Here is a 144,179-nt window from a genome sequence, read left to right as displayed (position 1 = left end):
ATCTGTCAAGTAGAGGGTAATAAAAGCTAATTTAGAGATTGCTGGTTTCCTTTTCAGTAATCATTCTCGTCTTCTTTGCTAATGCAACATTTATTTGAGATGGAAATATGAACAATTTTAAAAATACATTTTGACCCTCCCTTGCAGCTCTGGATAGCAGACTATAGGAGTCACAAAAATTTCTCTTAAAAGAATTATTTATCTGACAGATATTCCCTTTTGCTCTTTTCCCAACTCTTCTTTCTTCCTGTCTAGAACTCAGATATGGTAACCGGAATTCCAGCAGCCACCTTGGATCATGAGGCTGAAAGTTCTAATACAAGAGAAAGGTAGAAGGGGAGTGGATTTAAGATGACACAAAGTAGCATGGGATCACTCCCTGGACTTCTGGGCTTCACAGAAAAGAGAAGCAGATCTTTATATTAATATCAATATTCTTATTTGGATTTACCTGTAAATTTGACAGGATTTACCTGTCAAACCTAATGCTGATTGGAAGACCCAAATTAAAGACCTATATAAGAAGAAGTAAGATAATACATATAAAATAATACAAAACATGGGGTATAGTAGCTGGCATGTATTAAGTACCCAATAAATGTTAGTTGCTACTATGACTACTGCTACTACTAATATTCTGCTGACTACTATGATTACCACTATACCACAATTATTGTGTCTCTTCCTCATCCTCCTTCAGATGAAAGTATTTTGAGACAAACCTCTATCTTACTTTGTATCCCCTGTGTGTTGCACAGTTTTAAAGTAAAAACATCATCTGCAGTTAATTTTTTTAATTTAAATCTGCTGAGTGTGGTCAAGCATATCTATCCTTGATAATAAAGCCTAGAGAAAAGACTCCAATTTTTACATCAGGCTCTGTATTCCCTAATTCTTGTTTTATAATTTGTATTGTATTTGTATTGTTATCTGACAGATATTCCCTTTTGCTCTTTATATGTGAATCAGCAAATAATTTTGTTAAGATGTATTCTTAACAAATTATTTTTTTTTTCCAGAAAAAATTAATGCACAAAAAACCATGAAAAAGTCTGACCAGTCCGGTGGAATGGCACATACCTGTAATCCCAGCAGCTCAGGCAGCTAAGGCAGGAGGATTACAAATTCGAGGCCAGCCTCAGCAATTTAGCAAGACCCTAAGCAACTTAGTGGGACACTGTCTCAAAATAATTGTTTTTTTAAAGGACCAGGGATGTGGCTCAGTGGTTAAGTGTCTCTGAGTTCAATCAATTCCCAGTATCAAAAAAAAAAAAAAAAAGAATCTGGCCACCTGAACTCAAAAACCATCTGCCACACCCCACCCCACAGCATCAGCAGCCTTTGTTATTATGGTAGCTGTCCTTCATTGAACACTAACTGTAAGTTCAGGGCTAAACTAAGCATTTTATGTGTTTTGTCTGAATTAATCCCCACGATCAGTCCCATGGGGGAGGTATAGTTACCTCCATCTCTGATGGTGGGTGGGGTTAGAGTACATGAGGAAATGGCTCAATGAAAGCTGACTTTTCAAACTCAAGCCAGACTTCAGAAAATATTCCATAAGGAATATGAACCCATAGAAGAACTCATAAAAGTCTCACTGAATTTTGCATATTTCCTTTCTCAGAGCCTCATTCAGGGGGGAACAAAGTCTTCGAAAGGGAGAAGAAAGTTTAACACTTTTTAAACCATTTTTTTTGATATATAACAAATGTCCAAAACTCTGTACATGTTTAATGTATATAATTTGATGATTTGGGAAGGAGAGCTTAATTCTTCTCTTCCCTTTTCCTTGAAAACCAATCCCCATTTCTAAAATACTAATAACAATAATAACAATGATAATAATGTTCTTAATCACCTACTAGAAATAAACCAAAGCCTCAAGGTCCATGAAAGTTTACATTCTGAGAAAAGAATCTTTCCCACCAAAAGGAAATTTCATTGGTACCTGGGGAAAACAGGAACTGAGGACATCATAGGAAAACTTCCTTGCCTTTCCTTGCAAGATCACCTTACTTCCAAGGCCTGCAGGGAGCCCTGGCCTTCCCTGTGTATCTGGAGAACAGAATCCTCTCACCAGCCTCACATCTCACACCTTTTCATTCCATACCTGATTAGTAGTTCTTCTTCTTCTCCTTCTCCTTCTTCTTCTTCTTCTTCTTATTATTATTATTTTGGTACTGGGGATTGAACCCAGGGGTGCTCTACCACTGAGCTAACATTCTAGCCCTTTTTATTTTTTACTTTGAGATGGAGTCTCACTAAATTTCCTGAGGTTGACCTCACCCTTGTGATCCTCCTGCCTCAGCCTCCTGAGTAGCGGGGATTACAGGTGTGTACCACCACGCCCGGTTTATTTCTACATTTTAAATTCACAAACATGCTTTGTCTCTCATCCCAATTCTGTATGTTTATTTCTGCACAGTGTTTGAAGTAATAATCAATTTATATGCCATGTGTTCAAATAACTGGGGGTACCCTGATTATCACACTGATATGGGCATAAGTTGGCTTAGGACATAGAGAACCGAGGAACCCACAAAACCTATCCTGCAGTCCTGTTTTACAGTCATTTGGTTCTAGTGGATATTGTTTTTAAAGCCATGCTGTAATCAAAGTGTTTTCCCAGGCTCTTGGAGTGCCCGGGTCAAGAATGCTGACAATCTGCTGTCAGAGAGGGAGGCTGTCAGCATCACCCCCGCCAAGCCCTCCCAGTCAGTGCTTGCATAGAACCAGCAGGCAACCGCTGCCTTGTGACATGTGCTGTGACTCTGGGAGGGAGCCAAGGGCCATGAATGAAACCTCAGAAAAGGTCATTTTATGAAAGAGGCTATGTTGGCATCACCCAGGACAGAGATAATTTTGAATTAAACAGCAGATTACTGAATTCCCAAGTACGTGTACTTGCTGGGATCCATCTCATTTCTTCCCTTTGTGAGTTCTGAAATCCTCTGCAAGTTGAATCCTAAGTCAAAGGAGCACTGGTTTGGGGTTTTTAATGTCTTAGGTTAAAAAAAAAAAAAACTGTTATTGATTATTTAATTTGGGGCTATGTGAATGGTATTCGCCCAGCTCCCTAAAAGGGCAGCTGCATGTCTTATCACCTGCCTATTAGGATCTCACAATGCCTCACCAATCTGTTCATCTCAACTAACCTTTTCCAGGGAATCTTCCTTTTCCAGGGAATCTTTCTGCTGACACCTACACGAAGAAGCTAGGAAATACAGTCAGCTGCCCCCTCAAGTAACTGTAAAAACATTCAAATCACTTCAACATTTTTCAGCCCCACAGATAATTTCAAGACCTCCAGGATGCCTAACAAGACACACTAGAAACATTCCATGAATATTTTAACAGTCAAAAGATAAAATAAATTCCAAACAGCTTCTTAACCCAGTTTCTAAATAAATGTTTTAAGTAGATTTTAAAAAAATATATACTCTTAACAATAATATTTTGAAATATGTTCATTTCAAAAATATATTTCTGAATTCTTTTGTGAATCTGCTCCTTGCTTGAGGTTTTTGTTAACCACATGGATTATACTTGAAATAACTAAATTATGTCTCTCTTTTTTAAAAACTATGGAAATAAGCAACTTGTTTTTACTATTATTATTATTTATTACTGTTGTTTTTATTATTATTAAACCTTTAAGAAGATTTTATATAATAAAAATAAAAACATATACCTTTTGGGGAAAAGATATGATAAATATTTTTACCTGGATGATGGAAAGTTAATGAATGATATCTGAAGGTTTCAAGTGATGATTTGCAAGAATAATCACCTTGAATTTACATACAAGCCTTACAAAGTAGTAGTGTTGTGGAAAGAGCATTGATTGAGAATAAAGGGAGCTGAGTTCGGGTTCTAGTTCTGTCTTTGACTTTGCCTGTGGGTAGGTAACTGACTCCTCCCATCTTCATCTTCTTTCTCTATAAAATGGGGAGGTATGGATGAAGCTTTGTTTAAACTCCTAAAATGCCATTATCAGCTCTGATTTCAAACTCACCTCATACAGGTAGAGGAAAGCTATCATTACCTAACATTTTATAGAAAGCAAATATAAACCAGGGGTCACCAACTACTGAGACAGTCACAAAACTCAGTGGCAATCTGGTACTTTTTACAGACAAGAATTTCATTTAAACCTCTGGCAGTAATTATTCCATAATGAGCCAGTGAGTTGTGGCAAGTATCAAGTTCATTCCATGCACTAATATGCATCTTATAAGTCTCCTTTACTATCAGAAATGGAGAGTAAGACCCTGAATTGTTTTCTCACCAGCAATGAAACTTCACAACAGGAAAGGGACTTGGTACCACCAGAGGCCACTGCTCTGTCATAGGTGTTCAGTCTGGTTGGGACTGTCCCTCAAACCAGGAAAACCCTGAGGAAGCCTGTTCTACTCTGTGCTGTTTTAAACCCTTAGGTTCCACACCACACCTCAGGTTCCACACCAAAAACTGACCAACCCACCTTCATGGGCCATGAAAGTTTCTATCAAGAAAAATGGAAATGATAATAATAATAATACGTATGTGACAAAAAGTACGCATTTGGTGTTACTTGGAAGGATTATTAAAGGCAAGTCTGTACCAACAGTAGTCAAGCTTTGTAGAAACAAATGTTTCTTTAGTGCTAAAAATCAATTAAAAAAAAAAAAAAGAATATACCCCAAACTGTTACAAATTTGGTTTCTTTGGCTGTGATGAGTCACAAAGTTGGTCTACTCTTATGAGGAGATGAGTCAGCCCTAGCTGGGTAAGCTACACTACTGGTTAGAATACTATGGCAAAGTTCAAAATACTTCAAACAACTGAACTATCAACCTTAGTAGGAAATGAACTGTATGAACTATCAGATTCAGGAGAAAACCGGAAGTGGACAGTGACATAATTAAGACTTTGAAACACCACAAGGGTCATTTCCTGTTTCAGGATGACCCTGTAGTCATCCTCCTGTCTCAGTTTGGAAGCACAGGCCTTAAGGCCCAGCAGTGGGTGTTGGCTCACTCTGTTAGAAAGGACTTTGATAGAACTTGAGAATATGCAGCATAACCACACTGACTATTTTTTTCAAGCTTCCACTTCCGGAGTGAACAGGTTGGCAGGGAGCAAGCCATTCTCACGTCTACTCCATTTCAGAAGCGGTTAAAGGTGATACCTCTAAGGAGCTAACAGAGTGGACTTTTCTGTCCTCAGGTCCTAATAATCCCTTCAAGATAAAATCAGAGCCCTTCCTACAATAGTCCATCCCAAATATCCACATAGCAAAGTCCTCTGGTCCTCACCAGCACCACGTTTGATAAGCAGGCTCATTTTAAGGTAAGGCTAGCACTCCAGGACACTCCCTGCATGACACTGACTATGGCCTTTTTGTGTGGTGGGTGAGATTCCAGTTGGGTTTTGGGAAAGAAACAAAGCAAGTAAGGATGATGATGTGCTGGTACAACCAATGAGTTCATTATTCAGGTTTGTCTGGTCAGTAATTCTGGACATTTACAATGTTGTGTTTATATGATTCCTTCCACTTTAACATAAATATGTATTTGGCTTGGATTCTACAAAAAACTAAAAATTAATTTTTGCTTTTTTAAAAAAAATACAACATCCTATTTCTTAAAACCAAATTATTTGGAATAGAATACCCATATGTATATGAATATATAATATCCAATTCCTCTTAAAATGGTATTAATATAATAATAGTGTTTTTGTTTACATAATGCTTTATTGTCAGTGAAGTGGTCAAAGGTGGCTCTGGGACTTGAACTCATGTAGATTTCATTGCTAATTCATAGTATGTTCAGAATCGCTTCTCATGAAAAGGTCTATCTTTCCCACTTACACATGAGCAAATGAAGAAGGCTCAAAGAGACTGACAGCCTAATGTCACAAGACCAAGCAGAGTCAGAACTAGAATCCATGCTTTGCTCTTTACAACAAGATGTATGATGGACATGTTTATTGCAGCAGTATTGAAAACTGAAACTCGCTAGATGGCAATAGGTGAATGAATGAAATATTACATCAACTCAGTAGGATATTATGCTGTCATTAAAATGATGGCTTTAAAACATAACAATGAGGATGGTAGCTACCGTTTTTTGGAATGCTTACTTTGCAACAGGCACAACACCACCTCTTTGTGTGAACTAAATTTGGTTTCACAATCCTGTGACACAGGTACTATCATTGCCTGTATTTTTATACATGAAAACTGAGGGTAAATCCCAAAGAATCAAAGGCCAAATGTTTTCTCTGATATGCGGATGCTGATTCACAATAAGGATGGAGTGGGGATAAAGGTAATTTGGACTAGGCAGAGGGGAGTGAAAGGAGGGGAAGCGGGTATGGGGGTCGGAAGGATAGTTGAATGAATCAGACATTATTACCCTATGTGCATATATGATTACATGACCTGTGTGACTCTCCATCATGTACAACCAGATAAATGAGAAGTTATACTCCGTTTATGTATGATGTGTCAAAATGTATTCTACCATCATGTAAAACTAATCAGAACAAATACTTAAAAAAAAAAAAAACCCAACAACCCTGAGGCTGAAATAAAGTAAATCACTTGCCCAAGGGAATTCAGCAAATTAGAACACAACTAGCTGACTCTAAAGCAGGGTTTCTCAAGCATGGCATGATTAACATTTGGGGAAGGATACTTCTTTGTCATGGGGTATCAGCTTATACATTGTGGGATATTTAGCAGCATCCTTGGTGTCTACCTACCAGTTGTGAAAAAAAAAAATGTCTCCAAACATTGTCAGATGTCTCCAGAGGACAAAATTGCTACAGGTTGAGACCAGGAATCAGTGGCTAAAGCCTTAAGATAATGGTTACATTATGCCATATACTCCAGCCAACATCACCAGTCTTCAGAGAAATGGTGATGAAAGAGACAGACATGGTCATAGACAGGATTCCCTGAGAAACAGGCTGTGAAACTCTGAGATTCAATTCAAGGGGTAGGCAGCAGGGGTATAATATTCTTGAGAATTTCCCCTGTGAGGAAGCAAGAGAATCAGCGCTAGGCAGGGGGAGAGTTGAATCCCCATGCCAACTTGTTGAGACGGGTTCCAGCCAATTTCACAGAGAGCCTGAAGCCAGGATGGCTGACTTCAGACAACAGGGTCTGTCCTTTAATCACTCCCTGCAGCCCACCCCCTGGATGTGAGCTACCCACTAGCACCTGGGTGTGATCTAGAGCAAGATTAGCTCCTGGGGAAAGCACTCAGTGAGGACATGACAGCCTCCTAGGCTCCCACATCTGCCCTGTCCAGTGGCAATCCAGGAAGGGCACCACAGCTATAGATGAGTATTTTGATTGCATAATTGTAAATGACTTAAAATGTATGAGTGGACCAAGACTGAAAAGTAACAAGTAAATTGTCATTAAAATGGTAGTACTACAAATAATTCATTTTCTCCTTTATCAAAGTTGAATATATACTTCTAGAAACAAGTGCTGAGATCTCAGAAACACAACTCAAAGCTTCAAAATGCCATATAGATTAGTATGACTATGATTCCAAACCTGCTCATCTGTCCTAAGATGCAGGAAGCTTCCCTCAAGAGCAATGCCAGGTATTGTTCTAAAGTACTTTTATGTGTACTAACCTAAAAAATCTCCTCAATAACTCTGAGGTACGTAACTCCATTTATAACTCCATTTTATAAAGAAGGAAACTGAATTCCCAAGAAGTTAAGAAAATCAAGATCTACACAGCAATAAGTGATAGAACTGAGACTTGAATCTACATACTATGACTTTCAAATTCTGGCTCTTACTAACCCTGCTTGACCACCTCTTATCCTATATGCATGTATTTTACACAGTGTCCCTGAAGTCCCCTCAACAACAGCATTTTAACTTCTGGTTTTAGTTCTTGAAAAGAGAGAGAGAGAGAGACACAGAGAGAGAGAGAGAATAATAAAGCTGTCAATCTAAGAGTACACTGAAGGATAAAACAATTGCTTTTAAAATTTCTAGTATTTTAAGATATAAAGGCATTTAATGAATGCCAATAGAGATTGTGAGAATAAAGTGATGCTGTTTTTCTTTAGGGAATGAAGTCCCTCTTCTACTTTCAACACAAAACAGGAAGCTTTATAGATGCCAGTTTGAAGGATGATTCTCCTATTGTCAAAGACTTAACTCCCCAAAGATGTAAGGTTCAAGAGAAAATTGTGTTCAAGTTGATTCATTACGGATCTTGTCTCATCCTCTGGGAAGTATGGGAAATTCAACTCAAATTCATTAACAGTCAAAAATTAATTTCAACAAAAGATAGGTGAACTTTTATATTCAAAAAAATCCCAATTAGTTAAAAAAATAATTTCTAACTTCAAAAGATCTTTTTCTTCCCAGAATGACCATGACCTTTATGACAGTCAAGCCCTCTAGAACCTTTGTCCAATAGGAACAAGTTTAGTTCCCAGGGAACCAGGCCTTTAAAAGGTCCACAGGCCAGCTGACTGAATAGATGCTTTATTTGAAATGGAATGCATTTTGATAATATGAAAAATAAATCACATCTCTTCAAAATCACTTGAGACACATTTACACAAATTCCAACCACACTATTAAGTTTGCAGTGTGACAGTTTGTAAAACATTTGGTACATGGTAGTACTTGCTTTCCAGAAGCTATTGTTCATGTGTTCTGAAACTTGGAGTAGAAAACTGACAGCTGATGGTGGAATGTAACAAAGACTTTTATCTTTCTTGGAAAACATGCTTCTCCATTGTCCAATCACCAGCAAGCCAGCTTCAGAGCACTGGGGAGTTGTATGCAAATACTTCTAATGACTAGGAGTCCTTCTGTTTCCTTCATTGTACAAGAATGCACCACCCTACCTGGTTTTTTCTTTTTTTATTGTCTTTGTGGTGCTTGGGATGGAACCCACTGCCTTGCTAGACAAGTGTTTTACTGCTGAGCAACAGCCCCAGCCTCAAGTATGCCCTAAGAAAACTCCGATGGATCCTACTCCATTTGGCAAATATCCTAACAACAAAGTCACAGATCACTTTGTCACCCAATCCCCCATAACTGGATTGGATATTTAACATTGCAGATCCAAAACATCACCCTTCAGAACTGTGTCAAGAATTTTTAGAAAAGAGTTCCTAAAACCTATTCAACATATTTTCACAATTAAAACATTTTAGGTTGCTTTAGGTTAACAGGTGTATTTCTCTAGAAGGAATCACACTGATAGCTGCAATATCATGATACATAATTTCCAAGTTTTAAATTTAGTCTGCTGATGGTATGTATTGATAAAGCAAAAATGAATTAGGTTTTCTCTCTCTCTCACACACACACACACATTCTCACACACACACATACACGCACAAAGCAACTGCTTGCAGACCTCTCCTCATCCCACAAAGTTCTATGTTCGTGGAATTGCTGCGTGCTTGCTCAAGTCTTAGACCCTTCTAAGCCTGCTACTATCATACGGTTAACACCTGCAGCTAAATGATACCACATCACTTTCTGGGGAGGAGGCAGAAAACAAATGATGTATTTGAACAGGCAGAAAAGTTGTTTAGTGTTAGGGCATTTTTAGAGAAACACAGAGCACTTCATGTATGAGAGCAAAAAATAAAATGGATTTTTCAACTTAAGCCAGACTTCATAAGAGTATTTACACATAAGGAGAGCTCCTTTAAGCAATACATAGAGTTTCGGTTTTTCTTTTTCTTTTTTTTTTTTTCTTGCCATCATTAGAAGTGAAATGATACAAGTTGGCTTGACTCATACATGATTAGAGAATCTCAGCTTGCTCAATGAGGAAAAATGTTCATTTTGAAAAGGCTCTTTTATAGATGTTTATTCACTGACCTCAACACTCCCTGTAGGGCATAGGCAGATCTAAGAGGATTTCTGCTAAGAAAGAATGAAGGAGCTTCATGATGCTTAGCCTGTCCCTGAATTTGTTGTTCTCAGGGAACTTGAGAGCTAGTGAAGGAAGCACTCAGCGAGGCAAGAGAAACCACCTCCTGGGTGCTGAGGAGTTACATATTTTTCTTCTTTTTTCAATCATTTGTCCCTACAAATGGTAACTAGCTGCATTGTAGGCTGGGTGCCAATAAGAGTTCAAGGACAAAAGTTCAATTTCCAGATGGGACACTACTTTTTTAACTTTTCACATTTGATGTTTGTGTTTGAGAGGGTGGTTCTATTGGACCTGCCCTTTTGTTCTTTTTCTTGGGTTAGTTGAAAGTATTTTTTTGAATCTTTTCCCATGAAGCTGACTTGTCAGGCTTCACAGTACCATAGGTGGTTTGTATCATTTCCTTCCAGGTAGGACAGAGCCACTGAGATATCAAATGATGTATATTTATATTTTTGTTTAGTTTTGTTGAACATGCATGTTATTTTGCTCTGGAAAAATTATTAAGCCAGAAGAGTTTCAAAGTGTTAAAACAATAAAAACCATCCTACTTCTGCTAGTTTCTGAAATTTCACAGTTAAATGCTAAGAGGGATTGATTCTAACTAGACTGCCATAGTGATGGTCAAGTCAATATAAATCTCACAGTAGACCAAGGGACAAGGGCTATGGAAGAACAAGAAACCATGATTCTGGCAGTACCACTAAGAGCCATGGCCATTGTAGGGGGAAAACTGGAGCAGCCAAGAGAAAACTGGAGCATATTTTTTTCAACAATGAGATTATCTAGCTCTGTACATAAGCTAACAACATACAAATGCCTTTTAAAAAAACCTACATCAATCTTAATTTTCAAAGTATTTGGTACAAATGTTTATAACACAATTATTTAGAAGAAAAATCCTCCATTTGAAACAGAGCTGTGGATTAATTGGGGTTATTATGATCTACATGTATTAAAACTACAGTATTATTAGGCATTTCCTAAGTCAGATCAAACTGAATTTAAGAAATCTTTTGACCTTGTCTCTCTGAGCTGTCCCATATACCTATAATGTCTTTAAATCTTGACAGTACATTTTTACAACTTCAACCTAAACAGCCCCTAGAAGTGGGAGTTCACTTATGTTTTGTTTTGTGCTATTTGTATAAGTTTTAATTTTCCCCTGTAACTTCTTGGGTAAGAGTTATTATCTCAAAGTTGCATCATTTAAAATTCATTGAAATTCCTTTCTAAATAGAAGGAGAATAAAGACATCTTCAGCATACAATTCTATTTTCATTTCTTGACTGTATAGTTTAGCAGTGGTCTACAATGACCATTCCAATTTAAATGCTGGAAAAATACTGACCAAGACACTGTGAAAAAGACACTGGAAAACAGAGACCCATTTTGAAAGCCATGCAGATAGGAAGTGATTTTTAGCCCCAAGAGGATTTGGTACCATCTACGGCTCTTTCTAAGTAGCATCTGCCCTGGTGGATTCTGACCATCCTTTTGATTTAACACAGAAGGAGGTTTGTTCTACCTTTAAAAGCACATCCTCTCTCCCCCACCCCTCCTCAGACTCCTAAACAAATGGCTGCTAAAACAAGACTGGGGTTGTTTTCTTACTGAAATCCATTGTTTATCCAGTCCTTCCTTTTTCAATTCTGAGTTTAGCTAACCTAAGAAAACATATAACTTCTCTAATTTCTCACAGAACAATAAAAACAGTTGGTTCTTCTAATCAACATTATTTTCTGTATGAAAATAAAAAAAATATGACTTCTAGTCCTTTGATATATTTACAAACTATATTTTAAACTATGAGATTCTTAGTGTGCTTGTAGAACAAACTGAAAGGATAAGAAAATGTGGTTCAATTCAAGTGTGCAAAGCTCTTGGTGAAGGGTACTTCAGTATGGACAGGAGCACAAATACTTTTAAACAAGTTGAATGATCCCCCCCACACACACCCGCCCAACCACACTACATTTTCTAACTGAAACATCTAATGCATTCATATTCAGAAAGCACAATTAAAAGGACTGTTTTTGTTTTGCTTTTTTGGTGCTGGAGATTGAACTCAGAGCCTGGCACTCTACCACTGAGTACACCCTCCAACCCTCAAAAAGAACCCTTATTAAACCTTCACACACAGATTATATAAGCTCCTACAGCGGACCCAGCCCTACCACATATTTAAGACATGACCATTCTGCCATCAATTAGGTTATGTTCTAGATATTTTGAAATCAGATGTCATTACTACTGATTTCCGAAAGCATTATCTTGATCATTAGATTTTCATAATTACACAATTCTGAGCTCTTAGCTTTTTAAAAAATTCTGTTCTACATATACTATATGTCTAAGGAAGAAACCTCAAAAAAAAAAAGTAATATCAGAGTTTAATTTCAACAATGAAAGTGTCAGACCTCCTGAAAATGCCCTGGGAATATTGACTGTATTCTTAATGTTTTCCTCTCCACCATCCTTTTTATCTTTTCTAAGATTAGAACTTACTAGGGAATAGGTTTTTGGGAAAATGACCTACATTCAGAAATGTCTTAGAGCAAGTATTTAAAAAAACTAATAAATAACCATAAACCAAAATACATTAAAATAAAATTACAGTACATCATAGCTTCTAGACGGTCCACTAAATTAGAAAATCCTTTCAAAGGTTCATAAATAAAAATCGATCCCTGCGTTGTGATGAAGAATATGCAGAAAACTAAGAGGAACTGCAAGTTATCAGGTGATGTCCAAACTACTTGGTCTGGTGCAGGGCGGGGAGACTGTTTTGTTTTTGATCCAAGTGAAGACAATAGAAATCTGCTTGTCCCACTTCCTCAAGTCCTCAAAACCTGGAAAGAAATGACACCGAATGAAGTATGTTGCTCAGAATTCTTCAAGACCCAGTTTTCTTCAGGTAAGTCCAGGGGACAAAGCATACTCAGAAAGATAATCAGATCGCTCCCAGAGTGCCAGACACACAGTTGACACTGGAGCGCACACCACCCAAGGAGGAGTCAGGTTGGGCATGGAGGCGGTCTGCCTGCCTCCCTGCCTGGCCTGAACAACCCCCACCCCCCAATCCTCCCCTCTCTGCCGGGCCATTCCTGGATCCAGCTTAATGTCTTCTTTCCATCTCCCCCAAAACTTGGAATTATTTCTCATTTTCCCACCTAACAGCCAAACCTGTGAACAAGTTCCTCTCAACACCCCCGAGATCCCACTCTTCTGTGGCCCAAGTTGCGAAGACCTTACCTTGTCTGGCCCAAGTACTGCCCCCTTCAGGCAGAGTTGGAGGTGCTGCGGAGAAGCCGGTGGCCGAGTGGCTGCGAGTGCTGTTGCGAGTGCTGTTGCGGGTGCGTTTGTTGGTGCGGATGTTGTAGTTGGTGAGGATGAGGGTGCGGGTGTGGGTGCTGATGAGGATGCGAGTATGGATGAAGCTGCTGAGGCTTGGGTTGGGGCTGAGACTGGAGTTGGAGTTGGGGTTGGGGTTGGGGTAGGGGTAGGGGTTGAGGTTGGGGTTGGGGATGGGGCTGGGGCTGGAGCTGGGGCTGGGATTGAGGCTGGGGCTGAATCTGCGGCTGCGGAGGTTGCTGCTGGACCAGGTGCTGCTGCTTCTGCCGCGTGGACTTGACCGCCAGGATGGCCTGACGATTCTTGTACTGCACCATCTGCAGAGTGATCTCGGCGTTCCAACCTTGGTCCTGCGGGCACCGAAAGTCAATCTCCTTGCCCTCTGCCATCACCACAGTGAAATACATATACTTGCCCTTGCGCTCCACGCAGTCTACGGTCTTCATGTTGGAAAAGTGCAATTCCTTGAGCTTGACCGGGGGCTCAAGGCTGGCGACAGCGGGGCCACTGGGTTGCGACGGCTCAGCCGTCCCCTGCCCGGGCTGTTGCTGCTGCTGTTGCTGTTGGTGTTGCAGCTGCTTGGGCGGGATAAGTAGCAGCCCCTCCTCAGTGAGGATGCAGCACTTTTTCTTCCAGAGCTGCAGCAACCCGTCGCTGCGCTTCTCCAGTACGCCCTCCTTTAGTGCCTTGCAACCGCTGCTCTCCAGCATCCTCCCGGCATAAGGGGGGCCACCGCTTGGCTCGGCCTCTCCTCTTCCTGCCGCCCGGGCTGGGGGCAGCAGTAGCAGCCGCGCGCCGTCCTCGCCCCAACGGCTCCCACGGCCGCCTGCCCGGAGCGCGCAGAGGAGGCTAACACGTAGGAGGCAGAGCGGTGGTGGCGGTTCTGAGTCCCGGCAAAACGGCAACCGCGTCCTGATACGCCACAAGGTCCTGGAGCTGCGAGCTGCCTGGCTTTTGCCGTCCTCTTGCGAGCGCTCACTGAAGGGCACTGGCCGGGCCCCCTCGCGGCGCTTTTGAATGGGCCATCCTCCCCACCCCCGAGTGACACCCAGCGGAAAAGGCGGCTCCTGGCACCCGCACCGCGGGGGAAAGCCCAGCTCCGAGAGGCGCTCGGCTGCCGGCGCACGCCTCATTAACTTGGGGCCTTCCCAAAGCCGGCCGCGAACACGCCCCCTGCTTCCCTTGCTCCGCCTCTCGACACCCACTTGCTTCAGTGCTTCCTCGCCTGGAAGGCAGCACGAGCCCGAGCCCCGGAAACTCCTCTACTCCGCCCTAGGCGCCCCAGCTGCCTAGCGACTGATGCCAACGCCCAAATTGCGCTGAAAGGCCATCCCCTCTGTCCCGCCTTTCCCTGGCCCACGGGTCCCTCTGCTAACAGCCTCAGAAAGTGAGGATGTGGCGGCGAAGGCGGGTAACAGCTACCAAGCAGTGCCGGGAATACAAAGCCCTCTACCCTGGGGAACCAGCCCTAGGGTTTAGCGCCTCTGAGATCCCGCAGAACCAGTTTCTTGGTGAGGAGCAGGGAGACTGAAAACAAAACTGACCCTAACACACCGCGAAGTATTTCCGAAGCGTCTGCCCCAGACCCGTATGTAGTGTACAAAGGCCCAATAGGACATCGTACTTTTTTGTTCAGTCATTAAATAGCTCTTGGAATAAATGTGTTAAAGCAATAGGGCTACCGCCTTTTTATTTTAGTAAGGGCAGGAAAAGGTGGATGCATTTGCAAAGGCAGCATTTTCCCCTCCTCTCTCGACCCCAGACGACAGGTAGTAGCTAATTTCCCCTATTCAGAACACAAGCTTTCTCCGTTCCTTGACCATTCAGCCTGCAACATCTCAGAATAGTTACTCAACCAACTACAAACAGGAGAAAATGTTCCGAGATCCCACACTTCTGAGGTACAGCTTGATCTTCCAAACGCAGACTGGCCCTTCCGGTCCCTTTGTACAAAGGCCTAATGGGTCAGATCTATCGGGAATCTCTGTGAACAGAGAAGGTAATGTCCTACCAGACCCCAGCTCCCTCAGCGTCTACTGCTTCTTGAGAAGTGTATAAACCGAGATCTAGCTTCTGTTAGGGAAACTCATCAAATAAACAGGGCGCGCCAAGTATGCACCGACCCTGAGGAAGATAATTTCGCAAAAAAGAAAAATGAAGGCGGGAGCGGGGGCTAACAGGTCCAAGTTAGCTAGGGTAAGAGAAATGGCTACTTCTGTGGCCAAAGTAGAAGGGGTAGTTTAGCTCCGCTTCTAGTCACATGGCTATAACAAAGAATTCAAGGATAAAGAAGCTTGCAAAGCTGAGCAAATCATAATTCTTTATGTGTTAAGAAATTCGAACAAATTGAGAGACAATCAAAACAAAGGATGTTTTAAGTGAAGGAAAGTCCTGAATCTTAATCTTAAAATAACACTTGTATTGGAACATGGTTCTGCACCCATTAAATTGCACTTGACCAGATCTCAGGGCTTTCACATAATTGATTTAGAAGCCTTTAAAGGAGAAGGGCAATTACTGAAATTTTGTAAAGATTTCTAATATCATGTTAAAAAGATTTACAATTCTATGTATCAATGACAAACACTATATCTAATATCTCAATTTGTTTCATTCTTTGTGGGACAACTGAGCATTCCAGAGAATTTCTACATGACCAGCTGTTTATCCTTTTAACAGAATGACATTCTTTAGCTCATTTAGAAAAGATATGTCCTTTAAATCTACAATCTCTGAGGGCAGGTGTCATTGACAAAGACATTTCATAAGGAAAAACATAAAGTTGACTGAGTAAAAAATGAGATGTAATCTGAAACCCAGGCCTTTTTTTTTTTTTTTTTAGGAGAAAACTCCAGTGTTTGGTGTTAACCTTCTGCAACAAATACATTCTATTCTCCTATATTAGGGCTTGACTAATATTTGAATTAAAAAGCCCTACTTATAACAAGAAACTTTTAAAACTCAGAATTTTCCATTGGCTATTTCACAATTACAAGTACCCAGTTAATATTATAGACCTAATTTTATTAGGTCAAATGAGTCTATAACGTGCTCTAACCACATGCATAATTGGAAAACTTTGTATAAGAACCTTGTATATTTGGACAACTTTGCTCTTATTTCATCACCACCAACTCACTTCTTTCCTTCTTTGTTTAGTACTGGGGATTGAGCCTAGGAGTGCTTTACTACTGAGCTAAATTCCCAGCAAGGCCAAGGCCCACCCTTTGAGACAGGGTCTTGCTGGTTTACATCAGTTGCCCATCAGCAGCATAGGACAGTGTTCATTTTTACCCCATGGATAAAGTTCTCTACTTCAATGGGATCATTCTCAACGTTGTTCCTCCTGTCTGGTAACTATCTCCTAAGTTGTTCCTCTTCTCCCAAGTCTTTTTTTTTTTTTTTTAATTGTTGGCTGTTCAAAACATTACATAGTTCTTGATATATCATATTTCACACTTTGATTCAAGTGGGTTATGAGCTCCCATTTTTACCCCATATACAGATTGCAGAATCACATCAGTTACACATCCATTGATTTACATATTGCCATACTAGTGTCTGTTGTGTTCTGCTGCCTTTCCTATCCTCTACTATCACCCCTCCCCTCCCCTCCCCTCCCCTCTTCTCTCTCTGCCCCCTCTACTGACATTCATTTGTCCCCCTTGTATTATTTTTCCCTTTCCCCTCACTTCCTCTTGTATGTACTTTTGTATAACTCTGAGGGTCTCCTTCCATTTCCATGCAATTTCCCTTCTGTCTCCCTTTCCCTCCCACCTCTCATCCCTGTTTAATGTTAATCTTCTTCTCATGCTCTTCGACCCTACTCTGTTCTTAGTTACTCTCCTTATATCAAAGAAGACATTTGGCATTTGTTTTTTAGGGATTGGCTAGCTTCACTTAGCATAATCTGCTCTAATGCCATCCATTTCCCTGTAAATTCTATGATTTTGTCATTTTTTAATGCAGAGTAATACTTCTCCCAAGTCTTCGAATATTGAAATACCCCAGATCCTAGTCCTGGTTCTCTTATTTATACTCATTCCCTTTATCTAAATCAGACTCATCACATGCCCCAAAGTCCCAAATTTACATCCCAAATTGTATAAGCAACATCCAGTTGCTATTGTCAAAGAATAAAACAGACTACTAAAGTTTAACAAAAAAAATTAATATGCCAGGTAAGGGAACACTTAGGAAGAACATTCACTGAGCCATTCACTAAAGTATGAGGGAAGCTTAATTTATAAAGCTTTTTACCAAAAAGAAAAACATAAAACTCAGAACATTCTACCTAGAAGGAAGAGGAATCAACAGATTTACACACAATTGAAACAGATTCCTGGCTGGGTATAAAGGCTGAGGCAGGAGGATCTCAAGTTCAAGGCCAGCCTCAGCAACATAGCAAGACTGTCTCACAAAATGTAAAAGTCCTAGGGCTTGGAATGAAGCTCAGTAAAGCACCCCTGGGTTCCATCTCCAGGACCTCACCCCCTGAAAAGATTCCTAGATGAAACTGGTTCAAAAAGGTCTGGAGAACCAGGATCACTAAGTTTACGGTATTAAAACAGCTTTAGCTGATTAGAATGGCTATATGTGAAAAACTGCCTTCAGTTTGGATAGATTTCAGGCTAGCACTACTCCAAGTTTGAGTTGTTTTTCTTGTATTTCTCTTTAATATTAACTGGGTACTTACTGTAGAGCTCAACATATGGTCTTCCAACATGTTTTATCTACAGCCCCCTTCTCAGGTGATGGTGATCAACCTGTACAGCTGATCAAGTCAAAAACCTTGGACCAGGTTTGGCCTTACCCCAGGCCAAGAGGAGCCCTAGGCTTTTTAAGTATTATGTACTTCAGAGTAGTCAAAATGGCATGTCCATCTGGAATACATATTCTACACTCCAGGCACTTGAGACTCCAAATGACCTCCAAACTGTTCCAGGAAATGCAGTTACCACTGTGTACATGGACAGTTCTATTACACAGGCAACAGTGTCCCCCCAAACATGCAGGAGGCTTTTTGAAACCATTCACAGCTTGGGGGGGGAACAAATGAAAAATGGGACATGGGCTGAGAATCAGATCTGCTTATAAGTTACATTCTGGTGAAAATTCAAACCTGGCTTTCCAGGTTTTTACAAAGGTATGTTTGTCAAAATTGGACATATTTTTATTTAACAAAATGCTTAAATATTAAATACATGATACCTGCTTTATACTCTTACCTCAGGACTGCAAATGTGTTAGAAGCATGTCCACCTTCCAGTAATCATTTCTCTCAATCTACATTTACACAGCAAATTCCATTGGCTGTACTTCAAAACTATATCTGGATCTGATTTCATCTTCTCCATAGATTACTATAATGGCCTACTAATTTTTTTCCTTGAGTTTATCATTGTCTTACAATGTACTTTAAACACAGGAGTCATCCCAAGCACAAGACTTTACTCAAATGTCAGCTCCTCAATGTGGCCTATCTTAATCACTTAAAATTCCAACCACCTGATTCCCATATAGTATTACCTTCTAACATATTACTGAATGATGATCATTGCATATTTGTTTCCTTTTTTTGAATATACACTCTTCAAGGTAAGGATCAGTTTCTGATGTGTTCCAATCACTTGGAACAATTTTTGGCACACGGGTGCTCATCACAAGGAAAAATTGTTTAGAAGCCTAGCATAAGATCACTTTATGCTTTTGATAAGTCTTACAAGGCATCCTACTTTAAATGTTACCCCAAACCAAAAAACAACAACAACAAAAAAAAACTTCCGAACTTGCCATACCAATATATATTTGGTATATTTTTAAATGGCCAACTACAACACATACTAAGCCCATTATCTTAAATGCTACTATATTCCCTAGATGCTATCTAAATATACCCCACAAAACTGTGAAAAATACTGAGAAGTATCTACTGTTGTCCAGTAAGAGTAATTGAAAGGAAGAGAAACTAAATTAGTACAACTAACCAAATATTTGCTTAGAAGTCCATTACCAACATGGTTAGATGTAGAACTTGCAAAGTTAGATTTGGATAGAACAAAGATTGAAATAGTTAAAAGCAGCCAGGCATGGTGGAACAAGCCTGTAATCCCAGGAGTTCCACAGGCTGAAGCAGGAGGAGTCCAAATTCAAAGCCAGCCTCAGCAACTTTTCAAGACCCTAAGCAACTTAGAGGACCCTGTCTCATAAAAAGCCTAAAAGCCAATATTCTATAAAATCAGGTCATCCTCACTGATGTACCAAAGCATAACCAGTCTCACATTCTGAATACAACTTAGACTTATTTATAATGAACTAGCCATTTACTTCATCTTCCAAAATACCATTCCAAAATATAGATTAATTCCCAAAATGCCTTGGGTGGAAGGTAACCTTTAACATTATCTAGACTTCTTAGATATATTTGGTTGACTGCTTTTCTAGCTCACTAGTTGATGAACCAACGCCTCCTAGTGACCAATTTGTGCAATACAGCTGAACATAAGGAAGACTGGTGCTCATTTTTAAGATGCTATCATAATCTACTTATTATGTCAATTAGCTTTCTCTACATTTCTGTGTTGCCAATAGCCCAATTCTGATTTACAGTCTCAAAGGGCCCCAAAACTTGGTTCATAGGATTATATACATTGCCCCCCCTCCCACTTAGATACTGTTAAGTTACAATTACTTCCCATTGTGGAACATCCTAATTCCTTACCCTTGCATGGAAAGCCCTCACAGAATGAATCCCACTTGCCCCTTAGTTTTTAATCCTTCCACTCAATTTTAAGTGAGCACCAGTCATACATCTACTTGTTTACTGCTTTACTTTCCCAAATCCTTCAGACTTCTTGAGATTCTTCCAAAATTGTACTTCATTTCAAATTCCAATTGGTAATCAGATTTTAATATGTATCTTAATTGATCTCAGCTGAGTGTTTTCACCACTGTACATTGACAGCACTTAAAATGAGGTGTCTAGATGTTTTCTGAATGAAAATATATTACTCAAAACAGGGCAGATAGGCTTAAGACATTTTATTCAGGACAGTTAACAGCTGAGGAGTCTGGAGATGTAGAAGACACTTACGGCAGTGTTTATTTTGAAGTAACATGAAAATACGGGAGCAAATGGAGCAGGGTTTTGGCTCTTTATGCATTAAATTCAAAACATGGTATGTTAGAGAGGCAGTAACTCAGTGAGACACAAAAATGAAAAATACTATGATCTCACAAAACTCCAACCACTTGAGTTCAAAACTGTCACATCTAGGTCTTTCAGGCTTGGCAAGCAGAGAGGCATCAGACATTCTACAATAACACTGGAAGCATTAGTAAACATTTTAGTTTAAACATTGCCTTGGCCAAATAATATCCATCACTCTGCCCTTCATCTAAGAGATTATGAACACCTAATTTCCTTTCCTAGGTCTGCTTCTACTTTGCAATTTTAGTATCTGATAGATGGTCACTTAGGCAAATCTTCCCATTGAAGGGACTTGATTCCAAGGATGACTCCCTCTTTTGTCATCTTCTTTTCATTAGAACACAGAACGTAGCTTGAAGAAACAACAAAGTAAATGGGCAAATGTCTTTTGGGGCAATAAAGGACATAAAGCCGTGCTTACAGACAATTCCTCCCAAAAGCCTAAGGATGATGGAAAAGAGATAGCTTATCAGCTTACTTGGGTGATATAAATGATCAAGTTACTTTTTAGTAACAATTTGCTGACCAAGAATCAGAAGGTGGAGGTGCACAACAGATGACAGGATAACAAAGATCCAAAAGAAGGGATTTAAAAGTATATATATATATCTGTGGGGTAGCAGGTCCAGAAAGGTAAAAAAGATTATTTTTAACCAAAAATACAAATAAAGAAATCTTTCTGCAGCAAGTTTCTACACTGCCACTGAACATTCCAGGAGGGGGAAAAAATAAAAAGTTTAAAAAAGTCACAATCCCTAATTAAGTAAATTTTACTCAACCTTTGTGGCAAATGTCTGTCATTGTAACTTCCATTTTCCTATAAGATTCTGCTCTAGGTAGCAAGCATGCCCATGTCTACTGTAATCACCAGCCCTCCTGTAGCACTATAAGCATAAATCACAGGCTTTCCTTTAAAGGAAGAATACCAATAGCCTTTTGCCCCTGCTGCTTTGCACAGCACCTGGATATAACATTTAGAGCCCCAGCAGACATTATGGATGATAAAGCAACTTGCCAAGGACAGAAGCTTCTCTCAAAACTATTAAGCTCTCACATCAGTTCTGGAAGAATACTCTAAACCACTGTTATTTTTCTTATTATAAAACACTCACACACAAAGGGAGAGTAACTGATGTGTAGATTAACTCTGATCTTTAAAATACTTCACATTTTAAAAGCTCTAGTCAAAAGAAATCATCTTTTATTTACCATTTAAGGTTCCTTGACTAATCAAGCTCATCATGAACTCATTAGATACACAACAATGAATCTCAATTGTTCAGATAAAATGACAAAATATGGGGAAAAAATTTTCTTTAAGCAGACATACAATATGTAATTTAACCTTCCTTGTTTCTGGTCATTTGGAAAAGAATTACAGCTTTTGCTCTGTCAACACTACTGTAGAATATTTTATTTCCCAAAAATCATAAAGTATGTGGCCACTGCAAGATCCTTAATTTTTCAGTATCTTATCCTTCCTCCAGCAGGCAGTAGTCTCTTCCCATTAAATCTGGGTGGGCTTCTGACTCATCCAAAAGAATAGAGAATTTATAAGACCACCCCAAGAGGGTGACAAAGGGTTAAATGTCTGGCCTGCTAGGTCTTGGAACAGACACCAAGCTGAGACCATACACAGGTCAAGTTCTTACCACATGGCTGCTTAGGTGTCAGCTAGCTTTAATGACCTGTGCATAAAGTATATTCAGATGATTCCAATTTCTAATCTTCAAAAGCTATCCCAGTTGAAGCTCAATAGAGCAATAATGAACTACATAAAACTGGTCAGCCAAAACAATTGTCCTAAACCATGAGGTCTGGGGAGTAATTTTGTTATAATATGTCCTCTACATTCTCACAGCTGTTTATAAAATATTCACAATTTAGCTTTGTTGGTTTTACTGGTTTTCTCAAAAATATATAACATGTAGAAATGATAACTACAGAAGACTTCAGAATATCTTGGTTAACCAAGGAGACTCAACTATTAACAAATTACTTAACTTGCTACATGGATCCAATATAGGAATATGGCTAGTACACTGCCAAGAGTCCAGATAAATAAACCTTCCATGTTCAAGCTCAGTGATGTAAAATTGGGAGATCCATTAGTAAGTAAGCATCTCTGGAATATGTCATGAACTGGTAGAGTCAGTTCAGAACTGAAGAACCAAAAAAGGTAGGTACTGAATCAAAGAAAAAAATTATATGTCAAAATAATAAAACATATGGGCAAAAGTCCGGTGGTAGAAAGTGAAAGGAAATGTAGACAAACTGCTCAAACTGTGCAAATGCAGGTTGGATGGGCTGAGTGGTTGCCTTCCAATTCACTCTAAAGGTTCTAGGTTCAACAAGCCAGCTAATAGCAGAAAAAGACTCGACCTCCACTTTTAAATCTTTAAGATTGGCATAATCAAAGTCTAAAATTCCATCTGATGTCAAGATAGATACACATCTCAGAAAAAATCCTCAATGTCCAAGAACACTGGCAAATATTAGGGTGAAGATAGGCTAATAATAAAAGCATGAAACATGAGAAATCGAGTCAGATTTCATTTAGTTTTTAACCTAGATTGTTTCTGGATACCACCCAATGGTCAAAGAAAATACTCCAATATAAAAAAAACAGGTATTTTTAAAAAGGAATGAAATGAGATTTTCCAAACTTAAAAGCTGAGTTAAATGCTACAAATGCTTTTTTTTTTTTTTTTTTTTTTACTTTCTTATTTTTCCATAACAAACATGAAAAAACCTTTTCAAAACAGGGGCATAAGTTTAGATGTAGCATCAGCATATCAAGACACCTGGTTACCTAAGCAAGACCTTTAAAAACAGTAATAAAAAAAAAAAAAAAAAACTAGTTCTGAAATTCTCTCCAGAGTCAATTTACAAAGTGATTTCAACAAAATTCTAAGCATTATCATGTTTAGAAATCACATTTACTAAATTCTCACATAGATGGATAGGGATAGATCAGGTTCCAAAAGTAATTTGTTCAGGGACTTAAGGTTTTAAATCTAAAATTCCATCTTTCCCATTTTTATTCATCATGTTTTATTCCTATAGAATAACTTCATCTATAATATCTTATTGGATCAGTCAATTTCACTTATTTGAAGGTAGTTACAAATATAGACTTGATAAGACTAGGACAAATATTAAGTATTGGATTGAATTTCTACAATTTCTAAGTTTTTCATCTGAAAGGGGCTAGAAACACCCCAGAAACAAGCACATCCAGGACTTGCATTCTAAATAACATTGTCCACTGTAAGGAACAGATTCTTAAAGAAATGGCACATTCCAGGACTGGGAAAGAAAAAGCCAATGATGCTCCTAAAATCTTTCTTAGCCATAAAGTATGCACAAAAAACCCATGTATCAAAAGCACACAGGCTACCAATCATTGAATCTGGGACAATAAAAACATCAAAATTAATTGTGATAGTATAAAACTTGCCAATTTTGATTAACTGCTAATTAAAATAAGCCTCCATACCAAGGAAAATAACAGTGTTGAGGAGGTTTATTATGTCTGCAGCTTTCTGTCAAACACGTCAGGAAATAAATAGTATATATCCATGCATATGAGAATACTCAACAAAAGTTAAGAATATACAAGAATTCTTTCAACTATTATAATTTCAAAGTTAGAGGAAAAGTAATTCACATCATTAATCAAAGAGAACCTAAAATATCAATCTGGAACTTGACTAAGGAGATTCACTGCAGATAGGGAGAAAAATTACTTGATGGATTCCAGTTTAACAGCTCTGGAATCCCACCTTTTTCACAACTTCCTTATATCCGTTTACCTACTTTTCAATTTCTTATATATGACTCTGGGGTCATATACACCTTGGGGTAGACTTTGAATGTGCTTGCCTTCCAATGGAAGGATTACACAATCATCACATTTTTTATTCCTCCACCTGAACTGCACTTTACAAAATTCTACTCATTCTTGAAATCTCTGCTAAAAGTACTTACACAATTTTTGAGTATTCTAGCAAAAACCAGAATAACCTCATTAAATTTTTTAAAGCAACAACTGGCTAACTTTATCATGGAAATGTCATTAAATCTGTTAACTCTGGCATTTGCATTTTGAAGTGCTTATTGCCAATTCCTCCTCCTCCTCCTTTTAGGTGTAAAACATGAGAAATTAAAAAGCATTGGTTTTATTTTAAGCAATACTACAGAGTTCTGAAATAATAAAAATCAAAACAGGTAATTAAAAGATCAACAAAAGCTATGAATGCTATTTCTAATATGAAAAATTTTTAAATGACTTATTTCCTGCCAGCAATTTATTTCTAAATTGTTATGCCCTTGTCTTTTTAAAAAATACCTTTTTATTTATTTTTATGTGGTGCTGAGGATCGAATGAAGTGCCTCACAAGTGCTATGTGAGCAGTCTACCACTAAGCCACAACCCCAGCCCCTGCCCTTGTTTTATACCAAAGAATTTTAGTCATTAAACTTATTTAACTGATAAATTTGAAAGTACAGCAGAATGTCAAATGGAAGAAACACAAGATACATAATATACTGTTCTAAGTACATAAATTAAAAATTTCCTATGGATGAACACTCCTCCTTAAAGAAAGTAATTTCATACACTAAGAATGTTCCCATTTCTCCAAAATTACATGGTGGTCAGGTGAACCTTAATCAGGCCAAGAACCTTTTTTTTTTAAAATCCAGTTTATATTTTAATATCTGGATTTTTAATTCAGTATACAAAAACTACCAGTATACATCTATTAAGTTAATTTCAGTATTATTTCACCATTATCACTTACATTTACTTAGTGCTTTTAAGTGGCAAATTACCTAATTATGAACACTAATTTTTCAAAACAAAATTGTGCTCAAGTATATTACAATGCAGATTTTTTAAAAAACTGAATTACACATATATTTCTCTTTTCTAAAGTTCCTACAAAGAACTTATACTTAACTATTTGTTCCATAATTTTAAAATAACATTTGGCTTGGCTTAGTCAAAAATAAAAGGCTAAAAACCTTTCTAAGACTAAATCCATAAATGGACTCAAATTTTAAACCAAGCCTTGAAATCACAGCAAAGGATATTTTCATTAGTTTAACATTTCTGCATGGCATAAGGTTTTCACAAACAATCTAGTTTTTATCTTCATTTTTAATAATGGAAATAGTCAGCAACTCAGATAAATCCACAAATTCATATTGTCTTACAAGCAGCAGTAATAAACACTGTTAATCCAGTTATCTCAGGGGCCTTATCATACATCAGTTATATGTTAACCTAAATTCACGGAAAAATAAAAATATTTCTACCAAAGATAATGTCTCCCTTTCATGTTTGTTGTTAAACGAGCTCAAAAGGAAATAGAGGTAGAATCCCATTTTTCTTATGTACCAACTCACCAATTCCAACAATTAAGATATTTTCACATCTAGATAAGAGTATTACAAATACTGCTTCACTAAACCTATATAAAATAAGAAATTACACAGATGTGACTTTCAGACATCCAGGTTAAACTCACGACTAATCAACTCTTTCTCTGCTTGAATGACCATAAAATGACAGGTCTTAAGCTTTTTAATAGGTGACTATATGAGATTTTACCATTTCTAATAGAAAAAAAAAAAAAAAGAGAGAGAACTAACTTGATAGTGAATTGGTTAGTGGAAACCAAAAATTAAGCACATAAAAAGAAACTCTCAAGTGTCTCAAAAGTATCTGTAGCTACATTTTCAATAAAATCTGTCAGAATTATGGAATTCCTTTCTAGTTTTCAAATTAACTCTATCTAACAGGACTAGGGAGGTGGCTCTGTTACAGATTTACAGGTCACAGCAGACTAAGCACAGAACAGCCTGATCTAGACATCTGTTTTCCAATGTTTAAAAAAGTATATTCATGTGTTTTTAAAAAATCCAAATATCACCAGTATATTTTATAAAATTAATTCCAAGTTTTATTAAGGATTTCAAATTACATATTTCAAATTTCTAGAATGGAATAGAACCACTTTGGAACTGAAGAAATGGCATAAATGAACACTGACATTCCCTGAAACTCCAATTTTATAAAGAAAACAATTCCTGTGCAGACCACACCGATTATTTAACAAGATGAAGTATTACTATCTTTTCACTTTGGCATAGCTGTTTCCTAAAGGAATAAAACAAAAATAGTGATTTTGTTGCTTCTTTCAATTCATTAAAAATGGGATTCTATCTTTAGATCAAAATTTTTAAATTCAGAAAAAGCTTGTGTTTAGATTATGGTTAAAAAAATTACAGACTATCGAAGTCAAAGCAATCAAAATCATTTTGAAAATGAAGGAAAAAAAACTATTATAATTGGTTAAGGATTTCCAGTAGTTAGTTAAAAATCTCAGGAAAAGGCATGGATAATTCTATACAAATAATAAAATGTCTTCACATTCTAAAACCTTAATACTAAATTTTCAAAAGAAAACTATTACTTCTAAAAGTGAACTTAATGTAATTTTATTAACAGCAGAAACTCAAACCCTCCTGTTGTTACAATTCATTTAGTTCACCCTCACTGTCAGACCAAAAGTTCACCCCCCAAAATTAACAGTAATAAGCCTGAGGTATTTTAAATGTGGCTCTATAGTCTCAAATTTAATTGCATTCCCCTTCCCCAAATGGTCTTATTACCACTTTAGTCCCATGATCTCTATAGTATTTTGTTACAGTATGGTCATCTGATACCCTGGAAAAAAATCCTTGGACCTACTGAATAGTTCACTCATCCCATCCAATTTTCATTAAAATAGGGGCCATGCACAGATCTGAAAGAGTGTTGTCTGGCCAGATCCAGAAGAGAAGTGTTTTCACTTCATTTTCCAGTTAATTATGGAAGCCTGGTATGAAAAAAAAAAATGCCGAATATCACACTTGTGGTACAAAACAGGCCCAAATTTTTAAGCTTTTAACAAGGCTGAGAAACAGTTCATGAAATTTAACTTAATATGCCTTAACACATCTGTGAGGTAGTTAAGTAAACAGTACTACCCATTTTAATACACAGTAAACAGAAGCATGGGTAAATGACATACTAAAGCAATAAGAATTAGAATAAACCATACAGGCTTAGGGCTTTGGTTCTAGCCCAAAGGAAATAAAATTCAACTGTTTTGCTTTTTAAAACTATATCACATCATTAAGAGTCTTTTTTTTTTCCCCCCTTCCACTTGCTTATGAAGCTGGCATGCGAAATTTCCTTCAATAATATGGTAAACTGGGCACAACCCTTAATCCAAGCCTCTGGGTCTAACCTGAATTAGTACAAAATTAAGACATTATCTTGTGAGAACTAAAATTATATTTGACATTTTTATTTTAGGCTGCAAAAACAAAAACAAGCAAACAAACAACAAAAACTTGAAATAGGCTCGTCAAATGATGTAAATTCATCCTTTCCAGGAAAGCAGAAGGTAGATCCTACCACAAAGAAAAGATGCTTAGTTAATGGAAGTTAAAATTACAAGTACACTTTATCAGGTTAATAACCTTCTGAAAATTATTTTATTCACCTCCCTGTGATAACCAATAACCAAATTATGAGTTAGGTTTCCTTAAAATTAACTACACTTCATTAATAATCCTAACAGTTATCGAGTTTGGTCTTACTGGAAATTCTTAACCATGTTTGTTATGGGTTTTTTTCTTCTCTCAAATGAGTTGTATTAGTAAAAATTCACTACATTTCTGTAACAAATAAATGAAAAGCACAACTTTGCAAGCAGACTTAAAGTCACTCTTACTACCAGCTGAAAACTACTTTGGTTCTTCAGGAAAAAAAATTAGCAAACAAAAAACATTTAGCTTAATTTAACAGTTGTTAATTTTTATAGTTGTACTCCAATAGCTACATGATACAAATATTCCAGAAGAACCAAACTGCAGCAATGAATGAACATGCGTGAGATTTTGTGCATTCAACAGATATGACAGAAAAGCTATAGTTAAAATGCTAGGTAGAACAAATTTGTCTTTAAAATATCAATTCCTTTCCTTTAAAAAAAAATTATTGAGTCTACCAAGAAAATACAAAAACATAAGGCTGTAAGTAAATAATAGTTGTGTATAGGCTATTACAGTGCAGGTTATCCTCAAGGCCACATACATCCTGCTTCACTGTTGCTTGCACTCTGCTGGGTTTTGATCCTTCTGTTAAAGGAAAAAAACAAGTCAATCTAATTTCTACCTGCTTTAATGCATTTTAAATAGTAATTAACTACCTTATCACAGCATCTCACCTTTGTAAAAAATTTGCCAAATTAAAATAAGGCATAGGACAACTATGGCAAGTTATATTTTCAAATATTAGCAAATTGTTGAAATGCTAAAATAAACTCCAAATTTCACATTGCAGAATTAACTCAATGAGACACACTAAATAATAATCTTAAAAATATAACCAATTTGCCAATCATATTATCATTTATTTTTTGCCTTTTTTTGTATTCAAAGATACTAATTCCATTCATATTTACATATAAAGATCCATTTATACCTATCAAGATGTATTTAACTTGATTTTAAATTAGCCTCTTGCTTGCTTATGTTGAAGTGCTCTACGAATACTTTTTAACATCAAGCAAATGAATGAACAGATCCTACATTTTAAATAATCTCTGGTAATTTACTATCTATTATTTGGGATATGACAAATTCAATTCCTAGGAATGAAGGACTCAAACTTTCAGAAACTAAGAATAATGGTGGTTGCAAGAATCTAACAAATAGTACTGGTCGCCATTTTCCAAGCACTCTTGCACTCAGATCTCTTAAAATTGACCTTTGTTTATAAGATTTTCTTTGGAAGGAAAACATATAAAAACACATTAAATTTTAACACTTAAAAACTGAAAAATAAGTAAAAGCCCCAAATAATGTGCCATTAAAATAAAATTTTAGAGTTTACTTGGCAGAAAAGTATAAAAAAAATACAAAGAACCAAAAACAATGCTTCTCAGGGAAAGGTGCTCTGAAGTTTTATGTGAACCATATGAAATGACAACGGGAATTAGAAAAAGGGAAAAATAAAAGTTACACAGACAATGGGGTTTTATATTATTGACTGTAATGAAGAAAATTAAACTTCATAATCTAACTTTAGCCTGCCACAAATTAAACAGAAAACACCACTAATTCTGCTCACCTTCGAGTCATAGTCTGGATCATTTTCCTCATCTCCTTCTTCTTCCCCTTCCTATATTAAAGTTCAAAATGCATCCATGAAGTAGGTATACAATAGGAAAAATTGGCTCATAACGTAGGGAAAATTTAATACAAGTTACTCTATGGGTCAACAGATTTTCATGATTACAGAGTTTGGTGATAATGCAATTTAATCTGAAAGCTTCTATTATGAAAAATTTCCCAACACAACTTGAGACATCCAGACAGCTTTTATTGAAAAGATTTACTGCAGCCAACGTTGAAAAAGTTTACTGCAGCTTTTGACTTCTTCAAAGAGCTGATAACCCTGCAGCAGAACAAAATTATTTGAAATAAAAAAAAATGTTGCTGAGTTTTACAATTTATTTATTGAAACCTTATACATACATTGTTTGGCTGTAGAATTCTAAAATCATACTTTCCAAAATTTATCCCAAATCACATAATGATTATATAGCAAAGAAATACATAAATCACTCAATTTGCTTCTCAATGTCTTAAACACAGAGAATTGTTTGCTCATTTGGTAAACATTACCTCATCCGCTTCTTCACCTTCTTCATCATACTGAAAAGAGAAAACGGGATTAAGTGTGGATGAATAAAACACTTGAGAATACCATCAGTAACAGCCATCATTTTCAACACCTTTTATATCTAAAAGGGGGGAGAGCTTTCTCTTACAGTGAATGATTAAGCTAATCATATATTAGCTTTGGGAAATCAGGTCGGTGCTATCAGACAATTATTACTGTAATTACTAGCCTATATTGAGGTGTGAAATACATTGCAAAAAAAAAAAAAAAAAAAAAAAAGCCTAAAACCTATTAGCAAAAAAAAAAAAAAAAAAAAATCCAAAGCATTAAAGGGCAGCCTAATTTTATCTGTTAGCATCATGTAATATTTTCTTAGAGAAAAATTCTATGTTATCTTAAAACACCAAAGAAGTCCTAGCTGTTCTACATGGAAAAGGCAAGAACAATATTTTTAAAACTCAGGAGAGGCTGAGGCAGGAGGATCTCAAGTTCAAAGCCAGCCTTGAAAACCCTCAGCAACTCAGCAAGACCCTGACTCAAAACATAATAAAAAGGGATATAATTCTGAAATAGAGTGCCCTGGGGTTAAATCCCCAGTACCAACAAAACAAAACTAGGAAAAGATCTATAGGATAATCAGTTATTAGCCTCATTTTGAATTATTCTATATCCCTTTAAAAAAATTAAACCTAATTTCCTGCTAATTCTGACTCTCATACCCACACCAAACTATTTCATTGCAGGACTCAAATTTACTCACATCATCATCATCATCTTCAATAGCTTCTCCAGTGAAGTATAACACTGATCTCGGGATTATACGCTCACGTAAAAAGTGACCAATTTCAAAGTCTGCAGCAAGAATAGCTTCAGCATCATCATCCTATTTTTTTTTTTTTTTTTTAAGAAAAGCACAAAATTTAAGAATAAGCTGTAACTTAGTTCGGCATATTTAAGATTCAAGAATTTAAATAATAACAAAATCAATGGTAGAGCAATTGTCCAGCATGTGTAAAGTCCTGGGTTTAATCCTGAGCACCACAATTTTTTTTTTAAAGGCCAACTTTATTTTCTACTTTTTAAAAAATACTTTAAAATTAAATAATTTAAATTAGCTCATAAGTAGTCATCTACATGTGCTAGGTTTATAGAATTTTAATAAAAACTAAAATAAGTTAGCAGACTAGTGTTCATGCTAAGAATAGTTATGGCAAATAGAATTTAAAACTGGTTATCACTTAGTTCTTTTCTGGTTCAAACATAAAATGTAAAAGCAACTCTGAGTTTTTCCTTTGAAAATATTACTGAAAAACTAAGAAAAAAAAATCTCATGCTTTCATAAGTAACAACATTAAGTATATGATAAATAAAAGGACATAAGAGACCACAGAATATCACTTAACACTTCCTAAGGGACAGTACCCAAGCAGCTGTAAGGTTTTAAGTCATTATTACAAATGAGGAGTTACAGAGTCCTACTTAATAAAGACAATAAACCAAGTCAAGTCAATCTAGGATTTCTATTTAATAGCAAAACACAGTACAGAAATGACTGACATGATTGAGAAAATTTCTTAGATTTCATTTACGTTTAGATACTTACCAATGAATTTAAAAAAAAAAAAAAAGTTTATTAAGCCATCAAGATAACACACCCTGATAAACAAAAATGTACTGGGAAGGGGCAGACATGGAGGACTATGAAGAAATCCTAAATGGAGATTTCTTATAAGACTGGTTTTGCCATCAATATTTAGTAATATACTAAAACTGCACTTGAAGACAAACTTCAAGCCATCAACTGATATAAAAATAGTGTGAAGCTCTTTTAATGCTCCTAAGTAGTTCTTACTAAAATTCACACACTGATTTACATTCCCATCGTTTGTCCTATAAAGGATGTTTTTAGTAGGCCAGTTAATATTCTTTTCAGACAGAAATACTTTTTGCCACTTGCAATATGGCTTATGCCTCAGTCAAGAGTGTTCCAGTTCTAAAGTATTCAAATTAACATAATATTTACTTTCCTACACACATAAAACTATTTAAAACTATCTCAATTAATTTAAATTCAAACACATGGTCAACAGAAAAGCAAATTCAAAACATTAACTGGCCTACCCTGCCTGTAAGGACTTATTCACGGTTTTCATTAGATCATTTTGTATACATTTTTGGTTTTTAGCCACAGGCCACATATAGTCACCATATGAAATCATATATCCATTGGCATAACAAACAAAAAAATTTTCATAGTAGAATGCATTCTGCTTTCATTAAGAAAGAGTTTTAAAAATTAAATCCCTGATAGAAAGAAAAAAACTGTCTAAAACAAATGCTAGCAGTGACCACCCCACTGTCCACTTTTGAAGACCAATGCTTTACTTTTATATGTATATGTAATAAACAGCTCAATAAAAATTCAACTTACCAGATCTCCACTGTCAGGAACTGAAAATTTGAGAAAAAGAAATGCAAATGAGTAAGAAACTAAACAAATTTCATAATAAAATAGTCGCCAATATCGAAAGTGAACCTCTACTTACCTTCAGGAGGGGCAAAAAAATTAAAGAAAGAATCATTGGAAACTGTTTTAGTCACGGTACGAACTGTCCCTCGTCCCTTGTGTTTCTGCTTCTTCTTAATAGTTTTCAAAGTGACATTCTTTCCTTTTTTCCAATCTATCTGGCACCTAACAAAACAAAGGAGGAAACAGCACACTTTGAATTTTTTAGAACTGTTCTATTTTAATATCAAATTTGAGAGAAGATAATTGGCTTATTAAATGCTTTCTATAGCAGCATAATGAGAGACATTTTATTTCTAAACATTTTTAAAATATAGTTACAATTAGCAAAAACACAGTATAATAAAGATAATAATGCACTCCTTTGCAGAGAAATGTGTTGTTGTCATGGCAAAAAAAATCGTAGGAAAATTGGACAAAACATTGTACTGAAATGTTTGGCAATAAATAACACACATATGTATGTATCAAGTACACACAATAGAAATACCAAGTATCACAAATAATAAATACAACAAAGAGATATAACATTATTATGGTCTGGATGTGGGATGTCCCCCAAAAGCTCATATAAGACAATGCAAGAAAGCTTAGAGGAGAATGGTTATGAGAGCCCTAACCCAATCAGTGAATTAATCCCCTGATGCAATTAACTGGGTGGAAGGTGAAAACCAATACAGTATGGCGGGCGGAGGTAGGTCCCTAGGGATGTGCCTTTGGGGCATGGCAAGTGGAGTCTCTCTGCTTTCTGATTGTTATGTGAGCTGCTCCCCTCCTCAGTGATGTCTTCAAGCCTCAAGGAATGGTGTTAGCTGTCTATAGACTGAGACCTGGTAAACAGAGTCCTAAAAACTTTTCCTCCTCTAAAGCTGTTCTTGTCAGGTTTTGAATCACAGCATTGAAAATCGCTAACTAAAACAAACACTGTGAAAGTAGTAAAATTAACTTACCCTGTACAACCCATAATTTCGGGTCCATCAAAAGAAAAGGGATCAGAATCGTCTGGTTCTGACCTCATCCTGTATGTCTTTGTCAACACTTCATTTGTGAAATATTCATTGGGTTCAAAGTGAAATTCTAAGATAAAACTCTTAAAAAAAAAAAAAAAAAGCATAAAAATTAATTTAACTCTTACACTGTGAATTTCAGTGCATAAGTAAATAGCTTAATCTATGGTTTTGGGGGGATGGGGGTACTCGAGATAGAACTCAGAGGCACTCAACGTCTGAGCCACATCCCCCACCCTATTTTGTATTTTCATTTAGAGACAGGGTCTCTCTGAGTTACTTAGCACCTTGCTTTTGCTGAGGCTGGCTTTGAACTCGCAATACTCCTGCCTACGCCTGAACCACTGGGATTACAGGCATGCGCCACAGCACCCAGCTTAATCTATGGTTTTTAATAAGCATATACAAAATTTTAAAGGTTTTCCTAATTTTGAAACATAATGTTAAAAGCGAAACAAGGCACAAATAAAATGAATAGTTTCAATTTACAACTATCACACTTAAGTAAACGGTCTGACCAAGTCCCCCTTTTTCTAAACCTCTCCCAAAATAGGCTTTTAAATGAGACTAGAATTTGACACTAGCAAAAGGTCAACCTTAACAATCTATAACCTATAGTAATAATATTGCCAATTTTTAGGAGAGATTGTTAGCTAATCTTTTCTGAGGAGGAGTAGGGACCCTCTAATATCATACATTTTATGAAATTCCTATGCACATGATTTTTAATGACTAAGTATTTACTTATTAATATTACCTTGCCATTATTTTTTTAATCCACTTTAATCCAGGATCATTAACTGTATTTTAAAAACAAGTGGAAATTCATAGGATGGGAAAGGAAAACAGCATAAACAATGGCAATATCCAAATATTTACTACAATTAAGAGTAACAAGTTATCAGTTCTGTCTCACTTCCATCTCTAACTCTTGAATGGCACCTAATTTTAAAAACTTTCTTTCATCTACCTGTTAGCATATGTTACAAAATTGAAAATATTTCAAAGTTCTTTTACCATAGGCTGGCCAGCATCTGAGAACTTCACTTTAATATCTTTCAAGTGCTTCAGAATAGGTTCGTCATGTTCCTTCAAATTAAAATAATAATAAAAATTTTTGAGTATCTAACATGGCATTTCTGGATCCGAGTTCTGTTACTACATGAACCCTAGCTAGGATGTAATATCTTTCACAGCAAAGTTTTATATGACAATTATAAACCTTAGGACTCTCCAGATTATGGCCTATACTGAAGCCACTTTATACTATAGTTCTATTTCCACTGGTATAGAAAAAGTGACTAAACAGAGACAAATGATCATACAAGCTGAATAGTCTAAAAAATACAATACCAAATCTAAATAAGGCATCTCTGCTTTAAAAATGTTTCTCGATTATAACTGCTGCCTTTACTAGCTGCTTTTTCCTTTTCTTTTTGTTAAAGTATAAATGCAGTAAGCAGTCATTATATTGAGACCATTTTTTTCTTCACATGACTTCCAACAACCAAAAGACATGGCAACAAGTACTATAATACAGATGGCAGGGGTTCAAAGAAATGCTTGAGAAGCAATATTTCCCAAAAAAAGTAATATCTGTATTGGTTTTCCAGAGAATAAGACAATTATGAATGAGTTAAACACACCCTTACAATATTCCTTTAAAATGCAAATTTCACTTGAAATTGTTCTCATTTCAGACTGAAAGGTCTTGACACCAATACAATTGCAATTAAGATTCCCTCCCATTTGCTATCTTAAAATTAAGCAAAATAAAGAAGGTATGAGAAAGTGCCCGGTCAAAACTGATCAATTAATAATGAGATCTCTTTCATTATCTAATATTTGAAAGATTACACTCATCAAAACTGTAATTTTCCTTCTATGGATGACTGCTACTTCAAAAAAACAAGCCTTTAAAGAGAACAATCACCAGAATCATATAAAATTCAAAGGTAAACTGGTATTTTTATGACTAAAATTACCTGAACCATGTCACTGAGCAAGTCAACATTCTTAAAAACAGTCAACCAAAATTCAGGAATTCCTTTAGGGTCTTCTTTTTCTTCATCTTTTTTTTCATCTTCTATCTTGGCCTTTTCTTTCAGCTCCTCCTTGATAAGTGATAGTATATATATATATATTATTGAATACCTAAAGTGGTATGTATACACAGTGGAATATTATTCAGCATTAAAAGAATAAAATCATGGCATTTGCAGGTAAATGGATCAAGCTGGAGAATATAATGCTAAGTGAAATTAGCCAATCCCAAAAAACCAAATGCCAAATGATTTCTCTGATTTAAGGATGGTAATCCATAATATGCTGCAGGGAGTGGGGTGGGCGTGGGGGGATATGAAGATTAAATAAACTCTAGATAGGGCAAAGGGGAAAAAGGGAGGGAGGGGTAGGAAAGATGGTGGAATATGATGGTCATCATTACCCTAAGTACATATATGAAGAAACAAAGGATGTGATGCTACTTTGTGTACAAGCAGAGATATGAAAAATTGTGGTCTATACAAGTAATATGAATTGTAATGCATTCTACTGTCATATATAACATTCTCTTTAACTTACGGTGAACTAGATACTGAAATAATAAACCTATTATCACCAATAGTTAACTTTTAGTCAATGAACTTCTAGTTTAATTGTGTAAAGACTGCTATTTATCCATTCTAAATCTTAGTTTCAACAAAATAACAGCTACCACACCTCTCCAAAAAAAAACCATTAGAATCAGGAAAACCATTTTAAGACGATAAATGAAAAACAAAGACTTTAAAAATACAATAAAAAGGAAAAGCTAACAAAATATTAACTTGTCTAATGCCTTACCTTGACATGTTCTTAAAGTATTATATTCTCTTTATCAATCAACATTTAAAATAGCAATGCTAGAGAAAAGCAGGGTCAAAAAAACACAACACTGGATTGGTGTCAGTTCTGTCATTATCTGTTGCAAGTTACTTAAAAGTTTCCAATAGAAAAATGGAAACAGTCTTTTGTCTGTAATCACAAAGTTCAAAAGAACACACTATAAATCTATAAGCTTGAAATACTACAAAAACACAAGGAAAAAAATGATATTGGGTACAGCTGGTGCCAGGTTGAAGTGGTTCATCTACAATATGCATTTTATAAAAGAAAACATTTCCTAACAATTCTAATATTTCTGACAACTGTAAAAATATACTAAAAGAAAGTTGGTACTAACCGAAATTTCCTCTTCTTCATCTGGTTTCCATTCACATTCTTCTTCTGTAGGTTCATAAATTGCATTAATGATCTCAAATCGCTAATTAAAAAAAAAAAAAAAAAAGCTTTCATAAACACACTTGTAACAAGCTTAAAACTAATGGTTTCTCACTAAGGACTCTTATAGATTTAATTAACAAACATACCACAACCTTAACTGTTACTATTGATGGCTTCCCCAAGTACCTCTAACACCCACTTTAGTAAGCTGTACAAAGACTAACCCACCTCCAAGAGTGTTTATATTTCCAGAGCTTGTACTAATTTTAAATAAAGTAGTAAAGAGAGAATTATTACCTTATCAAATAGAGGCTGATAGAGAACAGCATACTTCCTTTCAAGATCATGAACTTCCTCATAGAATTTGGCTTCTATCTGTGCACATTTAACTTGAAGGTTTTTGAGAGCATTCACTCGTCTTTTAACTACCCTAGGCAAGCTGAAAGGTCACATACAAGTTACATAGCATCATAGTAACACACAAATCACACTTCTTTAATCATCTTGAAATTGAAGCAAAGGAGTGAGTGAATGAATAAGTTCCTATTTGAAGTAAAAGTATATTAAAAGAAATTAAATCTAAAAGATAAGTATATTTACCCTAGACGATATAAAACCAGGTAAAGTAAGTTTGTATTATAAATCATATTGTCAACCCTAATGTCTTTAAATTATAATCAAGTTCAGAGCTGGACTTGTCATTGAAGGCATTTGAAATGAATAACAATGACTACTTGAATTTTTTTTTTCCTCATATCTGTCTCACTTGTACCAATTTGGGGAAAGCACAGAATATTTACTTTAAAGAAAATAATATGGTATTACTTTCTATTTAATTTGGAATTATGTTAAATAAGAATATATTATCAACAGAGGGCATAAACTTTTAACAGATCTAATGAGAAACAATTCATATACGATATACTATGGGCCACTGATTTTTAAAGTTATACTTGGGTTATAAATCAAATTTATGAACCCCTCTACTACCCAAAGAAATGTCATTCAAAATTTACCTAATTTCAGGGAGTCTATGCAACAGATGCAGAATCCAGGTTAAAATTTACTACCACAAACAAATTTTTGTGGATCAAACAATTCTCATACTTAACCACTACTTTAGTTAAGATTATTAGAAACAAAAAAATACTGAAAGATAAACTTTCTATTTTATAATTAAAAAAGTTAAAAACAATATTCTGTCAATATGGTGAACTACCATGGGCTTCTGGCTTTCTCTCCTACCCCAAAATTGCCTCTAGAAATTTTGCCACCAAAGAGAAAACTACTATTGCAGGTGCCCATGCACACAGACACATATACATACACACATACTCTATAAGTCACTTCTGAGTAATATCAAAGGCTATTTAACTGGTATAGGGTGATAAGGCGGTTTGCAATCTGGGGAGGGGATGGCTAGAGTATGTAGCATCGAAGATAGGCAGAAAAAATCATTTTTGCAAAGAAAATTTTAAAATCTCTGCTCTTGCCTTGCAACACTGTCTTGTATCATTCAAAAGAGCCCAATGCCAGAGTTCCTAGGGTAACAGTCAAAGCCAGACTACTTCACTCCTCTACTCATCTATCTAGGTATAATAGATCAGACACCAAAGGAGACTGCTTCTCCCCCAAGCAAACCAGAATAATTGCCTGGAATTGTCAGCCAATTCTGAGTCTTAGGCTCCAAGTGCATTCAAGTTATCCCCTCTCTCCAAGAAAATACCATAGACTATTTCTGACCTTCATTCTTCCCACCAATGTTTATTTTGAGTAAATGACACTATCCAAGATGCGTGAGCCCAAAAGCAAAAAAAAAGTTCATGAGGTTGAAAAGTTCTCCCAGAAGACAGCATTAAGTAAAACTGAAAAGATATGAGTTATGGATGACAAAAGAAGTAGCAACAGCTAAACAGTAGGGGGTGACTATTACAAGAAATGATTACAATTTTCCTTTTCTTGAGAAAATCCTTACTCATTAGTGGTATTTATTAATATCAAAAATAAAAAAAATTATAAAGGTGTTCAATAGAAAAAAGCAAATAATCATCAAAAGGAGTCAGACTGATAATGCTAGGTTTCATAAGAAACATTATGAGAAAAAACTTAATTGTAATTAAAAAAAAATTTTAGTTGTAGATGGACAATACCTTTGTTTAATTTATTTATTTATATGTGGTGCTGAGGATCAAACCCAGTGCCTCACACATGCTAGGCAAGTGGTCTACCACTGAGCCACAACCCCAGCCCTAATTTTTAAAAGTTTTAAGAACTATCAATCTAAAACTTTATGGCCAAATTATTCACATATGGAAGCAATATAAAAATTGTATCAAGAACATCAGGCTTGAAGGCCATACATACATATATTAAAGAAAATTCTTGAGAAGGTAAAACAAGAACACAGGTAATTCCATAAGATATAGGTGATCAACCAGCTTAAATTTTACAGTTGGCTTGAAAATATATTAACAGTAAATTTAATAAACAAACAGGGGTATATAAACCTAGGTATTAAGTTATGATACATTACTATAACTTAAAACAGAATGTATTAACTTCAAAACCATCAGAAGACAGCCTGATGGAAAGTATAGGAGGATGATAAAAAGAAATAAGTACAAAAAATTTAAAAATAGAGAAAAATGTCACTGGTAAATTCAAAGAGAATGTAATTTTCAAGAAGCATGAAGTTGAACTTACTCACAAAGAAGCAAATATCCATACAAGAAGACAAAAAAGAAATGTCAGTCTTAAAAAAATAAATAAATAAAAGAAAGCTGAGATAGCTATCATAATATTAAAGGGGGGGGGGACAGAATTTATGGCAAGGGGAAAAAAAAACTAAGTACAAGTGAATACCTCAGTACAAAAGAACAAGTTATATACATTACAAACAGCAAATATCTAATAATACAGCTTCAAAATGTACCAACCCAAAAATGATAGGATTATAGGAAAAAAAAAACAGATAAACTAGAGATCTTTAACATATTGTTCCAAGAAACTTAGAATAAACTGGTACTCAATAAGCAGAATCGATGAGAACCTGAACAATAAAATAAGCCTGAGCCATTAATTTCAGCATGTCTTCACACCCGACAAATATAAAAGTGTTAAGGCAATAAAAGACAGATTTTTACAAATCAAATAAACCAAACTGTAAAAAGGAATAGAGCAAACTAAACAAATACACATTAACATTAAAGCCAGAAATCAATAAGAGTAATATAATTTTGATTAAACAAAAATATGTAAAAGGAAATGAAAAGCAAAACTAAGGTTTTAAGAAACATTACCAAGACCAACACAACTAGTGAAACAAATTGAAAAGCAAAATGAAGATTATGAAAAGGAAAATAATACTTTTCAAAATTTATCATAAACTATACTAGTCAATTTAAAACCCAGATAAAATACAAACCAGTTTAGAAGATAAAACTCTTAATAGACACAAAAAAGAATGTGAATAAACTGTGCTAAAAGAAAAAAAATGGTGGCCCAAGGGCTAGGGTTGTAGCTCAGTGATAGAGCGCTTGCCTAGCCCGTAAGGCACTGGGTTCAATCCTCAGCACCATATAAAAATAAATAAATAAAATAAAGGTATAATAATACCTATCTATATGTCTATCTATAACTAAAAATGGTGGCCTCAAATTCCCCAAGAGCTCTAATCCCTAAACTCCAAAAGCCCCAAGTATAATTTAGAAGAGTTGTACCAAATGTTCAAGGAAGAATGAATTCCTATTTTACTAAGGTGTTTCAAAACACAAAATTAAAAAAGTAATTGCAGCTGCATTCATTCATTAGGCAGTTTTGGAGTCTTGACTCCAAAGCCTGTTAAATATTACCACTCTGTGAAAGTTTCTTTGTGGAAGCACAAATATACATCCATGCACACATATGCACACAAGCTATTTCACTAATGAATAAAAGCAGAATTATAACTATACAGCAATGTAACACATGATAATTAAGTTTATTCCAGGAATATGGCTAGTTTGATATCTAAAATATGTATTACCAAAACATACATTATTATATACTGAACAGATTCAAGGAAAAAGCATTTGAATGAACACAAGAAAAGATGGATTAAATAAATAGAAACTGAAGACTGAAGATGTAGCTCAGAGGTAGAGCACCTATATGGTATGTACAAGTGCCCTGGCTTCAATTACCTGTGACAAACTTAAAGGGGGGGGAGGACTGAATATAATGGAGTTTTTATATTGATTCCCAATATGACTAGAAATAAGATAAAGATGCTCATCTGTAATGCTAATGTTTAACACAGTATTTAAAGACAGAAGAATACAGTATGATCTAAGGTAGAAGATTTGAGCTAAAACTGCCATTATTTGCAGATAAGCTCTTTTGTCAGGTCTGGTGGGAGAACATAATTACAAAAACAAATTCAGTAATGTTACTGGATAGAAGATCAACATTAAAACAACAACAAAAAAAAAATCGATAGCATGCCTCTGTATATCAGAACATTCAGCCAAAACTACAACAAAATAAAATTTAAGGAAGCAACACATTTAAAATACACAGAAATGTCTGGGAAAAAAAAAAAAACCTCTCTGATAAAGTGAAATTATAAGACCCAGAACACAATATAAATATGCAATATTAAAGATACACTTCTCTTATTAATCTACAAATTGTAATTCCTATCAAAATTTTAGTGTTTTTAAATTTTTAAAATTTTGGGAATTCTGATTAACTTAATTGTCAAATATGTGGTAATGTTATGTCAATTTTATGATTGTGTTTGGGGATGGGGAAAGATGGAAAGAAGCAACTTGCCTTGTCAGATAAGAAGACATATAAAGTCAGAGTAATGAAGTTATGAAAATGACGAAATAATACACAAAAAGGCTCATGAAACAAGAGAGTGTAGAATATTGTGTCTGGGGGTGGGAGGGTATGGAAGGAAGCAACTTGTCCTACTAGATATTAAGACATGACTACACTGTGAAAAAACAACAAAAAGACAGAAAGACCAATGAAAGGAAGTGCTGCTCAAAGACAAATGCAAGCGTTTAAGAACGTGATATGCAATAAATGTGGAGGGGTACACAAGTGAAATGGGGGAAAGAAGTTATAGTTTAGTGTTCTAAAACCTAGCCCCCTGGGGTAGGGCACGGATGTTTACTCACACCAAATACAAAGGTGGCTTCTAGAGAGATCAAAGACCTAAATGTCAAAGGTAAAACTATTAGTGAATAGGAAATATGGAAGGAACTATGAAAGACTTCTATACATTTCAAAAATCGAAGCCACAGGCAAAAATTAAAAAAAAAAAAAAATAAGGATTTGTTTAATGGAAGACTCCAAAGATAAAACTTAATAGAAATTATACAAAATATTGTTTATAATACCTAAAGCCAATATCAGAATAACAGCATCTAGAATACAAAAGGAATTCTGCAAAACAAGACAGTAGGAAAATGTCCAATAGGAAAATGGACAAAGGGTGCAAATAGGAAATCTAAAAGTCTCACTACCTTTATAAAAAGCAGCTCAAAATTCATTAACAATCAGAAAATACAACAAAGTGAGCCCATAACTCTTAATTTGGTTTAAAAATAAAAATTTAAAAAACCCTATAAATCTGAATGATGCCAACTGTTGGCAGAGACACAAAGATAAAGCAATCCTCATGCACGGGACACAGTATTTCTGAAAATTATGCTAGAAATACCAAAAGCTTGCATCTCCTACAGTACTAATGATCCCACTATACATAATGTGGGATAAAATATGCACGATTTCTTTAAAGGAGATGCACAGGATGCCTATCACAATAGAATCTGTGTTGATGAAGAGAAGTCCATCAAAAGGTTCAAAAAACAAACAAACAAAAAACAGTGGACACATACCACAGAGAACCAAATATTTAGAAGCTAGTAGGTAGTGATATACTAGATACCACCTACTTATGTACTAGATACATAAGACCCATATCCAATATAACTGGATCTTAAAATCATAAAGCTGAGTTGTAAGTTTAATAAGATATTCAGGATATTGTTAATTATTATGTCACTAATGAAATATAAGAAATCGTTCTTCTAAATCTATGCATTTCTAACAAACCACTAAACAAATCTCAGAAATGGTTAAGATCAGTGTATCTCCTGTGGACTTAAACTAAAACAAACTTTAAAAGATCAACTCTAAATGGGTGGTTCTAAAGCAAAATTCTAAACTTCCAATAATCCTATACTAGGTACTAGTAGACATTAGATTTCCACTATTGCATACATAAATCTTAGATGGTTTAAAAAAACAGATATACCTGCAATGCTGATTATAGAAAAGATAAATAAGGAGGATGAAAAAGAACTTGTACCTTTCAATGTATCCTGTTGGTGTTTCTACCAGACCATCAAGTCTTTCTTGAAGAGCTGCAAGAATCTGAGGATTTTGCATCATCTGAACAGTCAGCTGACGCGCTTTAAAAAAAAGGGGGGGGGCATTGAAAGAAGGCTTTTATAAAAATGTATTAAGCTTTTTTAACAGGATAGTCCAATCATGAAGTTTTCCTAATTGGCCTATATATAAAATGCTTGTGTAATAAGAAATGGGCAGGGTAAGCTAAAGAAAACACACTGCAGGAAAACCCAATGTTCAGGAAAGCTCAGAACAATATTCTCTCTCATTTCCTATTCTTCCTAGTACCTCGTTTCACCCACCTTGTACTTTGGAAAGCTCAAAGCTTCATCCAGATGCCTATCTAATACTGTTGACAGTCCTTTGAAGGCATACAACACGTCAAAAACAAATATAATGACAGTCTGGGATAAAGACGGAGGAATGGATGTTCATGTTTGTGTAATATACTTGTGTGTATACAAAGGAAGTTAATAGTTGAAACAGTCAAAGGTATAACTGAAGCCAAACAAGATTTGATTATTATTGTTTTTTAAAAATTATTCAGTCCAAATCTAAGCCAAATTTATGCAAAACAAATAATATTGCTCTTTGTGTATTTACCTATATAGATATTACACAAAATTGCCATTAATTTTTCCCAATTATGTTCCAGAAGGTCAAATTACTTCTGATATTAATTGAATCACTGGATAACATACAGCTGTAGTAACTAAAAGGCATTTTAGAAACATCAATAATGTCCACTGAGGACACAGTCTCATATCTGTTTAAAAAAACATTGAAAGATGAAAGCTATAAGTTCTAGAATCCTGTCACAATTTACTTTCATCTCTGGTTTAAAAATGAAAACATGAGTCATCTGGTGCTTCAATATTTTTGGCCCAGATGACAGGGTATACCTAGAGCAGCACAATTCCCTACTACTGCCACTCGTTTTAAAATTATGTGCTAAAGTAAATTTTGAATGATTTTTATCTACATTTAATGAACTACTTTCTTCTTGTTTGGAAGAGTTGAGTTTTAGAAAGGCATACATACTGCATGTTTTCTATATTAAACACTAAACATATTAAAGCACTAGCAAAGCCCCCCAAACCCCACCACCTGAAACATTTCTAAATTCAGATAAAATCCACACAGCTCTTTAGTACAGCCATACTATGTGCTGCCCCAGCAGTAAAGGATTTGATGAGTGATTTTAGATGAGTCATTACATTCATTCCTGACTACCTCCTTTGTTTCTCCCCTCATCCTTCCTCCCTCCCTCTTACTTACACACACACACACACACACACACACACACACACTCCCTCCCTCTCAAACACAGTTACTGAACTGGAAGTATGGATTAGTGGGCAAAGGACAATGTAGAAGGGCCCCATTTTTTTTTTTTTTTAAATGAAATGGTACTTTTTACTCTCCTCTAGAAGTCCACTGCCAGCCACCACTGGCTCCTAAAGTAATTTAAAATAATACCTTTGATTTTTGTTTCTTCACCAGTTTCTTCTTCTTCTACTTCTTCAACATCATCCAAATCTTGATCAAGTTCAGACTGTTCTTTGCTACAATATCATAGTATCACACCATGGTTCAAATGTACCAATTACAAAAAAAATTATAAAAAAACTTAAATTCATTTTCTAAATCAATATGCTTTCTTTCAAAGATGATAGGAAACTCAAAAGGTAATTCAGTTTCTTAATTTCATAGGTAAGAACTAACTGGAAGTACATAAACTTTCATTTAAAAGCATCTAACCAATTATAAAGTTTAGGGAAATGTGTTGGTGATATAGTAGTGAGCACAACTGCCTTCCAATTATAAAGTACATACTTCCATCTTTAAAAATGTAGTGTGGTCAATCTGAGGGGAATGTCCTTTCAGGTGGCATATGCTTTTGACCTAACATCATCTATTGAGTTCATTCTTCCTAGTATGAGCATCCTCAGTTTATATAGGAAGCAAAACACAAAATCTACCATTTTCTAGCCTACCTTATAGCTAAATGTGGCAATATGACTGTTTTGGCAGTAAGATAAAAAAAGCAGAAGTAGAATAGAACTTAGGAAGAATCCTTAGAGAATAGTATAGCTAGGAAGTCCTTTTTTTAATCTCACTTCTTTCCTTCCCCCCTAGAATATGGATTTGATTGCTACAGTTCCAGCAGCCACACAGAATGATGAACACCCAGAAAATGTAAGCCACCAAGATAAGTATAAAGGAGTTGGGAAAAATAGAAGGACCTTGAGTCCTTGATGGCTGGTGGAGCAACCATACCAACCTATAGTCACTATCTTTGGACTTTTCTCCTTTTTCTTTACATCACAGTAGAGATGGAGAAGAACTGTTAAGATATCTAAGCCTACTTCTCGCTTAGAGTAAAATCAGGAGGATCTCATTGAAAGAAGGTAAAAAGATAGCATCCTTCTCATTTAGTCTTAAAGAATCACCAAAAATCTAGTTTTTGAACATGAGATTATATCTAGCATTAAAAAGGGGGATAAAGATACCTAAAATCAATAACAGGGTCATGATACAAGTCTTTGAATTTGAATTTTAACATTTGGATTAGAGATTTAGTTGCTTCATGTCTAAACAGCATTTGAAAAATTATTTTTCATACAGGAACAAATACTAACTCTCATACAGGCACTAGTATAGAAAAGGTGGTAAGCTAACAAAATCTAGGGCCCTGTCAACTAAAGAAAGAAATTCAGCCCTTAGAAATGATGATTCATGCAATTTGTTTTACTTTGTACAAAGTACTCGGTTTATACTTAGTAAAACATTGCAGAAATAGTCAAGCACGGTATAAACCTAAGTGTATACCTGCCTAAGAGTTTAGAGTCACAGGCTAAGCTAAAGACAACATGGAGCAGCCATATATCTTCAATCATCTACTGAACATCCACATCTTAAGGTTTTAAACACAGGTGCCCATAAACTATGTCAGATGCCCAATTCAGCCCACTTTCATTTGGGTGGGTGGGTGCTGGGGATTAAACCCAAGGGGCACTTTAACACTATATCCCCAGTCCTTTGTGATTGAGACAGCGTCTTACTAAGTTGCTAAGACTAGCCTACAACCTGTGATCCTCCTGCCTCAGCCTGGCTCTCCCACTTCTATTTTTACAAATGGAATTTTTATTGAAACACAGACAAACTAATTCATTTATGTATCACCATAGTCGCTTTCATACTACATGACATGAGTTGGGTATTTACGAGAAATCACATGGCCTAAAAATGTCTAAAACATTTTCTTTTGGTCCCTTTACAGAGAAAAGCTCACTGACTCCTACTTTAAAGAACAAAATGCCCTTTCTCTCAGTCACTGAGGGCTAAGAGGTATCTAAAATTAAATAATAGGGGAGAAAGAAATCAAGACACCATAACCAATTTATTATTTTTCTAAAAATTTACAAACTGAGGGCTCCCAGGTTAATAAAGTAGTACTGCACAAACTCATATGATAATTCTGAATTCTCCAAAATGTCCACTAGCATTATGAAAAACGGTTTCAACAGACAGAAAGACAAGGCGACAATAGCAGCAAAACTCTGGAAGCCAGAAAACAGACAACAGATAATCAACTTCACTTGAGAACTAAAATGTAAACAGTGGGAAAAGCTAAGAACAACCCAAATACAGAGTTTTCAAAAAAACAAGAACTGGTAGCATCAACTACACTCCTATAACTAGGGCTTAAGGCTGAAGATGACTAAAACAAGAGAGGACTGGGTAAAAATTAATAAGCAGTTAAATCCCTAGATTTTCTACTCCACCCTTGTAGAAATATGGAAGTTTCATCTCTGAAAGATGGAACTTCTGAACTGGTACTGGGAGACAGACACAATTTAGAGTACCTAAGATACATGACTGCTTGATAACAGAATGGAAGCCAAGCCTATACCCAGACACTACAGATGGAGAAATCACTACTGATAGGGCGGGGGGAGATTCTGGAAATTGGGGGCTTCTCAAAAGAAATACCCATTCTAATGATGCTACACTAAAATTCCAAATCAATAAGCCCTCCTACCCAACCTTCAGATTTTCTAATCATCTTTTCTTTTTAATGTCTTTCCCACTGCCCCTACCCCTAATCCCTCAACTTAATGCCAATCTTAATGAGCAGATAACCAAATACTAGCACATATTTGAGGAACTCTCTTACGTTATTGAGACTAAAACAAATGGGTGAAAGAAAATTAAAGAGCAAATAGATTATACAGAGGGAAGAAACATCCTGAGAAAAGATACTACCATCAATGAAATGGAACAGGATGGTTAAAAAAAAAACAAAAAAAACAGGAAAAAAAAGCAAATGAACTTTTAGAAACTAAATACAATAGAGATTTAAAATCTAAGACTGGAAAAACAAGGTTTCTTTAGTTCTGTCCAGAAAGAACAAAGAAACTAAGATGAAAAATAAAATGAGGTGATTAGAAGACCAATCAAACATATGACATCTACCAGGATGTGCAGAAGGAGAAAACAGAAACAAGCCCCCCAAAAGGTCAAGAATATTCCTTAGAACTAAAAGCTACTGAACTGCTGGATTGAAAGGGTCCACCACTGACTGCCTAACACAAAGAGATAGAATAAGCAAAACAATGGGAAAATTTTCAAAACTCCAAAGCCATAATAGCTTCCAGAAATAGTATTTCAAAAATATCACATGCAAATAATCAAGAAAACTTTTAACTTCAACACAACAACGCTGCAAACAAGGTAACAATGGAAGTAGCACCTTCAAAATTCTGATGAAAAATAATTCCTACCTTAAATTTCTAACTATCAAGCATAAAGTAGAAGTCATTTTCAATCATATCGTGTATCAAAATAATCTACTTCCCTTGCACTCTTCCAAGAAAGTACTAAAGAACCATAAGAAAAGAAAAAGTGTAGAATATAGCAAACTCAAAGAGAAAGAAATGGAAACACCAGGAAGATAGTATGAAAACCTTATAACCAGGGTTAAGAAATCCAGATGAGAGCAGTGTCTTTGAGACACAATCACTTTGAGAGACAATATCATTAAAAAGCCTGCTGCCTCTATTTTTTTTTATGCTAAAGACAGTACGTACACATGGGAATACTGGCTCAAATTCTCCAGTGTACTTGCATGTTGTTGGCCCTGAAGTAAAATTATCTGCCCTTCTACCACTATGCACTAATGCCTAAACAGCAACAAATAACCCCATCATTTTCCTCACCCCCCAGTGTTCTTTTTAAACTATCACGAACTGGCAAGCTACTATAAAATCAAAGGCAACAGATGTTGGGCAGCTCATCCTTTTCCATTCTCCCTGATTATATTTCTGCAAGACATCCATCCACTCACACTAGAAAACTACCACACAACTTAAAACTGTTTCCCAAGATACGTATTTCAAAGTGCATAGCACCTTGCCCTATAGCTTTTCCCGAAATGGAAACCAGAAAAGCTTCAGAAAAGCTTAAACCAGACTATGACCCAAATAGTCTCTTGTTTTTACTGTCCTATCTTGGAGGCTTTAACTAACAGTAGTTAATACTGTTTTACTTAACTAAGTTTGGCTTGCTATTCAGCTCTTCAAAATTAAATATTGATTAATAATTTATCGGTAGTAAAACTCTAAAACGAAAAGCAAAGAAATAAATTAGACAAAAGCCAGATAGTGTTTACACACCTAAAGAGGACAGGTGGGAAATGCAAGTTAGAAAGGGCAAAAGGGGCTTCTAATAGTAATGTTCTAAAATTAACTTGTGCTTATGTCTTTTTGTTTAAGTTCTATATATACATTTTATATACATCTTGTACCTATAGTGTATCTTCCTTTTATATACATCTTATAAACACTGTAATATGCCCATTATAATAAAAGTAGGAAAATCTCTGGGAAATACACATATGGTAAAAATGGATTCTGCAAGTACTTATGCCCTATTATAGTTCTCAGCACTTTCCTAAGAATACACACTGACAAATGATTTACCATGAAAGTGATTATATATACTGTGTTTTTTCATTGATGTGCTGTACCCAACTTTCATAATAGCAAGTATCAAGCATTAGTCATTACTATACATTTTCATAATATATAATGTATACAGAAGTTAACTACGATACAATACAAAGTGATGCCAAATCTCTCAAAAAGTATCAACTATTTGCCACTTACTTGTCAATGTCTGCCATGTTGTAGGAACTTCAAATACCTATGGAGAGAAACATCAGTGTTAAAATATTTTTTCAGGAGAATATTGCTTAAAACAAACATGTTAGAGTAGGCTTTTAGAATCTGATATAAAAATTATTATATTAACATCATCAGTAAAGAATTCCTATTTGCTGTAAAAGGAATAGTGTTACCAAAGTCTTTTGTTCAAATTCTTTTAATCATATGTTAAATTTTTGCTGAACTTTTAGGCTATTCAGCATCTTTGAACAAATCCACTTCACTTTTAACAGTATTATTTTTTTATCAAATTCAAGTTAAAAAAATATTTGCTACCTATTGTACTTACGCTCCTGGAGGTATTAAAAAAATAAAGGTTTAGTAATCTCTGCATCACACATCAGCCCTTTAAAACGATTACACATTAATTGTAAAAATCTAGGTCCCAACCTATTATGTCAGACAAACCTTCTGTATCTCATCTCACATGACTGATGTACAACCATTCCCACCATCCCCTGCAACAACCTCCCCTGGTAATGCTGATACACTGTTAATTAACACTCTGATTACCAAATCTAAGTAAGTTTACTGGAAAGATTGATTAAATGACTTAAATTCCTAAGGCTTAGAGAATACTTCTGAGAAAGGGAAGAAAACCTTAAGGTAAATGTGTTAAATACTTAAGTGAAAAATGGCTGAATGTTAAGTCATCCAGATCACTAAAAAAAAACCTAAACCAAGTTTAGACAGAATTCCGCATTAGAAATCAAGTTTTCATCTTTCAGCCTTAGGATTAATTCCACAAAATCTTATAAGATGAACTACTCTCATAACAGCATGCTTAAATATTACTTAAGAGTATTTAAGGTTCTGATTTTAAGTCAAGTGGTAATATTTGAGGAGTATTACTGATCTAGTATCTATCCTTTAATTATAAAGAAAATATTTCTTTCTAATATATCTTTAATATATCTTCCTTTTGTTTAAAAATGTTTCCTTAAATATTTCCTAGTAGTACTGACAAATTTCTCCAGTGATACTGGGCAATTAGCATATATCTACAAAATGTTTAGCAAACTACTGATGAAATCGAATTCAAAAATTAAGAAAAATACTGAATCTTCAAAGAAATGTATTTGGGATTCTAAGTGTCTATCAAATCATTGAGAATTTTCTTTCAACACAGGGAAAAATTTAATAAATATTCTTTCTTAAATCTGAGTTATGTTCTCATAAACTAGTACTTTTCTGGACAGTTATTCCTGGTTAAAGGAATTTCAAAGGCAAAGTTTAAATATATCCATCTCCAGCCTTATTTACTTATAAGAATGTTCCATAAAGAACTACTGAGCGGGCTGGGGATGTGGCTCAAGTGGTAGCGCGCTCGCCTGGCATGCGTGCGGCCCGGGTTCGATCCTCAGCACCACATACAAACAAAGATGCTGTGTCCACCGAAAACTAAAAAAAATATTAAAATTCTCTCTCTCTTTAAAAAAAAGGTACTACTGAGCATGTAAGGCCTTGTTTTTCATATTCACCTTCAAGATCCCGCCAAAGCCCCAGTGAACAAATCCTATACATCTTGAACAACTGGTTAAATAATTCTTTGTTGTACAAACTCCTATATAGTTCTATTTCTTTCCATCCCAAGATGTCTCAAGTATATAATTACACATTAGTGTAAGCTAAGGTCTCTCCCAACTTTTCAGATGAGACTCATTACAGAAATTTATATGCTTTTACCAATCACTATTCTTCAGAGTAATATACACAACTTATATGTTATAAATTTATTAGCATGGAATGCACATATAAGGAAATGCTTTATAGTGAAAATGGAAGCAATTCTCAAGAACTGATATGGAAATGTAAGGTATAAAATATATGGCAAAATCCCATTAGGACATGAATAAAATATAAGTATGTTCATACACGTACATACTTTTATAATATAAACAAAACCTTTACATACATTTTATTGGTGCTGAGGAACTGATCACATGCTAAACACATAACTATGATTGAACCACACCACCACCCCCTTAAATAAAACCTTTTTCTATATCAGAAACCTGAAAGTAGTTACTATAAAACATGAGAAATGAGAATTTTTAAAAATTTTTCTTTTTAGTTATATATGACAATAAAGTATAATTTGACTATAAAAACATAGAATACATTTTGTTCTAATTAGGATCCCAGTCTTGTATATGATATAGAGATTTACCATGGTGAGAACTTATTTTTCCATTTTGCATTACTTGGTTTTCCAGTATAAAGAAGTTTACCTAAATCAGTAATATTTTTCAATTTCCTGGGTTGTAAACATTAACATATTGTCTAATAAACCTAGCAATTGGAATATGGAAAAATATATGGGGAAAAAACTCAGAATTTCCGATTTAAATTTTTAGGCCATTTTAACATGTTCACAGAACTACCATCAATGTCCAGTTTTCAGCACTATCTCTAGATTCTGAACTTTTGAAATAAAACTTTTTAATGAAGATCCAAACTGCCCATTCAGGAAAATTAGATTTTTTGCTTGTGTACATTCATAAAACTGGGCCTAATTTCAGTTAAATTATTAAGGTTTACACTACCTTTGAAGCAATCAACAGGGAAACAACTTCTGGCTTCATTTCATCATACATAAAAAGTTAAAAAAAAATTCCCTCATTGGATTGAATTTATTTCAAGGAGTATACTCCACTCATATGTACAGCTTTATATTTTTATCAGCATTTAAAAAATGTTTTCATCCTATTAAAAAAAAAAAAAATTCAAGGAACAAATCCATGTTAAAACTTTAACCAGAGTTTGATACCTGGTAAGTACTCTAAAGAACATATGCTATTTTCATCCAATCCATTTTTAATTATACCACTGAACAGTTCTCCAAAATAATAAGCTGGGATGATAGTTAAAAAATAGATTATTTTAGTCTTGACAAATATACCATGGTAACTTTAAGATACTAATATTAGGAAAAAATGGGAAAGGGGCATACAGAAACTCTCTGACCTATGTTTACAAATTTCTTGTAAACCTAAAATTAAAAGTTAAAAGAAGAAAAAAACCATTAGGTCCAATGGAATGCCCTCCCCCCCCCCCGCCAAAATCTTCATTTTTAACCCCTACCCCTTGCAGCTTCTGAGGCAGGTGGCTCTCAGATAATCAGATTACACTGAAAAATACAGGTTTATATTAATACCTACATTGCTTTTTTTAATCTGGTTGACATTATATCAAACAATGTTGGACATAAAACTGCACTCCAAAATCTGTGAAAAACTTTTCATTCCTGATAATGACAAGCTATTTTATGCAGATTAATACTGCCAATAAAAAATAATTAAAAGCAAAGAACAAATTTATTAAAATCTAAATAGCACTGAAACATTAATAATATAATACAGAATTACTACTGGTCAAAAAATGAAGGCAAAATAGGAAAATACTTTTGCCCTGAGGTCAACTGCCATTATCAGCAAATGTGAACTCTGATTTTAATTTGAAATCAAAATTTTGAGCCTATCCTATGAGGAATCTTTATAATAACTTTCTGAAAATAAGCAGGAACCCCAAAGTGCTATGTCTTCAGAGATTATAAGCCAGCTCTCTTAAACAAATGGCCCAAATTCATTTCATCTGTGTTGCTGCTCCAAACTCCAAGATAGCGTCAAGTATCCTGGCAGTATACTCACAGGCACTTGCTTATCAAATGTAAGTGAAAAGCACCTGCATTCTAGATCTCTAATAATTCATACAAGTAATTTCCAAAGGCAACCAGAATAACCTAAAGGAATACAACAGAAACCAGCCCTACAAAGACTTAAGTATTATTGTCCATTAGACTATAAACAAACTGTAGACAAAGGCCAAAAAACAACCAGTCTTACTAAGTCTAAAAATATAGTATCAGGAACTGTAGGTATAGTTCCGGAATCAAGTGCTTGCCTGGCATGTGCAAGACTATGGGTTCATTGGAAAGGAAGAAAGAGGAAAGGAAGAAAAAACAGTATCTGCAAGAAATAGACATGTATTAAGTTAACAGCAGATTTGGAAAAGAACTTAATATATCAAATTAAAAGGGTCGCCTTTAGTAGATTAAACAAAATTGAGAATTAAGCGAGCTAAAGAAAGCAAAGAAGAACTATTCTAAAACAGAGCAAGAGATTAAAGAATGGAAGTACTGAAATGAGAAGACATTTTAGGATACAACAAAATCTAAAAAAGATTTCATGCCTGTAATAACAGAGGCTTGAAAGGCTGAGGCAGGAAGATCACCAAGTTTATCAGCAACTTAGCAAGGCCCTAAGCAACTTGGTGAGATCCTGTCCCAAATAATAAAAAGGGCTGAGGATGTGGCTCGGTGGTTAATTAAGTACCTTGAGTTCAATCTCTCATAGGGAAGAAAAAAAAAAAACTTCAAGTTCTAGGAGGAAAAGATAGGATAGGAAACAATACATGAACAAATTAATAGCTAAGCACTTTCCAGAACTGATGAAAGAGACACCAACTCACAGATTCAGGGAGTTTTATCAATTCTACTCAAGACAAATAAAAAAGAAAACCATACTTAGATAAATAAGTAAAAAAGCAAGATCCCAAAGACAAAGAAGTCACCTAAGAAAGTACACAAAAGATTAATTTCAAAGGCATAGCTGACAGCTGGCTTCTCTTCAATATCAGATACCAAAAGATAATAGAATTCATAACTTTCTGAAAATAACTGATGATCTTAGAATACTATATGCAAACAAAGTAATCTATAAGAATGAAAACAAAGCAAATACTTCACTTAACAATACCTCCCTCCAAGCACTATCACTGAAATATTCTGTAGTATAATCTTCATATAGAAGGCAAGTGATTCCAGATGGAAACTTGAAAATACATTAAGGAAAAAAGATTATCTGTGTATATCTACATGAAGATTGTGTCTATTTTAGAGATGAGGACCCATTAGGTTCCCAGGCTCAAAACTCTTGGGCTCAAGCAATCCTCCTGCCTCAGCCTCCCTAGCACTATGACTATAGGCACACACCACCACGTCCAGCTAAATAAGGATTTTGAAAGAAATAAAATTACCATTGTGAGTGTTAAAACATTAAAAATATCACACTATTTGAAGTCAGTGATGTGAATAAGCACTCCAATGTTTGGTAAGTATGCAAATAGTAATTTCCAGAATGACTACCAAAAGATTAGAAAACAGCATATATAACTTCCAAAATAAAGTAATGAAAACACACACTTTTAAAATAAACCTGAAAAGTTGGGCACAGTACTGCACATCAGTAATCCCAGCAACTCCACAGGCTGAGGCAGGAGGATTCCAAATTCTAGGCCAGCCTCATCAAGGTAGGAAGACCCTGTCTCAAAATAAAAAAATAAAAAGAGCTGGGGTAGAGGTTAGTGGTAAAATGTCCCTGGGTTCAATTTTCAGTACCAAAAAATAAATAAAAGTAAAATACTCCTGTAAACTTCAGAGTAATTACATTAAATGTAAAAGTAAATGTTCCTATCAAAGATTCTAAGTCAGGCCATGCATGGGGTCACACCTTGATCCCAGTGACTTAGGACACTGAGGTAGGAGAATCACCCAGATCGACTCCATTCTTGGTGACTTAGCAAGACCCTCTCACAATTTTTTTAAAAAGGAGGCTGGGGATGTAGCTTGGTAGCACCACTGGGTTCAATCCCCACTACACAAAAGAAAAAAAATTTCCCAAGACTGCCTTCAAGAAAATTCAGTGTCATTCTATGGATAAGAAATTCATCATCTAGTTTCAAAACCCAGTATGAACCTAATATATTAACATCAGAAAAAAACAAACTTTTTATATTTAGTATTACTAAATATAAAAAGGCCACTTTTTCCAAAATGGTTCAATTTATAATCCAATATATAATGTACAGAAGATCTTAATGGAAAGGCATGGTGATTCCAAACAGTATTCCTGAAAGTAAATCTTAATCTTGAAAATTCTAATATGAAGAAAATCTTTCATTAGAAGACAGGCCATTGACTAAATCAGGCCACAAAACCTGATCATTTTGTGGTCTTTTAATAACCAGATGTCCAGACACCTACTATCAACTTCTTATCATTCTGGTAATCCTTATTCTGAGTAAATTGCCCACACTATCAATGAATACGAAGAAAGCCAACATTTATCAAAACATTTGGCCACTCTGTAAGGAATTATAGGCTTTCCTCCTACTTTGGAAATAAAATATTAAGCGCCTTGCTTAGCAACACAATCCTGAAGTAGTTAGGTTTTAAAACCTGACTTTGAAAACAAAAGCCCATTCCACTATTCTAAAAACCAGGGTACTTTCCAATCAGCCTGTTACATAGATTATTCACTAAACTAAAGCATTATTCGTTTACAAAAAATGACTACTTCATGATGAAACAGCCAATCACTAAAAAACAAAAATGGTTTAAAGCCAAAGAAGGAAACAATAATAACCCCAGGATATAGTTTTCCCTTTACCTCAGACCTCATTCCAAATGAACTTTAAGCAAAAATTTTTAGATAGCACTGCATTTGGCTACAACACAACCCCTCAGCTTAAACAGCTTATTTTTTTTACACTCAGTTTTTTCATTTCAGTGCTATCAATAGTCAACTGAGAACTTTGTATTAGACTCCCAAGCAAAATGAATTCCTATTTGAGAACACTGTTATCTTCTGTCCAAAAATATCTATAGAGTATCATCTAATCCAATAACAGGGAAACTTATCCTAGGACCCAGGACACTTGGTCAAAACTCATCCTACTTACAAAATTTATCCTCATGGTACTTCCAAAGTTACATGTACGTGCAGCATACATAACTGGCGTACTTATGGCCCAACTACATGGAAGAACACCTCATAACTATACAATGCTGTAGCTTTTCCCTAGAGCACTGTAGAATCCAAAATATAGCAAAACAGTTTAAGGGACATCCTTCAAAAACCACTACAAAAATCACCTCATTTTAAGTCCTCATTGCTCAGTTATGTAACCCTGGATAGTTTCTTTAACCATGACATACTGTTTCCTTGTTAAAAGAATTTTAAAACAATAATCACCCTGTAACTGCTCTTTTATTATTTTTCCATTGTACTTTTGTATTCTTACTTTATTTTAGAAAATGATTATCACAGGCCACATTGGGGGAGAGGGTGGCTATCAACAGGCACAAACTTCGCAGCAAGCGAAGTATTCAAATAGGCAGCAATAAATGGCAGAATTGGTAACTCAAGGAAGGTACAGAAGCCACTTTCCATGACACCAGTAATGTGCTCTAATGCTGTTGATGCAATGAAAAACTTAACAAAGAGAGGTGTAAAGCAACTATTCCCACCTTCTAACCACCACTCTACCCAACAAAAACTCCTTATTCAGATGAAATGAGTTTAAATGGGACTTAAATATTTACTCAAAGTATTAGCCAAGACTACAAATGATTTCAGGTTTGATTAAACCTTAAGACTCCAAATAGATTGATCATTATTATTTCTATACTGGAGAAAATGAGGGGCTCATTCTTTAATCTTTTAATTATATTGAGAATTTACAACCAAGCAAAATACTAAATAAAGTAACAAAATTTTGTTTTGACATCCTCAGACCTTTATAAATCAAGCATTCTGCTTCTTTTAGCCCCTTCTATAGAAAGACCACTTGTTTTGAAATATTTTAAGAATTTATAATCAAATTAATCACCTGGGGCCAATATGGGCAAATTGAATAATAAAATAAGCTATGGCATTTAGATCACATTACTTCTGCTAGGAGTGTACCAAAAAAAAAAAAAAAAACCTTGTGTAAGGACAGTCATGTGCCTCATTTAGTATTAACTTAGTAATTCGTTCAATTAATGGGTGTAATATAAAAAGCAGATATTTCACAATAGATAAAATTTACAAAGATTTGCACCCAAGTATGGTGAAGTTTCTCATTTCATTACTTTAACCAACAACTGGCTTGAAAAGAACATTTTAAAATCACAAAAGATTAAGTCTTCTAAGTACACCTGCTTATGTTAGCTCCAGTCTTAAAAGTACAACTGCACGGTTTAGATTTAGAACATGTATTTCCACTTTAGCAACTTCAAACAAGCTTGAGACACTAAAATCCCTAAAGACCACTGAAAACCTCATTTTCCTCCAGTTTTAAATAAATTACATATATGTGTATGATTTTTCTCTTATCTAAAGGTAGAACTATTACTTCTAAGATAAGGAGCATTAATCTAAGCTGACAAGAAAACAGGACATGGGCTGGGGGTGTAGCTCAGGGGTGGAACTCTTGCCTAGCATGCACAAAACCCTGGGTTCAATCCCCAGCATGCAAAAAAAAAAAAAAAAAAAAAGAGAGGACACAGACACTACTTTCAAAAGATGTTTTGATGGTATTTTCAAAAATGGCAAATTTTCTTTTACACCTCTCCTGAAAATTTGCAACCGGTTTAAATTCTGAGATTTTCAAAGTATAGTGTTCCTGGAACTCATCAGACCAGTAATAGTTTAAACCAGGGACTCCTTGAGGACAGCCTGTGCCTGCTTGAGTGATCCTTTGTACTAGCCCTCCCCCACAGGACCTCAGTGGCCGCCTCCTTTAATTGCCAAGAGATTTTTACTGAAATGGGGCACATTGACAAGGTAGCAGGTACTCACTTGGGTTGGTCAGTTTATATTAACCCGCCACCCCATTCACCTTAAAAATAGCTAGTGAAGTATCCTATTGTGGGAACCTCATTAAAGGAAATAATGTCGGAAAGCCTGTGAGAATCTAAACTATAACAAGCCAAACCCTTTACCTTCTTAGAAACGTTTGAAGGTTTAGATAGATGAGGATCAATCCTTCCCCTTCCCCACTCCTCAAAAACAAAGGTGGGTGTAGACACCCACCTCCCCATCTTAAGTTCTAACTGTATCTGGGACACACAATACTATCTTTTGTTAATAACAGCTAAAATAAGCGCTTTACACGCATTAATTCTTTAAAATCCTGGCAGTGTATCAGCTAACATTCGAAATTTCCTCTGGTACCAATAAAGATTTAAGACCAAAGAGAAGCAGTTAAGAGTTGGAAACCTAGGGGACGGGGACTTATGAGCTCATCATTCCTTTTCATATCCTACCAACTCTACAACTTTCACTGAAAGTAAGAATAGCACCCCCCCCACACACACTCCCACCCGCTGCAAGGGTCTCCAATCTTGGCCAGGAGGCGGCCACGCAGCCCCCTCGCCACGCAGCCCCCTCACCACGTGTCGAAGGAAGCCGCGGGGGGGGGGGGGAGGGGGGTCCCCGCCCCGCCCCGCACGGCCACCGCCCCCAGTGGGCGGAGAGCCCCGCAGCCTCCCCGCCCCCCTGCCTCGGGCCTGGTCCCTCAGCGGCCCCTCCCTCCCTCCCGTCGGAATTCGCAGCCTTCCCGGTTCTTTCCATCCCCCAGCGGCCTCCCTCGGGTTATTACTTTGGGGGGGAAAAGACAGAGGCGTCGAGGTGGCGGGCTCCACACTGGCCCGGCCCGCATTCCCAGCGCCTCCCGCTCCTTGCCGCGCGGCAGCCGACTCCTCTAAAATACCCGGGCGTCGCCGCGGCCTCGCTCCCGTCCGCGCGCAGAAGCCGGCAGGGCCCCGAGAAACCTTAAGCACGGTAGGGCGCGCCGACCCCCCGCGTCTCCTCAGCGGCCCCTGAAAAAAGCACCGGTCGGCCCTGGGCCCCTCTCAGGCTGCCGTGTCCAGACTCCGCAGACCACTCCGGCCTCACCGGACGACCCGGAGGCCCAGGGCAGCCAGCAGCCACTGCTCTCGCTCCACCGTCCCTCCCCTCCGTGAAGGCCGCCCGACCAACTCCACGTTCCACGTTCCCTTTCAGGCCCCCATCCGTTACCGGCAGCTAGTTCGGGGAGCCAGGCGGTCGGAGCTGCGCAGGCAGTGACTCAGGGAGGCAGCGGAGACGGGAGGAGCAGGAGGCGGCGCCGAGAGCAGATGGCGCTAAAAAAGACCCGAGAGCCCGCCGCTCGCGCTCATATACAATTAGCGTCAGCACGTAGGGCCCGCTCAGCCGCCCTCCCCCAGGCCTCGTCGTCTCCTGGCAACAGGGGCGGGAGGCGGGCCCGGGCCTGGTTGCCTAGTAACAGAACCGTCCTTCTTCTGCGGAGGTCTCCAACCAGCGGGGTGGGCTCTTCCTCAGCGTCCAGCTTGGGCTCCTCGGGTTCCCGCCACGGTCTATCCTCCTCCCTCTATTGAGCACCCAGCCATCTCTTTTCTCTCCTGGCTTCACTGAAAAACAAACCGTAACCCCATTCGTAGTCGGGCACGGCCCTGACCCTCCCGTCTCACCCCTGGCCCACCTTGGGGGGCGAAGGTGGGTAGGCAATGAGGATGGTGGGCAGCAGCCCAGCGCTGCGCTCGCGCTGCCCTTGACGTTGATCTCTTCTTGGTTCCCATGCCTGTCCTGGCCTAATTCCTTCAACTCCCTGGCCTCTGGAAACCATTTTCCTTCCTCACCTAAGAACTACCGTTCTTTCCTCCTGACTACTTTGGCGGCATCTTCTGCCGGTTTTACTTGTCCTTAGAGTGTGTCCACGCCTTCTAGGGGTGCCCTTCATCTAACTCTCTTACCTAATGAGCAGTCCCTTATTTCTGCTTTTCATTTGATGGATGAAATTAGCATGTTTTCTGTGTTCTCAGCTTACTTTATAATGAGACCATTCAGTATGTCCGCTGTGTCATCTTTCTAAAAAAAGTAAACCCTATGTAAATCCTAACTTACGAAACCTCTTGGCTAATTTTCAGTTGACATTGGATTGTCTAATAGTAACTTTCAGTGGTTCTCAAAGTGTAGCCTGAGTGTCCCCAGGTCCTTCAAAGAGGACCGTCAGAACTATTTCTATAATAATACTAGGACATTGGTAAACAGTATTCATAGGACATTGTTTACGGTTTACACTCACACTCTCTCAAGCCTATGGCAGGGTTTTCCAGAGGCTCCCGACATGTGACAAGGAAACATTGAAATAGAAGCAGACAGGAGAATCCAGTCATCTGTTGTAAAACCATATATGAAAGAGCTTTACAGAAATGTGAAACAACAATGCCACTCATTTTGTTGTTGTATTTCATACAGAAGATTTTTCCTTGTTGCCATTGATTGCTTTATTATTGTTTTTAATTGAAAAACTTCAAATTTTCTATATGTTAATTTCTAATATAATAAATATAATTATAATGCACATAAAAGTTCTTTGGAATTCTCAGTTTTTAAGAGTGTAAAGGGAAAAGTTTGAGAACCTCTTCTCTAAATATTGCTTCAAACTGCCTAGAATCTTCTATATGAATCCTCACATTTAGTAATTATGTGTTCCATTAAAGTACCTAGCTTTTTCTGGGTACCCCCCAATCTTAATGAAATTGGTTCTTTTCCCCGCTCTACAAATGCCTTGGTTTACTTGTTTCTTTGGGTTTTTCATACATGATTTTCTTGTTTTTCTAGCCTTCTTCCCTAATCAATATTGATATAAAGCCAACAAAGATTGTGATGGCATGGATAATGGCACTTCAGGAAGAACCAACTATACATGAACAAGATAGACCCATGCTCAATAGTATATGGCACTGACTCATTTCAATAGGAGCCTCAAGAGTGTTACATTCTGTTGGGAGTGGTGGCACTTGCCTGTAATCCCAGTGGCTCAGGAGGCTGAGGCAGGAGGATCGAGAGTTCAAAGCCAGCCTCAGAAACAAGGAATCACTAAGCAACCTAGTGAGATCCAGTCTCTAAATAAAATATAGAACAGGGCTGGGGATGTAGCTCAGTGGCCTAGTGCCCCTGTGTTCAATCCTGGTACTCCCCCCCACCCCTCAAAAAAAGTGTTATATTCTAATTAAAGCTATGCCCAATGCAAGATAATTAGCATATTAAAATGAACTAAACTTTCCATAACCTTTATAGTGATAGAATTTCTGAGATAAAATTGAGATGTTAGCCTGGAATGTCATCTCATTCCAGGAAGCCTCACCAATTTCATGGCTAATTAGCAACTTGTTAATAAAAAAGAAGGTTAGGGGCTTGGAGTGTAGCTCAGTATTAGAATGTGCACTTAGCATGTGTAAAGTCCTGGGTTCAATCACCAGTACCAAAAGGTAAAAAATGAACATCTTTGAGATCATAATGAATTACAAAAACAAGTTATATGGTGTAATTTGAAGATGATTAGAGTGCACATTATTGGGAGAATTGATAGTAAAATGTGGTGGATGTACATCATATAGTATTAAGTATCAGAACACTGAATGTAAAATGGTTAATACTACACAGATGAATCTTTAAAATGAATTGCTCAAATTTGGGGGAAAAAAGCTTACTGGTACAAAATGCTGGAAAAGATGTGATACAATGGGAACTCTAATTCATTACGGGGAATGCAAAATAATCCAGTCACTTTAGAAGACAGTTTGGCAGTTTCTTATGAAGTTGAATATACATTCACCATGTGAACCAATAATTTTACTCCTAGCCAAGTGAGTTGAAAAGATGTATACACACACACACACACACACACACACACACACAATACGAAACAATAATAACAGGACATGAATGTTGACAGCAGTTTTATTCCTAACTGCCAAAATCAAAAATGAAAATGTCTTTCTACAGGTAAATTGATAAGCAGTGGTATATCCATACCATGGGATACTAATCAACAATTAAAAGGAATGAGATACTAATTCACTCAACAACATGGATGAATCTCAGTTAAGTTTTGCTAAGTGAAAGAAGCCAGCCTATATATTATGATTTTATTTATATAATACATGGAAAAGGCAAACCTCTAGGGATAGAAAACTTTCTATTGGCAGAGGTTGGGGGAGAGGTGAAGAACTGACTCCAGAAGGGTTGCAGAAGGGACTTTTTAAAGTAATGAAATTGTTTCGTATTCTATAGGTAGTAGAGAACATAACTTTATATGTTTGTCAAAATCTATTTGCTGTTTTGGAATTTTAAAAAATCAACCAGATATTGGAGAATTATAGGATGGAAATAGACTGACAAATTAAGTATATTACAAATGTATATTTTATTGAAGGGGTAAGTGAAAAGGAAGTCGACTTTGGAAAATAAAGTTTGGATGTTCATTGGATAGAGGCAAAAAGAGCTATATGTAAACATCCTATTATAGTTGGTAAATATCTCATTAGGTAAGCATTAGAAAATATGAATTAACTTTATAGGTATACTAGGACATCTGTATTGGTTTGCTAGGGCTACTATAACAAAATACTAAACTGGGGACTTAAGCAACTGTGATTCATTTTTTTCATAGATCTAGAGGCGAGAAATCTGAAATCGAGTTGTGAACAACTACTTGGTCCCTTCAGGGGGCTATGAGGGAAGGATCTGTATCAGGCCTCCCTCTTTGGCTGGTAGATGGTCATCTTTTCCCTTTGTATGTGTGTCTGTGTCAAAATTCCTCTTTTTGATAAGGATATCAGTAGGATTAGGGCCCACTATAATTATCTCATTTTAACTAGGTTATCTCCAAAATAAAGACTCTATCTCCAAATGAAGTCAAATTATGAGGTACTGGGGATTAGGATTTCAATACATGAGTTTTAGGGTGACATAATTCAACCCATAATATTAGGGTCAAGCAAATAAGTAAACAATTGTAGATATCGGGAGCCAGGCCCTTCACTATCCTAGAAAATGTCACAAATATACAGGAGTACCCTGTGGTACTAGATTGAGTCAGAGAAATTAGTACAAATTTATGTTTATAGACAAATAGATGATTGTTGGAGTGATCGAGATATGTATCTATATATAACTTAATAAACCTATACCCATTCCCTAGTTCTGTCCACTAAGCCTAGAAGCAGTGGTATACTCATAACAAGAAGCATACACAGCACATAAATCTTGTCTTCTAAATACCATTTGCCAGTTAAAGGAGGGAAAATACCAGATGAGTCTGGAACATTTTATAGTGTTAGAAATAAAAAATTTAGGGCGAGAGGAGAGAGAGATGGAAGCTTGTCAAAAGGACACAGGAGCCATCTGAAAGAGCTGGAGCAATTTCATCAACAAAATAATAATAATGTTGGATTATAACCCAAAGAAGTAAACAAATATTCATGAGTTCAAAATGATATAAAAATCATTGCATAAATATTCTCTTACTATCTCTTTATCATAGATGAGGAAATTGAAGTTCACAGGGCCTGTTAGTGGCAGAGCCAGACTGAATTACAAGGATCTTAGCATCAGAACCTCTGCATGCAACTACATCCTTTCCATTTAAATGGATAAGATGTAGTCCTAGGATTCAAGGAATTCATTTCAAGAGAAATGAGCATGTAAACAAGCATTATAACTCAGTGTAATTGCTTAAAATAAGGGTCAGGCCATCAGAGAAGACTGTGCAGAAGTGACACTGAAAACAAATGTTGAAAGAGAAATAAGAACATATTTTGTGACAATAGATCAGGCATTCCTGGTCAGCACCCCCCACACACAAACACACACACAACAACAGCAACAACAACAACTCCAGCCATAGGGAAGAAGATTGGATCTAGCTGTTCAAGGTCATGTGGAAAACAGAACTGCACAAATAATGATGCCTGCCTTTACCTGGGCACGAATTTCACACAGACAAACTTTGGCCAAGTCATCATGAAAGGAGTTGGTATCAAGTGTCTATCAATCCATTTTGGGTTTATTCATCCTCATACTTTCAGGTGTCAAGACCTCACCTTTGTTAGAAGTATCACTATTTATTTAGCAGTTCTAAGGATTGAAACTAAGAGTAACCAATGAACTATCCCCAAGCCTTTTTATCTTTTATTCTGAGAGTCTAAGTTGCCTAGGTTGGCCTTGAACTTATGATCCTCTTGCCTTAGCCTCCCAAGTAGCTGGGATTACAGGTATGAGCCACCATGCCAGTCTTCATTTTTCTTTCAATAACTAGGTTTTTCACTTCTTAGTAATGAAAATTTCACACAATTAAAGATGTATTCTTAAAAACTTAAGAGTTAACCTGGATGAGCCAGGTTAACTCTTAAGTTTTTAAATCTTATGAAATCATCTCTTTTAGAAATATTTGGGGGAGGTATGTTTTTAAAAAATCCATAAGACAGTAACTAAAACAGTAGAAGTTGAAGCCACAAACACCATAGTTTACTACGTGCTGGGCACTGTTCTCTCACCTATACATTTTAGCTCTCACAATAACTCTGTGAAGTAGTTACTAGTAATATCTTTATTTATAGATAATTAGCTGAGGGTACAGAAAGGCTTAGTAACTTACACAAAGTTGTAATCAGTTTTAGTAACTTGTGGATTCAGTAAAATCCAGTAATTTCAGTCTTAACAGAAAGGAATGATACTACTTATTTTTGTTTTGATTCATTTATTAATTCAACAAATGGTCTAGTATGGCCTAGATAGGTGATCACAAACCCTAACATCTACAGGGCCAGACTGGAAACATACTGAGAATTCAACCAGTTGTGTACAATAGTGGGAAGTGGTAAACATTGTGAACAACAGGATGTGAGGGATTGCACCTAAGGCCTTACACATGTTAGGCAAGTGCTCTACTACATGGCACATTCCCAATCCCATAGACCTCTTTTTAAGGGGGTAGCTACTCCTCAGATCCAACCTCAATTGTAGTCACAGAGTCAATATTATCAGATTTTCCAATTTTTAAAGAAAAGTTGGAAAAACAGATTTTGATATGAATCTTCCAATTTGGAAGATAGAGTGCATAAAATGAGTTCAATTCTGGACATGTTGCATTTGCAGTTAGAAGCCAAGTCTCTAGCAGTTAGAAACCAAATATGTGATTCAGGTAAATAATTTGGGAGTAAAGGAGAGATCTAGAAATCTTCAGCACATAGTTGATGAAGCTGCCCATGGAAAAGGTTTCAATTAAGAGACAAATATGAGGACCAGGAGCCCAGCATTTATATCATTAACAACACAGGAAAAGCCAGGAGGGAAGACCTGGAAAGAGGATAGTAAAGGACAGCAGTGTTTGAGATGCAAATGAGGAAGGGGAATGGGTCTTCATTAGTTGAGAAGAAATAGTAGGAGTTCAAAGAACAAATTTTTATGACTTTCTTGTATCTAAAATTCAACTAACACATTTTACTGCTAATCACTTTGATGACTCGAAATTTAAAAGTATTTTACTTCCATTTTTCCAACTTTAGTGACATCTTATTAGCATAACAATTATCATTCCATTTCTCTTAGGGCATTTTGAAATGTCCAAAATACCAAATTTTGTCAGAACCACCTATAACAAAAACTGATTTTTGTGAGAAAGTAATACCTATTTAGGTGTATAATTGCATAGAAAAGTTTTTCACATCCACAGGTTAACACTCGACTCACACATCAAAATTTACTTGTAACTTAGACTCAACTTTATAGTTAATTTAAGACACTTCTATCAGCAAGGAAGGTTAAAAAATAAAAACAAACAACATGTGAACAAAAAACTATCTTCTTGAGTTCCAAGGTAACCAGTACATAAAGTCCATTTTCCCTGAGTTTGTAACCCGTTGAGAGAGCAATCAGGAGGCAGACAAATAGAGATCCAATTATCATCTTTCTTACAGATAAGGCAGGTTGGAGAACATGGCTTTATAGGTGCAGAGGGCTGGACTTGCTAAGACTTCTCTTACTAATACAAGCCCATCACTATCCTGGTAAAGCAAAATGTAGAATGGTTCTGAAGAAAAAGGAACCCAAAAAGAGACTGGGCTTTGCCTGCCCAGTTCTTTTCCCCAAACTCCCCAATCACTTACTCCGTCTGACCTAGAGTTAAACAATTGAGAGGGGAAAATTAAAGCAGGTTTTACTGGTTGAGGAAGTCCTTAACACCAGGGACATGGAGGAGGTTTGGTAGCGCTCCCTATGCCTCATCTCCTTTAAAGTACAGTTTCTTTTATCCCCAGGGTCACATTCCCATGGCTAGTACAGAACTAAACCTGTGCTCCAGACAAATCCTTGTGATTTTAGAACAGTGATTTTCATACTAATCTGGGAAGCTATGCCTCAGAGGTTTATGGTTAAATGAGATAAAATAATTAAAATTAATTCTTTAAGTAGAGGCAACAATGAAATAGCCCCCCCTCAAAAAAAAGATTCAGGAGAAGGTAGAACATGGCTGCAACAATGTTACCAACCCACTCTTCCTATCCTAGTAGTCTCACTGCTAAACTAGTTTAGCAAGTCTTGCCTGTATACCACCTAGAGGATCAAATGAGATATTTCACAAATGAATTTTGATACAGTTATTATTTGGGATGAAACTACTATTTCAGTACTTTTAAATAGGAAAATCAGATTATTTTTCTGAATATTTACATTTTATAAGAAGATGCTTTGGAAGCCAGCTGGTAGAGATTGAAATCCCATAGTCCTCCACTTCCTACCTGACTAAACCTGAATGAATAATCTAATCTTTCTGAATCTCATTCTGAATAAGTAAAAATTATATGCTATTTACCTAATAACATTTTGGAAGGACACAAAATGCGTACCACATACGAATTCAGTGTTGGCTACTTTCTCTTTTTTTCTGGATCTAAGGACTGACCCTACCTGGTTTTACTGAACCATTAAGAAGTTAGATTTTTAGCCGGCTATGGTGGCGCATGCCTGTAATCCCAGCGGTTCAGGAGGCTGAGGCAGGAGGATCAAAAGTTCAAAGCCAGCTTCAGCAATTGTGAGGCATTAAGCAAGTCAGTGAGACCCTATCTCTAAATAAAATACAAAATAGGGTGGGGGATGTGGCTCAGTGGTCGAATACCCCTGAGTTCAATCCCCAGTACCCCTCCCCCCCAAAAAAAAAAAGAAATTAGATTTTTTTATTGGTTTGGTGTTTTTGTTAATGCTAAACTGATGACCTAACTAAACAAAAATCCCATGACTCAGCATTATTTAAGAAATTAGTAGCCATCTTTGATACCCCTTATGATATTGTGATTTATGCTAAGAAATATATAATTTTTGTTTTTCTTCCCCAGTTCCTAGCACACAGCTGCTAAGACCCCCTATAATTTTCTTAGCAATTGGGGTGCTGGAAGAATCTTTTGTTCTGATATTTGGTCTTTGATCCTAGTACCTGACAGTTCCTAATCCCTTAGAATTTCCTGGGTGACAAGACTGTCTCTTGCTCTAATGATGTCACTCTATGAGTTTCTCAATAGAAATTGGTCACTAAGAAAGTCCCAGCCATGATTAGAAACTTGGAACTTTAGGTCTACTGCCCCATACTCCAGGAAGGAAGAGGGGCTACAGTTGAGTTGGTGCCAATATGGGGAAGCCTCCAAAGATACCCCTGAACTATAGGATTGGAGAGATTCCAAACTGACAACACACTGGAGTGGCCCCCAAGATGGCTGACTGGAAAAGGATGTTCTGCTCCCCTTCTGCCAGACCTTACTTCACATATGTCTTTGGCTATTCATCTGTTTTCTCTTATTATATCCTTTAATAATCTAATAAACTTGTGAATGTAAGCAAATGCTTCCCTGAGTTCTGTGAGTCATCCTATAAAATTAGGACCCCAGGAGAAGGTCATGTGTATCCTGATTTGGAGTTTGATATTCAGTATCTAATGTCTGTGCATAAATACACGTTCGTCATTCATGCATTCATTCACTAGACAAAATTTTGCTAAGCAATTGCTATGTTTAGATGCTGAATTTTGTAATGCTGGGGATACAATTGTATAATCTAGTTGAGGATATATTGTTATATATGCCTTATATATAGTATAGTAAAAGGAAGAATGTACTATTAAAAAAAGTACTATTCTATGAAAGTAAAATAACCTAGGATATCAATTTCCTTGTCTATGAAGTGGAAATAATAATATTTATTCTATAGGACTGTTAAAATTACTAAATAAGATGATGTAATTGAAATTGGAAGAATGATCCCCATACAACCACAGCCCAGTCAGCCTGGGAAAAATACCCTTTGACAGAGTTTATTATTTACCCACCAAAATTCACTCTTCTCTTCCTCCTTCCTGGGTACATGATTGTCTTCTTAGACAACATTCCTTAGCCTTTCACATATTGAGATGTATGTGTTGCTAAGCTATTACAATTTGGATCTAAAATGTCCCTCAAAAGTTCATGTGTTGAAGGATTGATTTCAATGCAGCAGCACTCAGAGGTGTGTCCTTGGGGAAGTAACTGGATCACAAGGGCTCTAATCTCACCAGTGGATTCATCCATTGATGAATTAATAGCTTAAGGGATTATTAGTAGGTTTAGAAATTTCAGGAGGTGGGGTTCTAGTCAAAGCAAGGGGTTCTACTCAAAGTACCTTTGAATGGCATAACTCAGGCTACCTGTCATGATGCTGTGCCTCACAACAACCCACAGCAATGGGACCAAGCAACTATGGACTGAAATCTCTGAAACCATGAGTAGAAATAAATTGTTCCTCCTTTAAGTTGTTTTTTTCTCAAGTATTTTGTCACAGTAACTAAAAGCTGACACATAAATCTTGCCAATAGAGTATGAGCAGAAATTATGTGTGCTGCTTCTAGGGTTCAATTTTAAAGCATTTCAAATGCCTGCTCCCATGTTCCCACTGTTTTTCCAGCTATATCATACAGAATGGTTTGGTGGCTAGCAGTCTTCAACAATGCGGAGGAAGACAAGCCCCATGGGGTGATAAACAACATAACGAAAAGGTTCCTAAATAGTCTCACAGAGCAAAGCTGCCTTTTAGACCTAGGCTACCTTCTTTATGATGGTTATATGATGAGACACAAACTCTCTACTGTTTAGGACGCTGTAGTTGGGGTCTCTGTTGCAGCTGTCTGGCCCCATCCAAGTTGATACAGCCATGACCTAAGAATTCAGCTGGACCTTCACAAGTTTCCAGATGTGTCTTCATGCAACTAGGGGTATGGCCATAAGAAGTATGTGGCTCAGTGATGAGTCTGCTTCTCAGCAAACCCAGGCAGGTGAAACTGGAGAATGGGAGGTAAAAAGATGAAGGAAAGGAATTTATACTGCTCTATAATTCATCATAAAGCTTTGATTCTAAAGTGAGTGAGGCAGCATTACAAATTCAGGGGCAGTTGGGGGGGAATGTTACTCTTCCTCTTTATAAATTTATTGGATGGTTTAGTCTTCAAGAACTAGTATTCTTTTGGTCAGGCAGTATAACAATAATACAGATGGTCCCTGACTTATGATGGTTTGTAATTTTTCAACTTTATGATGGTGTAAAAGCCTGAGTATTCCATGGAAACCATACTAGGAATTTTGAATTTTGATCTTTTCCTGGGCTAGCAGTATGAAGTACTACACTCTGGATGCTGGGCAGCAGTAGGGAGTCTCAGTTCCCAGCTTACCCATGTGATCACTAGGTGAAACAACCGATATTCTACAGCATACTTTGTTGCTAAGCTATGGTGTTCAGTAGGTTAGATGTATTACATGCATTTTTGAGGTATGATGTTTTTTGTCAATATATAACCCCATTTACATGGAAGACATATTTTGCCTGTGTGTGTGTGTGTGTGTGTGTGTGTGTGTGTGTTTGTTCTGAGAGACACAAAGAAGCAAAGACAGAGACAGAGAAGAGGAACTCCAGAACTAATTGACATGCTCTAAATAATGAAGGAAAAATAAAGAGGAGGTTCTAAAACTCCTTCTGGTAGGAAATCTCAAAAGTTACTGGATTTATCAGTATGCACACATATCTGCCTGCCTTTCAGAAAGTGGATTGCTAGCTCTTTCTCCTGGGACACCCTACAACCTCATCCCATAGACTTCCACACTGTTCTATGGATTTTGCAGTGATGAAGGCCATGATAAGCAGCTCCAGAGCAATCCCCTTGAATATCCTAAATGCAGGAAAGGAATAATGATACTGGAATAGGCCTTGTGAGTGGAAGGAAATGGGTAGACCTAGAAGAAGGGAAGAAGGTGAGGAAGTAGAAATAGGGCAGTCTAGAGCTGTCCTATCCAATATAGTAGCCACTAACCACATGGACTATTGAACTTTTGAAATGTGCTAGTCTGTATTAAGATGTGCTAGAAGTGTAAAATCCACTTAGATTTCAGAGAACACAAAGAATTAAAGATATTTAATTAGAAATTTTTGATATAAATCATACATTGAAATGTTAATATTTTGGATATATGGGACTAAAAACATATTGTTAAAGTTAATTTCATTGGTTCCTTTTTCCTTTTTTTAAAAAAAAAATAGCTGCTAAAATTTTTTAAATTACATTTGTGACTTACTTTACATTTCTACTGGACAGTCTTCAGTCCTGGGATAGACCAGGGTTCATCACAATGTAGACCACAGGCCAAATTCAGCCCAATGCCTATTTTATTTTATTTTATTGTTACTGTGGATTGAGCCCACGGGTGCTCTACTACTGAATTACACCCAAAACCTTTTTATTTTTCCTTTTTTTAAAATTTATTTTTGAGACAGGGTCTCACTAAGTTGCTAAGGATGGCCTTGAATTTGGAATTCTCCTGTCTCAGCCTCCTGCATTACTGGGATTATGGGCATGTGCCACTGTGCCCAGTTTTAATGCCTTCTTTTGTATATAAAGTATTTTTGCAAAATAGCCACACACATTTGTTTGTATATCATTTGAGGTTATTTTCCCCACTATTCAACAATGGCAGAGTTAAATTGCTGGAAAAAAGACCATATGGCTACAAAGCCTATTTAGCATATGGCACTTTATGGAAAAAGTATGCAATTTCTGGTTTAGACTATGAGAATAGTTTTATAAAACATAGAGTTTAAAAATACTTTCCCTCGTATGGCCACAATGTTATGCACCTGTAATCCCAGCTACCCAGTAAGCTAAGGCAAAAGGATCACAAGTTCAAGGCCAACTTGCCAACTTAGAGAGATCCTACCTCAAGATAAATGAATATATGTATAAATGGGGCTAGGGATGGAGCTCTGTGGTAGTGTGCCTCTGGGTTCAATCCCCAGTACTGCTAAGAAAAAAAAATATTTTCCCTAACTCCTATGATTCCTTTTAGTAACGGTGATTTTAGGTAAAGCCTGAGACAACTAAGCTGGCTTTAATGTGATGTAGGGAAGAATAAATCTGAGACAATAAAAAATGTGAGAAATACCTCCTTCATTTTTTTGAAGGCATTGGTCCGGAGGCAGCTGCTCTCAAAGAATTTTGGGTGGAGAGCAACATCAAAGTGTGTGTGTGTGTGTGTGTGTGTGTGTGTGAGATATATATATATATATATATATATATATATATATATATATATAGAGAGAGAGAGAGAGAGAGAGAGAGAGAGAAGCAGAAGGAGGAGGATAAGGAGGAGGAGGAGGAGGAGGAGGAGGAGGAGGAGGAGGAGGAGGGAAAAGAGAAGTGGTGAGAGTCTTGTTTGAATTTAAAATGATGGGAAATTCCCATGCTGACACAAAGTTCAAAGGCAAAACCTCTGAAAGCAAACTTTCTATTCTTTGTAGTATAGGACCTCAGTGTGGATGGCAACTGGGGTGAGTGTGGAGGTTACACTTTTGCCTAATGAGTTACATACCACAGGCAGAAGGGTTTCCTGGATAAAAGGTGGAGAGCTATGGATTTGTAATCCCATCTCTGCCTTTTCCTAACTGTGTTAGTCAACTCTGCATCGCTGTAACCAAAATACCTGACAAGGAACAACTTAATGGAGGAAAGGTTTAGTCAATGGACAGCCAACTACATTGCTCTGGGCCCAAGGTAAGGCAGAACATCATGACTATAGGGTGCAGTGGAGGGAAACTGCTCACCTCATGGAAGCCAGGAGGCAGAGAGAGAAAGGGGAAGGGACTGCAGGGAAGATGAACTTTTCTAGGGTCCCCAGTGACCCCCTAGCTTACAGTTGCTACCCAGTTAGTTCATTAAAACTAGGATGGAATGATTACAGCTCCATAACATAACCATTGCACCTCTGAATACTCCTGCATTAACACAGGAGCTCTTGGAGGATACCTCATATCCAAACCATAAGAGTAACAGTACTGCTCAAGGGATGGAAAGATGAAATGATATCCTAAGTTTCTCACACAGTGCCCAGGACATGTCAAGAATTCAGTAAAGAAAAAAAAAAGAATTCAGAAATACATTATTGCTTTATTTAATGAACAAAATGCAGATCAATTTATAGAGAAAGAAGTAGAAATCCTATTAATTTTTTAAAATAATAGGTTTGGAGAAAACTGAAAAAGTAGTTAGAAAGAAATATCATTTCTTTGTTTTTGTTCCTAAGTCTTGTCTGACTTCATAATAAATTAAATGAGGCTGTGTAATAAGAAGTGATTCCTCTACCATTGGGTGATGCTTTTGATTTCTTTCTTGAGGTCTTACTTTCCTCCTGAGACACCTGAATCTGCAGAATAGGTGTTAGGATGAGGACTAGCCCTACACAAAATGAAATGTTACTTCAGCATTGCCAGAAGATTGCAACTATCTGAAATTCTCTCTCTCCTCTACTGGCCTATGGTGGGAGGATATTCCAGTTCTTGGGTCTGAAACCTGCTCCCACATCATTTCAATAGAACTATTCTAAGAGTTAGGCAATGTAACTGACTCTAGAAGGTCACTGCTATAAAATATATAAGAAGGGAAGGAGACTTGGATGTTTTTTTTTTTTTTACTGGGTATGTTTTGGGGGTTTTGGGGGGTTGTTTTCCTGCTATTGTAACTTGAAATGTTTCCCATTTCTAGTTAAATTGTTCAGGCCTGGGATATTGCTATTGCCTGTGAAGGTGGTAGCAGTCAGTGGTGGTGGTGGTGGTGATGGTGGTGGTGATTGTTTATGTGTGACCATTACTGCTACAACCAGGCACTAGCAGGCAGTTTGTTTTAACTCTTTTTTCTAGACATAAAATGCAGAGTCCTCACCCTAAATGATAAAGGGGTGCTCAGCCTCAGCACTTTTCATTTTTATGCCCCAGTGTGTGAAACATATTCTCCAGAAACACATCAACTTCCCCCAGTGTTTATGAATTTCTCACCTTACAGGGACTAGCAGGAAACAAGCTTCTAGAATATTTTGAGATTGATAACTGAAAAAATAAGACCAATAAGTAAGATCTGCAGTTGATAGCAGCTCACACAGGGTCTTTTAGTTGATAATGTTCCATCCACAGTTCTCACTCCTCTCTCCCTCTTTTGTGTTCTCCAAAGATAGTGTTAGGATAGATTCTACTCAGCCTCTGGGCAAACTCCTGAGCTCTGAGGATTTTTCTGCTACTGTTATCAGACTTTTTGAAGATCCTTCCCCTTTCATGATATGTCAATCAAAAGGTTGGTTGAAGCCAAACTTTTCCACCTTTTGGGAAACTGAGATGAGGACGTCTTGGTCAAAATCTCTTTGTATCATATCTTGAAAAACAAATTGGTATAATTTTTTTAAAATGTTTCTATACCAAGTTATAATCAATTAAAACTATTAAAAGCTCTTCTTAAAACACTGAGTTAGATAATAGCAAACATTTATTGAGCTCTTATCACATAATATACTCAATTTCAAATATTTCACATATGCCTCACCTAATATTCACAGAAACACTTTGAGGCATCTCCTCAATTTCCATTTTACAGATGAGGAAATTGAATAGTTTGCTGAAGTTCACACAGGTAGTAAGTGTGAGTCTAGCTCAAAATATCTAAAGTGGTTCATACATAAGAAGCACTATTAGTGTTTTCTAATAGAGAGGCTGCAGAATATGGTTTTGGAATTAGAACAGGTTTTAAATTTCTATTTCTATCTTTTACCATCAAAATTATTGGAAACAAGTAAGTTCATCATGCTGAACTTTACTTTTCTCATATACATTTTGAAAATAATACCTCCCTCTTGGGACTATTGTGTAGATTTAATGAGAAAACCTGAATCGTGCCTAGTAGAAAACCTGGAAATGTAGCATTATTTTTGGAATCAGAGACTATTCTCAGCTGTCAGAATAAAATTACTTTTGATATGATATTATTTGTCAAAATTGCATTTGACAAGGCAAGAGGAATTATGAAAGTATGGATTTCCATTGATAGTTGGACATATTACTTCCTTCAACTCTACCACCTTAGAAGGATCTTAATATTTTGTATGATTCCAGGAATCAACCCAAATTGGCATCAGAAATTTTAATCAAACTAGAATATTAATGTTCAATAAAACTTTCAGCAATGATGGAAATGTCCTGTAATCTCACTGTTTAATATGATAGCCACTAGCCACCTGTGAGCACTTGAAATGTAGCTAGTGTGACCAAAAAACTGAAAATCTAGTTTTATTCAATTTAACTTTAATTTTAGGTATCCGCATATGGTTGGTGGCTACTGAATACACAATAATTTTTTTAGATCACCCTAGTTTTAATTAATATTGTTAGCTATCAATTATTGAGCACTTACTCATTACCTGGAGGATAATGTAAATTGTCTCACTTAATTCACACAGATCTATGACTAAGAAACAGCATAGCACTTTACAGATTTAGAAAACCAAGTCTCAGTAAATTTCTCATATCACAAAGCCTGGAAATGGTACACCTAGTATAAAAATCCAGATCTATCTGACAGAAAGCTTAAACAATTAAACACAAAACTACACTGTATTAATTGTTATCAATATACTTGGGTTATATAATCTATTATCTGCAAAAATATCCTCATCAAGGGCTGTGGATATAGTGCTTGCCAATCATGTGAGGGACCCTGGGTTCCATTCCTACTACCACACACAAAAAATTCTCATTATTTATATATAAACTTTTAGGGAGAGCCCATAAAATATATTCCTTCAAATAGCGTTTGTTTTTTTTTCTGCAAAACTGCAGATAAGGTCATTTATCTTATTCAGCACTTTTGAGTTCAGTTCAAGAAAACTGTCTCTTCATGTGCGTGCTATTTTTAGTTAGAACAAAAATCATATAGCTCAGTATATTTTCCCTTGAGCTTTAATTGCCAAGAAACTGCCAAATCTGTCGCTCAGCTATCACAGTGAACTTATCTCGGGTGTCTACTGACATAATTTGTTTACTAAAACATATAGTTATTATAGTTTATGAGGTCCATCATGTGCCAGGGACTATAGTAATGGGCATGGGGTGCAGGGGGTACAGAATATACTGTTGAAAATGATAGCAAGTTCCTAAGGCAGCCCACAGTTGGATAAGGGAAGGAGATTTATAATGTGACAAGAGCCATAAAAGGTAAATGAATGATGGCATAATCTGACCAGGCAATAGGCCTAACTTAATGGGTTACTTAATAGGAAGAAACTCTGAAAGCAAACTTTGTGATCTAATCAGCAATTCTATTATGTGCTGATATCACTGCATATAATTTCATTATAAGTACATCATAAAAAATAAAAATAAGTAAGAAGCATAAAATTCCTTTTAATTACCAGGGATTGTACTCAATAATTATACTTATTTTTCTTTCACTAGAGCTCTCATCTTTAAAATTCCTCTGAAAAATACATAAAGCAACTTAAATATAATAAAAATGGAAATTGAGTTGAAATGATGTCTCTGTTTTTGGCATCTGTGTTATTAATTTGAAGTAGACAAAGACTAATAAGGTCCTAGCCTTCCATTAAGAAGATTAAGAAGCAAAGATCATGTCTTTGTGAAATACTTAATTCTTGCCTCAGGAAGTTATACCCAAAAGATAACTAAGAAAAACTAGTTTCTCTGGTCTTTGAAGGCTTTAGTACATTGTCATCATTAAAAACTAAGACAAAAAGTACCATCAGGGGTATTTCTAGTCTAGAAATCACAATTTATAGAAACGAATTTTAATGCTTAATTTTCTAGGTAGAGTTCCCCTAAAAGGGGATAAATGTAAATTTTCACATGGGTCAGCTAGTAAATAGCAGTTACAGAAATCAGCACATTAACAGTAATAGAAATCTGATTATAAAGAAGGCTTCCATTTCTTTCACAATATTGATGCTGTATTTTGTATGTGTCCCCCAAAAGTTGACGTGTTGGAAATTGAATCCTCAAATGAACGTGCTAATGGTTTTTGTAGATGGGGCTTTGGAGGAGATATTTGGTATTAAATGAGGTCATGAGAATGAGTCCCCCATGATGGTATAACTTTTTTTTTTTTTAAATACTAGGGATTGGACACAGGCTTCTTCTCTCTCCCCTCTTATCACATTGCCTGCCATTCATAATTCACAAAGGTATGACTTGTACAGCTTGTGTTATGGTTTATTCAACAGTAGGCAAAATGGTTTTAATGAGCTAGTCCTACAACCTAAACAATATTCATTCTATCATTTTGATTGAAAAAGTGTTTTGCATAATAGGTTCTCAACAATTCTTTGTATAAATACAAACACATTTAGCATTGCAAACAACCAAATTGCACTTTGGGACTGGCTTTTGTTTGCAGGTTGAGTGCTCCCCATGTGTTGAAGGCATTTTTTAATTTAGCTCTCTTCAGGACTGAACAAGTTTTGTGCATGATGACCATGATAGTTGGTGAATTTTTTTTCCCTGAATTCACAAAACCTTTCTACTGAAAGTGAAAGAATTAAACACCCCTACCTTGGACAGGCTAGAGGAAGACAATCTTGTCTATACTGAATCAGAGAGGCTCTTAATAAGCAGCTTTGGGGTCCTGTAGCTGAATTTGGGAGCAGAGACTCAGAGACTTGAATGAATTGTGCTCCTCAATGGAGGAAACTGAACAGTACCTATGGAGCCTATAGGTTTTCCTGTTGCAGCTCCAAGAAGGTGCAATGTGTATGGAGGGAGGTTAGTTAAGAGATAGAGTGGGCTGAGCAGTAAGACTGATCCCAAATTGTAAAAAGATCTAACACATTTTTAAATGATTCGCCTGTCTTGGGGTAAAAAACAGGAGATGTCATTGAGACCTATGGTGAGGAGGTAGGGTTGTAGCTCAGTGGTGGAGCACTTGCCTTGCATTTGTGAGGCACTGGTTGGATCCTCAGCACCACATAAAAATAAATAAATAAAAAATAAAGGTATTGTGCCCATCTCAATTTTTAAAAATTAAAAAAAAAAAAAGATCTATGATTAACAGTTCAGGAATGGTTCCTGAGGTACAAATTGCCACTGGCACCCAGAGAAACCAAAGACAATTGGGGCTCTTTCAGATAGAACATGTCCTTGGCTTTGGAATAGTCTCTGAGTCCTGATCCTGGAAATGTAGTAAAAGCACAAAAACAGGTAAAAACTGTCTCTAGAAGAGGCATTCAGAAAGTCCAGCAAAAGAATCCCTGTCCGATTAAACTGGGAGAGAGAGTAATGCCTAGAAATATTAGCCAAGAAGTGTTTTTTTGTTTGTTTGTTTTTTCAGTACTGGGGATAGAACTCTTGAATGCGCTATCACTGAGCTACATTCCAGCCCTTTTTATTTTTTATTTTGCTAGAGAGTGTCACTAAGTTGCCCAGGTTGGCTTCGAACTTGTGATCTTCCTGCCTCAGCCTCTTGAGTAGCTGGAATTCCAGGCATGCACCACTGAACCAGGCCAATGAGTGCTTTTATAATCTAATATTAAGTGACAGAAATGTGTTTACAAGGATAACTCAAAGCAAAAGTAAAAATAGCAACTAAAGCATCATCACCTAAGGAGGTTTTCAGTCAGAGAACCAACAATTAAAAGCAAAAAAATAAAAAATATATATTTTTAAGATAGCAAAAACTCTTCTGCTAATCGGACTTTCAGTTCTTAAAGCATAAAGTTTTTCAGCTGTTATTTTCAAAGCAGTCTCAATTGCTGCAGCTTTTCTCATAAAATTGATAAATAGCTCTTCATGTAATACCTGTGGCACAAGCTTACACATTAAAGTATCTTTACCATTTAAATATTGTCCACTGAATGACTTCTCAACAGTTTCTCTGCTTTTTGAGAGGTGTACTCATCCCATCACTTCCATGGCACTTATCCTGCATTTATTCACATTTAATTTTGGCTCATGTCTGAATCATAAAATATCTTGTTTTCCTCATTAGCAACTCCCCGTGTACTTACCTCTCAAGCTGGTTTAAAAAAAAAAAAAAAGATTTTAAATTCTGCAACAAGCAACCAACTAGGTAAAAAAAAAAAAAAATCCAGGGATCTTCAGACATGGAAAATAGACTATTTGTTTACAGTGATCAATATGTTGGCATCAGCTCAAGCTTGTAATTCATACTTAATGTTTCCCTCTTTTCCAGTTTTCTGAAGCATTCCCCTCTTATCTCTAGCCCAACATTTTGAGCCTCTCAGAATTAGTGTTTTATTCTCTTTCCTTCTGGCTTCTATTTTCACTTGCAAAGAAGAATTTTTAACACTAGTAAAAGCCCTTATAAGAAAAAATAAATGACACTTTGCAAAGAACAAGAAACCTGAAAATTTGGCTGTCATGAACAGTAGGTTCCAGGGGGATGCCACTTAAGGAGTGTTTAAGAATGACACCTGCCACTAATGGAAGGAAAGGGACTAGTATTAGAATTGGGATCATATCTGAATGGAGCAAGATATAATTAGCAACTAAAGCATCATCACCTAAGGAGGTTTCCAGTCAGAGAACCAACATTTAACAAAGTATGCTCCAAATAAAATTCATCACAGCTACAAAAAAAAAAAAAAAAAAAAAAAATTCCTCATAGTTTCTGAATGGAACCAGAGAGAAATGATGCTTTCCCACAAAATAAAAGCCCAAGTTACCACTGAATCACTTGTGTTGGTGGCCGCTAGTTTGGTTCATGACTGTTTTCAACTGTAGCAATCACTTTCAACATTAAAGAGAGCAGAAATGAATAGATCAATCATGCCCCAGCCCAGTGTGCTAGCCACAGGACTCTAAAAATAAACAAATGTCACTGTGGAGAGCTCCAGAAGAGAAATGCTATCTGCCAAGAAAGGATCCATTAGCCCTTTGTATTTTTCCAAAGTCATTATCCAGTGACTAGGGCAATTTACATGTATCAGAACTGAGCTATTTGTATTTTGATCCCTCAACAATATTTGGGTTTAGTAATTTTTTCTTAGAAGGGAGGGGTGGGAAGTGCCCTAATTAGAAGTTTCCCAAAATGTGTATGCTTATCTATGCAAAAGGGTGAATATTATATTCTTGGAAGTGGGGCAAAAGGGCTCCTCAAGGGGCAAAGTGTGGAGGCATATGGCCTTCAAAATTACTTGATAAACAGCCTTCAGTTCTTAGAAAGATTGGGGCTGAATGGGAAGTTGAGGTTGAGGACCAGAAACAAAAGAGGGAGGGGGGCTTTTAAAAATCACAAGCTGGTAGAAACAGCCTCAGGACAGCTGGAAAACCAGCATTTTGCTGAAGGATATATTTATAACACCTTCTGTTTATGACTATTAATACTGGATTCCCATTTATGGTACTAACATAAACTTTCTTTTTTAAATAAATATTTTAAGTTAAAATATGAATTGATTTGATGTGAAATGTTTATTAATGTGGTGCTCATAAGTAACAAAGCATCTGAAGCTGGCATGTGAATGGTTGACATTTAGGAGTTACTGGCTTTGAGAAGTGCTCTTGGTTTGAGGGCATTCCGCTCCGGCCCCTGGAAGCTTGGATGAATTTATTCACATACTTTCCCCTAGCCTCATAACTCTCAACCATAAAATGTTTGGATGAGAAGCACCAACCTCTAAGAGCAATTGTGATGAATAAATGATAAATGTTCAGTTAGTGCCAGTCTCTTTCCTTCCATTAGGGATATGTGGAGAAAGCAGCAAAAGTCACCCTAAATCACCCCTGCCTACCCTCCTAGTCAATGAAGGTAGACAGGGTAGATAGGGATAAGTTATATAATGTTTATGTGAAAACCAATAGTCCATAGTTGAAGACCAACATATTATATCTGCAAACTGAAGACAGAAAAATATGAAGTGTCAACACAGCCCTGTCACCAACCAGAGTGTTTTTTCTAGGGCACTTGGCTACAGCGACGGGGTCTGCAGGCCAGTTGTGGGCATTCCTAACTAAAATCTCAGGCAATTGTGTAAGGGAGTGTGTGCACACACTGACACAGAGTGCTACACACATACCCACAGCAAGGCAAAGTTTCAGAAAGAAACGTTTAAAGAAAGGTAATTTTGAGATGGAAGGACAGGACTTGTACTATCATTTTCCTTTCTCTCTCTTCTTCTTTCCTTTTTTTTTAACATATAAAAGTACACCAAAATTCATGTTGAGTTTTCTTTCCTAATTTAGGACTTAATATTTGCTTTTGACCTCCATGTCCTAAAAGTCAGCCAAATTTTTAAAAAGTGATTTGTAAAAATAAATAGAAGTCAGGTGCTATGGTTCACACCAGTAATCCCAGCTTCTCAGGGAGCTAAGGCAGAAGGATTGCAAGTTTGAGGCCAGCCTGGGTAACTTCTTGAGAGCCTGTCTCAAAATTAAAAATTTTAAAACGGGCCAAGTATGTAACTCAGTGGTAAGTGGTCCTGGATTCAATCTCTAATACTAGAAAATAATATCACCAACAAATAAAAGACAGCATCTAACTTCACTAATAATAATCAAATATAGGATAAAGAAGCAATAGTCACCTATATAAAGATGAATACAGCACATATAACATATATATGAACATAACATATATACCATAATAATACCCATTATTAAAAGGTCATGAGCAAGCACCTATGTCTTCCCAGTGGGAGTATAAATTGGAAGAATCCTCTGGAAGATAATTTGTAGTGCTGTTGAAATCCCCCCAGACCATATGTTCTTTGACCTTGAAATTCTCCTTCTGATTCTTTATTCTAAGAGGAAACAGCCACCCTCAAATCTCTACCAAGAAGAATGTTCATTGTATCATAATTGATATAGCACATCCCCAGACAGCCTAAATGTCCAAGAATAAGATCCTAAAATCAAACATGATACAACCATTTGATACGAACATGTACAACAATCTAAAATGATAGTGCTGAAGGTGAATAAACAGTGGTTTTAAATGGAAGGGGAGAAAACATTTTATAGGATGAACATCCCCAAAAGTCAATGGTCACAAAAGCAATGGATTTCAAGCACATCTGTATGTTGCTCATTCAAGCAGATCTTACTAATCTCGCTGTAAAACAAAATCACACTTGCTTTTCCTGCTCATCTAGCAGCCTGGGCTCTTGTCTCGCCACCTGCTCTCCCTTCTCATCTGACCCAGCAGGAAACCTGCTCCTCTCAGAGTATCCCAAATGTTTCTGGAAGTCCTCAGTGTGGATGGGTGTTGTGGTCACTGTCAAGCACCTACCTTTTCTTGCTTTCCTCTTTCGTCTCCCACCTGTTGCAGAACCAGAAGCAGAAGCCTCACCCTGGCAGTCTTGACAGTGCTTGTAGTGAGAAAGCCAAGCTCAGTGTCTGGCATGGTCTCCCGGGTCATGGGAGCATCTGAGGAGTGGCACTTTCTATCTGGAAGCTGCTGCAAGTGGCCTCCTCTCTAGCTCCAGGCTACACTCTGCCACTTGGAAAGGAAGCATTCTGCATTCTATGTAAGCCAGAATCCCAAGGCTCAAGAAGGATTGGTTTAATAATTTCTAAACCCTTAGATTTTGCCCAGAACCTCACCAACAGCATGAAATCACTTTCCATCAGTTTTGGGCTTTCTGGTTTTTTGTTTGTTTGTTTTTATCTGTTTTCAACTCAAGGGCTCAAACCCAGCTGAGGACAGAGGTTATGCTACCTCTTTTTTTAGTTCTCCTGGGCCCTCAACAAAAATAAATAAATAAATAAATATCCAACACACACCACCAAACAAACAAACAGAAAAAAAAAAAAAAAAAAACAACCTAACCCATCAATATGCGACTCTGGTTTCATAAACAGCTTTTTCTTCCCTCTCATCCCCAAATCTTCCCATTCGCCTTCAGTTTTATTTTCTTTTGAAGTTCCAGGAAGCACCAGCTTCACAAGCATCTTCAGAGGCTACAAGGTTGATGCATTAAGTCACTTCAGTCATTTCACTTTCACTGATTTAAAAATGCTTAAATCAGTGAAATTATTTTTCTGCCTTCTACTTTCCTTTCCCATTACAATTTTAAAGTCAAATTTAGGGAATGGGTATCCTTAATGAACACATCCATACCCATCAGCCATTTGTTTATAAAGGGCAGTTCTCCCAATCATGAGTCTAAGAAGAAATAAGAATATATCACCAAAAACTAAATTTTCTCTTCCACCCACTTATACTACTCTAATATGTGCATACTAATACTAGATGGTAATTCAGAAGAACATGATTTTAATCAAATCTAATCTGGAATTGACCAAATGACATTAACAAATCATTTTATTTTTTTAACCCTTTAAAATGTTTAATTCCATTTGTTTTCACATTCAAATAATATCTACTATGAGAACATTGTTTAATATTATCTCCGAAAATGCTAATAGTTGCTTCAGAGTTGAAATTTTCATGGATTTCATTTTTTATTTTCACTTATTTTGATTTTTTTTACATTGAGTATACACTGATTGTGTGTGTGTGTGTGTGTATATATATATATATATATATATATATATATATATATATATATATATATATATATATATATATAAATATTGTAGCTTTTAGAAAATATAGAAAAGAAGAAGAAACTTATCCAAATCCAGGCTAGGAAAGACTAAAACCTTTGGAATTGCCATCTCATACTTTCACGTGAATGTAACTGTGATCATAAAGTTACTTAACTTGTGTGATTAGATTTGCTACTATGAAGTGTTGCTGCAATTATACCTCACTCTTGGAGTTGCTGCTTAAAACCAGTTTTGCTCCCTCTGGCAATGGCTTCTATCATTCTGTGACTGCGACAGCTCTTCCCTTGTGGCCATAACCAATACCATCTCACCTATAAAATCAGTTTCCAGATGATTCTCCCCTCTGAGCCTCATCTGCTCACTTGTTACTCAGAAGATAACCACAAACCTCAAGGACCCTCTTTTTACCTGCCTGCGGGATCTCCCCCTGGGTCTGAGAGCTTTTCTTGGACCCCAACTGTGCTTCTTTGCATCCTCAGGGATGACAGGGTACATCAGACAATCAAAAACAGTTCAAGGATAAAATGAACTCTGTTCTACTAACGTGTATTTATTAATGCTGCACATTGTCCTTTTTGTGTGGATGCTTATTATAAAGGGCTTTAAGATTTTTCATATTGTGGATGTTGGTATACCACATAAAGAGATAAAACAGTACCTGGCCAGATGGTGACCTTTTAGCAGCTTAAAATTCTGATGCTAAGCAATTTCCTTCTTAACATTCTCTAGAGGGATTTCCTAGAAAAAATTAGTCATCTCTGAGGATAATTCACTTTTCCTCTCTTTAACAAAACTTGGATGACTGGAAGACATGATGTTGGAACATCAGGAGAATAAATTTCTTTATAAAATATTTGGATCTGAAATCCATAAAAACTTTATTTTTAACTTATAAATTTGAGTGTGTTTATTTATTAACTTACCATCTGTGACTGTTTCCTTTTCAGTGGTAAAAATTTAAGAAGAAATATTTACAACTGTAAATAATTTTTAAACAGTGTAGCAATTATTATCATAAATGCTGTTCAAATATTTTCATCACTTGGTGATATTACTAGATTATACCTAATTCTCCTTCTCTTTATAACCCTTTATCTTTATCAGTTTCTTTTCAAATGAGGTCTCTTCTTTCAAAAATTTTTTTCTGCAAGAATAGGCATTTGTTTAATACCATACATTTTTCAATGTCCTGGTGACAGCTAATTTGGATCTTAATCTATGTTTAAATAGTTCTTCATTAATTAAAAAAAACTTCATCTTTTAAACAAGTCTCATAATTATAAAATAACACAATATATGTGCATTTGAAAAAATAGAAATATAGATACATCAAAAATTTAAATGAAATAGCAATGAAAATGAATAATAGCAATGAAATTTTATCATTGAGCAACAGTCAGCATTGTTATTATTTTGGTATATAGTCTTCCCAGCTCTCAGGTGTATAGATAGATTAATTGATTGATTTAAAAATATTTTTTAGATATTTTATATGTGTTACCTATTTTTATTTATAAATATACAATATATATTTAAATTTTTAATGAAAATGCTTGCTAAAGTTTGAATGTGGTTTGAATATATCCTCCAAAAGTTCATATGCTTCCTGGGAGCTAGGTCTCCGGTATGGCAGTGTGAGGTAGAGGAATCTTTAAGAAGTTCCTTAACTGATTAGGCCAGGAGTGTACTGCCTTGAAAGGGATTTACTCATGGAGTCAGTTTTCATAAGAGTGGGTTGTTATAAAGCGAGGTCGCACATTTGGTCCTTTGTGCACGCAGTAGGCTCTCTTTCTACTTCTCTGTCATGTTGCGAAGCAGCCAGGGATCATCATCAGGATGCCAGTGCCACGCTGTTGGACCCTCTGGCCACCAAAATTGTGGGCCAGGTAAAGTTTATTCTATTAGTTACCCAGCCTCAGGTATTTTGTTAAAGCAACACAAAACAGACTACTATAGTGGGGTTATAGTATATACTCATTAGTACTGGCTATTCAAATGACAATATGTTCTGAATATTTTACTATGGCTATAGATAAATTTAGACATGATAATTTTAAGGGAATTCATATAGTTATTTTTATGACATTCTCTGATCCTTTATTTTTTCAGCCGTCAAAATATGTTAATAGTAGTGTTCAAATCTATTTCATAGATTTGTCATAATCACCAATTGAAAACACCATTATTGTTTTCAAGAGTTATTAAAATGCAAGACTTTATGATCACAGGACAGATTCAAGTGGGTTGTGACATCTGCAGGGACTGAATAATTTTATTTTGAAAAAAATGAACTTCATTCATACAAGCATTCGCTGTACAAAGACTTATTGAGCATCTATTATGCCCCGATGTGAGCAATCTACACCAAGTTTCTGTCCCTAGAGGAGACAGACAATAATGAAAAAAAAACACATTAATATTACTTGTTTAGTTTATCATCATTATCTTTAAAAAGCAAGATTTTCAATTGTTTTTCAAATGCATTATGTTAATAAACTCATACCTCTATTTTTTAAAATATTGTTTAACAATGTAGTGATCAATGTAGTGATTCTTTTAACTCAAAATTAGTAAGAAGCTGGGCACAGTGACAAACGCTTGTTATCCCAGTGGCTTGGGAGGCTGAGACAGGAGGATTGTGAGTTCAAAGCCAGCCTCACAGCAAGAGTGAGGCACTAAGAAACTCAGGGAGGCCCTGTTTCTAAATAAAATACATAAAAGGGCTGGAGATGTGGCTCAGTGGTTGAGTACCTCTGAGTTCAATCCTGAGTACCCCCCTTTCCCCAAAAAATTAATAAGGAAACAATGGGAAGCTATAACTTTTCATGTGTAACCCATTTTATTTTGCCTATTATAATTACAGAGGCTAATAATTTCATTTTTGCATATGAAGAAAATTAGATTTAGAGAAGGTATGGTATTTACCTAAGGTCACACAGGCAGTAAATATCTAAAGCTGGAATTCCCAAGCCCAGGTTTTTGGTTTTTTTTTTTTTTTTTTTGGTTTTTTTTTTTAATAACTGCGTTTTTTTTTTAAAACTTTATTTTATTTATTTTTATGTGGTGCTGAGGATCAAACCCAGTGCCTCACACGTGCTAGGCAAGTGCTCTACCACTAAGCCACAACCTCAGTTCCCAAACCCAGTTCTTACCCTGCTCTTCTCTCTTACTTCTACCAACCTACTTTAACATGAATCCAGCACTATCCACTCACAGACCACTCTTCCTTTGGACCATTCCCTTTCCTCAAGTCATCTACTACCTGTCCTCTTTTAAAAAATAGCAGAATCCTGTCTCTATGTAACCCTCCCTTCCCCTTCCACAGGGTTGAGTTTAATAGACGCCAAAACTCAATTGCCTACAAAGGTCATCAGCTAATCTGCAAAAGGGAACTAGTGAGATGTAAAGCAACAGGAAGTGGTGTGGTCTGGGAAATGAGGCAGGCTAACCATACATTTTCAAACAAAACACATCTGTGGACCAGTTGTAGCTTCTGAGATGCCATTTTGGGACCCCTACCTCCAAAGGAGCAGGAATGCAGATTTGTTTGTTTGTTTTAAGATAATAAAAATGACAAGGATGACTAAAATTTTTAGATACTTCCTTTGTGCCAGAAACTAGGATTTACGAAGTCTTTCAACTTGGCCTACTTGAAATGAACTTGACAAAACCATATATTCTTTCCTGCAATACTCAGAGTACTCACCTTACAGCTGCTCACACCTAGCAATTCTGGGCATGTGGTTCCTCCCACTGGATGCTTCTCTTCTTCTGCAGGTGTTAGTGAATCAGCAGGTGGGTTAGATCATCCTTCTCCTTTACTACCCTGGACCATCAGGCTCCTGAGCACTGCTGTACATATGGTATGGTTATATGGCTTCCTTCACTTGGGGGTTAACTGAAGAGAGTTGCACACTAGGAGAGGAACTCTTAAAGTAAAAATGGCTTTTTAAAGCACCAAGGGGAAGAGATCTAACCACTTAAGATATTCACATGGTGATACTCTTTGGATTTCCCCACTGCTCCTAATTTGCTTCTTTTGCCTTCAAATTTGCATTTTTCTCCCCAAAGTCCTTCCTTTCTCTGATGTCTTGTGTGAATCTCTCTCTACCTTTAAAAACCCCATCGTCTGCACACAGTTAGTGATAATAGCCTATCCTCTTTCCTAGTAGGATTGCTCCATTCTCCCTGTGGCCATAGTTTTCCCAACTTTTGACTCCTTCCATCTGTGATAGTGTTCTGGGAGGAACCCATTAATGTGGTCATCCCCTGCCTCTTACCCATAGGACAGTCTCTCTACATCTGGTGGTGCCATCAACCATCTACCTGGCCTCTCCAAATAAAGTTGGTCCCTTCGTGATCTCCTCACAAGTGTGCACTGTGCCTGTTGGATCAAATACGAACTCCCTAAAGTATAAAGACAATATAATCATGCCTAGGCAAGAACTAGAAATTTCTGAAAAAAAAAATGGGCTGAAATAAATGCTTTTATATAAATGTGTAAATGTGAGGACAGTGGTAATCAGTACTATATCTAAAAGAGGTGCTCATCACTCAGCCCAGCTGAATGTTACCATAGAGAGATGAAGGTTGATGTAGCCAGAATGCTGTATTTTTAGGTCATATTTGATATATTGGCTCATTTTTTAAGAGCTGAAGACATTTTACAGACCAAATAAAACCTACCCTTAGGTTTTGTCATTTTGCAACCCCAACTAAAACCATATAAACTTTTTAGAAAGGAGAAAATCAAATTTTTCCAATATCTCCTAACTCACAGTCACTTTCTTCCCAGAATCCATGTCTTATAAATCATATTTTTGTACAAAACCACGGTCTTTCCTTTGCTCGCTCCCTTCTTGAGTTTGCTCTGAATTGTTCTCCTTCCTGTTTGATGGGAACAAGAAAGGTCTGTTTTCTTCATGAAACAAAAGAAACCTTTGAACTATGACAACATTCTTTGCCATCAGCCTTTGTTATTCTCATTTCTATTTGAGGAGGAAGGAATAATTTTTTTTTCCTTTCACTTGTACTTCTGCTCTGGGGCCCTTCTTTGGTATAGATCCCCTTCAAGGCACCAGGAGGGCCCCACCAATGTATTCACATGGTCAAATGGTAGTGTAAAGTTGCAAAGGCTAGATATTTTAATCATCAATGGTTAGGATCATCACATCTTTCCATTCCAGCACCCCCTGTCACACTTCCCCTTATGGCTGGTTCACTGCAGTGGTTACAGACATTTCACAGACTTGCGATAAACATTGTTTTGTTTGTTGAAACAAATTGTTGTGACTATATATTGCTTTTAAAAAGGGTGCAGGATCATTCACACAATCTAGACACGTATATAAACTATTTTTGGAAAAATAGCCATAGTAGGTATAAAAATCAGCTAGTTGCTTATAATCATTTGCTGTTTTTATAGACTGAGCACCTGTGGAAACAAGATTTACATCCACCTCCAAGCACTGTGTCCTTTGAAAATTTCCAATGATTTACATTTCATTTCTGTACTTACCACAAATATTTAGCTTTCTAATTTTTATTCCCTGAATAAAAATTTTGGCTTAAATTACATGTAGTTGTTTTTTTTTTTTTTTGTTTAAATTGTATAATTTTGTGTCATGTCTAACCACACTGATATCATGTTCTTTAGATTGCACTCTGGAGCCACCAGGGATCATACTGACTTAGCATCCACTCATCCATAAAAGATGTGTCATGCCAGACATTGTGCTGGGCAGTCCAGTGAGGGAATCACAATACAGACAGGAATGTAAAAAGTGGATGAGACATTGCCATTGCTTCCAAGGACCTCACAGTCTAGTGGGAAAGACCATGGGCTAGTGGGAGAGGCATACAGTTAGACTATGTAATACAAGAAGAATAAGGTAGAAGCTAGTTTGCTGAGAAGTCATGTAGAGTACTTGAATATATCAAAATTTGAGCTAGGTCTTGAAGGATGTGAAATAACCTATCACATTAACAAATGAAAGAGCATTCAGGGCAAAAAGAACCATTGAGCGTGATTTAACATTTTGTGTTGGTATAAATGAAGTTGAATAAAATGTAAAAAATAGAAAATCAGAAGAAGGACAGAGGGTGGTCTGGGGTCAAATTATAAAAGACTTAATGAAAAGATTTTTAGTAAGGAAACAATTATACTTGAGAACCAGCTTTATTTGTTTCCTTGAATACAGTGAAACTTTAGCAAAGTAGATCTCTGACAAAATTTGGGACTCTTAGACCTGAGGTCTTCCACTTAGAGTCACTGAAACATGATATTCTTAGATGCAGTTTAAAATTATATCAGTATGGATCTAAAGCATAATTATCTAATTCTTATAAGCAGTGATGTCAGTGACAAGTAGTCTGGCCAAAATTTCAGATTTTCAGAAGTGAGTGAACAGTATTATTTAATATTGGCACCATTAAACTGTGGCCCACTCATCTAACTCCTCCATCTCAAATAATAAATTCATCTGGTTTCCTACATAGTACTTAAAATCAGTTTCATATACATTTTTTGTTACTATATAAAGACTGCAGTTTTCTACATTCACAACATTAATTTAAAATTTAAAATGAAACAAAATTGGTATTTTACGAATTTTACTCACTAGATCCTGAAACAATATTTAAATACATATAAATGTGTATAGTATATAATAAATACATATAAATGTGTATATTATATATAGTATATACATCTACATATTCATAATACAATTTTGCTAAAAATTTAACTTTCTTTCTTGCTTTTTTTTTCCCCCCAGTACTGGCAATTGAACCCAGGGTCTCTTTACCAATGAGCTATACCCCTAGACCTTTTCCAAAATCCTTTATTTAGATACAGGATGTTTTAGATAGCATTTTTGCTGCTGTGACTGAAGGATCTGACCAGAACAACCGTACAGGAAGAAAAGTTTATTTGAGGGTTCATGGTTTTCAGAGGTCTCAATCCATAAACTCAAGGTTTAAGGTGAGGCAGAATATCATGGTGGAAGAGTATGGTGGAAGGAAGCACTTCATATTATGATCAGGAAGCAGAGAGAGATCCCCACTTGCCTGAAACAAATATATACCCCCAAATCACACCTCCAATTCCCACTTCCTCCAGTCACACCCTACCACTTCAGTTCCCACTCAGTTAATCCCTATCAGGGGGTTAATTTACTCACAACCCCATAACTTCTCTCTGAATCTTCTTGCATTGTCTCACATGTGAGCTTTTGGGGGATACCTCACATTCAAACCATAACACTGGGTCTTGCTAAATTGCTGAGGCTGGCCTCGAATTTGCAGTCTTCTGGCCTCAGCCTTCAGAGTAGCTGGGATTACAGATGTACACCACTGCACCTGGCTAAAAATAACATTTAAAAAAATAAATTATTTTAATATTATGTTGAATTTTAAGCTAGTTTTCCTTTAGCAAGGAATTAATCATCTAAGTGTTTAAAAAGTGTTTCTATTAACAATACCTATTGCCTAGGCTAAAAACAGTGAGATTAGGCAATACTAGATGTGTTTCTTACCTTATCTAAAGCAAATGCCTCCCTCAACTTTTTAATCTCTAAAGCAAGTATACTTTCAGTGATGGTTTTAAAAAGAATTTCTATTTTTATAACTTAAAAAGCCTCATCAAATGGTGATAATAAAAAGACATAGCATTCTTTTTTTTTTTTTTCCACAAAGAGCAATATTTTATTTTATGTCATGCTAGAATACCATTTTGCTTTAGCTTTCTTGTAAAGCAACTTAGAATTATATATCATATGTAAAACTGAACCTGCTTAATTAATTTCTACACATTCACCTAGTGAAGATTCTCTCATATTCATGAAAAAGTGAATGGCACAAAACCTTCATTGAAATGACTTTTTGCATTAGCAGAAAGCTAGACATAAATTATCACCATTTCTGAAGTTGTTAATACCTCTATAATTTAATATTACGCATTCATTAAAATAATGATGGGTGTTCATAGTTACAGAACTGGAATGGTTTCCAAGATATGTATTTCAGGAGAAAAAAATTACAATATAAAATTGATAGCATGCTATGTGGGCTCCCTCTCGTCCAGGGAGGAGGTCCAAAGAACAGGGTAGAGAAGAGTGTGGCTAGGGAGTCGCTATTCAAGACTTCCAGAGAGTAAGCAGGAAGCAGGTCTGATTTTATCACACAGTTATCTAGGCAGATTATAGGCAGCCACCAATACACTTTCTTGCTAACTGTCCTTGCAGCAACCAGTCAAGGAGCAGGCAGTGGAGCAAGAACAGGGACTGCAACACGTGGCCTCACCCACTCAGGGCTGTGCCAACAGGGTAAGTGATCTGCCCATCATGAGCCTAACATGAGGAGAGTGGCCTTCCCCTCAGATGCCCTTAACGTATGTTATGTATGCAGTACTCCATATACTTGTCCCCATAACACATTTTTTATCTGTTATCAACATACATATATAAAGAAACATTTATAAAAACATACTTGTATATACATTCAAGCTCCCCATGTATCCTAATATATTCCAGGATATGTTGGAAACGGTGGTGAATGTAGAAAAATGAAGAGTGGAGATGTGATTTTTTTTTCCATTAATATCTCTATTGTATTTCTTATCTGATAATGTTTATGCTTTTTTGTATTTACAAATATAATGAGGACAAAACAACAGTACTACAGAACCTTTCAGGGAGGTTTCCTGAGGAGTTTATGTACAGTGTAATTATAATTATAAAAAAATGCATAAGATCTGCAGTTAAAAAAATAAGATTTTACCTTTCTTATTATCTTTTACTGTACATCTCTCCTCTTTTTATACTTGATGGTTTCACATTTAAATTTATTTCTCTAAGAAATATGAATACATAATTTAAATAGTTCTACATGGATTTAAAAACAACCACAGTTAGTATGCAACCCCTACTCCACCTCAATTTCCTCTTCTCACAAAGTAAGATTTCGGGGCTCTTTGATGCCCTTCAATGGATGAATGGATAAAAAAAATGTGGCATTTATACACAATGGAGTATTACTCTGCATTAAAAAATGACAAAATCATAGAATTTACAGGGAAATGGATGGCATTAGAGCAGATTATGCTAAGTGAAGCTAGCCAATCCCTAAAAAACAAATGCCAAATGTCTTCTTTGATATAAGGAGAGTAACTAAGAACAGAGTAGGGTCGAAGAGCATGAGAAGAAGATTAACATTAAACAGGGATGAGAGGTGGGAGGGAAAGGGAGAGAGAAGGGAAAATGCATGGAAACGGAAGGAGACCCTCAGAGTTATACAAAAGTACATACAAGAGGAAGTGAGGGGAAGGGGAAAAATAATACAAGGGGGACAAATGAATGTCAGTAGAGGGGGCAGAGAGAGAAGAGGGGAGGGGAGGGGAGGGGAGGGGTGATAGTAGAGGATAGGAAAGGCAGCAGAATACAACAGACACTAGTATGGCAATATGTAAATCAATGGATGTGTAACTGATGTGATTCTGCAATCTGTATATGGGGTAAAAATGGGAGCTCATAACCCACTTGAATCAAATTGTGAAATATGATATATCAAGAACTATGTAATGTTTTGAACAGCCAACAATAAAAAATTAAAAAAAAAAAAATAAAATAAATAAATAAATATTGTTGAAAAAAAAAATTAAAAAAAAAAAAAAAAAGAAATCGACATAGCATTCTTATGCAGCAGTAGCAGACCGAAAATAAAAATAATTCAGCTGTTGATATTTTTCTCTTTTAGTCAAATTCTTGCCTTCAGGAAGTCTAACCTACTTCCTTCTTTGTGTTGTCTATGATTCATGCTAATTTTGGTGGCTGATTTAAATTTTTATAATACAATAGATGTAGGCCATGAAGGCAGGTTACCAGCTGTTTCCAAGAAGTTTTAAATTAAAATAAAGTAGCAATGTTCATTGTTTTCCTTGGAAACATAGGAAATTTCCATTGGATATCTCTTATATTATTGTTTTCTTCTTACACCACAAAGCTCTCCTTATTTGCTTCTTATTAATTCTGCCTTTCTAAATTAGCATTGCAATGTCTCTGCAGATGTCAGTAAGTCTGAGCAAGTCCTCTAACTCTGGAACATGACGTCAAGCCATCACCTGTTTTTGATGCCCCACAGTGTTGTATCCCATCTGAAAGGACAACTCTTATTTGCGCTATATTCAACTTACATTACTCACTCCATTTCAGTTCTGACACTAAATGTGTTTGATTCAATTCTGACCCTATCTATGTGAAATTAGTAGATAAAGGACACAGAACTATAAGAGTGCCCCATTTTAGATCCCAATTCCAAGTTCAAGTTAGCATCTGTTCTTCTGTCCAATCAACTGTTAACTGGAAATTCCTATAGCCATTCCTTTAGTTTTAATAATTTGCAAGAATGGTTCACAGAACTCACAAAATCTAGTTTACTCGGTTTATTATAAAAAGGGTACAACTCAGGAAAAGCCAGATGGAAAGGTGTGGAGCTTCCATCCCTCCCCAGGCATGCTTAACCTCCCAGCCTTTCCGCGTGTTTGGCAAATGGAAAGCTCTCTGAGCTTTGGGTTTTTATAAATGCCTTATTACATAGGCATAATTGACTGAATCACTGGGTTCTGGTAATCAAGTCAATCTCTAGTCCATCTTTCCTGGAGGTCAGAGGTACTGATTGGTTCCCACACATAGTTGGTACCCCTGGAAACCAGCCACCACCCTAAGGCTCTTCAATTACCCCCAGGTACCAGTCATCTCATTAGCATACAAAAATACATGTATCCCTTCAGTGATTGCCAGGAAAGGGGGATTACAGGAACCAAATATATATCTTCTTATGTCACACCATCCCATACTTGGATTATATGAGAAAGTTTAATGTAAAAAAAAATTAACAGTTTTTCCTCCCAAGGAAAGTGTCAGAGCCAGATTTTGCACAGGGGAATGCTACCAATTTTTTTAAAAAGTAGATAATTCAATGTTGTTTAAACTATTCTGTAGAAAAAAAAGAAGATGGGGGAGGAGGAGGAGGAGGAGGTTGGGGGGAGGAAAGGAGAAAAAGAAGAAGCACTTCCAAATTATCTTTATGAAGGAAATATAAAATATATATCTGACAACACCTACTAAAAAAAGATATAAGCTAGTCTTTCAATTACTGTCAATACTAAATAACTATTAACAAGCAGAATCCAATGGCAATTTGTAACTCTGAAGGTTTTCCCCCATGAAAATATAGATGGTTCAACTCTTGAAAATCCAGTAGTATTTATTGTGTAACATATAATCATGAAAAGACCTATGACAAAATTTAACAAATATCCTAAATAATAAAAGGGAAACTCTCAATAAGAGAAATAAAAAAATAATTCCTTGTTATGTTTGTCTGAGACCAAATACCAATATAATTTTCAATGGGAAAAACTAAGGAGTTTGTTTTAAACTCCTGGGCTTATTATTGTTATTTAATAGTGTATTGGACAAAAATAATAAAGACTAGAAATAATACCAATTACTTATCAAAATTTATTATATATGATATAGGTAATATCAGCTGTAGAAAGATGCACTTATTCATTTAGCTGTATTGGAACAACTAAGTAGCCATCTATAAAAAAATGAAGTTGAATGCATATCTAACACACACAAAAAAGATACAAGCCAATTATATCAAATATTTAAATTTTGAAAAAATAATGTAATTAGAATAAAACCATGAAAGTTCTGAAAGTTTAGAGGGAATTTTTTATTTTTTTTTTTTATGTATGCTTGGAGAGAGAAAGGACTTTCTGATAAAATCTTGTAGAATATTTAACTATAGGACAGGGTAGATCTCCTGAAAACTATAAAGTACTAAAGGGATTCAAAAGAGGTAAAACCTAACAAGAGCAATAATCATTAAATGATGGAGAAGTTTCAGAGAGCGTATGGAAGCCAGCCTACAAGATGGTCTCAAATAATCCTTGTCTCCTTGTATCATGCCCTTGTCCAGTCCCTTCCTGAATCAGGGAAGATCAGGGTTGGCCCAGTGTGACCAATAGAAGTGACAGCATGTGACTTCCAAAGCTAGGTCAATAAAAGACGTTGCAGTTGCATCTTCTATTTTGCTCTCTTTTATTTTTTTCTCTGGGGGATATCAGCCACCAGGCTGTGAGGACAATTGAATCCTTCTGTGGAAGGCCCAGGAGGAGAAGAATACAGTCCATGGCCAACAACCAGCACCATCTTGCCCATCATGTTAGTGAGACAAGTCAAAGGTGGATCCTGCACCTCCAATAAAGCCTTGACTATCTCCAGCCCTTGCCAGTATGTAACTGCAACCTCATGAAAGACTTCGAGCTGGAACCCCCTACTTAAGTTGCTCACAAATTCCTTATCCGCAAATCAAAATCAGTGAAGTAAAATTGGTTATTTTTTATTTAGGCCATCAAGTTTAGGGAAGATTTCTTGCATAGTAATAGATAAATAATATAGGCATCTATGTTTAAAAAAAGCACCAAGCTCATATAGCTTTAATAAACTTCATTTAGATCTTCAATAAGTGGATAATTTTTATACTACTAAAATATCCAAGGGCATAAAAAGAAATATACTTTCTATGAAATGAACATAACCTTGATATTCAAGCCAGAGCAATTATAGTATCCAAATGAATAAGCAAAAAGCAAAAGAGAATGGTAAAAAGACAAGCAATTCAACATCAAGGCTGTCTCAGTTATGGTCATATATATTCAGACATTCTAATTAAAGTATTTATGAATTTGATCCAGCCATGTATTAAAATACAAAACATGATTAACTAGATTTGGTTGAATTTGTTCATCATTAGTAAAATTCATCATTGTAATTCATTAATTAGCATATTAATAAAGAAAACTTCACAGTAAGTCTCAATAGCTACTACAAAAATCACCTGGTAAAATTCAGTAACCTGTGGGGTGCTTTGGCACCTACCTACAGTCCCAGATACTTGGGAGACTAAGGCAGAAGAATCCCTTGAATCCAGGAGCTCCAGGTCAGCCTGGAGAAAAAAAGAAACCATAAATAAAGTTTGTAGACAAACAACAAACTAGAAAGAAAAGAATTTGCAACACATTCAACAAATATAACTATCCACAGTTTCTAGAAATCAGTGTCACATTAACCATTCCAGTTTTAAAAATGGTCAAAGAGCCTGAACAAACAACAAAGAAGAAGTACAAATGAACAGTATGAATAAATTCTTTACTAATGCCAGGGGAATGCAAACTAAAATTAAAAACCATTGGCCTGGTGGCGTAGTGCATGCCTGTAATCCCAGCAGTTGAGAAGGCTGAGGCAGGAGGATTGCAAGTTCAAAGCCAGCTTCAGCAAAAGTGAGGCACTAAGCAACTCAGTGCGACCCTGTCTCTAAATACAAAATAGAGCTGGGGATGTGGTTTCATGGTTGAGTGTCCCTGAGTTCAATCCCTGGTCCCCAGCCCGCTACAAAAAAAACAAACAAACCAAAAAAAAACCAACATTGCATGCTTGCTTTTAAAAGAAGCATGCTATAGTTCACAAGACTCTCCTTATTTCTTTCATTCTTTTTTTTTTATGTGAAACTGGGGACTGACCCCAGGGGGTTCTACCACTGATATACATCCCCAGTCCTTTTCATTTTTTATTTTGAGACAAGGTCTCCCTAAATTGTCTATGATGGCCTTGAACATGTGATCCTCTCACCTCAGCCTCCCCAGCCTCTGTTTTTTTTCTCTTTTCTTTAGTACTGGGGATCAGACCCAGGACCTCAAATATGCTAGGCTAATGTTCTATCACTGAGCTGGATTACAGTGTGTTGCACTAAGCAAAGTGTGACAATCTATATATAATCCAATCTATAGCCTCCAAAAAATTACACTGGGGTAGAAGGTTCCCCCAAACATGGCCACATTTTGATTCACCTGGGTAGTACCAACTATACAGGGAGAGATTTTTATAATCTGCTCTGTTGTCAATATTTTAGTCTTTAAGGCATATCGTCTCCAGGACTGGCTCCTTGGACAATCTTTTTCATGCTACTGAAATATCCAAGGGCACAATATATCCAAGAAGCACAAAACATAGCAAATAGCAAATCAATGAACATAGCAAATCAAGAGATCCAGGGTAATAGACAATCAGGGACATGGTCTGGGTTTTTTTGTTTATTTGTTTGTTTGTTTGTTTCATTTTTGTTTTGGTGCTGCGGATTGAACTTAGAATGTTACATATGCTAGGCAAGCATTCTATCACTGAGCCACATCCCCAGCTTGGGGTTTAATTCTCCCTGGTGTCCAGGGTTGACAGGACCTGCCCTGTTAAACTCTCCAGCATGTTTTTGGTTTTGTTATTTTTAACAGAGTGCAAGAGTGGTCGGACAGTAGTTGGCATAGCTCACCAGGATGTGCCACAAAACCCAGAGTACTGTCCTTTAGCTCAAAATAAAGAAGATTGTCTCGTCAGGCCAGCAATCAATGTCCATCTCTGAAGCAGACAGACAAAAACAATAACAATTTAACAGTAAACAAAACCAACAAAAATTAGGCAGCGAAACTAGTCATCAGTACCTTCTATAAATTTCCCAAATTGATTTTCTCTATTTGGTCAATACTTTATCAAACTTAGCTTCTAATTCAGATTGGCAAATTAATAAGTGAATTGCTAGTAGCCCTTCTGCTGTCACACGTTGCTTAGTGCAGCACACCGTAATGCAAACCAATATTTAAAGAAAGGAATCTTTAATTTAAAAAAAAATTTTATACCTCTCTTCAAAGGTTAAGGAAAATATTCTATGGATTTTTTTTTTTAAGAAGGAAGGAAATAGGCTGAATACAGGACAGCCAAGTGCTTGTAGACATCCCTGATCTCGCAAGCCTCCTACCCCCACCCCCAAATCCTTGCACATGCACAAAGGAGAAACCTACAGGGATGTTCACGAAGCCCTGTTTATGAGAATGACAATGGCAAGAAAACCTAACTATCCGTCTGAATGAAGAATGGGTTTAACTATAGAGATTATTATTCCGCATTTTCCAGAACAACTGCTAACAATTAAAGAGCACTTGGCATACACCCTGACCTGCCTGGAACCTTCTGGGTACTCTTTCATTTTATGCTGTGAGAGTTAAGTCAACTTAAACGTGTTGATTGTTGAAAACATTACCTGGTCATAGCAAGCACTCAGAAAACTTCAGCAGGCATCCTTAGTTTGTTTTTATTGCACCATTTTTTCCTACAACAGCATAAGCGTAGTACAACCACTTATCTGATCATCCCCATTTATAAAAAAGAAAACTAGGACACCAAGCAATTAAGCTACTCGCCCAAAGGGTTTGACTTTCTTAGGATTCATAAGCCAAAAACATCAAAAAAGCCATGCCAGAAATCCTTGGTCCCAGGATTATCAAGCTCCTCCTCTCTAGAAATGTTCTTTTTTAACTTTTTTTTTCTTCTCCTTCCCCATAACCAGTGGTGAAGCAGAATTTGTTATTATTATTGATGTTATTACTACTGGTCAAATAAACTGGGCAGAAAGCTGGTAAGGTTCTTTTTGAGGGAAATGAAAGAAGCCAAGTGAAGCCTTGTTCTACAGCATCTTCCTGCAGATATGGTTTCCCTGCAGGACCAGCCCCCTCCTCCCATGTCTAACCCTTCCCATCACAACACAGGGCAGAGAATGCCCCCAGCATTCTGTCAGCTCAGCTGGCCTTATTTATCTGAAAGATGTCCAGGTGGTAGGACTTGGCATTCTACCAAGGGAGTGAGGTGCGTGTGACTCTACATGTATTTGAAAAAGTTTCCAGATGATTCTAACCACCTCCAAAAAGCCGTCGCTCTCAGAAAGCGTGAAGTCACATCTACAAAGGCATCACACTCCAGGAAAGAAAAGTCGTTTCTGATTTTTTAAAGCTCACAGGGAGGGAGAGAAGTCTTTTATTTTACCTTCAGATCTAGAGGTAAGGCATCTGGCTGTATCAACAGCAGAGTAAATCACTTTGTTCATGAATTTCCATCACCATCACAGACACTAGTAAGACAAATTAGTTCTTTCTTTTCCCCATCACCTGATAAAATAATTTAAATGAAAGACAAAAAGATGTCAAGTGTATTAATATATACCCACATGTTAAAAATCTAATACAGTTAGTTAAAAAGGCCATTATATAGTGAGTAGAAGCATCCAGATGAGGCCTGGTGAGGCAGACACAGACTACAGCTGGGGTACTACCATCAACCTTTTTCATGGAGCACTAGGATGTCATTGATCATTTCTAATAATCATTCAAAATAAATTCAAGGTAGACCTGCATTTGAAGGGCATTGAAAAAAATGCAAAGATATGTTACAAACAAAAATATTGAATCTCTTAGGTCTGGTAAAGGTTTCTCATTCATAAATTATTAATGATAATATCTAAAAATATATTTTACCCAAGAACCCAAAGCACTAAGCAATCAAAGTCTGGTTTCTCTTCAAATGGCCCTGTCTCAACAGCTAGAGAGAAGATACTATATGTCCATTTCCCACAAAAAGAAATAAGCACACTTGTAAATATCTCTTTCTTTGTCAACATTTGAACTGTAAAATGCTACTAGAAAATTCAGTGAGGATCAGGATCTTTTCAAAAAAAACTTCACAAAACATGGATGCTCAGTAGGAATGAGGATCCACAGCCTGCACCTCTTTGGTGAAGACGGGGTTGAACTTTGCTTAGTCTCGGGGGATTTATCGTTTGGATTGCCTCAAGTTGTCAGTATTCTTTAAGACACTAAGCTTACATCTCTCAGAACTTTAAATAAACTACAATATTTAACTTAGCTGATCTCCAAATCACATTCCCCAGAGAGCAGTTTCCAAGAAGCTGGATATTGAGTGGATAGTCCATTAACAACCGTTCATTAACTTCTTACTGTATGTTCTCGACTGCAATAAGTACTATGAAAAATCTAGGCAAACTCTCAGAATATCACTTACTTTTTAAATAATTAATTATTTTTTGGTGCTGGGAATTGAACCCAGGGGTGCCTTATCACTGAGCTACATCTCCAGCCCTTTTAATTTTTTATTTTGAGACAGATAAAATATCACTTACTCTTAGTACTACTACAATTATAAGACAGCAAAAAATCATTCCAAGATTCTTCTGGATTTCCATATTACTAAGGCTAGAAATCCACTAGAAGGATCATTTTGTTTGAGAAAGTATTGTGAATATTTTGTTAAAGCCCTGAGTTGCTCTGAATGGGAAAAACTGAGATAGGTCTAAACTATTCAAATATTGGGAATTTTTTGGTTTTTCAAAATAACCCAAGGGCTGGGAGATTCGGGAGGCTTAGAACTTGAGGAGAAGGCTGGGATGTACAGACTTAATGCAACATAACCAGAAAGAGCTTTCCAGGGATAGGGGTGGCTGAAGAAATTAAAAAGAACCATGCTAGCTAAAAACCATGTGCTATAATAACCTGCCCTAGGACAGACTGCATGTGTGGTGCTTAGTGCCTGATGAGGGGGGCTGAGTCCACAAGCAGGCTAGGCAAGGTTGAGAAGGGAGCAGCCACAGCCAGGGACAGGAAAGGGAGAGCAGGGGATTGAGTTTACTTGACACTGATATATAATTTTAAGGATCAATTAATTCCTTCTGAGTATTTCTACTTGTTTTTTAAATCTAAATTTTAAAAAGTTATTATTAAACTGACAACCAAACTATATGTTTCCAATATGAATTTTTATAAGATTCCAGAATAAAACATAATATATATCTGGGCAGGGTGGCCCACGTCTATAATCCCAGCTATTCTAGAAGCTGAGGCAGGAGGATTGCAAGTTCAAGGCCCACATGGATAACTTAGTGAGAGCCTGTTTCAAAAGAAAAATTAAAGGGGGCTGGGAACATAGCTCAGTGGCAGAGTGCTTGACTTCAGTGCAGGAGGCCCTAGGTTCAAAACAAAACAAAAAACAAAAACACACACTCTATCCAGAAGGAGAGTGGATTGAGGCCATGGATTTTGAACAGAGACAGACTCAGGCTCAAATTCTGACTCTTGGCCTCAGTTTCCTCATCTATAATACAGAGATTCTGATTGTGAGGCTGGAATGAGAGAAATTTAAGTTCGTCCCTAAGCATGTGCCTGGTACACGGTAAGCCACTGATATTGGGAATGGCTACCGAAATGAGCTCAGTAGATAAATTCTTTGATCTAATTCTGAGATGCTGGAAGAGTTATTTTGCAAAGATGTTCATGCCATCCAAGAGATCTACTTTTTTTTTCCTTTAAAATATAGTTTTACATGATAGACAAATAACTTGTTAAACATGTTATTAGTCAAGATTCTTCTGGTTCCAAATGACAGAAACCCCAATTTAAGCAGGCTTAAAGGAAAGGGAAATTTATTGGTTCTAATAACTGAAAAGACTAGGGTCCTTTATGTCAATGGATATATAGGAGCTTAAAAATGTTGTCTTTCTTACACTCTTTCTCAGCTTTGCCACCCCCTGTTGGATTTGATGTCAGGCTGACCATCCCTGGTGGTGGTCACTGTTGCTGTCAAGCATAGATTGCCCAAATTCCATATTTAGGAGAAGGAAACCATTTCTCTTGGGTTCTCAGTTGACCTCATAGATGTTAAATCAGTCATGAAGCCCTCACTGAATCAAACCCTGAGCTAGAAGAGTGGGATGTGCTGGCTGGCTGGGGCAAGGACACATGCTACCCCTGGGGCTAAAGTGTGATGACCCATCTAAAGCACATGGATTGAGAGTGAAAGGGTCCTCCAAAAGTTCCCCTAAAAATATTTGAGTGCTATTACCAGAAAAATGGAAAATAGATGCTGTGCAAATCAACTCACAGACATCCACAAAAAATTTCAATGGCACTGGTGTTGGAGGACAGACAACATAAAACCTTCTGCATCACAGCACATAAAGAATAGGATTTGGGCTGGGGATGTGGCTCAAGCGGTAGCGCGCTCGCCTGGCATGCGTGCGGCCCGGGTTCCATCCTCAGCACCACATACAAACAAAGATGTTGTGTCCGCCGAAAACTGAAAAATAAACATTAAAAAATTTTCTCTCTCTCGCTCTCTTTAAAAACAAAAAGCTGAATTGTATTTAAAAAAAAAAAAAAGAATAGGATTTGATCCAAAATGGACCAAATCTATGTAGAAGAAGGTATTTTATAATGGCATTTACTAACCATCTATTTTATTATAATTAATCTTCTCTTAAAGAGGTATATCAATATGGCATCAGTATGTGGCCAACCATATCCATCATATAATAACTATTTTTTTTCTAGGATTCTTGGCCTTTCTTATTTTCTTACCTTTGAATTTATTTTTTACTTATGCTATGCTAATAGAAAGATTTTTTAAAGTGTCTCTCTACATGAAGGATAAATATTTTTAGAGGAAGCTAAAAGAATTTTCTCTCCTTGATGTGTAGATTCCTTTCTTTTTTAACCTCTTCTTGCCTACACTCTTCATATCTACATCTATTCTCTCCAGGCTCTGATATATTTAATGCGTGGTAAGAAAGCAACCACTAAGAAAAGATAACCCGTACCCAGTTGTCCTGAGTGAAGGATTTAACATTCTTAAGCACGTAAGAGTTGGGGAAAGCCACAGGATGTTGGTATTTTCTTCTGTGATGGCATGGCTAGGAATTACTTGTCATATGGTTAGAATGTTGAAAATAGTATATGCCACAAAAATGTAATGCCAGTAATGTGGAAAGAATTCTTCTCCTCTTTTGAATTGTTCAAAAATCCAAGTTCAAAGAGAAGTGAATAAGGAAGTAACCTGAGTGCATGGGATCGTTCCTGTAGCTCAAAACTGGCCAGCAATTTTGCCAAAAAAAAAAAAAAGAAAGAAATAAAAAAAAAGAAAAATGCAAAAATTAATAGCTCCTATATATCCTGCACCTAGTTTCCCCTATTACTAAGGTTTAACATTAATATGCTTTGTTTACTGCAATTTATTTACTGAATATTAATTTACTCATCTCCAAAATAAAAGTAATAAAGGCAATTATCTGACCTTTTTGAAAATATAGATTCCAACTTTCCAGTGGATCAGAATATCCATAAGTAAGGCCAATATTTCCATGTTTTTGGAAAGTGCCTTAGGAACTCTGATGATTAAAGAGTTTGGGACTCACCGGTACAGATTGTAAAAAGGAATATTTAACACTGAGTTCTGATGGGAGAGAATAATTTCTTCCCCCAAAAAACACAGTTTTGAGTCATTAAGATTCATAAAAATATTGATTTGTTTAATAATCTTTTCTTCTTTGGAAGTATTTTAAATGACTAAAATATTTTAATCTCAGTGAAACTATTTACAATTTGCTTGGTTACAAATTGAAAAGTATTAGCTAGCAGGCTGTTAGAAAAGTAAAATCTTTGGGTAGTTTGTGATTTGAGATGCAAATGTTGTATCTATGCTTTTATCTTCACCATATCCCAATAAGGTACACAGACTAAAATACCGATATAGCCAACATTAAAAATAGGAGCATGTCTGAAATTCACACACTTATACACCTCCATGTGCTTCCTGAACCCACCCACTGCCGTCTCTACTTCCATCTCTGGCTGCAGGACCAGCCCATCCTCTTTCCTAAAAAGGCTTTTCTCCTGCCTTCTATAAATGGAGAAACCATTGACACTGTTTCTAACTGTGTCAGCAATAATACTTTGTCCTTTCTACCTCATTCAAGGAGGCCTGGATTCTTTTTGAATGACAGTTTGTTAGTCCTTGCCACATTTGCATAGGGCAGCAGTCAGTACTATTTTGAAGAAGTCTCAGCATGAACTCAACAGATTCATAGAGCAGGTCAGAGCAGCAGGTAAGTCACAAGTTGGGTTACAAATTTGTTTTTTACCACATTTTTTAAAAATGAAAAACATTTTTTAAAATTATGTAATAATGTCTGAGAATCCTTCAACCTGAGAAAGGCAGTCATTCTAATGAGCATGGACATTAATGCAACATGGGTCTATTTTTAATTTTCCTTGGTACTTTCCTTGTTTATAATGAGGTTTTACTGGGGACATTTTCTACTTACCTCATTCTCTTCTCCTCACTGATAAACAGGTTCTGGGAATTGTGGTCCTTCAGATAATATTCTCTACTTCCCCAAATGGCTCATGAAGTTCTCTCTTCCTATAAGCCAATAAAATGAAAATAGACATTCACTGTCAGCTGTCAGTCACTTTGGGTGGATGCTCCTAGATGGGCACTGAAGAAATATTGTTGCTGAAATGTAACAAGTTTCTGCTTTGCCTGGTGTCTTCTGAGCCAAAACAAGGTTTAAGGGATGATAAATAATGGGTTGTTGCTTGAGTTCTCCATATATCTCTCCATTTTCCATTTTTCTCTCCTTTTGGTTAAGCCTAGGATACAGGGAATAACTAACTGTTAAGACACAACTTTTGAAAGGGAATATACAGTTATGTGGATCAGTGCCCTAAGCTTATACAGGGGGCTTTAGGCATTATTGATCCCCAGGGAGGAGCAAGACTCAGGGGTTTTAGGCACTGGACCCTTTGGCCCCTTCTGCACTGGGGTGCTCTGCTATTATTTGCTTTATACAGTGAGAATTATGAAATCCTTCTGATGTTAAGACAATGTGTTGTAGGTGAGATCAGTGATGTGTTGGGCCTTGCTCAAGGTCACAGCAGGTGGCAATTGTAGGGCTGAGAGCAGAACTCCAGTCCTAACTTCTAGTCTGGTGTTCTTTTAGCATGCCATTTCCCACTCTGTATCTAAACTGGGCAACTTCTTTTCAAAAGATGCTCATTCACAAGGTATTATTAATAACTGCTAAGTGTTTGACACAAATTGGAGGACGAGAAGATGAAAACTGTTTGTTTCTCATTTGAACAATACTATAATATTATCTGGCTTCTAGCTTGGAGTCCTGGCTGTGCCCTTCACAAACCAGGTGACATCTCCCTCTGTCAAATAGACAATGAAGCTCAACTCAGATACTGCTCAGTTGTTTCGAGAGCAAGCAGATAACAAATATAGAGCGTTACATTGATTATTGGTTTATTCCTTTGCTTGTATGAAATAAAACTCACTTAATATTCATGAATGGAAAAATCCCTCCAAAGGAATTGTCTCTTAGCATTTTTGGAAAAACCAAAGGTAATAATCAAAACAGTGACCATTTACATGGTACACAGCTTGAGTTAATTAGACAATAATCAAAGGACCTGTGTTCTGTCTGCAAAGCATGCACTGAGGTGCAAGGAGAACTGAGGAATGAGCCTTAAGAAACCAGTCGACCGTTCTGAATCTTACAAAGCCTGCAGTACTAAAGGAGTGCTAGAGAAGAATTCACTGGCTGTCTTTTAAATGGTAAAGCCACACAAGCACCAAGAACTTCAGTTGGTCCTGAAATTCCCTGCTTCACATTAGGAGCTGCTTCTAAATGTAGTAGCTCTCCCACTGCTTAATTAAAATGTCTTCCCAGAACACAAATCTGAGGAGGATGAATAGTTGCCAAATGGGCCCCTTTCTTTGCTAGGCTCGTAGGTAATTTGCCTTCAGCTAACAAGAACTGGCACTGAAAACCAAAAGTAAGACAACAAAGGGCTTTGGACACTGGGTAGGGACTATTACGTGATGTTGGAGTGTGGGATGAGCACTATGGTGTGAGCTCAGATTATTCCATCTGTAAATTGAGCAACTGCATGTTGGGCAGCTCTGTTTTAGAAGGTACCCCAAGAGTATTCCGATGAACAGTACTCAAATGTGTGCAAGTTTCCTGTTTCTTTGATGATTATGTAAAGATTATGTCCCATTTATAGAACCAGAAGAAAAAAATAGCCATGGTGTTTGGAAGATTTGTGTTCATATCCCCTGGCTTAGTTGTTGAGTATCTTTGCTGGATTAAACACCGAATTTCTGGTTTCTCATCTATAAAATGAATAATGAGGTGGAAAGATAGATTAAGGATTTCTAAGGTACTTTTCCAGTTCTAACAGGTTTTTATTTTATGACTAAATATAATGAGAGCAAAACCCTTTTCTTCTTATTGTTTGGATCATTTATATTATTGTCCCATGCATCAAACTCCAAAGGATTTAAAATAATACTGAGTCTTTGGTCTATTACTCTACAATGAAGCATGTGGCAGAAGTGTATGTAGTTTTTGATCACTACCAGGGTTAATAATTCAGTAAGGACTAATTTGTACTACAAGAAACAGATCTGGCTGTTACTGTTCAAACACACAAGGATTTCTTCTGTGACATAAAGGGACTCTGAAAGTAGGAAATCCTGAGCTAGTATTGTGGCCTTATAAAGAAATTTTATGAAGAAGGTCCATTGTGTTTGACTACTACCCGCAAGGGTACCTCCTAACTCAGTAATGACTGCTAAGATGCCAACTATTATGTCTTTATTCCAGGATATGAACTGCTCCCTCCTTTAACTAGGAAATGTTGTTCTTTACTTGGACACATTGCTATTACTAGGAAGAAAGGAGAGATGGATGTCAAGGAGACAACCATCTGTCATGCTAGTTGCCTTGGATGGATTCCTTGGTTGAAGGTCACTTCCCTAATCCTACAGGGCTTCTCCCAGTATGAGGACTGGTGATTGAATGAAAGTGGATTAAAACAAATTCTTCTGCTTCCCAACACCTTGAAGCCAGAAAGAGTGCTGGGAGGGGAGCCATGTGTGAGTTAGGAGGTACCCCTGTGGATAGTAGTCAAACACAATGGAACTTCTTCATAAAGTTTCTTTGTAGAGGTGAAAGACTTATACAATGAAAACTACAGAACCCTAAAGAGAGAAATAGAAGAAGATCTTAGAAGATGGAAAAATATACCCTGTTCATGGATAGGCAGAACTAACATCATCAAAATGGCGATATTACCAAAAGTTCTCTATAGGTTTAATGCAATGCCAATCAAAATCCCAACGGCATTTCTTGTAGAAATAGAGAAAGCAATCATGAAATTCATATGGAAAAATAAAAGACCCAGAATAGCAAAAACAATGCTAAGCAGGAAGTGTGAATCAGGCGGTATAGCGATACCAGACTTCAAACTATACTACAGAGCAATAGTAACAAAAACAGCATGGTACTGGTACCAAAACAGGCGGGTGGACCAATGGTACAGAATAGAGGACACAGAAACCAATCCACAAAACTACAACTATCTTATATTTGATAAAGGGGCTAAAAGCATGCAATGGAGGAAGGATAGCATCTTCAACAAATGTTGCTGGGAAAACTGGAAATCCATATGCAACAAAATGAAACTGAATCCCTTTCTCTCGCCATGCACAAAAGTTAATTCAAAATGGATCAAGGAGCTTGATATCAAATCAGAGACATGCCTTCTGATAGAAGAAAAAGTTGGCTACGATCTACATACTGTGGGGTCGGGCTCCAAATTCCTCAATAGGACACTCATAGCACAAAAGTTAATAACTAGAATCAACAAATGGGACTTACTCAAACTAAAAAGTTTTTTCTCAGCAAAAGAAACAATAAGAGAGGTAAATAGGGAGCCTACATCCTGGGAACAAATCTTTACTCCTCACACTTCAGATAGAGCCCTAATATCCAGAGTATACAAAGAACTCAAAAAATTAGACAATAAGAGAACAAACAACCCAATCAACAAATGGGCCAAGGACCTGAACAGACACTTCTCAGAGGAGGACATACAGTCAACCAACAAGTACATGAAAAAATGCTCACCATCTCTAGCAGTCAGAGAAATGCAAATCAAAACCACCCTAAGATACCATCTCACTCCAGTAAGATTGGCAGCCATTATGAAGTCAAACAACAACAAATGTTGGCGAGGATGTGGGGAAAAGGGTACACTTGTACATTGCTGGTGGGACTGCAAATTGGTGCAGCCAATTTGGAAAGCAGTATGGAGATTTCTTGGAAAGCTGGGAATGGAGCCACCATTTGACCCAGCTATTCCCCTTCTCGGTCTATTCCCTAAAGACCTAAAAAGAGCATGCTACAGGGACACTGCTACATCGATGTTCATAGCAGCACAATTCACAATAGCAAGACTGTGGAACCAACCTAGATGCCCTTCAATAGACGAATGGATAAAAAAAAAATGTGGCATTTATACACAATGGAGTATTACTCTGCATTAAAAAATGACAAAATCATAGAATTTGCAGGGAAATGGATGGCATTAGAGCAGATTATGCTAAGTGAAGCTAGCCAATCCCTAAAAAACAAATGCCAAATGTCTTCTTTGATATAAGGAGAGTAACTAAGAACAGAGTAGGGACGAAGAGCATGAGAAGAAGATTAACATTAAACAGGGATGAGAGGTGGGAGGGAAAGGGAGAGAGAAGGGAAATTGCATGGCAATGGAAGGAGACCCTCAGGGTTATACAAAAGTACATACAAGAGGAAGTGAGGGGAAAGGGAAAAATAATACAAGGGGGAGAAATGAATGACAGTAGAGGGGGTAGAGAGAGAAGAGGGGAGGGGAGGGGAGGGGAGAGGGGATAGTAGAGGATAGGAAAGGCAGCAGAACACAACAGACACTAGTATGGCAATATGTAAATCAATGGATGTGTAACTGATGTGATTCTGCAATCTGTATATGGGGTAAAAATGGGAGTTCATAACCCACTTGAATCAAAGTGTGAAATATGATATATCAAGAACTATGTAATGTTTTGAACAACCAACAATAAAAAATTAAAAAAAAAAAGAAAAAATAATAATATTCAGAGTAAGAAAAGTAGATTCAATTTCATCTGTTTATATTAAAAAGGCTCTTATTAAATAGGATCCTTATTTGTGAAAAGAAGGTACTTGGGATTAGCATATTAATTATCTTGAAAGACTTATTTAAATACCCAAATAAGTTTTTAATGATAAATTTAATCATAAAAAATTTCATTTGTATAACTTTCAAATTTCCTCTCTAAATATTGATATAAATAAATGCAACCGCAAAAAAAAAAAAAAGTTTCTTTGTAAGGCCACAATACCAGCTCTGGATTTTCTTCCTACCATGTGAGAATCCAGAAGATTTATCTTCACAGGTGAAAGCAGAAAATTATTCTATTGCAGATGTCATTTTGAGAAGTTAATAATTTTGAATTATTATAATATAATAATTATAACAAAACTATTCATTTATTTGTTTCAGAAAAAAAAAACCCTAATCATTATATTTTAAAAATATCTTAATAAATGTTTTTAATGACTCTGCTCTTGCTATGACTAAGTCGCATAGCTTAGCAACAAGGAACAGAGAGGTGACATATAAAGCTTTTTCTGTACTTTGAAAATAATAGCTCACCCTGGAGTTTGGATTAGGTAAAAGGACCTTACTTCCTGAAGTTCTGTTTTTATCTCAGCCAAGATCTGATTCCCCACACTAGCTCCTGCAAGCCACTTACCCACCTCTTACATTGATTTATGTTTTGTGTTCTTGTCATATGTGGAACATGTCTTTGTTGCTAAGAAAGCCTGCATTCCTCGCTGCTTTATTTAAAAATAACAATAATCTTAGTTCATCTGAATAGTCAAAACTGCCTAAAGGCAGGTGGGTTTTAAGAAATTGGGAATAATATCCAGTTTAAAAAAAAAAAAAAAACCTAAGTAGTTTGATACCTGAAGTCAATTAAGGACAGTTCTTAGACACCAGCCTTCTGTCCTGAGTATTGTATTTGTCACAGATCACCACCCCTGCTTAGGATGGTTAATTTTTTATAACTACTTGGTTAGGTAACAGTACCTACATGCTTGTTAAGCAACATCCTAGATGTTGCTCTGTGTGTGTGTGTGTGTGTGTGTGTGTGTGTGTGTGTGTGTGTGAGAGAGAGAGAGAGAGAGAGAGAGAGAGGGAACAAGCTTTAAAGGGATTAACATTTAAATCAGTGAACTCTGAGTAAAGCAGATTACATCTCCATATCCCAGTAGGCTTCATCCATCAGTTGAAGGCCTTAGGAGAAAAAGACAGTTCACCCAAGGATGAGCCAAATGCCTTCAGACTCTCCCCATGTCTCCAGTTTGCTCTGCAGATTTTGCCTTGCCAGCATCCGCAAGTATGTAAGACAATGCCTAAAATCCTTTTTTAAACACACATGTACACTCATACACACATATAAAATATACATTTATTGGACAAGCTTCAAATAGAATACATAGACATCAGTGAGAGAGTGAGAGACAGGAGGTTTTAAGGAATTGGCTCATGCAATTGTGGAGGAATCAATATGATATATATGTAGATGTTGTGTGTGTGTTACATATTGGTTGTGTACTATATGTTATACTATATATATATATGTATATATATAGTATACATATCACTGTGCTAAATTATAATATTACATATATACTACATATTATAATATGCAATCAATATATAACATGTATTTGTCATATGTATCCTATTGGTTCTTTTCTTTGGACAACCCTAACTAATACACCACTCCAACTTTGGTCTTATGGATATTTCGCATTTGAGAACCAGCCCATTTTTGCTGCTTCTTATTTCTGTAATCCATTTTTTTCACAACTGATTGATAAAGGTAGAATGGTCTAGAGAAGTAAGGAAGACGAGTTCTGGTGTGAGATTGGATTGGAATCACAGTTCCAAGGTTTTATTCCCTGGACAACCCTCTTACCTCTCTGAACCTTAGTATCCACATCTGTAAAATGGTAATGATGCTGTTTGGAGGATTAAATGATCCAGACAGTAATGACAATAACTAAAAGTACCTACTTTTGAAATGTATTTATTATTTGCCACATGAACATGGATTCTCTTTTCTTTCCTGTACAACCTTAAATGGTAGACATGAGAAAACAGAGGTTCAGAGAGTTGCAGGATCTTGTCCAAGTTCACATGGGTAGCAAATGGTAGATGTAGAATCAACCACACTATGCTACCTCTGTAACAAATAAAGACTTAGTTTGTGCCTGGCACAGAGCAGATGCTCAATATTAAATCCCTTCCATTTTCTTCTTTCATTCCATTTATATGATTACTCAGCTCTTTCTGCTAATGTCAGAGCCAGTGAAAGCAATAAATAAATTGAAAGCATTCAATTTATAGCTCTGGTGCAGTCCGGAATCTGCCCCAAAATGATTCATTCTGCTGCTTCCTTGGCAGGAATTGAAGCTGAAAGCAGCAACAGCCTATTCTGCCGCAGTATCTTGAGTGGGCACAGTATTCATACCTGTACTGGTCACTTAGAGGAGTGTGGTAACCTGCTGGACACAGCTATGTCTGCACTACTGAATTCATTCCCAGAGCCAACCTCAAGCTTGTGCATTTGAATGCATGCCCTGTTGCCTCCACTGTCATGTGTAATTTAGAAATGGGAAGGCAGAGTGGATGGTGGTCTGACTCTTCCCTCCTGGCTTGGTGCTGCTGGGAGAGCAAGCAGCCTTTCTCATTTGGTTATCTTGGTGTGGAAGCCATGGGAAGGGGCACAGGAATGGCCCTCCCTCTCTCCCCCTTCTCTCCTCTTTGAAACCACTGCAAAGATCTGTTCCATTAGTACAAAGAGAACATTTATGCATTTTTAAGTGATTCTTTGGCAAACTAGAGAGCTGTTCTGAGAGGCTACAGACATTGTGTCTGCAGCTACTCATCAAAATAATAGGTGTCTCCTTATAATATTGGTGTTCCTGACTGTAACTTCCCCTCCTTAAAAACTCGTTTCATGCAAGGATGCTGATGTAGGTACCAAGTTATTCTCTAATTCTAGGGGAAAAAGTTTTGAAAGTCCTTGGTAGTTGGCATAGCACATATTATATTCATGCTTGGATTTTGGTCAACTTAAATAATTTAGAGCCTGAGAATATTCTACAAAGATTGTTTTTATTTCAAGCTGATTTCTTCAGGGCTTCCAGTATGCTAATGTAGATACCATTATTTTTTAAAATCAAGCTATTTCTATTAAGCAGATTTTTAAAAAAGATGTTTAAAACTTTAGGACTTGTATTATACATTCTGATGCAATGAGTGACATTTGGCATCTGCTACAACTGTATCTGCAAACAACGTATGACATGGGGACAAAGTCACAAACGTTAGGGCTTCAGTTCCTGTCTAATCTCCCGTTCCTCCATTCCTTCCCATTAATGCCAAATTCCCTTCTGGGCATAACACATCATTCTTTTTATGTCCTGCATGTGCTACCTTCTTCATCTACAATGATCCCCCTGTCCTTTGTCTCCCTACCTACCATACTTCACAAATTCCTGCTCATTCCTTGACACCTAGAGCAAATGTCATCTCAATGGTTAGGTTTATAAGATTTAACCATGTTGTTGCAGGTAGTTGTGTGTGTTCATTCGTGGGTAGTATTAAAGTTTATAAACATAGCACCATTGGTCAATTCATTCTTACTATGGTTTGGATATGATTGAGTTTGTCCTCTGTTAGTCAGTTTTTTATTGCTGTGACCAAGTACCTGAAAAGAACAATCCAGACAAGGAAAGACTTATTTTGGTTCATAATTTCAGAGTCTGTGGTACTTGGCTTCACTGTTCTGGGCCTGAAGTAAGCCATATTATCATGGAAGATGATGTGGCAATGTTAAAAATTGGGAACTAATTAGATCCTAAAGTCATTGAGGGCATACCCTCTGAAGAGTTTTAGGTAGTTCTCATGGGACCCCTGAGTTAGTTTTATGAGAACAAATTTTTATAAAAGCCAGAGCCTGACTCATAAAACCTCTTTGGTTTCCTGTCTAGCAATGTAATCACTTGCTCTTACACATTTTGTCTACCATAAGTTCCTCACTAGAGCTGAGCTGAAGCCCCTGAGCATCTAGAACTGAAGCTAAATAAACCTCTTTTCTTTACGAAGTTACCCAGCCTCAAGTATTTATTTGGTAGTGAAAAACATGCACGGGGCGTGGTGGCACACACCTTAATCCCAGTGGCTCAGGAGGCTGAGATAGGAGGATCGTGAGTTCAAAGCCAGCCTCAGCAAAAGTGAGGCACTAAGCAACTCAGTGAGACCCTGTCTCTAAATAAAATACAAAATAGGGCTGGGATGTGGCTCAGTGTCAAGTGTCCCTGAGTTCAATCCCTGGCACCCTCCCCCACACTACCCCCCAAAAAAAGCGGACTAATGCAATTCTATTGAGTAACATATGAGTTATTTCTAATTTTGGCTATTAGAAATAGTAGTGCTATGAAAATATTAAACATTTTTTTTAGTGCACATAGGTATGCACATGTGTTTATGCCTAGGAATAGAATTTCAGGGTCATAGAGTATGTGTATGTTCACTTCTAGAAGATTATGCCAAATAGTTTTTGACAGTGATTGTACCAATTTGCCTTTCCATTAGAATTTTATGTGCTCTGCATCATCTCCCACACTGGTCATTGCCTATCTTTTTAATTTTAATAATTTAGGTGAGATGTATTTCATCACATTGTAATCTGCATTTTTCTGATGCCTTTTGTTGTAACTAATGAAACTTGATTATTACATTTTGTAGTGTGTCCAAATCTTTCGCCCATTTTTCTATTGGATTAGCTACTTTTTAGTAGTTATTTTCCAGTCACTGACTGGATATAAGTATAAAAAATATTGATTCCAACTTTGTGACCTGCCTTTCACTCTCGTTGTTGACCAGACTTACTTAAAGTTCTGTCCTTTCTACTGCACTCAGTGTCCATTTGTAATAAATCAGTCGGTTTTAAATGTATGGAATAGGACCTTGTCTTTTAAGTGGCCCTTTAGCAAACGTGCATCTTCCCCAACCTTTCCAAACATGTGGTCAGCTCAGAACAAGGATTTGGGTCCCTAATTCTATTTCCTTTGCTAGGTTAATATAATATTTAAATATAACATAGAACATCTTACAAATATCCTGAATTCAAGATACCAAAACTGTCAGTTTAGCCAACCAGGAAACAACTGAACTGACACTTAATAAGATCTCAATAAATGAAACTATTATCATCTCTAATAACTAATTGGGTTTCTCCATGATTCCAAAGCCATCTCAGTCATCTACAAATGATCCTTTATTTTAGGCCTACTTTACTCAAATTGATCTAGAGTAGTTTTATGCCGCAGCCTGGCTGGCTGGGCAAAATAACCGGGGGGGGGGGGGGGTGACGAGCAACTTGTGTACATTGATACAGCAGGAGTGGGAGCCGTTTATTGTAGGACAGGAGGGGTATATATATACATTACACACAGCTTATCTTAATTAACATAAACTAGATACAGCAGTCAACCAATAAGGAATCTCCACACTTAATGGCTCGCTGGCGTTACTTCACAAACCACTCCCTCTGGCAATATGCCAGATGCCATCTTGACTTGTTTACAGACCCTAACAGTTTTAGACTTATATAACATGAAAAGTAGCTGTTGACTTCTCTGCAGTTTGTTCCCTAAAAGTATGTATCTAATTTATATCTATAAAACACTATAATTCCGCATTCCCTAATAAAATTAAACTGTTAAATTAAGATTGTAGGGCTAGGTGTGGTGGTACATAGCCTGATATACCAGCCACTCAGTAGGCTGAGGCAGGAGGGTTATAAATTTGAGGTCAGCCCGGGCAACTTAACAAGAACCTGCCTGAAAACAAAATAAAAAGGACTGGGGATGTAGCTCAGTTGTAAAGCACTCTTGGGGTCAATCACACCACAAAAGAAAAAAAATTAAGGCTGTAGATGTTTTCATGACCAATCTGATTTTAGGTTGAGGCAGAAGCTAAGGGTATCTATTGGGTAAGAAAGGTAACAAGTTACTGTTCTCACCTAGCTGTGCTTAGGGTACAGGAAATGACTCATTTTTTCTCATAGGAAATGTTCTAGGGCCACTATGTGCAAGGTTATGTAAGTCCCACCATAACATTTGGGATTGTCTCAGGGCCAGTGGCTAGCAGGGTGCCCATCTAGGCTCAAGAAGTGAGAAATAAAGAATAATTCCCATTGGGTCAGACTGGGAATAAAATTCAATGCTTGTACAAATACAGGACATCCCAATCAAATTATTTTAAACAATTAGAGGCTCAGCCCCTTAAAAGATTCTAGATCCAGGTGTCTTAAGTACATTTTCCTGTGCCAGAAACTGTTAAATGAATCAGATCCATTTTTAAAAGGAAAGAGGAAGATAAGTCAAGTAAAACTAGCTCACCTTTACTACCCACTTCTCATATATACCAGACACTGGTATAGTTACATTAACTGCTTTATGGAAATGTGTCATGCATTCCTGAGGAGAATCCTAAAAGATGGATTTTATTAACCCCATTTTACAGTTGAGGAAGCCAAGGTGAACCAGTGGATCAGAGTCATTGGTTCTGGAATGGAGTTAGATGGTGAAGAGGTCAGAGGACAGTTCTCAAAGGACAGTTGTTAGGTCTGACAAGACAGTGAGATGAGAGAGTCTGAGGGTCCACTCTGTGAGTGCGGTTTTCTCCCTGAAACTGGGAGGGAAGGCATTTAATCCAATCAACTAATGTGAAGTGGATCAGATCTCTTTGAGGAAAGAATCTATATGACAGTAAGAAACCTCCAAGTGTAGGTTTGAGGAGAGAATGCTAAATTTGAGGAGAGAAGGTGGGATATGACTGACCAGGGTGTCTCATAGGTATTCTCATGTCCCTCAGTGGCATCCAGCTCTCCTCTGGAAAGATGAGCAAAATGTCCCACTAACTCAGCCAAAATCCCTGGTGTTAAAGACTTTCTTGGCATCCTGGAGAGAGCCATGTCCTGTGAGCCAATATCAAAGGAATTGGAATTCTCCATTACCTCCGAGAAATCCACTCCTTTGAGTAGACCTAACCCTGCAGCAAAGGAACAAAGAGTCCTCTTTAAAGAACTCTGTGAGACTGCCCTCGCTCCACACTCTTTAGCTTCGAAAGGCCCTCAGGAGAAAAAGGAGACTTTAGGGCAGCAAGGACCCAGGACTCCCCCTCTCTCAACTTGCCAAGAAGGGAAGGAAAGCCTCTTCGGAAGAGTGGTGAATGGAAGCTGGTCTTAGTGGTGTCAAGACACTGGCTGGGATTCTATACTCTGAAACATCCTTTAAGTATTTATTCAGAGGTGTGTCAGCATCTCACCTGGTTGAAACCTGGAGGGCATCGAACTGAGATTCCTATTCTCTATTCAGTTCTTCCTGGTCATGCATCTGGCAGAGATTCCCCCAAATTACTCATATAAGGATTAGATGGTAAAGGACATTAACAAGCAACACTGTTTCAGCAAATTAATATCTAAACTGCAAAATACCACATGTTTCCCTGGAGAGAATGAATTGAGTTCAACAAATCTTCTGCAATGAGATCTCAGGAGAACCATCCTTAATAAATCAGGAATAATATGAGGAAGTGGCCCTAAGAAGCTGATGCAGAGAAAATGGATGGGGAAAGATAGACGCCAGCTTTCCATGCTCATAAAGCATACTCTCTCCACTGTTTGCATTATTGACTTCTTTCTGGCCAGTGCAAATACAAAGTGGGGAAGCAGAGTGAGGGAGAGGTATGAGGGAGAGAAAGGGAAAGAGACGAGAACAACTGGGGTAAAAGAGCAAGTAAAAGATAGTTTCCATGCTTAGTGAATGCTTAAATCTATTAATCAATTACAAATAAGTCAATTAATAGATTAAAAAGAATTGAGATAAATTATGCCTATTTGAAAATCAGAGCTGAAAAGGGATTTATAAAAATTGAAAGTAGCAAGACAAAAAGGATTTAAGACTCAGGTTAAGTATTTCAAATTAAGATTAGGAGTTGATAAAAGCAGAATAAAACAAAATATTTATCGTTTTTTTAAAAAAGATTGAGGGCTAGTGAAATAAAAGATGAAAGCTTTGGAATGTAAAGCTATACAATTAAGATGGATCTAAAACCCAAATGATTAAAGAAAAAATTTAAAGTGTAATTTAAGAAGTAGAAGGAAGGGTTTGTTTTGTTTGTTTGTTTGTTTGTTTTGTTTTGTTGGTTTTAAGTAGGGGAGCTGTTAAAAACAGAAATTCAAAATAACAGCAACAACTTGACCAGCCGGCCCAGGCTTATGAAACTAAGAATGAGGAAGCTCTTTGGACAGACCAGGCTTTTCTTTCTCTTGAGGCACATCCCTACTAGTAGGTTTCTTAGCTGCTTATGTATTCATTTATGCATGCCTCCATTCATTCAGTCCACAAATTTAGTTTGCAAAGACTTGGGAATTCAACAATATAAATACAAAGAAGACTTTGCCCCGTGAAGCTTATGGTGTAGTGGCAGTGGAATAAAGCAGAAAAACAAATGATTACACAGGCAAATTACTAATTACAAGCCGTGATGAGAGTTAAGAAAAAGCTAGGGTACTATGGGCATGTCTGATGTGGACATTAGTAGTGGATATGTTGGGTTGCCCCGTGCATATGGAGGTAGGTGAACATCAGGTATGTCTTTCAGTGAACATATTTGTTCTGAGATCTGAAGGGTACATTAGGAGTCAACTGAAGCAAAGTAAAAGTGGACGTGGCCAATATATATGCCAAGGCCCTGAAACAGGAAGGCTTTGGTGCATTTGAGGAACTAAAAGAGGACTGTGGCTGGCACAGATAGCACTAGCAAGGGAGAAGTGTAAGCTGTGGTTGGAGAGAATGGTTTGGAGATGGTTTGTCCCCCAAAAGTTCCTGTGCTAGAAGTGTGGTTCCCAGAGTGGTGTTGTTGAGGGATGCAGCCTAATAGAAGATAATAGGTCTCTACCTTAATGAATGGATGAATGCTGGTTTGGAAAAGTAGGTTGAGTCTCACATGAGTCAATTGCAGGAGTGAATTAGTTCTCAAGAGATTGAGTTGTTAATATGCAAAGCTATCCACTTACTTGGTCTCTTTTGCATGCAGCTGTTGACCTGTCTGCTTCTCTGACATGTTGTGATATAGCCAAAGGGGCTCTCACCAGCACAATGCTGTTTGAACTTCCAGCCAGAAGAATCATGAGCCAAATGAACCTCTTTACTTCTGAAGTATCCAGCCTCAAGTATTTTGTTATAGGAAAACAAATATACCATATTAAGAATTTTGGTCTTTATCCTAGGAATAATGGAAAGTCATTTGTTTCATTTATGGCACATAAAACAACTAAGTGCTTCATCCATTTACCTGTTTACTTTTTTTTTTTTTTTGAGGGCCAGTGAGGAGTCTCCTTCCTTTGGCATGTGGACCACAACCTGTCCTAAATATCTTTGTACTCTTAGTGCTGACACAGTGGAGAATCAGTAAATATTTTGAATGACCTAATACCAAATAATTTTGATAGCACCCAGGCCAAAGTCTAAGTCTTCTCTAAAACTTAGGTTTTTTCCTGAATGCCTTATTATTACCTCAACAGTTTGCTCTGAGTCCTATCTGCTCATGAAAATTGTTTATATTCCATGGCTCTCTCAATGTTTTCACCATCCTTAGCATAGCAACTGAGGTTCTGAGACATTTGGTTACTACAGAGTTTTGAGAATTCTTATGAGTTCTGACTATTTCCTATGACAGTAGCTGGATGCTATTCCTAGTTATTGGTAACAAACTGTAAAGTGGAAGACTGAACTTATTATTGCACATCCACCTGCCCTGATATTCTTTTCCCAAAGAACTAACATATGCAGTGACAAATTGATTTACCACCAACAATTTTCACAAGTCTCAGAAAAACTTAGTAGCACTCAAATTACTGAACTGTCCCCACAAGCAGCAGCACATATAGTATATTTGACACTTGAAGCAGATTAGGTTTTAACACCTTCATCTTGCATAAGATAAGGTTATATTTATTAATAGTCACGCAATAACTAGGGATTTTAATTCTTGAGTTTTTCTTTCATTTTAAAATTAATAATGAAGAATGAAGTTCCATTTTTAAATTATTACTTTAAATTCAGTAAACTATGTCATACATGACTAAAACTTGTACTTACCAAACAAAAATATCACATTTTGCATCTTGTTCTTTTAATCACTGTTTAAAATTTTAAATGCAAACAACAGATTCAGAAGGGTTATAGAGAACGTTGGAATGAAGTAAGTTAAATTGGGTTTCATTGTTTTAAGTTACTGTGCTGCAATTGTTTATTTCAAATCTTGTTTTAGTGAGGAAATCTATAGTACTGCAGGAGATAGAGCATCAAACTGCAGCTGAAACCAGCTCAGATGATTCTGAACCTTCAGAAAGGGATTCTCACAAGATTCTTTCTAGCAGATTCTGCGTGGGGCACTGGGAGGGAGGCACACATGAGGAGGGGGGTTTCATGAAAAGCAGGGGCTGTATAACCAAGTTCTCATTAACCTCCACAAAAATACAACGTCCATTAAAGGATAAGTATAGAATATGCTACTTTAGAGCTTACATATATATATTTAAACTCCATGGTAACCATAGCAATGGTCTAAAACCAATGACAAGGCCCCATCAAACATGTGGCATGCTCTTTAAAAAATAAGAGTTCCCCCAACTATTCCTCTGGGTTTTAAAAATAATTTCTAGAAATTAGTTTTCTAAACAACACACTTTGGGAAAATATCCAGTAATCCTCATTTTAAAAAAGACTTGGACAAACATCCTTATGTGCTTATCTACTTTTTTCTTTTCTTGCCATATTGGGTATGAAACCCAGGCCCTCCCACATGCTAGACAAGCTTTCTACCACTGTTATATCCCCAGACCTTATTCATTTATTTCTTAAAGACAAGCCCTTAAATGTTAAATTGCTGGGTCAAATTGTGTACAGGTTTTAAAAGTCTTTTCATGCTTTTACCCCATCTCAGGCTGACTTGTAAACAGGGAGAATAATCACTACCTCCTATCCGATGCTTCCATAGAAACTGTTTCCTTTTTCTTTTTTCTCCTAATGGCTGGATTTAGAGAGTTTCTGGATTTGAAAGTGGACAGGGAAGATTGATGATCAGCGGGATGGGTTCAGGGGAGCCAGAGGAAGCTTTGGTGTAGAGCCAGAGGCGGCCACCTTCATAGGAAGCCACGCCTACCTCCAAATAACATGCTCCCTCTCTCCCAACCATCTGTACTCTACTACTTCTGTGGACAAATTCCTAATTAGAGATTATATTCTTCTAAATGTTCTTATCTGAAAATTTCTACCATGAGCAAGTCAAGTTTTGATTGAAATTGGGGTCTGAATCATGAATCACATGGGCACGTTTGGATCAAGGCTGAGGTATCACAATGAAGGACTCGGGCCACATGAAGATAATGGGCACTGGGGACTGTCTGGGGAAGTCCCCAGTGGGGGAAGACTAGAGACACAAAGAAGGAGAACAAAACTTAGAAGCCCAACTCCTCTATTTCAGAGTCACCCAGAGTGAATGTATTCTCTCTCCTTTTATTTTTGCTTTATCAAATGACTCTCTATTCATAGGACCTCAAGCTTATTAGCACATTGGTTTCATGAGGTTATGGATTATGTATGCTTCTATGTGAACTTCAGGTTATAAATATTATATGTGGCTGTTTACTACATAACAGTGATGTAAACGATAGGTTGCATAAACAGTGATGGCCCATAGGATTATATTGCCTAGTGATATCCTGGCCATCTTAGTTTGTGTAAGTACACTTTGAAATTGACACAACGAAGCAGTCACCTAACAATGCATTTCTCTGAACATGTCCCCGTGTGTGTGTGTGTGTGTGTGTGTGTGTGTGTGTGTATATATATATATATATATATATATATATATATATATATATATATATTTCATGCTTCAGCATATATATGTACATTTCAACTATACACACAAATATATAAATCATATGGTAATATAGTTTATGTGGAAAAATATAAGTTCTATACCACCAATTTTTAAAGAAGCAAATAACTGAAACCATTATACAACTAGATCAATGCCAGAATCCATGCAAAGGGCTTAGAATAGTACCTGACAGAACAGTAAGCACCGATTCAATGTTAGCCAGTTTTATGCTTGGTGAACATCATGGTTATTATTACAGATCTCACTGAAGAGGGAATGGGCTCAGGGAAGTCATTAATTAGAGCCATTGATAGAGTGTATTAACTACACTGATTGTTGGGAATTCTTTCATACTGCTACCCTGAATGAGCATGGGATTCTCTTGCTAAAACAGACAGGGTGAAGGGAGATTGGGCTGTCAACTAGCAACATCACCACAGCCTGGCTTGCTTCATTGGTGAGAACTTGGATGCTTTGCCTCTTGGACAAGCATAGCTGCTCTGAATCAGACTCTGTATTTCCTACCAGTGATCTGTGCTTGGGCATCATAATTTACTTTCTAAGACTCGGGTCCCTCACATGCAAATAGAAAAATAATAGTACTTAGTTTTTAGAGTTGTTGTGAGAATTCAATGAGACATAAGCAGCTAGCATGGCACCTGGCCCTTAGCAGGGGTCCAGAAAATATTGGTAATTATTATGCATTCAGCCAGGCTGACCTTTTTGGTGTTTATTTAATTGCCCAGATTAGCTGATTGATCTCTCTCACGATTTAACAAAAAGGAACATGCCCTAGAAACTAGCAGTTCATAGTGAAGCACAATTATCTAAGAAGGTCACCTTTAATGGTATTTCAGTGAAACTTTATATCTAGAGGTGCAGACTCAAGTCTATTACCATCCTTCTCCATAGCTGTCACTTATTTTTCCCATTTTTGTACAACTGGGCTATTTCATCAAACTTAGTGCCCACTAAAAGTAGCAGCTGACAAGTGCCATTGTTGTTTCACACAGCATTTGACAGCATTGTGGGCTCATTTGTTCACCTGCTGCCAAGCTGAAGAATTAGAATTCTCCCTTTGTTCTGTTCCAGCTTAGTTCTTATAAGAACAGACGCAGTGGAGATTCAGGCTTAAGTCAGTTTTTGTTTTCTTTCTTTCTTTTTTAATTAAGTGAAGGTCGAATTTGTAGGTGAAAGACAGTGGATAGGAGGCTTGGCAATGGAGGCTGAGAAAGGAATGTCATCATTGGGCTTGGTTTTCTGACCCTGAGGCCACCTCTCTCCCTAACTAAGCTTTTAGGTATGTAACACCCTCAGGCCCCAGGCCCCAGGAGGACACCCATAAGGAGGACTGTACAAAGCCCAGGTAGTTCTACAACCAAACACCTCCTTCACCTGCTCTGACTTTAGAACACTGTTCTGTTAATGTTACTGAGTCCTACTATTAATCCCAGACCTTTGATCTCATCTGATATCCCCCTTCTTCTCTCAAGGATGAGTCCTGCTTTGCTCTGACCAGTGGCCAACCCTCCAAACAAGACTGGGATCATACTCCTGACTGCCAGCCTTGTGGCAAGGATCTTGCGATTTCATGATGAAATTTTCTGATACCAACAGTGGTTTGTCATGTGATTTTGTGTCATCATATTCTTTTTAATTTCCTGAATCCTTACTTTTGTTGACTGATTTTGATGACCATCCATCACCTGTCCCTTCATCACACTCACCAAACCTGTGTTTTGCCAGCCTGGCCGAAAGCCCATTCCAATTTGTTTCAACACCAGTTTTGTATCAGGGTAGATGTAAAGGTTCTGGCCCCTTTAAGATTTTCTTGCCAGTGCCTATCAACTTTCAGTTGTCTCCTACCCAAGTCTACCACGAGCTATATGACTCTGGAAAAAATTCCTTAACCTGATATGATACAAACCAAGTTACCTATAGGAAATAGGCGGGTAACATATGTACCTTAAACTGATCGGACACAGTAAACTAGATTGTCATGACCACTCAGCCCTGGATCGTTACTGTCATGCCAGTCTTGACAACTAATTCATATTCTAACTACTATAGTTTGGATCTTAAATGTTCCTCAAAGACCCATGTTAAATGCTTGGTCCCCAGGATGGTGCTGTTGGGAAGGGGTGGATACTTTAGGAGGTAGAGTCTAGTGGGTGTCCTTAGGTCATGGAAGTAGTGTCCTAGAGGGGGTTGTAGTTCCCCGGTTTCCTCCTCTTTCTCTCTTTTACTTCCTGCCCATGAGGTGAGGGTTGTGCTCTGCCATGTACCCAAAACAATGGGGCCAATCAATCACACACTAAAACTTCCAAAATAATTGTTCAATTTGTGAGCTTGGTCATAATTGTTTCCACCCGAGGCAGCTGTTTTGTGCCACCTGTCGGGTGTTGACACGTTGTCCTTTGGCATGTATCGCTGAAGTGGGGGTTGGGCCTTTGTTTGCAAGAAGGGCTCTGGACTGCTGAGGATGACAGGGTGGCCCGGATCATTCTCTCTTCAGCCATCTGCCTAGATCTGTCTGCCTAGGTCGCTCTTGTGCATCTCTGTGACAGTGGAGGTGTTTCTTCCAAACAGTGATGATATATCTGGAAGATGGGGACTTCAGGGAAACAACATGGAGAGGTGTGAGGTTCTCCCTGAAATCCAGAGACATAAAGAACTAGTCTCACTCAGGCTCGAGAAAGGTACCGTTCACTGTGAATGGTGTCTGACTCTCACCTTGGAGAGGAGTGAAGCCAGAATGGTGCTGCCCCATAGAGATGGGCCTGGGCCTGACCTCAAATGATAGGGAGGCAAGGCCACCATCAGTGTCTCTCATGGAGTGTCACTGGCAAGAAGAGCAGTGTGGGGTATCAAAGAAAGAAATTATTCACAAACGTTGTTAAAGATGATAAAGAAGACAGTGTTTGGGAGAGGCCACGGGGATAGGTATCAGGACCACTGCAATGGTGTGTTACAATGGAGGAGAGAGAATGGGCTTACTTCACTGCAAAAAGGATAGGGATTCATAGTCAAGGAATAAGATGAGAGGCAGTGGATGGGAAAATTATTAAGAAGAAGCATCAGGGGTAAGGGAGATTCCTGCTCAACAGAAGACTTGCTGAAGGTGGGCCAGGGTAAGACATCCAGGGTAGTCAGATTCCAAGGCTGGGGGATTGCCACCAAACTGACTTAGCGGGGTTCTTGCCAAACTGGAATCTGTCAGGATGAAGAGGAAAGCCTAAGGTTGGGCCTAGCCAGAAAGGATTCAGAGGAATCTCAAAGTTTGCTCAAAGGACAGAATCTTTGTCAGGACTCTGCCTACTCCAATAGACTATCCTGAAGGGACACAGAGACCTCAGCTAAAAGAGGCAGGGTGAAGGAGGTGACATAGATGATGACTGAATGGGTTCCAAGTGTGCCACCCAAAATATTCTTCTGTAGCACATTGATTATTTTGAGCTAAAGGCAATTGAGATTTCTACAACACAGGAAAAGCTCTCTGCCTCTCCCTCATTTTAGCATCTGCTAAAATAAAGTATATTTTTTTCCCATTTAAAGGAATTTTACTTGTATAAATGGAATTTTCATTACTAAAAATATTTGCATCAGGAAGAGAGCTACTCTTAGACAACTGTCATCACCTGAGAAATTTCTATCTACATAACAAGGCAAACATTAGTCACCATGCATTTTCTTCCCTCCCATTCCCCTAATTTGTCTCCACCAACCACCCCAGAATTCCCAGACCTCTGTGCATAGCTCAGGATGATATGTAAATTTCAATCATCTGGCTTCTTACTTGAGTCATATTTTTGTGTGGCTCCCATGTATACGTACATAACTCAAGTTGTTTTTCTCCTATTCATCTGTCTTATATTGATTTAATACTTAGATTGGCCATAAAACCTAGAAGGGCAGAAGGAAGCATTTTCTTTCCCCCTATATCACCAAAAATAGGACTGATTGTCCCAGGTCAAGGGAATTGCAAAAGTAAGGGGCCCAACAAGAAGCCACTGAAGACCCCACAAAAGCCCCTCCTCCCATGAGAAAATGATCTGCTACATCTCTTGGTCCCAGCCAGGGATTTTCATTGATTCAGACGAGGAGCAGCAACATCCCTTTCCTTACTTTGACTTCAGCCAGAGAGGAAATCACAGGTAGCATGGTTGAGATAGGAAAAAGAGCAGAAGGGCCACAGATCCCTTCCCATACAAGCTACTGAAGCAGGCCAGGTCTGGAGAAGGAGTGATGGATTAGCCCTGATCTGAAGTTTGTATTTTTAATTATTATATGAGACTAAATATATTGTTTCTATAATAAGATGGCTTTACAACTAAAAAGTGACTCAAACTGAGAGTGGCCCAAGACTTTCTTCATGGACAGGAGAAGTTGTCTCCACTGAATAGAGTTTGAAGCAATGGAAGGAAACTGGAACAATGTTTGGATCCCATTCCATGGGTCATGCTTGTACAACATATGGTTACATAAGCACAGAGCAGCAGCGACTTCCCTGAGAGAAGCCCTGTGCTAATTCTGTCAGCTGCATCCTCAGTCCTGGCTCCCAGGATAAAAATGTCTATTGGCTGAAGATCTGAAACAGCAGGTTCTGGAACTTTTTTGACTGGCACAGTGCCAGGTGACTCAGAGCTATGTAATGCAATTAAATGAGTCACATCAACTCTCTTTGTGCCATATGAATATGCTGTTTTTAAAATGGTGGCAGCCCCTCCCCATGACCCTGGCTGGAAATGTCTATGACGATGCATTCAGCCATAATTTACCATCAATCAGGTAATGAAGGTTAAAAGACAATGAAACATAGACATAAACTGCAATGACACAATTTGCTATGTGTTCTTCTTGTAATGCAAGGGAAGGATTCTAACAGAGGTGACCACTAAAGTGGGTTTTGATGGACGACTATCTAAATTGCTAGATCTCAGCCTCCACAGACCATTTGAATCATCTGGGGTACCTTAAAAATACCATGTTCTGCCTTTGAGGGATGCTGATTTATTGTTTAGGGCTCCTGTTTAGGCACCAGGACTCTTTTTTTTTAAAGTACTCACACACATACATACATCAGCCACATATAGGGGCAATTTTTGCCTATTCCATCAGTTAAATTTACAGGTGGGGTTGAAGCAAAAACTAGATTTTTTTTCATTTTTGTATAATTATATACATTATTTCAACCTATTTTTTAGAGTTCCCCATACTGATTTTTCTCCCCATCTCTCTCTTTTTAAAAGAAGTCTCTTCTCTTTGATTTTTTTGTTCCCTAGCCTTTCTTTCTATTAATCAAACTGTATTCTCAGTTATAATAGGCCTATCCACCCACTCAGTCCACTCATTTACCCCTTAAGCTACCATTTGTGATGTGACAATTAATTCTATTATAATCAACTGCCATACCACAGATAATGGCTTGTGACATCAGAACTTTTAAAAGAAAGAAGTTGATTTCCTTATTAATAGACTGAGTAGCTTTCTTCATATTCTAACTTTATTAAAGCAAAGTTTAATCATTAATAGGGCAACTTCTTGGTGTATAACAAAACCTAAAGTGAGTATATCTAGGTAGTCCCTCTTCATAGCCTTCTGCCTTCTGTTCCCCTAATCTTGCACCATCTCCTTTCCCTAAGTGGCTGGCAATCTACTGTAAACCACATACTTCATTACACTGAGAGGTTGGAGAATCAGTGTCATAATCCATTTCTGTTTCAACAAGTACTTTATTTTTTAATTCCTTCCTCTGTTCTATCTTGCCTTCTTTTTACTCTCTTGATCTCATTCTTCTATATTTTTTTTCTTTTCTTCTTTCCTCTTTTACCCTCATCCTGCACCTACCTATACCCACAGTCATGAATCCCCAGGTACTGCTGATCATCACCAGAGTCCTATAGAATGGTCCCAGTGAGGCAGTCTAGGACCACTGTGGGGACAAAAGGCAGGGAGGGAAACTCTTGAGGCCTTAACTCATGACATGTTGTCCATTTAAAGAATGGAATGTGTAATTTCCTATCCTGTTACTCTCCCAGACTATCTTATTGACTAGCAAGACCAGGTGCATCCCAAAGGCCATGATGCCTTTACTATAACATATCCACAAATAAACTAAAGGAGAGAATGAGACTATTGGGAATCACCATTAAAGGACAGAAGACAAACCCCTTCCACCCCATCCATAGGCTCTCTCAGCAGCTACAGCCCAACCTCACCACAAGGTCAAGATGTTTGTGTAGAATGATGGCATTCACTGGTTCCTGGGATAAACTACCTAATCCTCAAGGCCAACATGTTTGCACAAGAAAACACACCACAGCACAAGAAAATATCTTTTGAAACTGTGCCTCTGTCCAGTGAAAAATTACTGGACTTTAGCCCTCCCCAGAAAATCAATAAAAGCTTACATCTTCCTTTGTTTGGTGAATAGCCTGGTCCCTGTCCATCAGGGCTATCTCTCTTCAGTTCAAGCCCCAGCTAAAGCCTTGCTTGTGTATGTCACATGTACTTGGCTCAGACTCTTTGCTACCATTACCAAATCAGAAGTTCTTGTCTCCAGTATCATCAGTTCCCCCTAACAGGTATCAGCCTGTTGGTTCTCTCTCCACTCAGAACAATGGAGGCTGAAACAAAGACATGGAAGTCCTAAAAGTCACACAGGTGCCAGGTTGGGGCTGTTTTCACAGAATATGACCTCAAAGGGATGCAATGGATATTTGTTTTTTAATATCCCCAAGTTATTGGGCATTGGTGATAAAGGGTGGAGTCTCTCAAGGCAACTATTTGGAAACAGACGACACTAATTCAGACACATAAAGAAAAGAGAAATTGTGGCAGTTCCTCATCATTTCCCTTTTCCTCATGTGCCAAAAAGGATTCTGACATGATCTGTTTGACTTCCTACAGCAAATAGGCCCTGGGCCTTTTTGATGAATAATGAGATAAAGAGGAGAAAGAAGAGAAACAATAGCTTAAGGAGGAGTTTTCCTGGGCATTTGAGTAGCTGCTACAATGTGTGAGTATCTCCCTCTGCCATCTTGGTTTCTCCTTCAATGCATTCAGGAATATGGTGTAAAAAACTTGAATTCTAGTCAAGTTTGATGGTGAATGCCTATAATCTCAGCAACCCAGTAGCCTGAGGCCAGAGGATCACAAGTTTGAGGCTAGTCTTAGCAAACTTAAAGACCTGGTCTCAAACTAAAAAATAGAGAGGGATGGAGAAGTGGCTCAGTGGTAGAGCACTGAGAAAAAAGAAAGAGAAGAAGGGGAGGAGGAGATGGGGAGGAGAAGGAGAAGGAGAACAACAACTTTAATTATTTTAAAATTTCTTTGACTATGCTCTGCCCTGAAGTTGGGCAGAGTGAATTTTTTAAAAATTTATTTAATTTATTTTTTATTAGATACACATGACAGTACAATGATCTTGACATTTCATACATTTGAATCAAAGAGTGATTTTTCTATAATTTGAATACATACTTGTTTAAACAACCCTGATTTCTGGTCTGCTTGATAGAACCCAGTCTTGTTCCATTGTCATTATGCCTTGTATATGATATGGATGTCATAATCCATAGTTCATCAGAACAAGGACAAAGAAACATTTATAGGTCCTTTGCTGATTCTTGCTCTGGAGTGCTTCAGAGCGTGGGGCTCTAGCTGCTACTTCTAACTCACCACAGGTGAAAGTTTCTAAATAATTGCTCCAGAAATTTCTCACAATCCCTTAGAGGAAGAACTATATTTATACAATTTCACTCACTAACACCATAATGTGTGTTAAAAATGAGAAGAAATGCAATTGTAGACGTGATTTATTTTTGTCATTCAAAAAGTACTGGAAGAGAATCAACATTGTGTACTGTATTCTTTAGTCCAATGTTTTGCCATTAAAAGGTCAGTTGCTAAAATATTTCCCTTGGTGTGGCTATAAAGCAACGCAACTGTTTTCCATCACAGAAATGAGTTAGGATAATTAGTGCTGGTAAAGTAGATCCCAGAATGTCCCTAACAGATGTCTCCCTCCCCAACCTACTTCATCATCTCAGGATTCAGGCACATCTGGAAACCTTGGGAGGGTTGAGTTTTATATGTGACCCTGGCACTTCCTAGGTAGAAAAGAACATAAGATGAAAAAGAGGGAGAGAAATTGGATTTAAGACCAATGGGCGAGTCAGAGGAGTGATTCTGAGTTTTACACAAAATCTGTCACTTAGATTTGACTTTAGATTTTTACCAGAATTCTAGAGCAGGAGAAAATTGACCAAAAAAAGCATAACACTCACTAGAGAGCTTGGAGCAGAGGTCAGCACACTCCTGCAGTTTTTATTGCTTTGGTCATAACAGGAGGTAGTACCTTAGCTCACACATCCAGGCCCTTGATGTTTTACACCTCTGTAGACACTGATGGAGACCAGGAGCCATATTGCTATCAATGATCCTTTGGTGGAGGCATCAAAGAGAGAAAGCCACTGGAAAAGAGGGAGTAGATAGCACACGAATTGAGAAACACAAGGGGTGATGCCCCTCAGAGCAACACTTTAGACTCATCCCGAACCCTCTCTTGTACCCTATATTCAATCCATCCTGTTAAATTCCGTTTAAAACATATTCAGAGTCTGACCATTTCTCCATACTCTGCTGTCACAATGGACCATCCATAATGGAGTCATCACTGTCTCACTGAATTGCTGGGATAACCTCTTAACTGGTCTCCTTGCTTCCGCTCTCATCCCTCTATATTTGATTCTCCAATAGCAGTCAATGAATTCCTATCACTCCGAAGGAAAGGTACCATCATGAATGATCTTTGAGTTACTACTATAGTCTTCAAAGTCCTATTGAATATTATCCCCCAACTCTCTGCCTTACCCCTTTGAACTCTGATCACTTTCCTTTGACCTACTCTGCTTCAGCTACATTGGCCTCTTCAATGTTCTTCAAACATACTAGGTATATTCTAGCTCCGAGACCTTTGCACTTACTGTGCCCTTTGCTAGATCCCTTTCCTGTTAGATGTCCATGTGGCTCAGCCTCTTCATTACTTCCTTCACATATTTGCCCAAGAATCACCTCTTCTGTGAGATCTTTCCTGATTACCCAGCTTAAAACTGCAAAACCCTCAAACAAATATTTTTTGTATTCCCCTTCTGGACCTTATATTTATCCACAACATTCATCATCTTGAAACACTCTATTTATTTTATTTATTAATTTTTTCTCCCAGTAAATGAAAGCTGCATGATGGCAAGGTTATTTCTTCTAGTTATTGTTGGAGACTCTGTAGAGGGCAGGGTGCGATCCACGATTGGTTTCAACATCTGTTGAATGGATGAGAACAATGCTCATGGAGCTCTTATGTGTGGCAGACACTCTGTTCACTCATCTACTTTATTTAATCCTTACAAGAACCTTACCAAAAAGGGGTGTCAGGGGTCCTCAAACAAACTCCTTTATTTCAATGATTCACTGGGTGGACACACAGGATTTAGAATATAGTCTTACCCAAGGCTAAGATTTATTATAGTAAAGAATGCGACTTAAAGGAAGCAAAAAGAATAGGCACATGGGCAAAACCTGGAGGAAACTAGAGTCAAGATCCCATGAGTCCTCAGGCATACAGGGTGAGCTGAATTCCTCTGGCGACTTGGGACAACACATGTGAAGTGCCCACCAGGGACGCTCATTAGGGATTCAGTGCCCAGGGATTTTTCAGGGACTCGTCAGCTAGACATTCTCTGTCTAGCATCTGTCAAAATCCCATACCCTCAGAATGAAAGTAGATGCTCAGCATAAACCACCCTGTTTTATGGTTTAGGCATAATGAATCTCTTGTGTCATTTAGAGAATAATGAGAACCCTCCACAAAACTTAGTTTCCTAGATACCAGTCAAGGACCAACCCTGTAATCAGGCCTTTACAAAATACTAGTCTTGGTCTACTCTGTTAACTGTTCTGAAAAGAATATATATTTTTATCCCTACTTTATATATGAAGAAAGGAAGCTAAGAGAAGCCAACTAGTTATTTAGATAGCAATAGTGACACTGAGATATAAACACAGGTTTTTTCTTCTTTTTTCTCTTAAGTCTATAAATAACAATACACTAAAACTCCATAATATTAATTTGAGAGGAATCACAGTTTCAGAAGAGCAGGTGGGTACATTCAGAAAAATGCTAATTAAACAAAAAAAAATCTTAGGGAATGATATTGCCTACTTTATCTTGTTATATGTGTGCACATATGAATATGTAACAACAAATCCCACCATTATGTAAAACTGTAATGCACTAATAAAAAAAAAACAGAATACAGCCTCAGCCATGTACATTTCTTTTTAAGCAATGAGATTTATTATCTTACAGCTTTGGAGGTCAGAAGTACAGAACGGCTCTTATAGAGCTAACACCATGGTATCCACAATGCCAATTTTCCCCTAGGAGCTCCCCTTTACAGTGTCTAGAAACTGTCCACATTCCTTGGTTCATGGCCACATCACTCTGATACCTACTTTCATTTCCCCTGGCCTGCCGCCTCCCTAGCAAAGGACCCTTCTGATTACATTGGGCTTAGCCTGATAACCCAGAAAAAAATCTCTATCTCAAGTTGCTTAACGTAATCAGATCTGCAAAAAACACTTTTGCCATTTAAGGTAACATATTCACAGGTTGCAGGGATTAAGACATGGACATTTTTTTGGGGGGGAAGGACATTATTCTGTCTTATTATTTTGGATTATGGACATCTTTTTGACTTAGGCTTGGGCAGCTTAAGAAATGCAAGTCACATTTAATAAATACAGGAAACTTTGTCATGCATGAAGAAAGTATGAAGAAACAGTGTGCATTGGGTAAAGTGAATCTTTAGAAAAATCTCTAAATCTTAAGATCTCAGAGCCTTGATTTGTCCCAGATTCTGGAGCTAATAGACAAAAAGTTCACACAGGAAAACAGGACCTACTCTAGATGTTTGCAACCAACATGAGGCATTTCTGATTTGGCACCACTGAGGCTGCCTTGCCTCTCTCATGCCTAGGGCTCCATTGACACATCCTCAAGGATGTGGTCCTTGGGAGACCAGAGTTCTGATTTCCCTGACACCTTCTCTCTAGGTTGGATTTAGTGCCAATCAAGGACAGTCCCTAAAGGGGAACTGTCACTTCCACTCAGACATTTCTCCAAGAGTGCCAACTTGACTGCAGGTTCTTCCCTTCCTTGCTAATGAATTCTGGTCACAGTGGTACATACTGATAGGGGGAAAAGCAGGAATCCTCCCTACATTTCATCTGCACAATATTAGTAGTCTGGAATCTGGGAATGAAAATGAAATGAAGGACAAGATGAGCCACACAAAGGGCAACACCTCCTTGATCTCAAATTGCAAGTGAAAAATTAAAAAAAAAAAAAAAAAAAAAACTGTCCCGATGAGATGAAAGAGATTTGTGCAGACTTGAAAGGGTTTCACTGGATTCCCTCTGTGCCACTATCTGACAGCTCTGCAATATGATACTTCCCTGTCTTGGTCACCAAGGGAGGCTGCAAGAACCACTTTTTCTGGTTCCAAGTTTCTCCTGATCTTATTGTGAGTCTTTTGTCCTCTTTGCTACTTTTAGGTCCATGACATCCTAAATCCCCTAGGCTTTATGCAGGTAGACCATAAAACTGTGAAGGAGACAAAATGAAAAGAGAGAAAAAAGTAAAATATAAAGTATAAGATTAAAATATAGAGGGTTATCTGTGGATTTAAAAATGTTTTCCTTAAAATGTAAAAACTGTACACAAAAATCAGGCAAATATTTTTGGAATCACTGTCTCTAGAGCCACATTGAAGAGTGGGTGGGTGACATTCATAACAATGTCTCTTCAAATGCCTTGAGCTGTCTGCTTTTCCCCCAAGGTGGCTGATGTTTTTTTCTTGGTGCAATAAGTTGAATTGTGTAGGTAAAGTTTAGTTACAGCTCTCAAAACAGCTCATCTTGAATTGAGGAGGGGGGCCCTAAATTCAATGATGGGTCCTTATAAAGATAGCAATACAGAAGACACAGAAGACAAAGCACATTATGTCGTGAAGATGGAGGCAGAGACAGGGTTGATGTGTCCATAAGGAGAGAGGCAAGGAACTGGTTATCCCTTAGAGGCTCCAGAAAGAACCAGCCCTACTGAAACCTCAATTATGGACTTCTGGTCTCCCAAAGTGTGAGTGAAGTATCCAAGTTCTGTTGTCTGAAGCTGCCCAGTTTGTGATCATCTGTCATGGCAGCCCTAGGAAACTAGTAACACCAGTATACTTGGAGTTCCTTGCTATTTTCCCACTGCTGGAGTTCACTTTCTGCACCTGATATTGCTGCTACAGCTTCTGTAAAAGCTTGAATAGTAAATACTTTAGGTGGTTTTGTGTGCCAAATGTCTCTACCACAACTACTCAGTTCTGCTATAGTGATGCAAAAGTAGCCATAGACCACATGGAGGGGCGTGACTGTTTTCCAATAAAACTTTATTTACAAAAGCAGGTGGTGGGCCAGAATTGACCTGTGGGACACAGTTTGTTAATCTTTTAAAGAAAAATTCCTTTTTATATACTCTTAATACTTCTGATAACAAAAATGTGGGGGTTTTCTTGATACCAATCAACTTTCTCTGGACATCTATTGTTTGTCCTAAAATTCAATTAAGATACTAACTACTCAGTTAGCACAGACCCATAAATGCTCCCTCCCACAAGACAGCCTCTCACTTTCAGCTGGTCTCCACCCTGAAGGACAGGGAGGGAGGAATTCCAAGCTTTAAACTGTGGCTTGGGCTTTCTGGTGACCAGTCCCCATCTTGAAGCTATCTAGGAGCCCACCAAGAGTCCCTCATTAGAGCCAAAAGTGCTCTCATCACCCAGGAACTTCCAAGGAGCTTAACAGCTATTGTCAGGACCAGAGGCAGAGACCAAATATCAGAACAAAAGATGCTCCAAGCATCTCTATCACTCAGGATATATAAGGGTTTTAGGGGGTCTGAGTTGGAACTGGGAGCAGAGACCAAATATATATTTCTGATGAAGTTACAGCCCTGAGTACATTTTTCTCACCTGGGATCCTGTGACTGTTGCTTGGCAGTCCTTCCAGAGTCCTCGCTATCATTTCTCCCTGAAGCACTAGGAGGTACTTACATAAAAGGACCTCACATGGCTTGTTTTGATTTTCCAGATTCTCTGATATAGATTTGCTTTGAGTTCCTGTTGTCACCACTGATTATCTTAAAATAATCATCTGACCTACTTTATTTCCTATTTCTCAGATTTTTAAAAATTCCAGTCACGAAACATCATTTTCTTTTCTTCTTACATCCCACGGCCTCATTTTCATAGTGGTTGTGGAACTCAGGAGGGAAGCATTTGTGACTGGCATTGGGTTGTGTTGAGTTGTCAGCGGCTGGGAGTGTGATTCGAACTGTGTGGGTGGCTTCAAACAGGGGCGATCAGCCGCAAAGCTCCACACCGCTGAGCGAAGGAAATAACAAGAAGAGAAAAAAGAGGCGGCTTGCTCTAGGTAACTTTTAAGATCGAGAACAAGCAGAGGGAGAGGGGAGAGAAACACATATAAATCCATTCTTCAAAAAAAAAAAAGATATTCAGAGCTAGAGAATACAAACTGGAAAAGGATGCAAAACAAGAACAAAGAAAACAGAATTTTTGTACTAGTAATTCTAAATCAGTTATTCAGTATAGGACAGTGAACCTTTAAAATACAAGTGTTCAGGCAAGAGAAGGTTTACTTAGATCAGGAGGAAGTCTTTGGGGTTGAAGTAAAACGGAAACTAGAACCTTCTCCACAATTCTGAGAAACATAGGCATCTCTGATCTACACTGTTCAACGTCTCCTCTATTATCTGGTTCATTACCTAATAGGCAGACATAGTGGTGCACCACTGTAATCCCAGTGACTCAGGAGGTTGGGACAGGAGGATTGTAAACTCATGGCCAGCCTGGGCAGACATGTGAGACCCTGTCTCAAAAAAAAAAAAAAAAAAAAAAAAAAAAAATTAAAAATGGGCTGGGGATATAGTTCAGTGCTTGAGTGCCTATGCAAGACCCTGGATTCAATCCCCAGTGCTGCAAAACAAAACCAAAAAACTGGTGAATCAGACTCACCAGTAGATTGAAGCTCTGACAGAGATCTAAAAGCTCTAAGACAAAATTAATAATGCACTGAGTGATTTAGAATGTGTTGAGATATGCATCTATCTTAGGTTGAATTAACAAATACATAGAAGGCCAAGTAAATACAACAATTTCCTAATTTGGTGATATTAGGAAATATGTTCCTTCCTAGTTATGGCAGCCCAAAGTTCAGAATGACTACCTCTGGGCTGAAATCACCTGGAAAGCCCGCTGCACTCCCCCTGGAGGCTCTGAGGGGGAACCCGTTCTTTGCCCTGTCCTTCTGGTGATTGCCTGTATGACTTGTGACCACATTCCTCCAATTTCCACCTGGTCACATTACCTCCTCCTCTTTTATCTGCCTTCCTCTCTTTTCTCTGTGTCCAATTTCCCTCTGCTGCCCCTTATAATATACTTGTGGGTCTTTAGGGCCCACCGGAAAAATCTAGCTTTTTCTTTCCACCTCCAGTTATCACATTTGATTCCAAACTCTAGTCTTGGAAAAGTCCCACATTTCCTTCCAACCCCCATCACTTCCCAGGATCACTCTGGCATCCCTAGTGAAGGGAAGACTGTGTTCTGCAGCAAATTTCAATAGGCTATTGCTCTGGAAAAGAAATTCAAACTGGCATTTGGAAAAAAAAAAATAGGAGTTACAGTTCTCCTTCAGAAAACTAAGGCTAAAGAGATGATGTCATTGAACACCACCAAAATGAATATTCAACAGATTAAAACACTGAAGATTTTTTTTAGTGGAGTTTTTATTTTTTAGAAACTATGAAGTTCTTTTGATTTTGGAGGAGCTAACTTTCCCTTCACCATACATTCTTATCTCAGCCCATAATTTTTTTTATTATATTTAACACAATTATAACTAAATAATACATTTGTGTAAGTTTTATGTTTAATGGCCTTCTTTTGCCCCTGTCCTTAAGGGGCCTTGCTCATTGCTTAGCAGTGCCATGGACAGAGTAGACACCAATAATCATTCAGTAGGTGAATGAACAGATTGATTATTACAGAATTGGGATTATTTCTCTTCCCCTGAATGAATTACGTCATCTTTTGACCACAGCAGGCGACTGTTATATTAGATATGACTTTATTTATTTATTTTTTTTTGTAGGAAGCTGTGCTAGGGATCTAACCCAGGGCCTTCTATGGGCTGCACTTTACCACTGAGCTACCTCCTTAGCCTTGGATCTGATTTTGAAATGAGGTTATTCCACATGCTTTTTCTTAAAGCAGAGGTTCTAAACCTCAGTACAATTGACATTTCAGACAGTATAATTCTTTGTTGTGGGGTCTCTCCTGTGCATTGGAGGATGTTTAGAAGTATCCATGGCCTCTACCTCCCTCAGTTGTGAAAAACTAAAGTGCCTCCAGACACTGTCAAATGTCTACTGGGGCCAGACGGCCTAAGTGTCCACTAGTTGAAAAACACTAAAGGAGGAAGGGATATTTCTAAATCTGGGACAAGAGTTCCCTGGTGGGATGAAAAAGAGGAAAAGGAAATCATGGCTGAATGCCCTAGAAGCTTTGCATCTGAGGCAATCTCTGCTGAGGCTCCCCCTGCACCCGGCCCCCGCCTTTACGATCATAAATCATAGTCCCCCAAATCCTTGTTTTTATACTTTGGTGGTTTTTAAAAAATTATTTCTTAGCTTTTCACTAGAAATATCTCTTGAAAAATTCTGACATTCTCTCTATTGAAGTAAGAAGGAGAGGAACTTTACTCTTTTTATTTTATTTTTTTTTAAATTCAGCAGGACAGTTACCTGAGACTGAGACAGATGGGAACCTAGGTAAGATCATAGAATAGGAGCAGCTGGGATGTGATCCCAACACAGCTGGGCCACTCTGCACAGCGTGTGCAGCCAGAGCTGCTGACAGCCTCCTGCAGACAAGCAGCAAACCACATGGAAAGGTGACTAGAGAGACAAGTGCCTACTGATAGTCAAGTTCTTCAAAGGGTAGATGCCAGAAGTTACTTAGTAACCTAAAGTTTGTGTTTTCTCAGTTTCTAAATAAAGCATCAGAGAAAGGAGGAAATATATTTATATAATTTATTTACATATATATATATGTATATAAATGCTTGCTTTAAAAATTAATTGCAAGTATTTCTGCATCCTAGGGGAGCTACAGAATTCTTCTCCCTAGAAAACGTGTCTTTTTTTTTTAGGAATATGTGAAGAATGAAGCTACAAATTGAACACAAACTAAAACTCAAATGCACAAGGAACATGTAGCTTTTTAAAATTTTCTATAACAAATCAATTCCTCATGAGCACCCACCCCACTGGGAAGCAGACCATACAGGAAGAAATGAGGAAAAGCTTCTTAACTTTTCTAATCAATTGTGTATTTGAGTTAAAATACTTTATGTTGGCTGAGTAGTCTATCAATGAAAAAAAAAAAAAATCTCCCTACAAGAGCTGGATTTTTCCTTTCCCTCTCTGTCCACAAGATGGCATCTCGGTGTGGAGGAAGGTCTGCATCTTAGTGGCACTTGAGGACTTGGGAATGGGGCAGGTGTGCTACCTGTTCTTATTTTGTCTCCATGGCAGGCCACCCATCCTGTCTTGGGTGTGGCAGGTTGGTGCCCACCAAGGTGGGGCGGGTCTGTTCAGCGGCACATCTTGCTGGTGGTGGCTGCCATTGCCTGTACCTGAGGAACTCCTGGTCTGTTCTTGTGGTTTAGGATTAGGATTAGGATTAGGATTAGGATGGCCCTCATGACTCCCTCCACCTCATGCCTTTGCTGGTTGCTTCACATCCCTAAGAAGTTTCATCACTAAACCCAGTTGTTTCCCATCTCACTTCAAGTCCCCAGAAACAGGGTTTCCTTGCCTCACCCCACTCAGTGACATCATATGGCAAACTCCTCAGCCTGGATCTCATCTACTTTCAGCAGCCCCCTTGAGGATATTTAAGGGTTGCTACTTTAGTCACAGGACATACAACAACCTTAAGAAGTGAAGAGTTCTACCTCAGGAGCCTATCTGTATTATTTTGAGCTGATTATGTTGAGAAAGTACAGAAAAAGAAGAGGTTCAGAAATTAGAAGTAGAAGTGCCCTTTTGTAAGGACAATTTATATCTACACCCTACATTTGTAAGGGTGTCTTCTTCTCTGTATAGGCATGCCTCAGAGATATTGTGGATTCAGTTCCAGTTCACTGCAATAAAGCAAATGTTGCAATGAAATGAATTACACAATTTTTTCAATTTCGGGGGGGGGGGCGTGTTAAAGTTATTTTTGTACTATATAAAAGGTGCAAAAGAATTACATCTAAAAAACAATATATATGTATATGTGTGTATACACACACACACATATACTTTAATTAAAGAATCATCACTGAAAAATCCTGCAATCACCAGGTATAGTGGCACATACTTGTAATCCCAGTCACTTGGGAGACTGAGGAGAATTGCAAATTTGAGGCTAGCCTCAGCAATTTAGCAAGACCCTGTCTTAAAATAAATAAAAATGGATGGGGATGTAGCTCAGTGGTAAAGCACCCCTGGGCTCTCTCTCCAGTACCAGACACACACACACACACACACACAAACACAAATGACACAAATGCTAACCATCATCTGAGCCTTCAATGAGTCATCATCTTTTTGCTGGTGGAGGGTCCTGCCTCCATTTTGATGGCTGCTGACTGATCAGGGTGCGGTTGATGAAGCTTGGGGTAGGTGTGGCAATTTCTTAAGATAGCAATGAAGTTTGCCACACAGATCAACTTTTCTACAGATTTCTCTGTAGCATGCAGTGCTCTTTGACAGCATTTTACCCACACTAGAACTTATTTCAAAATTGGAGTCAGTCCTCCCAAACTCTGCCACTGCTTGATCAACTGAGTTTATGTAACATTCTAAATCCTTTGTTGTCATTTTGAGATAGGATTATGGGGATACAGAAGAAGGAAGAAAAGATACTCTGATTCTTAAGAGAAGAGCCTATGAATCCTTGAGATGCAGAAAACACTCATGAACCATTGGAATGCAAAACAAGCAACCCCCAAGGAATCCAGGTCACATCCTTGTGCTCTGGCCCTTGCCTGCAGATAGCATGATGTGGGGGCATTGTGCAAACCCAAGGAACACTGGCCTGAAATTGTGTAATTCCACCCTAGTTCAGCTCCATAGCTACTGTCCCACCATAAATATTAGACCCAGACAAAGGCATTGCTTCTCATTCTTGAGATATCCTATGTTCTTCCTTGAATGTATGCTCCTTGCTTTCCTAAATAAGTCTCTGTGCCTCAATTTCTGATGCATACTGAAATAATTTTCCATCTCAGACTCCATCATCCTGAGCTGAGTTCTCCTTCTCTGGGACCTCCTTGGACCCTCCTCCAGTGGCAAGTTCAACAATTTTCACAGTGTCTTCCCCAGGAGTAAATTCCATCTTAAAAAAAAAAATAACCTTTTACTTTGCTTATCCATTAAGAAGTAAGTCCTTGAAGGTTAAGGTTTTATAATGAGATTGTGGCAATTCAGTCACATCTTTGGGCTCCACTTCTAAATCAAGTTCTCTTGCTATCTCTACCACATCTGCAGTTAGTTCTTCTACTGAAGTTTTAGACCTCTCAAAGTCATTTATGAGGGTTGGAATCAACTTCTTCCAAACTCTTGTTAATGATATTTTGACTCCTTCCCATGAATCATGCATGAATGGCTTACAAAATCTTTTTCAGAAGGTTATGACTTGACTTTCTCCAGACACATCAAATGGATCGCTGTCTATAGCAGCTAAAGTCTTACAAAATATATTTCTTAAATAATACTACTTAAAGTTGAAATTTATCCCTGGTCTATGGGCTAAAGAATGGATATTTTTAGCAAGAAGGGAAACATTGATCATGTTTTACAACTCCATTAGAGTTCTTGGGTGACCAGACACATTGTCGATGAACAATAATATTTTGATAGGAATTGTTTATTTCTAGCAGTAGTTCTCAAACATGGGCTTATGATATTCAGTAATACTATAAACAGATGTGCTATCTTCCAGGCTTTGTCTTTCCATTTATAAAGCACAGGCAGAGTAGATTTAGTGTAATTCTTAAGGCCCCTAGGACTTTGAGAATATTAAATGTTTAATGAGCATTGGCTTCAACTTAAGAGTCACCAGTAGCATTAGCCCCTAACAAGAGTCAGCCTCAACTTTTTGAGGCATTGAATCCTCTTTCTGCTTTTAAAATTCTAGATGCATCACCTTCCATTTTAAGGCTGTTTCTTCTATGTATAAAATCTCTTATCTTGGGCTGGGGTTGTGGCTCCGTGGTAGAGCGCTTGCCTAGCATGTATGAGGCACTGGGTTTGATTACCAGAACCACATACAAATAAATTAAATAAAGGTCCATCAACAACTAAAAAAAATATTTAAAAAGAAAAGGAAAGAAAATCTGTTGTTTAGTGTAGCCACCTGCATCCATTATCTTATCTAGATCTTCTGGATAATTTGCTGCAGCTTCTACATCAGCACTTCCTGCTTGCACTTTAAGGTTAGGGAGACAGCTGCTTTCCTTAAATCTCATGAACAAAACTTGCTAGCTTTAAACTTTTCTTCTACAGCTTCTTTATACCTTTCAGACTTTTTTCTTTTTCTTTTTGTATCAGGGATTGGTGCTTTACCACTTAGGCACATCCCCAGGCCCTTTACTATATATATTTTATTTAAAGATAGGGTCTCACTGAGTTGCCTAGGGCCTAGCCAAGTTGCTGAGGCTGGCTTTGAAATCACAATCCTCCTGTCTCAGCCTCCTGAGCCGCTGGGATGACAGGCATGTGCCACCACACCCAGATCTTTCAGCTTTTGAAAAGTTAAAAAGAGTTGGGGTCCTGCTGAGGATTATGCTTTGGCTTAAAGGAACATTGTGGCTGGTTTGATCTTCTGTCTTGACCATTGAGCTTTCTCCATAAGAGCAACAAGGCTGTTTTGGCCAACTGATGTGCAAAAGAGGCCTAGCTTTCAGCCTATCTTGACTTTCAACATGTCTTCCTCTCTAAGCTAAATTATTTCTAGCTTTTGATTTGAAGTGAGAGACATTTGTACTTCTCTTCACTTGGATATTTAGAGGTCACTGTAGGGTCCTTAACTGGTCTAATTTCAATATTGTGTCTCAGGTAATAGAGAGGTTGAGGAGAGGGAGAGAGACACAGGAGCAGCCAGTCAGAGGAGCAGTCAGAACACACCACACTTATCCATTAAGTTCATGGTTTTATGGATACCATGCATGCCATCCCCCCAAAAATTACAGAAGTCATATCAAAGATCACTGACCACAGACCACCATAGCTGATATAAGGATATAAAAGTCTGATATATTGTGAGAATTACCCAAATGTGACAGACACAAGTGAGCACATGCTGTTGGGAAAATGGTGCCAATAGATTTGCTCCAGTCCGTGTGGCAAAACCTTCACTTGGGAAAATACACAACATCTGTGTTTGGTTTGCAGCACAATAAAGCAAAGCACAATAAAATGAGCTACAGTTGGCTTGTATCATGAAGAGAAGGACAACTCTAGATCACTAGAGAAGGCTCTGACTTGAATCTGTATAATAAACTTACCTTGCTTTAAAATGCTTTTCCTGGGGGACTCCCTGTCGCTGCCCAGCCTTTTTCTTTGTTTCACTTGTAGATGATATTTAAGCCTGAACTCAAATTCACCTCTTTGAAATGTACTAATTTCCCGCATATCTCCCACATGTAATATGAAATACACATGTTAATAAACTTCTGTTTTTCTCTTGTTACTATCTTTTGTTACAGGAGTCTGTCCGACTAAGAACTATGAAATGTAGAGAGAAATTATTTTTCCTATCCTACAAACAGGAAAAGAAAGAAAGAAAGAGACCAACAAGCCCAGCCTTCCAATCACCCCTGAAAAGGTTCCAGACATGTAAGGGGGCTACTGATTATTGCAGCCTGCCATGGTTAGAACCTTCCAAATTTCAAATGTTAAAATTTAATGGCCCATGCAATGGTATTAAGAAGTGGTGCCTTTAAGAAGTGATTAAGTCATGAGGAATCCTCACCTCCTGAATGAGTTAAAACCCTTATAAAAGAGGCTTCACATAGCATTCAGCTCCTCTGTCCTTCTACCATTTTCCATGTGAGGTTACAGCATTCCTCCTTTTCAGAGGATGCAGCAACAAGGAGCCATCTTGGAAGCCATGATGGGCTTCATCAAAGAGCAAGCCAGGTAGTGCCTTGATATTAAATTTTCCAATCTCCAGAACTATGAGAAAATAATTTTTTTCTTTATAAATTACCCAGGCTTCAGCATTTTTGTTATAGCAGCACAGAGATGCAAACCACAATCTGATTGCACCTACATAAGGAGACTGCCCCAAGAAAGACCAACAGAAGACCTCCTGGCTGAGTGGCATCAACTTGAGAAGGTGGTATGAAATGGAACATTTGCTGACTCTTAGGGTGCTTTGTTATGCAGCAATTAGTAACTGGAAGAGTGCTATAGGGCTGTTTATTTTGCTTGGATCATGGTGGCAGGGAAAGAGAGTCTGGAGTATTATGTACCAGTTCTTATATGTCTCCATCCAGAAATGACAGATGAAATGTCTGCTCATATTTCACTAGCTAAAGTAAGTTACCCAGAAAGGGAAGGACATGGGCATGAGTGACATCTACAACCTCATCTACAGCAGCAACAGAGTCTGGGGAAAGGAAGAACATTTTAATGATTTGTTGTGCTCAATCACGATTTATCATCTTGGGCTGGGCACAGTGCAACCCCAGACAGAACCAGGACACATTATCAGGAATGAACAGATACTAGGTTGGCCCTAAGTGTGTGTGGGAGTGGGGCGGGGAGTAACAGATTGCAATGGCTGCCATCTGCACCTTGAACCCCACTCACTGTAGTCTCACCTACCAATCCTGAGTTCTCTCAAGCCTACCAACTTTCAATCCACACGTTTGGAATTTGAGTTTGGGATGAGTCTGGATGAGGAAAAGAAAGGAAGAAAGAAAAGAGGAAGGAGAGGAAAGATGGAGAAGGGAAATGGCGGCTGTGTAATTGGAAATGAAATAAAAAAGAGAGCTTGAGTGCTCCAGACTCACTTCAGCACTTTGAGAATCATTTAGGGGGAAAAATAATTGATGTTTGCACAGAAATGTCAAACAGAAAGACGAAAGAAAAGGTAATATTTTAAAGAGATATGAAAAGTATGGCAGCCTGGGTGGTCTGGCTGAAAGATGAAGAACAATATTTTTTTCAAGCTTTGCTTTGGGAAGTCTCAGAGGCATGTAATGGAACATTCTGATCCAAGGCTTACATCCTGTGTACCCCAAAATAGTCGATCCCTTTGTTCTTGCTCTTTTCTTCTGAAATTTTCCCAACTCAGTTCTCAGGTTTTTCCTTTTTAGTTAAAATGAAATCCCAAATAGCAACTCCCCTTGTCTCTTCTATTATAAGTGGAGGATGAAATTCTAGGAAAACATCTAATCAAAAGACTTCTCATATATTGTCTTCTTGGGAAATTTATCATCCTTATTTCAATTTGTAGGAAATCAAGGCTTGTAGAGGCTAATTTATCCAAGGTCATGCAACACAGCTGAAACTAGAACTGTTGACCTTTATGGTTCATTAAGTTGACGACCATGATACTCTGACTTTCAAGGATTTACTGGATGCATTGCTCTTGATTGAACCTGGGATCTAGAAATTTTCTGGATAGCTTGGCCAGCATTTGTTGTCTTATTCAGGATTACAACTTCTATTTCCTGCTTCTGATAGAACTGTCTTTAGAATCCTCCCACAGCTATGTAATTTTTGCTTTCTTTCTACTTTTATCCTTATCCAAATGTTCCCCACTGTACTCCTACCTAACAGTTATGGGTTTTCACATATGAGGATTATTTTCTTGATATACAGGATTAATCCCCCTCCCCTCCATTCTAATCTCTGTCTTTTGAAAGGTTTGCCCCATCTGTGACCCTGTCCACTGTGATTATTCTGCTGGCTCAGCTTTAATATTTATTAGATTATTTCCTTCCTTACATTGAAGCCTCAAGTTCCCTCATTTTTATCTCTGTCCTGCTCTCTCCTCCATTTCACATAAATTAAGAGGACTGCCCCCGAGCTTAAGTAAAACCTTAGTGGAATTTCT

At 37.3% G+C, this 144,179-nt stretch overlaps 2 protein-coding genes and 1 long non-coding RNA gene across 11 annotated transcripts; all 3 read right to left on the bottom strand.

Moving 5' to 3' along the window:
- Nucleotides 1–8,496: 8,496 nt before the first annotated feature.
- On the bottom strand, nt 8,497–14,432 carry Phlda1 (pleckstrin homology like domain family A member 1). Its single transcript, XM_027929167.2, has 2 exons — nt 13,179–14,432; nt 8,497–12,775 (listed from the first exon to the last, which is right to left on the bottom strand). Exon 1 carries the CDS (start codon nt 14,408–14,410, stop codon nt 13,205–13,207), a length of 1,206 nt encoding a protein of 401 aa, XP_027784968.2. The 5' UTR covers nt 14,411–14,432; the 3' UTR covers nt 8,497–12,775; nt 13,179–13,204.
- Nucleotides 14,433–26,431: 11,999 nt separating this feature from the next.
- On the bottom strand, nt 26,432–87,080 carry Nap1l1 (nucleosome assembly protein 1 like 1). Of its 9 annotated transcripts, XM_071609675.1 has the most exons (17): nt 59,505–59,622; nt 54,863–54,980; nt 49,603–49,639; nt 44,912–44,997; nt 43,392–43,494; nt 37,328–37,469; nt 36,990–37,070; nt 35,752–35,880; nt 34,784–34,855; nt 33,710–33,849; nt 32,779–32,924; nt 32,664–32,683; nt 30,993–31,115; nt 30,235–30,264; nt 29,678–29,728; nt 28,612–28,683; nt 27,833–27,954 (listed from the first exon to the last, which is right to left on the bottom strand). In XM_071609675.1, exons 3-16 carry the CDS (start codon nt 49,617–49,619, stop codon nt 28,648–28,650), a joined length of 1,176 nt encoding a protein of 391 aa, XP_071465776.1. In that variant the 5' UTR covers nt 49,620–49,639; nt 54,863–54,980; nt 59,505–59,622; the 3' UTR covers nt 27,833–27,954; nt 28,612–28,647. The 9 variants fall into 9 exon arrangements, with proteins under 9 accessions (XP_027777258.1, XP_071465776.1, XP_027777111.1 ...); XM_027921457.3 differs by lacking the exons at nt 27,833–27,954; nt 54,863–54,980 and adding an exon at nt 26,432–27,374 and having other exon boundaries at nt 28,640–28,683; XM_027921310.3 differs by lacking the exons at nt 54,863–54,980; nt 59,505–59,622 and adding an exon at nt 86,899–87,080.
- A 3,024-nt stretch (nt 87,081–90,104) lies between these two features.
- On the bottom strand, nt 90,105–134,066 carry LOC114085887 (uncharacterized). Its single transcript, XR_003581559.2, has 5 exons — nt 133,956–134,066; nt 104,250–104,347; nt 99,128–99,249; nt 96,140–96,206; nt 90,105–90,555 (listed from the first exon to the last, which is right to left on the bottom strand). It is a non-coding gene; the product is annotated as an uncharacterized lncRNA (long non-coding RNA).
- Nucleotides 134,067–144,179: the final 10,113 nt, after the last annotated feature.

Source organism: Marmota flaviventris, chromosome 3 (genome assembly GCF_047511675.1).
Source record: "Marmota flaviventris isolate mMarFla1 chromosome 3, mMarFla1.hap1, whole genome shotgun sequence".
Classification (NCBI taxonomy): domain Eukaryota; kingdom Metazoa; phylum Chordata; class Mammalia; order Rodentia; family Sciuridae; genus Marmota; species Marmota flaviventris.
The sequence above is the reverse complement of the archived record's forward strand: the minus strand, read 5'-3'. Positions and strand labels throughout refer to the sequence as shown.

Coding starts and splice junctions, on each gene's coding strand:
- Phlda1 (XM_027929167.2), bottom strand. CDS start 14,410: ATGAGGCGTGCGCCGGCAGCCGAGCGCCTCTCGGAGCTGGGCTTTCCC.
- Nap1l1 (XM_027921310.3), bottom strand. Junction 37,470..43,391: donor CCAACAGGATACATTGAAAG/GTACAAGTTCTT, acceptor GTGACCTTTCAG/CTTGCCTAGGGTAGTTAAAA. Junction 30,265..30,992: donor TTGAAGATGATGATGATGAT/GTGAGTAAATTT, acceptor TTCTCTTTTCAG/TATGATGAAGAAGGTGAAGA.